Source organism: Myxine glutinosa, chromosome 10, assembly GCF_964187855.1.
Source record: "Myxine glutinosa chromosome 10, kmMyxGlut1.1, whole genome shotgun sequence".
Lineage (NCBI taxonomy): Eukaryota > Metazoa > Chordata > Myxini > Myxiniformes > Myxinidae > Myxine > Myxine glutinosa.
Window position 1 is genome coordinate 13,212,487 of NC_136270.1, and position 109,835 is coordinate 13,322,321.

Genomic DNA, 109,835 nt, shown 5'->3' on the forward strand with positions numbered 1-109,835 from the left:
TGTGGTAGTGTTTATGTAGTGGTGATGGTGTTTGTGTGGTAGTGTTTATGTTGTGGTTATGGTGTTTGTGCGGTGGTGTTTGTATAGTGGTGACGGTGTTTGTGTGGTAGTGTTTATGTAGTGGTGATGGTGTTTGTGCAGTGGTGTTTGTGTAGTGGTGATGGTGTTTGTGTGGTGGTGTTTGTGTGGTAGTGTTTATGTAGTGGTGATGGTGTTTGTGTGGTAGTGTTTATGTTGTGGTTATGGTGTTTGTGCGGTGGTGTTTGTATAGTGGTGACGGGGTTTGTGTGGTAGTGTTTATGTAGTGGTGATGGTGTTTGTGCAATGATGTTTGTGTAGTGGTGATGGTGTTTGTGTGGTGGTGTTTGTGTGGTAGTGTTTATGTAGTGGTGATGGTGTTTGTGTGGTGGTGGTGTTTGTGTGGTGATGGTGTTTGTGTGGTGGTGATGGTGTTTGTGTGTTGTGTTTATGTAGTGGTTATGGTGATTGTGCGGTGGTGTTTGTGTGGTAGTGTTTATGTAGTGGTGATGGTGTTTGTGTGGTGATGGTGTTTGTGTGGTGATGGTGTTTGTGTGGTGGTGATGGTGTTTGTGTGGTAGTGTTTATGTAGTGGTGATGGTGTTTGTGCGGTGGTGTTTGTGTAGTGGTGATGGTGTTTGTGCGGTGGTGTTTGTGTGGTAGTGTTTATGTAGTGGTGATGGTGTTTGTGTGGTGGTGGTGTTTGTGTGGTAGTGTTTATGTAGTGGTGATGGTGTTTGTGCGGTGGTGTTTGTGTAGTGGTGATGGTGTTTGTGCGGTGGTGTTTGTGTGGTAGTGTTTGTGTGGTGGTGGTGTTTGTGTGGTAGTGTTTATGTAGTGGTGATGGTGTTTGTGTGGTGATTGTGTTTGTGCGGTGGTGTTTGTGTGGTGATGATGTTTGTGTGGTGATGGTGTTTGTATGGTCGTGTTTATGTAGTGGTGATGGTGTTTGTGTGGTGATGGTGTTTGTGTGGTAGTGTTTATGTAGTGGTGATGATGTTTGTGTGGTGATGGTGTTTGTGTGGTGATGGTGTTTGTGTGGTGATGGTGTTTGTGTGGTGATTGTGTTTGTGTGGTGATGGTGTTTGTGTGGTGATGATGTTTGTGTGGTGATGGTGTTTGTGTGGTGATGGTGTTTGTGTGGTGATGGTGTTTGTGTGGTGATGGTGTTTGTGTGGTGATGGTGTTTGTGTGGTGATGGTGTTTGTGTGGTGATGGTGTTTGTGTGGTGATTGTGTTTGTGTGGTGATGGTGTTTGTGTGGTGATGGTGTTTGTGTGGTGATGGTGTTTGTGTGGTGATGATGTTTGTGTGGTGATGGTGTTTGTGTGGTGATTGTGTTTGTGTGGTGATGGTGTTTGTGTGGTGTGTAGTGAAGACAATGCAATGATGCCATAAGGTTTATGTTCCTACATCCGAAAAACAGAATTTCGTTTTATTGAATAGATTCATGTTACAATCGTATGTACTTTATAGACATACTGTACTCATATTTCATACTTTCTCGACGTATACGTATTGTAATACTAATAGTAAGTACTATATAGATGTACACATATATGTTCCTAATACACGTACTCACATTCTAATTGTACATTATGAAGATACTTTGTTGAAAAAAGATAACGTGTAATACTGACTACCACCCTGTAGCGTTTGTGGTCTGCGCGTGTACATTATGTGCAGACAGACAGACAAACTAACGGACCCGCATACAACTCCTGGTGAGGGTAATAAAAAAAATCTTCTGCATAATTCTGCACATGATTTTGCACTTCTGGATTGATATCTGCACAATGATATTCACTGCAGGCAGTTTGCACACTAGGGTGGTCCAAAAATGCAAAAAAATCACTTTTTTATCTGGATTTTGATGCTCTATTGGATTATTGTTAGAAATGGTCTAAATCATTCACCCAAAAAATATTTTGCATCTGAGTCATCTATAAACTCATACACACTCAACATATAAATTTGTCATTTTGGTCAATTTTAATGACTTACAAAGACTTTAGAAATATTTTTTTCCTAAATAATGTCATTGATGGTACATACCCCTGTGAAGTCCTCATGGTCGAAACATGAGTTAGACATGTATGAACATGTTTCAAACGTGTTTCAAGCATTGTCAAACATGTTTCGACCATGATGATTTCACACTCACAGGCGCAAGCGCATGCAAAAAGTCATGAACCACAAAATGGCTTTTAGTACAATAGTGCATGTACTTTTTCCACCTAGGTTGCTGTTGGATTGTTCTCATTTAGCCAAATTTGGTGAAAAACGCCATATTTCAATTGAAGTGTGTATGAGTTTCTAGATGGAATTGAGCGAAAATATTTGGTGGGTGAATGTTTTAGACCGTTTCTAACAATAATCCAGTAGAGCATCAAAATCGGAGAGATCGATGTTTTTTGGACCACCCTATTGCACACCCTTATCGGAGTTATTTCAGAAGGAATTCCTTAATATTCCATTGATATTGTTCTCTAATCCTAATGCACCTCTGGAATAAGTGCAGTCTCTTGTGCACCTGAGTCTTACTGTTGGAGGAGTTAAACAGGCATGTACATTCTTACATAGGCTTTTAAAGGTACGTTAGTGGGCAAGGCGAATCGAGAGTTCTTTCTTGGCACCTTACACCTCATCACAACATACATCGTACTCTGTGGTTTACATTGTGACGTTTACATTGTGACCTGGCCTTGGGCCAGGGCTTTGTTTTCCCAATATGCACCACTGGACAGGTGGAAGTGAAATTTCTGGTCACCATTGATGACTAATTTCTGGTCACAATTTGATCAAGAACGACAAGGAGCAATGAGTCAAGACCCAATTGTTTCACATGACTTGATTCATGACTTTACGGTCTCATACTACCACTCATTGCAGCACATACATGAAGCAAAAATCGGGGTAAAGCAATTGGTTCATGTCTGTCCATCCATCTGTCTGTCTGTCTACAAATATGAGCTTATGATCAACGAACAACTTATTTAAATGGGAATGTTATATTTTGTAAATGAATTGGAACATGAATCCGAAAGCAAGTCCTTCATTTTACCGTACCTTGACTCAGAATTCGTCCAGACCACACATGTGCATATAGGAGTGAGATCACCTGGCAGTCAAACAAAATTGATAAAATAGCCCCAGGTGGGCTGACAGTCATTTCCTGAAGTTGTATTTTTTTTATTGTATACAAGATCGAGGCTCGTGTAAGAGCTAACATTAATGACAAAAAAAAAACGGACACATAAGCCATAATAAAGGGAGCGGGAGACAAGATGGGGAGAGATGGGGAAGCACACAAGTACAACATTTGAGAGCAGGGACATCGGGAGATCTGTGGGAGGGAGAGGGCTTGGGGGGATGAGGCGTGGGAAGGGAGGTGGGGGGGGAGCAGGGGAGAGGTATAAAACACAAGGACACTGCAAGGACTTCCAGGAAATAAGTCGGTATTTCAAAAAAGTGGATCTGGGGTGAAATTAGCGGGGGTAGAAAAGATCAAGGTTTTGGATGGGAGAAGATAAGAGATGGTGAACAGCTGCTTTAAAGACCTGGAGGAATGAGTGGGATTGAAGAGAGTGAGGGAGTTTGTTCCAGAGGTGGGAGAAAAGAGGAATGAAAGAGTGAAGGTGAATAGAGAGTCTTAATTTTTGCAGTTAATTCAGACCATTCATAGTTCAGACCTCTGCTGATTTTGGGGGACTTTCCCTGGAAGCCCCCGCTTCCCCCTCAACCCCCCCCCTCCCCCGATCCAAAATCTAAACATCTAAGATGATCAGCCTTGCGGACCATCGAGTAGAAAGGCTGAATCAGGTTTCAGAGCAATTCGTTGGTAAACAAGCATTCTGAGTATTGCGCTGCAATACATGTCCCCTACCAAAGTTCAAAGTGCCATAACTTTGTCAAAAATGATCGAATATGCAAATTTATGCACGGTTGATGCTGGTTTTCAAACTTGATCTGAGGTATGCTGAGACACGTGTGTACAAAATTTTGTTGAAATCAGCCAATGTTTGGTGCAGTTATCGTACGGAAACCAAACTGTGACAGACGGATCTAATTAAATATGCAAATTTATGCACGGTTTATGCTGGTTTTCAAACTTGATCTGACATGCTGAGACACGTGTGTACAAAATTTTGTTGAAATCAGCCAATGTTTGGTGGAGTTATCGCACAAAACCAAAGTGACAGACAAACCTCATTAAATATGCAAATTTATGCACGGTTGAATGTGGGCGCGGATGATGTGAGACCGGGTTATCCTGACCGGGTTATCCTGACCGGGTTATCTGCGGACCATGGAAGCTAGGTTACTTCTGACGCGTACTGTATATACTGCTAAGAGGGCAGAGTATCAGGTACATATTTAAAGTATTCACGCAGATTATATACACAGAAGCATATGGTAAAGTGACACTCCAACCTCCCTCGATGTATTGTTGATTTATTGGTAAACTATGTGAATTCAATGTATTCTTGCCTGATATGAAGAATTGTGTCAATGGAAACAAAATTCAGTGAAAACGTTTTTGACTTGATGCTTATTCTAGGAAAGCATTTTAGAGAACAGTCCACGATTACAGCATATTGCACACAAGGAATATTAACAGCTTTGACTTACCGCACTCCAAATTATAGTCCGGAAAACTGGTGGGGAAATTACCAAGGGTTATTTACCTGCAGGTTCTGAATCGTTCCCAATCACTAATTACCTCAGGACGGGCTCACCTGTGATTCGCACTCGGGACTTCGATTTATACACCTCGCAGACAGGTCAGCAGACCATCGAGTTACGTTGTTTTTCAAGATCAATGATCGATGTGTATATATATTGTTACGTGGTCCTCCCGGTAACTACCTGGTCTTGGTGACCCCCGGACCGTGGGAGGGACCCCGCCAGAAAGATATATGGTTTATACGCTTTCGTAACGCAATCAATAGGAATTCCGGTCAAGAAGAAACCCCACACCAAGGATCCGGAATAATCAATAATATATTCCCTGAGCAATCCACAACCATCAACAATGCACAATCAATAGTACAAAGATGTAAACTCATCTACACTAACCCTAAGATGGCCATCTTATATATTCCTCACGTGAGCCCCACTCCTGACTCCCTCCGTGGTCAATGTCTCTCACAATGTCTCTCGTCTCCGCACACGGGCGGTGGAACGAACCCCGGGCGGACGTGCTCCAAACGTGCCGTCTCGTACCGGGGACAGCTGCTGCAGCGCACCTCCTTGCCAAGCAACGGGGCAAAACCCAGCGCGGCTTCCAACGCGCGCGAGGCCCCGAAGTGCGACCCGTACGCGTCCTTGTAGACGGGGCAAAACCAAGCGCGGTTTGTAACGCGTGCGAGGCTCCAAAGTGCGACCCGTACGCGTCCTTGTAGACGGGGCAAAACCAAGCGCGGTTTGTAACGCGCGCGCGGCCCAACGTGCGACCGCTTGGTTCCGTGCACGAACTCACGGGGACTTCACGTGTCAAAAGGTAGTTACGCGGCCAGGTAACTCCTCTCGCCAAACGGGTTTCGGAACGCCTCTGTTTTCCGTGCAGCGCAAGGTCGATTCCACCTTCTGTCGTCGCGGGGCGAGGAAAAAGAAGAACCGTCCTTTTTTCTCCTCGTGTCTTTTCTTCTTCCGTTTCCGGCCACTTCCGTTTCCGGCCACTCCCTCCGAAGGGCTCCTGACCCTCCAACCACAACAACTACACCACAACTTAATATACTACACACGGATAAGCAAAGACCTGAATGGTAATTCACATACATTCACATAAATATGTAACACTCCCCCCCTTCAAGAAAGAAAGTTTGAACCCAGCGAAAACTTTCTTTGCCGGCCAATTTGGAGAAACAAACCAGATAACTCAACCCCCCCCCCACATTATCAGTTCCCCCCGGGCCCAGTTATCACTTAAAAATAAAGCAACCAAAATTTCACCACAACCCCTCCCGATTACTCCCTCTGGACTAAGTACCAACAACGACATTGTCCCTGCCAAATCAAACTCCATCTCATGACCCTCTGACTTTGACCGTCCGTATCTTGGGAATGAAGGTTAAGGGTTGATCAAAGATCCAAAGTTAAGCAACTCGATAGCACTTTTTCCGGGAGGCCAAGCCGAGTATTCACTACATGGATGCCTTTAGGAACGCGGAGTTCACGGTTAGTCCGTGCAGGAAGGTTCTCTACATGGGCGCCTTGAGGAACGTGGAGTTCACGGTTAGTCCGTGCATGAAAGTTCACTACCTGGACGCCTTTAGGAACGGCGTTCACGGTTAATTCGTGTAGGAATCTTGGCTCGGCGGCTCCGCCGCCTTCAGTGCTTCAACTTCTCAGAACTTCCCTAATAATTAGGGTGGGACCACTGGTCCCTGTAGTCCCATGAATAGCGGTCTCCTTCTCGGCCACCACCAAAACTACCGCCCAGTTGTCCTCTCCTGTAGACCTCTCGACGCCTACGAAATGCCTTCCCTACTGTTATGGTCCGACCCTCCAAATCCTTGCCATTCCAATTCTTCTCTGCCTCTCTGGCGTCTTTTGTGCTGGCAAACGTGACAAAGCCGAACCCTCTTGACTGTTGCGTTTCCCAGTCTCTTACCAACCGCACTTCCACCAGCGGCCCATATCTGTTGAAGACAGAGGTCAGAACTTCTTCCTCTGTTTTGAAGTTCAGTCCCCCTACAAATAACTTGGCACTTTTGTCGCCATCCCGAGCTGGTGTGGCGTTATTTTCCCTGCTGGGCTCTTTACCAACCCTCAGGTTACCATAAACTTGACCCCCGGCCAAATCATTCCCGATAACCACAGATACACCCTCTACAGGAAGCGTGGCTTGTAAACCGACGGTGACCGGTCCTGACACCAAATCGGACTCCAAATGGATGACATGAAGGGGAGCACTAACACCGCCCCCGATCCCCTGTAAACGAACACTATCCCCCGTTGCCGTCTCCTCGGACCATGGCAAAATGCCTTCAAGCATTAAAGATTGATGTGCCCCGTGTCCCTCAATATCCTAACCGGTTTCCGGTTAGTCGAGGCTCCATCCCGTGACACAAACCCCTCTGAAATAAATGGTTGGTAACCCTTTTGATGGCGATTTCTCACAATGGCCATTGCATTTGGAGTCGTAGTAGTCGGACTCCGCTCTGGGTCTTCGCTTTTCATGCGGTAACAACTGGACATCAAGTGTCCAGGTTTCTTGCAAAAAGCGCAAGTAGGCCCGGAGGAAAAACTCGTGGTCTGCCTCGGGCCCCCCGAACTATAAGTTTGTCTTGGGCCCTCATCCCTCCGATTTCGAACCGGTGGGGTATCATAGTTGTCCCCATAATCATCTCGAGGCCGCCGCCATGTATGGTCGTTCTCCGCACCTGCTGTTCCCCACCTCCCCTGCGGAGATCTAGGCGAGGAGTTAGGTTCGTGGACCCCTATTCGGTGGGTTAAGGCATAATCATCTGCCATGGTGGCTGCGTCCCACAACTTTGGTACCTTCTTTTCCTGCAGGTACACTTTGATGTCCTCGTGGACACACTGCTGGAATTCCTCCACCAGGATCAAGTCCCGCAATTTCTCGAAGTCTTTCCCGACTCCTTTTGACTCACACCACCGATCAAACATGTTTTCTTTCACTCTGGCAAACTCCACATGGGTCTCACTCTCCCTCTTCCTGGCATTCCTGAATTTTTGCCTGTAAGCTTCCGGAACCAACTCATAGGCTTTGAGGATGTGCTTCTTCAGTACCTCATAATCTGCACATTGGTCCATTGGTAGCGCCGAATAAATTTCCTGAGCTTTCCCCACCAGCACACTTTGCACGAGTATGGTCCATGCCTCCTCCGGCCAGTTTAATTGTCGAGCCACTTTCTCAAAGTGTGGAAAAAATTTCGCGACTTCTTTTTCACTGAACGGTGGAACCAGCCTCACATGTCTGCCCACATCCCAGGTTTTCTGGTTAGGTGTCGACCCCGTCAGCAAGGGTGGTGCCTCTCCCCGTTCTCTCATTAACTCCAGCTCCTTGAATTTGATTTCTTGCTGAAGCTCCATGTCACGTTCCTTTAATTCCCTTTCCGCTTTTCTCTCCTCTGCTTCGAGGTCCCTTGCAGCTCTCCTCTCCTCTGCTTTTTTGTCTTCTAACCTTTCCTGGAGTTCTCGTTCCACTCTCCTTTCCTCCGCTTGTTTCTCTTCCCTCCTCTCTTCTGCTTTCCTTTCTTCTTCTGCTCTTTCCTTTTCTGCTTTCCTTTCTTCTTCTTTTAACCTTTCCTGGAGTTCTCGTTCCACTCTCCTTTCCTCTGCTTGTTTCTCTTCTCTCCTCTCTTCTGCTTTCCTTTCTTCTTCTGCTCTTTCCTTTTCTGCTTTCCTTTCTTCTTCTGCTCTTTCCTTTTCTGCTTTCCTTTCTTCTTCTTTTAACCTTTCCTGGAGTTCTCTTTCCACTCTCCTTTCCTCTGCTTGTTTCTCTTCTCTCCTCTCTTCTGCTTTCCTTTCTTCTTCTGCTCTTTCCTTTTCTGCTTTCCTTTCTTCTTCTGCTCTTTCCTTTTCTGCTTTCCTTTCTTCTTCTTTAATCCGTTCCTGGCTCCGTAATTGCAACTCCAGTTTCCGGAGCTCAACGTCTTCTGGTTCTTCGGGTAGCCACTCCCAGGCTAACTCGTCCCATGTTCCTAATCCCACCATAGATTGTATCACCGTGGCCTGCAACTCTGCCTTCCTCAAATTAGTTCGGACCTCCAAGTTAAAATGTTTGGCCAATTTCAAGAGGTCCGACTTTAGCAACGCTCGGAACTGTGCCTCACTCGGTGTTACCCCAAAGTTCTGTGCCACAAACGCCATGGTGCCTATCGTTAACACCTGTTAACCTTCACCCAAGATTTTACCCCAATTTCTCAAAAAAAAAAATTTACCAATTAATAATTCATTAATAAATTTTAATTAATAAAAATTATTATTTTATTATTTTATACAATTTTAAATCCCGGACGAGCCCCCAATTCTGTTACGTGGTCCTCCCGGTAACTACCTGGTCTTGGTGACCCCCGGACCGTGGGAGGGACCCCGCCAGAAAGATATATGGTTTATACGCTTTCGTAACGCAATCAATAGGAATTCCGGTCAAGAAGAAACCCCACACCAAGGATCCGGAATAATCAATAATATATTCCCTGAGCAATCCACAACCATCAACAATGCACAATCAATAGTACAAAGATGTAAACTCATCTACACTAACCCTAAGATGGCCATCTTATATATTCCTCACGTGAGCCCCACTCCTGACTCCCTCCGTGGTCAATGTCTCTCACAATGTCTCTCGTCTCCGCACACGGGCGGTGGAACGAACCCCGGGCGGACGTGCTCCAAACGTGCCGTCTCGTACCGGGGACAGCTGCTGCAGCGCACCTCCTTGCCAAGCAACGGGGCAAAACCCAGCGCGGCTTCCAACGCGCGCGAGGCCCCAAAGTGCGACCCGTACGCGTCCTTGTAGACGGGGCAAAACCAAGCGCGGTTTGTAACGCGTGCGAGGCTCCAAAGTGCGACCCGTACGCGTCCTTGTAGACGGGGCAAAACCAAGCGCGGTTTGTAACGCGCGCGCGGCCCAACGTGCGACCGCTTGGTTCCGTGCACGAACTCACGGGGACTTCACGTGTCAAAAGGTAGTTACGCGGCCAGGTAACTCCTCTCGCCAAACGGGTTTCGGAACGCCTCTGTTTTCCGCGCAGCGCAAGGTCGATTCCACCTTCTGTCGTCGCGGGGCGAGGAAAAAGAAGAACCGTCCTTTTTTCTCCTCGTGTCTTTTCTTCTTCCGTTTCCGGCCACTTCCGTTTCCGGCCACTTCCGTTTCCGGCCACTCCCTCCGAAGGGCTCCTGACCCTCCAACCACAACAACTACACCACAACTTAATATACTACACACGGATAAGCAAAGACCTGAATGGTAATTCACATACATTCACATAAATATGTAACACTCCCACCCTTCAAGAAAGAAAGTTTGAACCCAGCGAAAACTTTCTTTGCCGGCCAATTTGGAGAAACAAACCAGATAACTCAACCCCCCCCACATTATCAGTTCCCCCCGGGCCCAGTTATCACTTAAAAATAAAGCAACCAAAATTTCACCACAACCCCTCCCGATTACTCCCTCTGGACTAAGTACCAACAACGACATTGTCCCTGCCAAATCAAACTCCATCTCATGACCCTCTGACTTTGACCGTCCGTATCTTGGGAATGAAGGTTAAGGGTTGATCAAAGATCCAAAGTTAAGCAACTCGATAGCACTTTTTCCGGGAGGCCAAGCCGAGTATTCACTACATGGATGCCTTTAGGAACGCGGAGTTCACGGTTAGTCCGTGCAGGAAGGTTCTCTACATGGGCGCCTTGAGGAACGTGGAGTTCACGGTTAGTCCGTGCATGAAAGTTCACTACCTGGACGCCTTTAGGAACGGCGTTCACGGTTAATTCGTGTAGGAATCTTGGCTCGGCGGCTCCGCCGCCTTCAGTGCTTCAACTTCTCAGAACTTCCCTAATAATTAGGGTGGGACCACTGGTCCCTGTAGTCCCATGAATAGCGGTCTCCTTCTCGGCCACCACCAAAACTACCGCCCAGTTGTCCTCTCCTGTAGACCTCTCGACGCCTACGAAATGCCTTCCCTACTGTTATGGTCCGACCCTCCAAATCCTTGCCATTCCAATTCTTCTCTGCCTCTCTGGCGTCTTTTGTGCTGGCAAACGTGACAAAGCCGAACCCTCTTGACTGTTGCGTTTCCCAGTCTCTTACCAACCGCACTTCCACCAGCGGCCCATATCTGTTGAAGACAGAGGTCAGAACTTCTTCCTCTGTTTTGAAGTTCAGTCCCCCTACAAATAACTTGGCACTTTTGTCGCCATCCCGAGCTGGTGTGGCGTTATTTTCCCTGCTGGGCTCTTTACCAACCCTCAGGTTACCATAAACTTGACCCCCGGCCAAATCATTCCCGATAACCACAGATACACCCTCTACAGGAAGCGTGGCTTGTAAACCGACGGTGACCGGTCCTGACACCAAATCGGACTCCAAATGGATGACATGAAGGGGAGCACTAACACCGCCCCCGATCCCCTGTAAACGAACACTATCCCCCGTTGCCGTCTCCTCGGACCATGGCAAAATGCCTTCAAGCATTAAAGATTGATGTGCCCCTGTGACCCTCAATATCCTAACCGGTTTCCGGTTAGTCGAGGCTCCATCCCGTGACACAAACCCCTCTGAAATAAATGGTTGGTAACCCTTTTGATGGCGATTTCTCACAATGGCCATTGCGTTTGGAGTCGTAGTAGTCGGACTCCGCTCTGGGTCTTCGCTTTTCATGCGGTAACAACTGGACATCAAGTGTCCAGGTTTCTTGCAAAAAGCGCAAGTAGGCCCGGAGGAAAAACTCGTGGTCTGCCTCGGGCCCCCCGAACTATGTTTGTCTTGGGCCCTCATCCCTCCGATTTCGAACCGGTGGGGTATCATAGTTGTCCCCATAATCATCTCGAGGCCGCCGCCATGTATGGTCGTTCTCCGCACCTGCTGTTCCCCACCTCCCCTGCGGAGATCTAGGCGAGGAGTTAGGTTCGTGGACCCCTATTCGGTGGGTTAAGGCATAATCATCTGCCATGGTGGCTGCGTCCCACAACTTTGGTACCTTCTTTTCCTGCAGGTACACTTTGATGTCCTCGTGGACACACTGCTGGAATTCCTCCACCAGGATCAAGTCCCGCAATTTCTCGAAGTCTTTCCCGACTCCTTTTGACTCACACCACCGATCAAACATGTTTTCTTTCACTCTGGCAAACTCCACATGGGTCTCACTCTCCCTCTTCCTGGCATTCCTGAATTTTTGCCTGTAAGCTTCCGGAACCAACTCATAGGCTTTGAGGATGTGCTTCTTCAGTACCTCATAATCTGCACATTGGTCCATTGGTAGCGCCGAATAAATTTCCTGAGCTTTCCCCACCAGCACACTTTGCACGAGTATGGTCCATGCCTCCTCCGGCCAGTTTAATTGTCGAGCCACTTTCTCAAAGTGTGGAAAAAATTTCGCGACTTCTTTTTCACTGAACGGTGGAACCAGCCTCACATGTCTGCCCACATCCCAGGTTTTCTGGTTAGGTGTCGACCCCGTCAGCAAGGGTGGTGCCTCTCCCCGTTCTCTCATTAACTCCAGCTCCTTGAATTTGATTTCTTGCTGAAGCTCCATGTCACGTTCCTTTAATTCCCTTTCCGCTTTTCTCTCCTCTGCTTCGAGGTCCCTTGCAGCTCTCCTCTCCTCTGCTTTTTTGTCTTCTAACCTTTCCTGGAGTTCTCGTTCCACTCTCCTTTCCTCCGCTTGTTTCTCTTCCCTCCTCTCTTCTGCTTTCCTTTCTTCTTCTGCTCTTTCCTTTTCTGCTTTCCTTTCTTCTTCTTTTAACCTTTCCTGGAGTTCTCGTTCCACTCTCCTTTCCTCTGCTTGTTTCTCTTCTCTCCTCTCTTCTGCTTTCCTTTCTTCTTCTGCTCTTTCCTTTTCTGCTTTCCTTTCTTCTTCTGCTCTTTCCTTTTCTGCTTTCCTTTCTTCTTCTTTTAACCTTTCCTGGAGTTCTCTTTCCACTCTCCTTTCCTCTGCTTGTTTCTCTTCTCTCCTCTCTTCTGCTTTCCTTTCTTCTTCTGCTCTTTCCTTTTCTGCTTTCCTTTCTTCTTCTGCTCTTTCCTTTTCTGCTTTCCTTTCTTCTTCTTTAATCCGTTCCTGGCTCCGTAATTGCAACTCCAGTTTCCGGAGCTCAACGTCTTCTGGTTCTTCGGGTAGCCACTCCCAGGCTAACTCGTCCCATGTTCCTAATCCCACCATAGATTGTATCACCGTGGCCTGCAACTCTGCCTTCCTCAAATTAGTTCGGACCTCCAAGTTAAAATGTTTGGCCAATTTCAAGAGGTCCGACTTTAGCAACGCTCGGAACTGTGCCTCACTCGGTGTTACCCCAAAGTTCTGTGCCACAAACGCCATGGTGCCTATCGTTAACACCTGTTAACCTTCACCCAAGATTTTACCCCAATTTCTCAAAAAAAAAAATTTACCAATTAATAATTCATTAATAAATTTTAATTAATAAAAATTATTATTTTATTATTTTATACAATTTTAAATCCCGGACGAGCCCCCAATTCTGTTACGTGGTCCTCCCGGTAACTACCTGGTCTTGGTGACCCCCGGACCGTGGGAGGGACCCCGCCAGAAAGATATATGGTTTATACGCTTTCGTAACGCAATCAATAGGAATTCCGGTCAAGAAGAAACCCCACACCAAGGATCCGGAATAATCAATAATATATTCCCTGAGCAATCCACAACCATCAACAATGCACAATCAATAGTACAAAGATGTAAACTCATCTACACTAACCCTAAGATGGCCATCTTATATATTCCTCACGTGAGCCCCACTCCTGACTCCCTCCGTGGTCAATGTCTCTCACAATGTCTCTCGTCTCCGCACACGGGCGGTGGAACGAACCCCGGGCGGACGTGCTCCAAACGTGCCGTCTCGTACCGGGGACAGCTGCTGCAGCGCACCTCCTTGCCAAGCAACGGGGCAAAACCCAGCGCGGCTTCCAACGCGCGCGAGGCCCCGAAGTGCGACCCGTACGCGTCCTTGTAGACGGGGCAAAACCAAGCGCGGTTTGTAACGCGTGCGAGGCTCCAAAGTGCGACCCGTACGCGTCCTTGTAGACGGGGCAAAACCAAGCGCGGTTTGTAATGCGCGCGCGGCCCAACGTGCGACCGCTTGGTTCCGTGCACGAACTCACGGGGACTTCACGTGTCAAAAGGTAGTTACGCGGCCAGGTAACTCCTCTCGCCAAACGGGTTTCGGAACGCCTCTGTTTTCCGCGCAGCGCAAGGTCGATTCCACCTTCTGTCGTCGCGGGGCGAGGAAAAAGAAGAACCGTCCTTTTTTCTCCTCGTGTCTTTTCTTCTTCCGTTTCCGGCCACTTCCGTTTCCGGCCACTTCCGTTTCCGGCCACTCCCTCCGAAGGGCTCCTGACCCTCCAACCACAACAACTACACCACAACTTAATATACTACACACGGATAAGTAAAGACCTGAATGGTAATTCACATACATTCACATAAATATGTAACAATATATATATATATATATATATATATATATATATATATATATATATATATATATATATATATATATATATATATATATATATGTTGCTCGGCTTGGCTCCACCCCTCCTGAAAGAGCATGCTGTGTCGCGCTTTTGACGTTCGTGAGATGAGGCTGAGGGCGCGCACGTTGCGGCTTGAGGAGAACTCTAGAATAAACAAAGTGCCATAACTTTGTCAAAAATGATCGAATATGCAAATTTAGGCACGGTTGATGCTGGTTTTCAAACTTGATCTGAGGTATGCTGAGACACGTGTGTCACGCCTCGCCTCGTTGATAAACCCGCAAGGTCGCTCTGTGCAGCGGCCTGCACGTATTGCACTGTGTGAATTATATAAATTATTACCAACTCACGGTCTGAGGTACTGGCAATTCAAGAGATATCCTTTTTTCTAAAAAATATTTTCGTTTAATTAACGATATCTGCCAAACCACGTGCCCTATCGCAAATTCCAAAATGACATTTTAGTGAACTGACATGCTGAACAGATCTGTGAAGATTCCCCTCGATTGGATCAAAAATGAGGGAGGAGCTCGGTTTTTTTTTTGGTTTTTTTTTTGTTTTGTATACAAGATCGAGGCTCGCGAAAGAGCTAACATTAATCACACAAAAAGACAAACCGACACACAAAACACACAAAAAACACACACACACACACAAACACACAAAAAACAAGGGGAGCGGCAGACAAGATGGGGAGAGAGGGGGAAGGACACAAACACAACATTTGAGAGCAGGGACATCGGGAGGACTTGGGGGGAGGTGGGAGAGGAATAAAACATATGAACACTGCAAGGACTCTGGGGTGAATTACCGGGGGTAGAAAAGATCAAGGTTTTCGATGGGGGAAGATAAGAGATGGTGGTGAACAGCTGTTTTAAAGACCTGGAGGGAGGAGTGGGATTGAAGGGAGTGGGGGAGTTTGTTCCAGAGGCGGGAGAAAAGGGGCATGAAAGAGTGAAGGTGAGCAGAGAGCCTAGACTTTGGCAGTTTAACCATAAGAGGGTTGCAGGCAGATCTTGTGTGACCTGAAGGAATATTGGGGGGGACAGAGCACAGAGAGAGCTGGGGGAGCAAGGCCGGAGAGGAGTCGGTAGAAGACAGAAAGACCACCAACCTGCCTGCGGCAAGTGAGTGAAAGGCCCTCGGAGTTTTTTTTTTTTTTTTTGTATACAAGATCGAGGCTCGTGAAAGAGCAAACATTAATCACACAAAAAGACAAACCGACACACAAAACACAAAAAACAAGGGGAGCGGCAGACAAGATGGGGAGAGAGGGGGAAGGACACAAAAGAGAGGGGGAAGAGGGGGAAGGACACAAACACAACATTTGAGAGCAGGGACATCGGGAGGACTTGGGGGGAGGTGGGAGAGGAATAAAACATATGAACACTGCAAGGACTCTGGGGTGAATTACCGGGGGTAGAAAAGATCAAGGTTTTCGATGGGGGAAGATAAGAGATGGTGATGAACAGCTGTTTTAAAGACCTGGAGGGAGGAGTGGGATTGAAGGGAGTGGGGGAGTTTGTTCCAGAGGCGGGAGAAAAGGGGAATGAAAGAGTGAAGGTGAGCAGAGAGCCTAGACTTTGGCAGTTTAACCATAAGAGGGTTGCAGGCAGATCTTGTGCGACCTGAAGGAATATTTGGGGGACAGAGCACAGAGAGAGCTGGGGGAGCAAGGCCGGAGAGGAGTCGGTAGAAGACAGAAAGACCACCAACCTGCCTGCGGTGAGTGAGTGAAAGGCCCTCGGTGTTGACTACATCGCAGGAGATTCCAATGATTCTGAAAGCTTTGGCCTCAACAGCGTGAAGCCGAGCAAGGTGTGAGGCAGGAGCACCAGCCCAGAGGGGGGAACAGTATTCCATTGAGCTGCGGATGAAAGCCTTGTATGTGGTGAGGAGCTCAGGTGTGCCAAGGAAGGACTTCGCACGACGGAGGATGCCCAGTCGGCGACTGGCTTTGGAGGCCAGCTTGGAAATGTGGTTTTCCCAAGAAAGTTCATGGCAGATAGTGAGACCCAAAAGCTTGAGCGACAGAACTTCTTGGAGAGGATTGTTGAGAAAGTAGATGGGAGGGTTGTCCAGTCGGTCCTTTCGGACAGACATTGTAAGAGTGTGAGATTTGTCAGGATTGAAAGACGTGTTCCACTTGTTTGACCAGTCTGTGATTTTGTCCAGGTCTGCAGAGAGTGAGGAGACTGCAGACTGCCGATCTGAGGGATGAGGAATGGAGCGACAGAGAGTAGAGTCGTCGGCAAAGAGATAGAGAGGATTTTCAAGAGAGTCAGAGAGATCATTGATGAAGACCAGAAAAAGTACAGGGCCCAGAACACTACCTTGGGGAACTCCAGCCTGAACAGGAAGAGGAGATAAGAGAAACCCATTCAGGGCCACACATTGACTACGACCAGAGAGGAAGTCCGCCAGCCATGCGTGGAGATTTCCATGGATACCAAAGGAGGAGAGTTTGGTGAGCAGAGTAGGGTGCCAGACCGTATCGAAGGCACGTGAAATGTCAAGGGAGACAGCTCTAATTTCCTGTTTGGCGTTGAGGACCTCCATCCATTGTTGAGAAAGCAGAAGCAGCATGTCCAGAGTAGAGTGACCAGGTCTGAAACCAAATTGATGATCAGAGATCAAGCCATTGGAGAAGAGGAAAGATTTAATATCTGGAGCAATGATGGATTCCATGACTTTGCTGATAATTGGGAGAAGGCTGATTGGTCTGTAGTTGCTGGGATCTGTTTTTGCACCTTTTTTGTGCAAACCGGTGATGTTGGCTGATTTCCAAGCAGATGGCAGATGACCTTGAGCAAAATAGAGGGTGAAGAGAACAGAAAGAGGGAGTGAAAGAGCAGAAGAACATGATTTTAGGACCCGTGGGCTGATGCCGTCAGGACCAGTTGCAGAATCAGAGTCGAGGGTTGACAGAAACTTTTCCACCTTGTCAGGAGGAAAGGACACAGAGTCCAGGAGCAGCTGGGTACGACTGGGTACGGTGGGTACAGAGAGGGATGGGTTTGGGACACAAGATTTAGAGGCAAACACAGAGTTGAGGCATTCAGCTTTTTCACGTGCGGAGTCAGCCGTTAAGCCGTTTGAGGTGAGGGAGGGGATGGAGGGGGAAAAAACACCAGAAACAGATTTGACCAGACGCCACCAGGATTTGGAAGAGGGAGACAGATAAGAGAGTTCGGTCTTGAGAATGGTGAGATATTGTTTCCTGGCTCTCCTGAGGGTGGACACACACTTGTTTCGGGCTTTGTGAAAGGAAATGAGATTTCCTTCCGTTGGATTTGCTTTCCAGGAGACGAAAGCAAGTTGTTTCAGGGCAACAGCCTCACCACAAGATTCCGTGTACCATGGACGGGAGGAAGGGTATGACAACTGAAGACGAGATGGTATAAATCTGTGCATGAGAGAGAGCAATTTACTTTGAAAGAATTCCCAGGATGAGTTGATGTCAGAGGCGGTAGAGATGGGAGACCAGTCCAGATGATTGATGGCTGCTTGAAGACCGTGCCAGTTGGCCTGAGTGAAATGCCAGACTCGTCGACGCTGAGGAGGCTCTCTGAGAATGGTCAGAGAGATGTCCACTTTGACAAGCACATGATCAGATGAGCCGATTGGAGCAGACGAAGAGCAGCAGACATTTTCAGGGAAGTTTGTCATAACCAAATCCAGAAGAGAAGATGCTCCGTTGACTGAGATCCGGGTCGGGAAATTGACAGATTGTGTCAGTCCCAGTGAGTCGCAGAAGTCCTTTGCTGAAGAGCCATGGCTGGTGAGAGAGGTACCCACCCCCAGCCAACTGGCATGGTGACAATTGAAATCACCACATATGAGGAAGAGAGAGTTGGGTTGGGTAGATAGAAGTTGGTCCATATTATCAGACAGTGAGATGTAGATGGAGTCATCGCTGTTTGGTGGACGGTACAACACACATATGAACAAAAGGTGGGAGCGAAGGGGAAGCCGTAGCCAAAGGTATTCCTGGGGGTGAGGTGGAGAGAGGGCAGTGGAGGGCGAGTGAGGAAGAGTTTTTTTATAAAGATAGCAACCCCACCTCCAGGATGAGGCTCAGGTCTATCATACCGGAGGAGGGAGTAACCTGGGAGAGATACCAAGGCATCAGAGACATCATGAAGGAGGAAAGTTTCTGTTAAGCAGATCACATCTGGTTTGTCAGAAGCAACCTGTATGGAGAGGTCAGTCAAGTTTGAGCGAAGGCCCCGGATGTTTGAGGTCCATACCGTTAATGAAGAGGAAGGGGGAGCATCGGGTCCAGAACAGGGGGGGGGGAGGGGTAGGGTAAGATGTGGAAGAGGAGGAAGAGGTAGGGAGAGCTGTTGAAGGTGTGTCAGAGATTTCAGAGATTTCAGAATAGCTTGGAGAAAGGGAAGAATGGGGCGGACAAAAGGTTTGATGGAGATTGGGTGAGGCACAGTGAGGTGTTATTTGAGGAGGGGGAAGAGCGAGGCAGAAGGTTTGGGGAGATGAAGGTGAAAGTTGGAAGGGGGAAGAAGCAGGGAGGATGCTTTGAGGAGGAGGGGTGAGAGGGGAGTCTAGGAGGGGAGGAGCGAGGGAGAGTCTCGGAGGGGAGGGGTGTGGGGGGAGTTTAGGAGGGAGGGGAGGGAAGGGGAAGGGGGGAGATTTGAAAGGGATGGGTGATGGGGAGGATTTGGAGGGGAGGGGTGAGATTGGATTTTGAAAAGTGTACGATTCATGGGAAACGAACATTTTTTGCAAAATGAGTTTGAGACCTTCGAGTCAAAAATACGTTTGAGGACACTGGAGGAGTGGTGGAGTTCTGGATAGTTTAGGGAATGTAGAAAGGAGGAACTGTAAGAGATGGTATTATATATATTTTTTGGAATGAATAGATTTGGTGAGCAAGACGAAAGCATCCTTTTGTAGGAAAAGAAGAAAAGGGTGTTATAATATATGAGAGAAAATAGTTGTTCAGGGGAGAGATTATACATTTCTAGCCGCGTGATCGCGAACGAAGAACGAACGAACAAAAAGAACAACAAATAAACGAATAAGACCTGGGAAGGAAATATTTTTTTTGGGGTTTATTTTTTTTTGTTGTGAGTACAGATATTAAACAAGGAGGTACGGGGTGAACGACTAGTACGAAACAGAGAACGAAAAATAATTTCAGCGCATTCGACGAATCGCTGAGAAAAAACCACAAGGTCGGAGACGGTACGGTAGTCTAAGCCTACGAGTACTAGGCCGCAGAATACTCGATACCATTAACCGACGATTGTGTATACATGTACGAAAAATTAGCACCGAAAATTTTCCAAAAGATACGCTATAGGTACACACACCGAAAGATAGATACAGTCTCGACAAAAACACGATTGTGATAGATCACTTAGCTTCGAGAGCGTGAGCGCATGGAGCAGCTTCGAAAAGACGTGACCTCGCCATGATCTCGCGAGATCTCGCGGTTTTAAAGGTTCATGCTTAAAAATGTCATAACTCTGAAACCATCAGTAATTTATTATATTTTCCTTACATGGGTGGGTCATACTCAGGTGCCAAAATGAATCTGAAGGAAATCCTAACATGAGGGGTGTCTATATTATGTTTTTTATGGGGAATTCAAATATGAGTTTATTTTTTGGATAGGATAACTCTAACCTACATCAATTTGTATTTCTAAATTGCCAATTTTACCCTTTCGAACCCCTTTATAAGATATTAAAAGATATAAGGGAAATCATTCATACTGACACAGCCAAATCAAATGTACATATTTATTAACAGGTGAACTGCATGTATATCACTGGTTACAATTACAAAGATCAAACTCCTTACTTCTTGAACTTTACCAGGTTGCACAAGTCCTGCTTTGACTCATTCTTGGACATCAGCCTCCTGCTGGTCTCCTGAGCCCCGATGCCTCCATCCCTCTTTTCCTGTGAGAAGTACTTAGCAGAAGCCTCAGTCACCATTTTAACAACCCTCTCAATGCTTTGTGTGTGACAAGGCCAGTTGAGCACGTCCATGGGGGTGTTGATGAAGTTCTTCACCTCCGAGGTGCTTAGGGAGCAGGTGAGAGGTGGCTCTGACACACCTTCTGACCAGCTGATAAAGTTACCAATGCTGGAAGCATCACAGTTGATGTCAGGTGTCTTTCTGGTCCTGACAGAGAAGTCCCCCAGCTGAGTGTCTGGGTCCCCCTCTCCCCTGATGGCCAGGATTCTCTCCACCCCCTCAGTCCTCTCCTTCTGATCCTCAGAGCACAGCAGTGTTTGGAGGATGGCTTCACTGTGGGCATACCAAGCAGATCTTCTCACAGTCGGCATCACAAGGTCCAGCACCTCCTTCCTCTGGGACTTGAGGCAGTCCAGCTGAAACAAGATGTGCCTAGGCCCTTCGATCCAGGAGTGCTTGACTTTCACGTTGAACCAACATGGATAATACACTCCAATGATGAATTCCACAATGAATTGCAGATTCTTCCGGTTCTTTCCTTTCAGTCCATGCTTTGACACCCAGAGCCTGAGAAGTCTGTTCGCTGTGGTGAGCCAGCGGCTGTGGTTTACTGGTCCAATCTCCACTAGAGCCAGCCATACAGGAAGCACTCCATCCCTGATTGCACAGACAATTTTATAGCCATAGTGTTGATCAGTTGAGAGATCTTCAATGGCCTTGTCAGACAGCTTGATCAGTGGAGGGCCAACAAAGATCCGGGTGAAGTTTGGATTGATATCCAAGTCTGTAGCAGAAGCAAGGAGCTTTCCTATTGGCCCGGAAAATGTGTTGTCTGACAGAGTAGGGCCATAAAGGTGAACAATGAGATGGCGCAGGGGAAGTTCACCAGTGTGCAGGTTGCACACCAACCAGACCAGCTTTCTCCCCAGGTGCAGCTCCAGCTTTCGCATTACTCCAGCTTTCACACCAGTGTTGACATTTGTTGAGTCTCCTCCAATGGCCCACAAGGTCTTATCAAAACCCCTCTTTCAGCCAGGCAAACAGGACCTTAGCAATCTGCTCCGCATGTGACTCCTCTTTAGTTGCTTTCTCTGGGGTAAAGTGGAACAGATAGTAGCTACCAGGCTCACTAACACTATAGTGTTCTTCCTTGATCTTTGCAGGAAAAGATTGGTCACTGCCCTCAGCTTCCATCATCACACTGGTCAGGTCAATCCGCCCATCAAAGAGGATGCAGGAGATCCCCCCCCCCCCCTCCTCCCTGCACTTCTCATCAAACTCTTCCCCCAGCTCTGTCATCAACTTCTCCTGTGCTCTATTGACCTTGTTCTTATCAATCACTTTACTTGTATTGTCTTCTGTGATGATTCCTGCATCAATCAGAGCTGCAGTTGCTATCGCTGCAGTTGGCCTCAGCCCTATGCCATACCTTACACTAGCAAGGGCAATGTTTGGAATCTCATCATAGTTTTTCTGGACCTTTGCTGAAGCTGCAGGCTCAGTGTCAGTGTCAGTTTCAGGGAAGAGCTCAACTTCAGTGACAAACTCATCTTCAGCACCACTTCTCTCCAATTCCAGATCCTCATCACCATCTGACAAAAATCTCTCAACATCCTTCCTGGCTGCCTTCTCTGCTGCTGCAGCATTTTCCTCCTTGCTCCTTCTCCTTTTCTCTGCATTATTTTTCTTTTCCTGCCTTTCCAATGTCCTCACCTGTCTCTTGTGCTCTGGCAGATCAGGGCTCCCCATTTGGTGGGGTCCTTTACTTCCAACCTTCTCTTTCTGTCCCTTGATGTAGGCAAGATCTTTCACATGAATCATTTTCTCTCTGCTGCAGGAACAGTTAATGTGGGCTTGGATCACACAGCCCTCACCGGCCTCACAGCCCCCCCCCCCCTCACAACTGGTAATCTGACACTTGCAAGTCAAAATAGCAAATAACTTGTCTAACTGGACAATGAACCTCTCTTTGGCATCAAGTTTGCCCTTCCCAAGAGAAAACTTCACTGCCTGATTCCAGGCCTCCTTGAGCTTGGACATGATGGTCACCTTTTCATTGATAACAGGAGGCTTGAAAAGAGCATTAGCTTTGCTCCACTGACAAATCAGACCAGGGTAAATGTCAGACACGAGCTGGTCCACTGGGTAGTTCCTCCTGTCATCTTCACTTTGCTCCCTCAAGTAGATGCCATACCTCAGGATATCCCTCACAGTTGGCAGTTCAGACACCAACAGCTCCTGCCCAGTGCCAACAAGATTACTTAAATGAGAACTTGATTTCATCCTTGTTCTGACTTGAGCCATTTTTAGTAGTTCACACTGAAATAAAAACAATAATACACAGGTAAGTATCCACTGCAGACAGATATTAAGGTATTACACAGGTATTACAGAAAACCGTCAAAATATTCACTTCACAGGTCACTATTTTCCTTCACATGTAACTCAGGCTAGCAATAGGTAAGTACACAAATCAATTAACAAATATAATATAAAACAAGGTAATTTACATCTAAAATTATTATCTATTTGTTCCTCAGGTTCCGAATCAAAAACGTACTTACTGGCAATGCCATAAGAAGAGAAGAGAAGACGGATGGATAAGGATTGCCAACCTCCTCAACATCGAGCTTTCAGCAACAAGATGGCTACAACTGCCGTCCCAACAGGAAGTTACCAAAATAAAAGCCCTAACTTCAAAATAAAAAACCTTTTTTTCCAGAAGAATAGCAAAATAATCAAAAATTTAATAATTAATCAACTGCAAATTGATGTAGGTTAGGGTTATCAGAATTTTTAAAAACCTGATTTGTGTTCTACACACCAAAATACGTAATATGAACACCCCTCTCGATTGATGTACAAAAAAAAAAAAGTATGGCCCGCCCTACGGCACCCTCCTGTCTCTCTCTCTCTCCCACCCCTCTGTCGCTCTCTCTCTCCCACCCTCCTCTGTCTCTCTCTCCCACCCCTCTCTGTCTCTCTCTCCCACCCTCCTCTGTCTCTCTCTCTCCCACCCTCCTCTTGTCTTTCTCTGCTACATACACAGTGGCATCCAAAAATGTCTGGCGTCATGACTGCAAAGCAAACATAATGAGGAAGAAAAACGATTGCAATTTGTGTCACATTTACTGTGAGCACACAGCTTGTGGTCGGCATTCGATACACTTGTCTTTTTCTGGCCATATCTCTACTCGTGCTTCAAACCCGAGGCCACAACATTGCGACACGTGCTCAGATGGGAATGTCCAAGAGGCCAACAGACCCATCGCTCAATGAACTGCTACCTACCCATTCTTGGAAAACATGATTTATTTGCTCCAAGCAAATACATTAATTTATTAGAACGGCACTCAGTAGAGCAGTTTATGTTTTGTATCCCATGATAGGCCGGATCTGGATTGGGACCTGAACCAAAATCGAATTGGCTTGTTCTTATCACCTACCCAACTCATCCACCAAGTTTTGTCATAATTCTTCCATAAGTTTTTGAAATACAGTGTCATGTTAATATATATCGTTTTTAAACCCATCTCTCAATGGTGAAGAATCAATTCTCTTTATTCATTCGAATTCTTGCTTTTTCTTTTCTTTTACCCTTTATTTCTCTTTCTTTATCTGTCTTGGAGAAGTGAATTATTGCAGAAATTTTTCTGTAGGGGAGAGTGGGGTAAGATGAGCCATTTTTCAGGAATGCCCTTCTGGACATCAAATATAAAGTGCTATGCATCAGAGCCATAGTGATTATGATGGTGTAAATAAAATATTTACATAAATCATTCTTAGGAATAGGATTTAGATCTATACACAAGTATCAGTGTTACAAGAACTACAGTTTTCAACTCCAACTTGCATATAAAGCAGTGACTTTATCTTGCACACATGTTCATGGGGTAAGATGAGCCATGGCTCAACTTGACCCGACCCAATTGATCATCTTACCCCACGGGCACCACTTTGAATATAAACATGCTCATTTCACGTATTGATTCAATTTACAATTCATACTCTCAGGTAAATAATCTACACCATTCATGTTCACATTACTACATAAACAATTCATTATAGTGTGGTCAGTTATGGCAAAATACCCAACGAATATTTACCTGCTGGACAAGAGCACCAAACTTGGCATGTGTCTTCTATATGTACCCAAGAATAATTTTTTATGAGGAGACAATCGCGACCTTGACCGTGAAGGTCAAGGTCAAGGTCAAAAGGTCAAATTTGGTCGTTTTCAAACAAACGTATTATTCATTAGCCACAAACCGGGTCTTTCAAAAAACGAAGGTCCTGACAAAATCTAATTAGTTATTGCTGTTTTGTGAGCAGTTAAAGATGGCAATTTAATTGAAAAAACGTTACGTCACCAACGAAAAAGTCTACTTTTCTCGAAATGTTTCTCCAAAACCATATCTCCCTGAGAAATTTCGCATTCTCGCATTTTTTGGATGCAGTAATCTATCCACTTGCTGAGCTCCGGTGCGGTTTCGCCAACTGTTTCCGTTTCTGCGGGCGTCAAAGATGGCTGGGTAGCGGGAGGCATGCACTCACATTTTGTTACGTTTGTTGGCACTTCCAAGACATCATGATAGCTCTTGAGCATCAGCGGCTGGGTACCCTTTGGTGGAAATCCTATCGGTTCTCTAACTTCACTGGGATTGGTTTCTGAAATCTTCTGGAACAATGAAATACCAGTGCCGTGGAATGAAGATGTAGCGGATGTGGAGGATAAATTGTGGTCAATATTGTCCAGAGCCGCGACAGTAAAAATCAGTTTTCTGAGCTGAACTGGGCACACGACACCGTCCTCAATGAATCGCTCACTCAAAGACACAGCCATTGCCGACTCTATTTCCAGGACACGAGAATAAGAAATGCTGAGCCCTAACTTGAAGAGGGCCTGAATGAGTATTTTGTCTCGAAACTGTGCATGAATTCTCAGGCCAATATAGATCGGCAGCGGTGGAGGATACGTGTGCCTGTGGCCGTGATCTGTGTCAGTTCCCTTTTTCTTAGCATTAAGAAGTATTGTTTGACATGCGGTCGAACACGCTTGTGACTCCACTTTAGTTTGGTCCTTCAAGTCCGACCCATTCAAGATCATTGCGATCATTGACAGAAGAGACGTGGGTATGGCTTCCTTTTGGCATCCCGGATGAAAATTTCAAGAAAAGGTGAATTTCTTGTGTTCGAACAGGTCTCTGCGAATGATATTGGCAGCTTTCATGAGTGTACGTGCTTCTTCATCATAGTCCCGTGACGTCATATGGTCCTTCAGCAAGTACGATAGCGAATCTCTGTAAACAATCAACAAATTGCGTCCTTCAGAAACTGTCGTTGCTTCCGGAAAGTATTCCAGTATTTCATTCTTTAGTCTGCTCCGGTTTGTCAGCTTGTCTATACCGAGGTCACTAAGGCGAGCTTGATACAAGTCATACAATTCACTGAGTTTGAACACAACTTGACCGTTCATAACAGAGTTTTCAACATACGTGAAAAGTTCAACACGAGCTCGCGACTGGGACATCATTTCCGACTCATCTGCCGATGTCTTTTGTTCGTTTCTTTTCAGCGACCGATGGCGGTTCCGAAACTTCGTGAGGCAATCGAAATGATATTTTGCTTCGATTGAAATCAAATCAGAACCTCCAGTCAATCTAACTAATAAATCGCCGTCCTGCAATTCTGTGGCCATTTGGCGAATTTTTTTATCAGCACCAAAATATCATGCACTCGTGAAGATCAGTTCCAACTGTACCGTCCCTGCCACAGAACAAACATTGTCGCTTTGTGTCGTCCACAGACCCGTGACGTTTGCTACATTTTGCAGTTGCGGCGGCGTCGTCGAAGTCCAGGCTGGCCCGTTTCCGAATTCGTTAAAGCTTTTGATCGTTGAATTTTGAGTAGCACGATTTGTGCCACTTCGCGGTGTTTGAGATCTGCTTGCTAACGTCCTCCGGGATGAAGGGCACTTCAAGCTCTCGGAATATGCGAACGTTCTCCAGGAATTTAGTATACGCTTCCGACTTTTCATCCCTTCTGTTGAACGCATCCAGCAGGCATCTCAGATTTTCCTGAGTTATCTTCTGACAAATCAGGCACTTATTCCAGTCGGTAGGCCGGCTGGTCTCGGCCTCCGCAAGTAACTGAAAGAGACCAAAAGATACAATTTATATCTCAATACAGAATTGTATCCCCAAAAAATTTGTTTAATAAAATACTTGTTTTGTTATAGTGAAAATTCTGGAGCATGCCCCCGAACCCCAGCAGCTCGAGGCGCCCTGACCTACTCATCTAAAATATCTGCCACCCCTCATAATAAAAAGTTCCTATCCACCCATGAAAAGGTTTGAAGAATTGATAGAAATATGTAATTATGTAATTTAACTACTTCACTTGGAATAGCTAATTGCTATATAGAATATATCCATCAAAAAAGCAATTTCTGTCAGGTTTGCTGTCACAACAGGGGATGGTCTGTTTTACTAAATACACAGCAGGCTTGCCTAGGAGAAAGATGGGTGTTCTAAGCATTCAGTCTATTTTTCTCTGGGGATGGTATTTTTTTCAAAACCCCATTTGGAGAGTCGCGAGAGCAAAAAATAATGGTAGGATGACTTGCCGTACCCCTCCCTTTTTTACATTCGGGCCCAAAATTTATCGTGGTGGGAGGGAGGTTAACAGAGAATAACTCCACATAGAGCACATAAATGGCATGTTATTAAGCTGAAATGGCTCATGTGCAGACCCTTTTCGCCAAATTACTTCCCTGCTACCCACACCCGCTCGCTATGGGTGTAACAACATCGTTTCTTTTCGGAAATAACAGAAAAAAATCCAACCAAAAAAAAGTCTTGTACGTCACATATTGCCCACAACAGATGTGTATTTAGGATTAAGACTCACAAATACTACGTAATACATCAGCTACATCAGCTAAACAGCTAGTTTTACTAAATCTGAACCTTCAAAATGTCTCAACTGCATCAATAAATACTCAAAATTATTCAAAATTATTCAAAATCGCACTTACCGCCGCCATTTTGCGAAGAAATGCTCTGCCTCCATCGGAAAATGAAGCACGAAAAGGGCGTTCCCGTCGGTTCCGCACTGCGGCGACGCCCATTTTCCCCTACCGTACATAGTGCCCTCTTGTGGGCGTATAGTAACCGATCTCGATTCTCATTGAAATTGCTTGTAGGCATGATAGGGAACCCACACACAAAAAATGGTACTTTTGTCCAGCAGGTAAATATTGTTCCCTTATCTGACCACACTATTAAGCTTCCATTAATTCTATTGTTATCACCCTCAAAACACCATAACTCAAAGTTGGGGAAATTCCGAAAAAAATACAAATTTCATTAGATCTTACTTACCCCTGCTTCATATTCCTCTGCATGTGTACTCAGGAAGAAAGACTGTTGCTATGAAAGTATAGATGGCGCTCTCACACCTTCAAATATTTCACTTTGTAAGAAACATGGGGTGGCTCAACTTACCCTTAGGCTCAACTTACCCCACTCTCCCCTACGATTCACTTGGCTGTGCTTGGATTGGTTTGAGGGTAGAGGAGTAGCAGCTGAACCCGAATCCTATCCAGATTCCTCCTGATGACTCCATCTTTGCTCTTTACTTATTAAAATTCCTTCTGATGACTCCATTGCGGTATTTGGTCTCACGTTTGATTAAAAAATTAAAAACTTCTCGTATCCGGATGTGGCTCTTCACCAAAATCGAATCTTTTCGTCCTCGTCACACACCCAACCTGTCCACCAAGTTTCGTCCGAATATGTCCACAATTTTTTGACATATACTGCTCACATACAGACAGGAGGCAGAGGTAAAAATGGTTCCATCTTTACAACAAAATCAGCATCACTTTTTTTTTTGTTGTTGTTGTGTTTTGAATTCACATTTGGGCAATATGGCCTACGATGCTGGAATCCCAGGTTCGATTAAATCCCTAAAAACTGTAGATTTGTCAATTGTCTATTCATGTCCGTGTGATAAAACAAAAAAACAACATGCATTTTAAAGGCCATTTTCCCTACTAGAGCGGGGGTTAGCCTTGCAGTCCCCATGACAATCTTCTCCATTTTGCCTTATTTTCTGCATCTCTCCTTGTTAACCCCCTTGCCCGCATTTCTTCTTCCACCATCTTTAGCCAAGTCTTTCCCGGTCTTCCCCATCCTCTACTTCCTTCGACATTCATTTCCATCACTCTTCTCAACCAGTTACTTTCATCCTTCCTCAACACATGACCAAACCATCTCAACCTGTTCCTCTTCACAGCATCAATCACAGGCTCTATTCCCATCATCTTTCGCAATTCATCATTTGTCTTCCTCTCTCTCAACGATACTCCGCACATCCGTCGAACCATTCGCATTTACACCCTTTCCAACCTTCGTTGCTGCTCTACGTTCATTACCCATGTCTCGCTCCCATAAATCAAAACACTTCTCACACATGCAGCATACACCTTTCCCTTCAGCTTCAACGACACTCCCCTCATCATCAGCACACCACTCAGTTCCCGAAACCTCTTCCATGCACATCTCATTCTAGCAACCGTTGCCGAGTCTGATCCACCTTCTCCATTCAGCATGTCTCCGAGGTAGCAAAATGTTTTCACACCTTCCAGCTTCACGCCGTCTCCAAGATCCAACTCAACATTTCCTCCATCTGCAGTCCCTCTGTGCACACCTTACATTTGAATGTAGCTGCCACACTGGTTAATGACCCTCTCAGACCACGACATTTTTGATGAACCCACTCAGCGCACATTTGTACATTGAATGGAGTTCTCTCAGACACCCTTCCTACACACAGCACAGGGCCACTTCCCAGTTCTTTCCACCTCACCACATGCTTTACCACTTGCCATCACCTTCGTCTTTCCGATATTCACCTTCAGACCTTTTGTCTCCATACATTCCTTCCACTTGTTCATCTTTTCCTTCAGTCCATCCATACTTTCCGCAATCAACACCAGATCATCTGCATACAACAACTCCCACGGTAAACCCTCCTTTACGTTCTGAGCCAGCACCTCCATCACAACTACAAATCGTAGTGGACTTAGTACCGACCCCTGATGCACTCCTTCACCTCAAACTCACCACTCTTCCCGTCCTTCGTCCTTACAGCTGTGCGCGCTCTTTTGTACATTGCCATCACTACTCTGATCAACCATTCCTCCACTCCTAACTTCCTCAATGCCCATGTCAATACTTTGCGTGGAACCCTATTGAATGCTTTCTCCAGATCAACAAACCCAAGAAACAACTTCTTCCTCTTCTCCATGTACTTCTCCTGCAACTGCCTCACAATGAAAAGCACGTCTGTCGTTCCTCTTCCTGGCATAAATCCAAACTGCATTTCGTCGATCTTCACTTTCTTCCTTATCCTCCTCTCCAACACCCTTTCCAATACCTTCATTCCATGCTCCAATAACTTTATCGCTCGGTACGAGCCACACTCCAGAGGGTCACCTTTCCCCTTGTATAGAGGGACGAGGGTACTCAGTTCCCAATTCACTGGAATGCAGCCTTCTTTCACCACCAGATTACAGATCTCTGTCATTCTCTTCACACCCCAACTTCCTGCTGCCTTCAACATATCTCCCACAACTCCCGTCGGCCCTCCCGCTTTTCTACCCTTCATTGCTTTTATCGTTGTTGGTGAGTCCCTGGTGTTTTGCTACCGGCTAGGGTGCCGGCTTAGGATCCTAGGATCCTGGGTTCGAATCCCGGTCAATCGCTGAATTAACGCCAGGGGGGTTGACTCAGCCTGTCATCCTTCCGAGGTCGGCAAATTGAGTACCAGTTCACTGGTAATTCCCTGCTTGTCGTTAAAGGCGGCAAAAAGGGTTGGCGTCAGGAAGGGCATCCGGCCGTAAAACATTGCTTCAAAAAGGGGACCGAAAAACAACAACAACCACAGTTCCCGAAAAAGGCCAACCCCCGCTTGCGGGGAAAAATGGCCTCTAAAGGTTTTTTTTATTTATTTATTGCTTTTTTTTTTTTTTTTTTTTTTTTTTTTTTTTTTTTGTATACAAGATCGAGGCTCGTGAAAGAGCGAACATTAATCACACAGAAAGACAAACAGACACATAAAACAAATAACATCGGGAGCGGTAGACAAGATGGGGAGAGAGGGGGAAGGACACAAACACAACATTTGAGAGCAGGGACCGAGAAACATGGAGACATCGAGAGATCTGTGGGAGGGAGAGGGCTTTGGGGGGGAGGCATGTGAAGGTGGGGAGGCATGTGAAGGGGGGGAGGCATGTGAAGGGGGGGGGGGGGTGGGAGAGGTATAAACATATGGACACTGCCAGGATTTCCAGGAAATAAGTTGGAATTTCAAACAAGGTGGATCTGGGGTGAATTAGTGGGGGTAGAAAAGATCAAGGTTATGGATGGGGGAAGATAAGAGATGGTGGTGAACAGCTGTTTTAAAGACCTGGAGGGAGGAGAGGGATTGAAGGGAGTGTGGGAGTTTGTTCCACAGGCGGGAGAAAAGAGGAATGAAAGAGTGAAGGTGAGCAGAGAGCCGAGATTTCGGCAGTTTAACCATCAGAGGGTTGCTGGCAGATCTTGTGCGACCTGTAGGAATATTTGGGGGACAGAGCACAGAGAGAGCTGGGGGAGCAAGGCCGGAGAGGAGTCGGTAGAAGACAGCTTTTATCGCTTCCTCAACTTCCTTCTCAGTTATCTTCTCTGCCGGTCCTAAAACTGGGTTACTCTCTATGTTGCCATCCCATTCATTCTCTGCATTCAACAGCATTTCCATATATCTTTTCCATCTTCCTTTAATTCCATCTGGGTCGACAACGATTTGTCCCACTTCATCCTTCAAGCAACTCACCCCCATCACATCACACCTCTCTTTCGCTATCTGCTTTGCAATCCTGAATACTGCTTTCTGACCCTCTTCCGAATCCAAGCGTTCTCCGAACATTTTCCTACATGCCTCCTGCGCCTTTGCTACCTCTTTCTTTGCAGCCTTCCTAGCTGCCTTATAACTTTCATGCTCTGCTGTTTCTGCTCCCGTAGAAATTTTTAAAATAAAATAAAATTTCCCTCCCGTTTCTTTCGTCCGTGTGATACAAGCACGTAATTTAATTATTACCTCCGCCACCGAAGGTGGATGAGGTTATGTTTTCACCTCTGTCTATCTGTTTGTTTGTCTATCTGTGAACAAGATATCTCAAAAAGTTGTGGACGGATGCGGACAAAATTTGGCAGAGTGGTAGTGTATGTGACACGGACGAAATGATTAGATTTTGATGAAGATCCGGATTTGGATCCGGCTAGTAGAATTTTTAAAAGTGATTCTTCACCAATGGGAGATCGGGCCAGATATCTCAAGAAGTTATGGACGGATTTGGACGGAACTTGGTGGATCGATTGGGGGTGTGACACAGACCTGAATTCGATTTTTGGTGAAGATCTGAATATGGATTCGGATACGAGAATTAAAGTGATTCTTCACCATTGAGAGATCAGGCCAATAGCGAGGACGAGTTATGAATAAACTTGGTGGATGAGTTGGTTAGGTGACAAAAACAAGCCAATTAGATTTTTGTTCAAGTCCGAATCCAGATCAGTGGGATACAAAACAAACTGTTCAGCCTGGTGGAGGTATGCGCTCCACCAAGTGTCGTCCTAGTTTTTTTAAGCATTCACAATTATCGGAAGATGAATAAGGTAGGGCAACTATAGAAGTGGTACGAAGGGCACAATTGCACATTAAATGGAGTCATGCAGTTAGCAAAGTTATGCTCCAGGACAAAGAATAAAATTATAAAAATAAAAACTGCCACTGCATCAACAAGGTGGCTAAAAGGAAAAAAAAGAAAAAAAAAGAAGAAATGGCGCCACCTGTTGGTTTCACACTAGATAATTAAAAATATATAAAAATTCCTCCACACAATTCCTCAAAGATGTTCACATTTTAATTTCTCTTCTTAACCTCCCCACGTCAAATGGTGCATGGGCCTGCCGACACAGTTTCCTTGGTTGGAGGTTACAATCCTGGATTAGTCGCCACTCCATCACATGATACAAGACGGAGGGTGTAGGAATAGGTAATTTGTTCAGGATGCTGGCAATAACTTTCCTACTCTTCATAAAGGACACTGTAGGATATTTAACATACACCAACTAATGATCCACTAACTAATGAAGTTAGCCAGGACACCCAACCTAACGTCCATCTAAGGACTGGTTTCATTGAAGTAAAATTCAGAGGTAGCATTAAATTATTCTATACAATACTTGGCCATTCGAAAATCAAAATGTCTTGAGGTAAGTTATGAAGTGCAGGTCCCCCAAGTAACTCGTTACAAGTTGGTGGAGGGGTTGGACTGAGCAATTTGTTATATATGATTATACGTGGTATATAGGTTTCTGTTTGTAGAATTTGCTGTATAATATTATTGCATACAGTACTTGGCCTTTGTCTGGGCCTTACTGTTCAGTGACTGAAGCATAATATCCATGATGCAGCAATTTCGCGCTACATTAGCAAGGCTAGAAACAGTCGAATGGCAAACGGTTTAGATTCCAATGCTGAAGGAGACAGGCAATGTTGAAATATCAGCCTGAACTGAAAGCTATTACTGCCAGAGTGTCACCCAGTTTCAAAGCCAGTTGGAATGGTTCATTGATGCTGGAAGACACCCTGTCCAGTTGTGGCTACTGACTTACTGCGTCAGTGATTGTTTTTGATGTTATCAAGTGGAATATTGTTGGACATTTCTACAATGATAGAGACAATGAAAGTGTAGGCAAGAGGAATGACATACTGGTTTAGAACACTGACATTCACGAAAGGGGGAGCCATGTCCTTTTGACCGTGCTGGAATTACTGACAGTCCCTATGTGGGCAGTTAGGGATCAGGTCCACAGAGCAGGTTGGCACAAGGTATCAGGGTAGCGAGACCCCACAACACACGTTTAACTCCTCATAATCAAAATCTAACCTTGGCAGTACCAGGACGACCCGGTCAATCCTGTTACACACGAGTGGCATTCTGCTGCGTGAGGCCTAAGAGGACACAAGGGACAGGGCAGACTATGGCAAGGAGTGGGCGGTGTTTCCACCTCATCGGAGAAACTGTAAGCTACCTTACTCCGTTTCCCCTCCCCATATTAGTGCTGTTAATCAATGGAAATTGCAAGTCGAGTCAGCCAGCTCAGGCCAAGTGGAACAATTAATATTTAAATAGTTGACCTCGATTTCATGTGCATTCGTTTATTTGTTTCTGTTTTCACGATACATGTCACTTATCCATGCAGAGATCTAGATAAACGATTAATAGGTGTTTATGTGTGTGGAGGGGTGGGGGTAAGGAGCGAGGGCTTCTTTGGCCCTCACCATTGAAGGTCACACCCAAAATTCCTGAAGAGTTGAGGCAAATATTTTGAATGAGGGCTTTTCCAACATTTTATTAGGGTTAGGGTTAGACTCTGATCCAGACCCAGACTCTGATCAAAAAAAGGAGGGGGATAACAGGAAAATATGGGCTTGCAAGAGACAAACCTGTGGCATCCAAACTAACCGACGACATCGACCCGACACATAGTAATACGAGGCTTTCCCGTCAGAAAACCTGACAAACAAATTAAAAATATCCAATTCCGTTTTACACATATGTGCACAAACACCACCTGAAACACCTCCCACACCTCCTCCTCATGACAGTGGAACAACTATAAATCTTTCTTCATTCCAAAGAACAGTTGCCACCCTCCTTTCATTTTGTTGCTTATAGTCAGGTTCACTATGTCAATAAATTATATTTCGTTCAAAATCATGGTAGATTAGCAAACCTATACATTTTTGGAAAGGTTATAGCATAAAGAAACTAAAAATCAATGTTTACATTTGGAGAGATACCTGTATGGCGGCCATTTTGGATTTTCAAAATGGCCACTGTAAAATACATATTTTGTTCTATTTCTGCCTCTAATTACCCTAAAAACTTTTTAAAATATACTAAACCTATATTTTCAGGGACAAGGAATCCAATGAAAGTATCAAATTAGTGCTATGGGGAATGGTAAGACACGAATCAAAGGTTTTGAATTGCAAAATACTGTCTTTATATTCGCGATAAGTTGCATAATCAAATACATGTTATCATTTTGTACAGGCAGTTAATAACATCAAAATGTGTCACAATAATTCATATCACCAAACATACACAGGCAGTCAGCAAAATCATATATACACATGCAGTCAGTATAACTTCACATCTACACAGGCAGTCAATGACAAAATATACACAGGCAGTCAATGGCATCAAACAAACACGATTACAGAATATGCCATTTAGAGTTCGTCATCACTGTCCTGTGTGTCGTATCCGACAATATAGTCCGCATCGTTTTCACAGTCCGTTCCACACAAGCAAAGGTCGGTCAAATTGATTGGCAAATCGAATTGGTCGAATGGTCGATCGAATCGAATTCGATGAATCGAATCGAATCGAATCAATCGAATTGTCGATCGAAGCGATTGGTCGAATGGTCGAATCGAATTGGTTGGAATTGGCAAATGTAAACATTGATTTTCAGATTTTCCATGTAATAACGTTTCCAAAAATGTATAGGTTTGCTAATCTACCATGATTTTGAACGACAAACAGTGAACCTGACTATTAACTCCTAATCCCTTCCCATACATTTTCTTACAGTACTCAAAATTTTGTGCAGATCACTATGGGCTTATATTTGCTTTCTCAACAACGACTTATTATTATGCGAAGAGGGAAGGTAGCATTTCACTTACCAGAACCAGATACTACGTCCACCGTATACCTTATTGGCGTCACCACCTGTTTACAGCATTTGATCTGCCATCTTGGTTTCCAGATGTCATTTGCAATACCACCTGACCACAATCCATGAGCACCAATTTCAGAAAATGTCATGTAACAGCAGGCATCTCCAACATAACCGATGTTTGAAGGGTTAACAGGTAACTAATACAAGAGCATTTGCTCCAAACAGCCATTTAAAAAGAATTTTGATTCAATCTCACCAACCAAGAGCTAATCCGTTCGATTATCTCTACTCTGAATATATAGTGGCTCATTTTAAATGAAACTTTTGAAAGCCATTCCATCATATCGTGATACATGGCATCATAGTAGTTTCTAAAAAGTTGCTATTTAATGGAAACATTATTTTACATATTGTACTATACACAGCATTTTCAAACTCGTCCAAAGCCACCCTGAGGGCATTTAGGAGTCACTCGCAGTACCTACCCATCACATTGCTGATTAGTTTTTATCAAGAGAGAGCATGTTGGACTTCATAAACATATTACATGTCCACCAGTAAGTCTCAATGACGATGAAATGAAACACACGAAAAAAAAAGAAGAAGATCTTTTATCTTCTTCTTCTATATCTTCAATCTATCTATTTTATATACATATATAAAAGAAAGTTTTTGTTTGTTTGTCTGCACACACTAATCTACTGAACGGTGAAAGATAGGAGGAAACCTCTGAAACCAAAAATGTCGGGACGGGACCCGGGAAGGTTATAGGCTAGGTGCTGAGGCCGGTGGAGGCCGCCTCGGCCGAGCTGGGCCCATTTCGCAATTAAAAGCTGAGCTGAATTATAGTAGTCAATCTTCTACGGCCGCAAGTAAAAGCTGAATTATAGTAGTAAATTCATTCAAAAAGAACCGGGCAACGCAGGTTGCTTTCGCCTAGTCGGATATGACTTTTATCACTTTTATTGTTACAGTGGTTCTTAAACTTTTTTGTCCCTGCCCGCCCCCAAACGAGCCAATCTCTGACCCAACGTCCCACCCCACTGATGTTTAAGTGTACTGATTATTATTACAATTCATTACATGTGATAGCAATAAAAAAACGAAACGAGATCTTCCACTTATAATTTTATTTAATAATCCATATGCAATCAGCTGTTGTGCAAAACAATGCAGAAGATATTCACAGACGTAGCAACAACAGGTACTTATTGAGATGGATTATACTGGTTATTTTTACTTACATTTCATATCGCAATAAAAATTAGAACGGCCACAGACAAACAGTGGTGAAAACATCATCTTCCACCTTCGGTGGGCGGAGGTAACAAAACAGACATAACTGTATTACATTTACAGTTCAAATTCTTAACCAACATATAGACAGCTGTTGTCCAACATAACACTATGAACATCAAGATGTATCACAAGCAAGTACTTTCTAAATATAAAATAATCGTCCAAGCTCTTTTACGTTAAATAACCTAAGCTCACCTGAAACGATAAATAACCAGTTAAGATGCGTTCAATACATGGGTAAATCTGTCCTTCTTCAAGGTAGATTCACTGATTCAAATAGATTTCTCACGGTAGATTCACACACACCGAGCTTGCTCACACACATACACACCAGTGCACACACACAATCTCCCTCTCTTCCTATACTGTATATAGATATATTAATTTAATTATTCATATATAATACACATACATAGTTTTATGTGTGCACTATTTTCATAGTAAGCCCTTCATGTCAGCATTTTCCACAAACCCCTCGTGCCGCTCCCCCTCCCCGAAATGTTATCACTCCCCTCTTCGGGTAACGCCTCCGCCCCCCCCCCGACCCCCCTGTGCTTTCATCCAAAATGATCATTGCAAAAATAAAGTCAAACAAGTTTCACTGCAGTAAAAAAGTAATTAAACAAATATTTACAAAATAAAAGCCTAAGCCTTAAACACATGCCTGTGATGTACAGGAATATTGAACAGAGTGGACCGACCCATCCTTGGCCCCAAGCAGCAGCATTGACTCAATCCAAGCCAGTGCTGTCCAGGACACAGGCTGCAGTGCACTGCAGGCAGCCAAAGCTTGTCCAGAAGGCACATCCCACAGCACGACAGTGCCACAATGCAGCTCACCTGCCAGAAGGTTTGCTTGCGATGCCTCTCGCACACACCTACGACCACACACACAAAACAAAACCCTTTTAAGTTACATCATATGTCCTCTTCTTACGAGATGTCTTGGCGTTGGTAACTAATCCAACTGTACTAACAGGAATGAAGTATCAGAAAGAAAATTTTAAAAGTTTACCAAAACCTGGGTACTTCACATTGCTAACATGTTTTTTATAAATTAATCGTTTATGATTCATGCAATGGCTTAATAATATGAAATCTTTATCGTGATAAAACTAACAATGCCAAAGGTAAAAGGGTCAACATATTGTTATGTCGGTGGGTAGGACATATATAGATTTAGGTAGATCTGTATATGTATCATGCTCTGGTTGTCGTGGGTAGCTAGAACCATCTCGATGTAAATAAGTACAGGACCTGTCTAGACCGGATGTCGGATAAGTTGGGTATGTGTCCCCACCACGAGGGGGCGGGGCTTGTTAACTAGCGTAGGGATTATGCTAACTCCATTGTATGTGAAACCTCTGTGGTCATCTCTGTGTCTCTTATGGAAACACACATAAACACATAGATTAGGAATCCATTCCCATTAGCACACACATTAATTCATTCCCCCGCCGCCACAATGACTGACCGAAAAGACCAACAGCAAGCGGCCGCACAGTGGTACACCATGGCGATCAAACATTGACCAGGCAGGCTGAGAGCCACGCCCAGGAGAACTCGTGATTGACAGGAGCGGGAGGGGCGAGCAACACCAAGAGCACCGATTGGGGGGTAAAGAAAGACTTGTGATTGGCCACCGACCAATGGCATGGGAGCAGGGCGCCAAGCGCTCGGCCAATTAGAGGCGACCAACGAGATCGGAAGATTCCAGAAGAGAGCTGACGTCAGAGGACGATCAGTAAAAACGACTGGCTGACCGACATTTTCTCTTCTTCGCCTCTGCCTGTCTTTGCCTCCGCTTTTCTCTTCCGTTTGCCCTCTTGCCCTGGACTGTCCCTTTGCGCTGGACCCTCTCTTGTGTTGGACCTCGTCCCGTTTGGACCCTCGCTCGTTGGACATTGGAAGGACGTTGGTGCGCCGACGATTCTCTTACCCGGATTCATGCACGAACCTCGCGAACGATCACGCGGGGACACAAGGCTTGGCGTGCAGCGGCGTCCGTGAGCCTGGTGGAGCGCAAATGGGGGCGGAACAAGGCCTACTTCCCGCTGACTGGAGCCGCGGTCGGACGACTGCGCTCGGAGCCGTACCATCCTTGACGACTGCAGACTACTGATTGAGATAAGACGGACCACAGAACACAACGAAACGGTTATTTTATTATTCATTCTTCCATTGTTTTGTATCTGAAGTCTGTGTGGGGACATCCCGATTTAGGACATTTAATTACCGGCGCGTTCTTGTTATTGACATCCATGGCAATAAAGCCTTGTTCTTTTGTACATAAATTCCGTTTCGTGCGAGTTTAGTTTCCTGCAGGGTGAAGACTGTCCGGTGAGATCGTGGCAGGTAAATCTCGCAGTTTCTTCCTCTTTCCCTCTTTACCCCGCGCACGTGTATAGGAAATCCGCCATTGACCCGGACGCCTCGTTAAGCTCGTTTCCATCCGCGATTCCCCGGTCTTAACCGAGGGGCAATCGTACGGCAATGTTATTGAAGTCGAGTTTGCCCGTTTAGTGAGTTAGTCCATTTATTAGGATAATTAGGATAATAAAAGAAAGGCAGTTATAAGGCCCAGTTGACACTGCAACACGAATTGAGGATCAATGCAATTTTTGCAAACCTGATGTATCCCAAACCATTTATGGTATAGAGGAGAGTAGAAGTATCCATAAATAATAGAGGACCAATGGTCCTGTAGCTCACCTGGCTCATTGCCAAAAAGGTGGAGTGAGGGTTGGATCAGGGTAAAAATAAGAGCTGGACTTAGAAAACACGTTTTAGGTCCAGTAGTTTAGAATAAATAGCACCGCAAAGCGGGCATAACCCCTCAGCCCATGCATGGTAAAAGGAAGCATTGATGATAATTTGTTATTTGAAGCGAAGTTGTATACCAAGTAGGAACTGCAAGTAATGAAATTTTCGCCCATGAATCCATTAACCCATTTCGCGCCCATGAACCGTCCTCTACTCAACCCCAACACACACTGCAAAAATGGATTTAATCGGCCAAGCCATTCTGCTCAAAATTGACGGAAACCAATTTCAAGATGGCTGCCGTGGCGGCCACATTGAAAAATCGCAGCACGCCCATGAACCTTCCTCGACTCAACCTCAACACACACTGCAAAAATGGATTTAATCGGACAAGCCGTTCTGCTTGAAATTGACGGAAACCAATTTCAAGATGGCTGCCGTGGCGGCCATATTGAAAATCGCAGCGCGCCCATGAACCTTCCTCTACTCAACCCCAACACACACTGCAAAAATGGATTTAATCGGACAAGCCGTTCTGCTTGAAATTGACGGAAACCAATTTCAAGATGGCTGCCGTGGCGGCCATATTGAAAATCGCAGCATGCCCATTTTCGAAAGGCACCTTCCTCTACTCAACCCCAGCACACACTGCAAACATGGATTTAATCGGACAAGCTGTTCTGCTCAAAATTGACGGAAACCAATTTCAAGATGGCTGCCGTGGCGGCCATATTGAAAACTACAGCGCACCCGTTTTCGAAAGGCACATTCCTCTACTCAACCCCAAGACACGCTGCGAAAATGAATTTAATCGGACAAGCCGTTCTGTTCGAAAATGACGGAAACCAATTTCAAGATGGCTGCCGTGGCGGCCATATTGAAAATGGCAGCGCGCCCATTTTCGAAAGTAACCTTCCTCTACTCAACCCCAACACACACTGCAAAAATGGATTTAATCGGACAAGCCGTTCTGCTCGAAATTGACGGAAACCAAAAGTTGACGGAAGCCTGGATGGCTGCCGTGGCGGCCATATTGAAAATCGCAGCACGCCCATTTTCGAAAGGAACCTTCCTCTACTCAACCCCAACACACACTGCAAAAATGGATTTAATCGGACAAGCCGTTCTCCTTGAAATTGACGGACGCCCGGACGACAATACCGCTTAGCCCATTGGGCTGAGGGGTGATAAACTTGAGAGACGATGTTCACAGAGGTGCAACTCCCTGCTGTCTATGAGTGCTAGTTTGAGATATTACAAATTCTGGAATGATGATGTCACTCTCTGTTCTGTCAAACTTTGCCATATTTGATAAGGTGCAACTCCAAGGTGTCTATAATTCATATTTCGAGATATTGCGCACTTTCTGCATTATGATGTAACTGGTGACCATAATGTGTTTCGGACCAGCTTATTTAAATCAAATGTTCCCATACGTAGTCGATCATATGTTTTATGTTTCCCATTGATTGGTGGTTGTTTCAAGGAAGATGAATTGTAAAGGTTTTCCTTTGACCCAATATGGCTGCCAGACCATGTGAACAATGACGTCATTGTTAACAAACTATTTCCCTTGGGTAGTTGATCACAAACGTAAAGTTTCGCATTGATCAGTTCAGCGGTTTGAGAGAAGAAGATTGTTAACGGTTTTCCTGTAATCCAAAATGGCAGCCAAACTAGATCGAAATTCAAGTACTCTTTTCACCGACCACACCAAAGATAATTTTAGCCAGGTTTGCTCACAATCCCATAAGCAGTTTTGGAGAGGACGTTGCACATGTTTATGAACGGACAGTCGATGCGCCATCCCTCAAGCTCACCTGAACAATGTTCCAGGTGAACTAAAAAGCATGTTTGACAGCAAGGCAGAATCTTTGTGACAGCTATTGAGACGAGTGTGATTCAGAGCAGGTGGGAAATCCAAATATAAAAGAACAGTGGTTTCTGACCTTACACAACCTTTCCCTTATGTACGCCTGTAACTTTGTCTGCAATTATCCGATTTATTGGATTTTGCTTATACACCTGTTCTTCGTCATTGTGCTACATTTGTGCTGCATTGCTACATTGCATGCATTGCATTTGTGCTGCATTTGTGCATTGTGCTGCATTTGTCTATGGCCCTCTTTGTCATACTGCTTTGTCTGTCTGTACTTTAGTTGTTTGCTTGTTTGTGCCCCCCCCCCCCCCCCCCTCTGTCCAAGTGCTTAATTGTCAGTGTGTTAGCATCTTCGACTTAACTCATCATCTAGCCTTTCCATAAGCCTTAACCTCTGTAAATGAAGTCTTACGCACATTTCCTCACAGGATCAAAAACGTTATATACTCAAATATTTGCATAGTTGACCTCACAAGGAAAGGTTCATATGCACAACTCCTGCAGTAATTACAAACCTTGGGTTCTGGTAGTACAAAAATAAAGGATTACTCTCAATATTAACCAGAAGGGAAAGTTAAAATGGAGCATAACTGCCACTTTGTGTTTAGCATTTCCTTATCAGCTCGTGAGTTTTATCGGCACAAGTTAGCAATACAGGCAGAATCACCTTTGCCGTTTCACTTGATACATGAAATTGCCTGATGTAGGCATTTGATGTAGGCATTGAAACATTTATTCAAGAAAAGTGACTCGTAGACCTGCTTAAGAATTAACAGAACAGTAGGCAGCCTTATGTGGGATCTCTACGAAGCTGACCTTTCCTTGTGTAGAGATGAGACAACACATTCTTGAATTACAAAATGCCATGCGGTCATTGGGTTCACAGCAGCAAATGTCCAAAGACAAGTGGAGCGAGGATCACCCATCACTCCAGGTCGGTGTAGTAAAAGCACGAGCAGCATCCCCTGGGTAGAACAGTGACAAACACACGCACGGCTTGTTCACTCGTGCACCCAAGTTTAAATCAACATAATGCCTTCGTTAAAGGAGCTGATAAAGTAACAAACCCCAATTATTTTTCCTTTACATTTATCTTGACAGGTTGACTAAGGGTTACACAATGAAGGTTGTAGCGCATTAATTTGCCCCCTCCCCAAGCAGGTTTTCCCCGCCATTGCCGCCAATGGGGCTGCGTGTTGAGGTGTATATCAGTATTAAGCTAGCTTTATCGTGGCGTTTTCCAAGGCCGTTTCTAATAACAAAACGAACAAGAAAGAGCAATCAGAGATTGCAAACCCTAGCCAGGATGTGTTTTTAGTAGTTTTCAAGGCTTTTGTGTTAAAAAATATATGGTGGCCGAACCACGTGACCAATGACGTAATCATTATTTATTTTCTCCACCAATGTATCACGACATGATGCTCAATAAATTTCATCTTGATCGGATAAAGTTTTGTACTTGTCGAATTATGACGTCATAATGGAGGCACCTATGACATCATCATTAACATATGTTATTCCATATGGAGAGTTATTTACAATGAGCAATGTCTCAATTTTTTCTATGCAGCGCTTTGAGCTATCGAGGTGGAAAGTTTTTTGGTTTTTCCAAGGTGGCAGCCGAACCATGTGACCAATGACATCATTATTTTTTTTCTGCACCAATGTATCCCTAGATGACGCTCAAGGAATTTCATCTTGATCGGATGAAGTTTTGTACTTGTCGAATTACGACATCATAATGGATTCACCTATGACATCATAAACAACATTTTATTCTCCATGAAGAGTTCTTTACAATGAGTCATGTCTCAATTTTTCTATTCAGCGCTTTCGGAGATATAGAGGTGCAACGTTTTTCGGTTTTTCAAAGATGGCACCCATACCACGTGACCTATGATGTCATAATTATCATTAAAAAAATTATATAGGTGGAGGTGTACCTATGGCGAAAATTTCCTGTCAATCGGACCAACGGTTGCAGAGAAAATCATATTTATTCTGTGCGGACAAACAAACAAACAAACAAAACAGACAGACAAACAGACTCAAATGCAATACCCTCTCCTCTGGCAAGGGTAACGATAATAGCATAATATGAATGTTATTACAAAACAATATTAAAACTAATAATGTCCCACATCCCCAAGGGGGTTTTCTCCTTGAACAAACGCCGCCGTGTCAACGTTTATAAATAGCTTATCGTGGCGTTTTCGTGGGAGCAACGGCCTCTACCAGAGGTAAAAATATTATAAACCACAAACACATATGATTACCTTTTTAAACAGTCGCTAATGCTGTTTATAACATTAAACAAAGAAATTTGGAGGAATCACGAAATCCGTGAGGTAAGTTTTACTTACAGAACTGAGCGAAGATCTACTGTAATCTATATACCCCACAAGAGTTGGGGAAATAACATGACCCTTCTTTCCACTAAAGTGGTGGTTTTCGTAGTGGCCTTTTGAAACCCACCAATTAAGGTTTTGTTTTGAAAACCACCAATGAAACCCACTTTTCCTGCTGTTTAATACAAAACTGAAAGGTAGGAAGCCAGAGGTGTGCTCATTTACCAAGCAGCTAGCCAGCGCTTGCCAAGCCAGCCGTTCCTTAACGGTTTTGACTGGAGTGCTTGCTCGAATGCTTAAACCACTTGGCGATCTCTCCACAAGAAACTTGGTAAATGAACACACCCAATGTTCTTGAGACCCGACGATAGATTGACTGTAATCTATATACCCCAAAAGCGGCATGACCCTACCTGCCGCTACCGTAGTGAGCAGGTGTACTAGTAAATTAAAATGTCAGTCGGTGGAGTCAGCCGTCGTACGGCGTCGTATTGACATCATAGACGTAATGACGTAGCGTGACAGACAGACACAGAACTGCCACTACTTCAATATATAGAAGATTGTGGCGGACACAAAAGCCCACTGGCGTGGTGACATCATTCCTTGCACCAAGTGGGCGGTGGCCATGCCCGAGGGGTAGGCGTGGCCTCATGATATACACCGGGCGCGCAGCCCGGAGCGCGCCAGTGTTACAGTGAGCTCCTGAAATAAAGACGCTTATAAGTTACCGCTTGTCCGCTTCCTCCTTGCTCGCAAGCAGCGCGCGTAACGCCGCGCTTTACTGGTGACCCCCTCGACGTTGGATGGGCCGGAGCAATCCTTCCACACGCGACGCCATTGCCATGGCCAACTTCATCAAACTTCCCGAATTTTGGGAGGCTCAGGCCGAAGTCTGGTTCGTCCAGGCCGAAGCCCAATTTCAGCTTCGGCGCCTCACCGGCGATGACACGCGCTATTGCCATGTCGTCGCCTCCCTCGGGCCCGGCACGGCCGCTCGAGTTGTGTCCGTCCTTCGCCACCCACCGGACGGCCACAAGTACGAGGCACTCAAGCGGCTACTCCTAGCCACGTTCGGCCTCACGGAAGACGCACGGGCCGACCGCCTCCTGGATCTCCCCGAGCTCGGTGACACGCGCCCGTCGGTCCGAATGGACCATATGCTGTCACTGTTGGGCGACGAAGCCCCCGGTTCTCTATTCCGGGCGCTTTTCCGTCGCCAACTTCCAGCGCAGGTTCGCCTCGCGTTGGCCGGGACCGGGCTAACGGAACCCCGAGCATTGGCAGCCGAGGCGTACAAGTACTTCGCCGCTTCGGACACGCGGGCGAGAGTCGGCGTGGCCGTCACGGCCCTCGTGGCTGATGCTGCTGATGCTGATGCTGCTGATCGACAGCATCAGCTTATACAGCATACGCAGCATGCTGATACGCACCTCGTGACCGCCGCCACGCCCCGCCCACCGCCGCGGCGAAAACCGCCACCGCGGGGAAACCCGCCAACTCCACCGGCCTGGCGGAGCCAGCCGCGCTCCTCCAGCTCCACCACCTGGTGCTGGTTCCACACCAAGTTCGGCCACGAAGCTCGGCAGTGTCATCCGCCATGCTCCTTCAACAGGTCGGGAAACGCCCGGGCCGGCGCTCAATAGTGGCGATGAGCTCCGGCCGTTCGAGCAGCCTGCTGTTCATAACGGACACCTTCTCCGGGCGCCGTTACCTGTGCGACACGGGAGCGCAGGTGAGTGTCGTTCCCGCCGGCACGTCAGACAAGCACGCCGCGGGTGGGGGCCCCGCGCTGCTTGCCGCGAACGGGACGCCCATCCGTACGTACGGAAAACGCTGCCTCTCTCTGCGGTTCGGAGGGCAGGTTTTCCGATGGACGTTCGTCACCGCCGACGTGCCCATGGCACTGCTTGGCGCGGACTTCCTGTGCGCTAATGGGCTCCTGGTCGACGTCAAGCGCAGACGTCTTGTCCAGGCCGAGACGTTCAGCTCGAGCTGGGCAACGCACAAGCGAGCAACGAGCGGCTTGCCAAGCGGCTTGCCGAACGGTTCGGTTCCGGCCACGTTGGTCTGTACGCTTCCGGCAGCGGACGCATTCACCCGCCTCCTCGCTGGCTTCCCGGCCCTCACGCGGCCCACCTTCTCGGCGGGGGCCGTCAAGCACGGGGTGGCCCATCACATCCCCACCGTCGGGCCACCGGTCTACGCCCGGGCACGCCGCCTCGAGCCGACGAAGCTGGCGGTGGCAAAAGCGGCGTTCGCTACCCTGGAGCGACTCGGCATCGTTCGGCGCTCAGAGAGCGCTTGGGCGTCGCCGCTGCACATCGTGCCGAAGCCCGGCGGGGGATGGCGACCGTGCGGGGACTATCGCCGTCTCAATGACGCCACGACTCCCGACCGCTACCCCGTCCCCCACATTCAGGACTTTTCCGCCCATTTGGCGGGCATGTCCTTCTTCTCGAAGGTGGACCTCATACGCGGCTACCATCAGGTCCCCGTCAGGCCGGAGGACGTCCCGAAGACGGCGGTCATCACGCCATTCGGACTCTTCGAGTTCCTGCGCATGCCCTTCGGTCTGAAGAATGCGGCTCAGGCGTTCCAGCGACTGATGGACAGCGTCCTGCATGACTTGGATTTTGTCTACGTCTACCTGGACGATATCCTCGTCGCCAGCGCGTCCCGCGAAGAGCACCTACGCCACCTCCGCACGCTCTTCGAACGCCTGGGCCAGCATGGCCTGATTGTGAACCCCGCAAAGTGCCGGTTCGGCGCCACCATAATCGATTTTCTGGGGCACCGTGTCACCAGGCACGGAGCCGTCCCCCTGCCGGCCAAGGTGGAGGCGGTGAAGGGGTTTCCGCGCCCCCGCACGATCAGAGGGCTGCAGGAGTTCCTGGGCATGGTGAACTTTTACCATCGGTTCCTGCCCCGTATCGCCCAGCTCCTGCGCCCCCTGCACGAAGCTCTCCGAGATAAGCCGGGCAAAGGCGACGTTACCTGGACCGAGCAGATGGACACGGCGTTCACGGGCGCGAAGCTCGCCTTGGCTAACGCCACCATGCTCGCGCACCCGGCGCCCGATGCACCGATCGCCCTCACCACCGATGCCTCGGACTACGCGGTGGGCGCGGTGCACGAGCAATGGGTGCGTGGAGCTTGGCAACCGCTGGCGTTCTTTAGCCGGCAGCTTCGCCCGCCCGAACGCCGTTACAGTACCTTCGACCGCAAGTTGCTCGGGCTTCACTTGGCGGTCAGGCACTTCCGCCATCTGCTCGAGGGCCGTGCGTTCACTGCCTTCGTCGACCACAAGCCGCTGATCTTCGCGATGGGCAAGGTCACCGAGCCGTGGTCGGCCCGGCAGCAGCGTCACCTCTCGGCCGTGTCCGAGTACACGACGGACATCCAGCACGTCGCGGGGAAGGACAACCCGGTGGCGGATTGCCTTTCCCGGGCCGTCGCCCACGCAGTCCACCTCAGCATCGACTATGCCCGGATGGCAGCGGACCAGGCCGCTGACCCCGACGTCCAGGCCTTGCGAACCGCCGTCACGGGCCTCTGCGTCACCGAGGTGGCGTTCAACGGCGCGGGTGCGGCCCTCTTGTGCGACGTCTCCCTCGGGCGTCCTCGCCCCATCGTGCCCGCGGGCTGGCAGTGCCAGGTGTTTGACGCCATCCACGGCCTGTCCCACCCGGCGCGAGGGCCTCCCAAAGGCTGATCGCCGACAAGTTCGTCTGGCATGGCCTCCGGAAGGCCGTCCGCGGCTGGGCCAGGACGTGCCTCGCGTGCCAGCGCGCCAAGGTGCACCGGCACACCCAGGCCCCGTTGGCCCCGTTCACGGTACCGGAACGCCGGTTTGACCACGTCCACGTGGACCTGGTGGGACCTCTGCCCCCCTCGCGGGGTTTCACCTACGTCCTCACCATGGTGGACCGCACCACCCGGTGGCCGGAGGCCGTGCCCTTGGCGTCGACAACGGCGGCCGATGTCGCGCAGGCTTTCATCGCCGCCTGGGTCGCCCGGTTCAGCGCCCCCTCAGACATCTCGTCCGACCGCGGCCCCCAGTTCACCTCGGAGCTCTGGGGGGCGGTCGCGCAGGGGCTCGGGGTCCGGCTGCACCGAACCACGGCCTACCACCCCCAGGCTAACGGCCTGTGTGAGCGATTTCACCGCTCATTGAAGGCCGCGCTCCGGGCCAGCCTCCGCGACGGCGGCTGGGTCGACAGGCTCCCCTGGGTCCTGCTGGGCCTCCGGACGGCGCCCAAGGAGGACCTGCGCGCATCCGCGGCGGAGTTGGTCTTCGGGCAACCGCTGCGGGTGCCGGGCGAGTTCCTCCCTGACTCCACGGCACCATGGTCCGCGGCACAGCAGCGCTCCGCTCTGCAAGAGACCGCCCAGAGGTTCGCCCCGGTGCCAACGACATGCCACGGGCACCCACCGACGCACGTCACCCCGGAGCTTCGCACGGCGGAGTACGTCTTCGTCTGCCACGATGCCCACCGGACACCACTGCGGCCCCCGTACGACGGGCCTTTCCGCGTGCTGGAGACCGGGGCGAAGCACTTCACCCTGGACATCGGCGGTACTCCTGACCGCGTTTCGGTAGACCGCCTCAAGCCGGCCCACCTAGACGTGGACCATCCACCGCCAGTGGCCCGACCCCCGCGTCGGGGCCGCCCCCCTGCGGGCGGACCCCCGGCACTGCCCAGCCCCGCCGCCACGCCGCCCCCCGGTCCTGCACCCATCCCAGGGGCAGCCAGGGGCATCCCACCTGGCATTCCTGCACCCCGGACGCCGCCGATCGCCAGGGGGCGCTTTGGCCGGGTCATTCGTCTGCCCCGCAAACTGGCCCTCCAGGTGCACGGGAATTCTGGGGGGGCGCGTGTGGCGGACACAAAAGCCCACTGGCGTGGTGACATCATTCGTCGCACCAAGTGGGCGGTGGCCACGCCCGAGGGGTAGGCGTGGCCTCATGATATACACCGGGCGCGCAGCCCGGAGCGCGCCAGTGTTACAGTGAGCTCCTGAAATAAAGACGCTTATAAGTTACCGCTTGTCCGCTTCCTCCTTGCTCCCAAGCAGCGCGCGTAACGCCGCGCTTTAAGACGATATATTTTAACCTCCAGTAACTTTGCAGTCACTACGAAGGGATTAGTGTTATGATTAGATTTACTAAAATATTAACGTTACGTTATAATTATTACTAAAATGATATTACTAAAGGCTAATTCCTTACTTCCACGGTTATTAGTACCGTACACCGCTTATCATCGATTCATGAACCATACACCGTCAATCAATCCATTAACTTTGTATTCACGACATTGGGATTAAGGTGTTATGGTTATATTTACCATATTATTATTATTATCATTATGAAAATGATACTACTGAAATGATACTGCTGTATTAAGAAAGCTGGGCTTAATTTGTCCAAAGCGGCCTGAAGGTGAGGCTTGAAAGCATGAAGCCCAAGGCCTATATGTACTGTGTCGTTGGAAGATCTATAATGTCTATGCTTTTGATATTTGATGATCATTTTAACAATCGGTTTGTTTGTGTTTCACACTGAATGAAAAACGTAAAGGTAGATCATGGAGATTGTGATATACGACAGGTTCGACGATATGTTCGGCCGGAACGGCATAGGAATCAAAATGGCGGAGTGTGGAGTCAGCCGTTGCACAATAATGACATCAGACGTAATCACATCAACCTGTCATGTGACCAGATCCTCAGCTCTGATTGGTATGTGTTTGAGGGGACATACATACATACACACATACGGACGGACAAACACTGTTTTGATGGCTTTGCCCTATGGGCTACGCCATAAAAAGGAGACAACAACCTTAACAGCATTCAAATTTCAGCTACAAAGAACTGACAACAAAAGCAGTAAATATTTCTGTTTCAACATTTGAGCACCCAAATGAAGTACCGTTAGATGATTAAAATGTACCGATTCAGAGTATGCCTCCTTGCACAAAGCTGGGTCAGTGAGGAAGTCCAGTGGAACAGTTAAAATTACATGGCCAGACAAAATGCACCTGCAAAATAAATTAGAAGCAAAAGGGCCAGTCAAGAGAGGCACACAAAACTCCTAGACCACCTTGTACAAACAAAACTCCAAAATAAGAGAGGTCACACAATGCTTACCATACAAGCAAACGGAGATCTCGAGTTGTAGCAACCAGAGCCTCATTTTGGCCCAGAACGTAGGAAAGAGAAATTATTGGACTGTCAGGATCTTCCAAAATAACCTCACTCACATTCCTTTTGGGAAAAGGCAAATTAAAAATAAAACATGCACACAAATAAAATCAACCTTCATGGATATACAAAAGTTTTCAAAATAAGCCAAAGAAGAAAATCATACATTACAGGGGGAAATTAAATAAATGTCTTCTTTATTTATTTATTTATTTTGTAGAAAATAGAACCTGAGGGTTGGGGACGGCAGCAGGTTGAGGGGAGGAAAAGGGGACACGGAATCACAATAGATAAACAAGATGATGTCATGCAGAGCACAGTACTTGCAAAATCTGCCCCCATCCCCTCCCCAAGAATTTTTTTTTTCCATTGATACAGCAAATTGTCTATTTCATCAAGATTAAAATTGACAATCTTGATCAAAGCTCGGGTCAATAGGAAGAAAAGTGACGATTTTTCAGATGAAAAATGATGATTTTGGAAGGTTGTCCTCGAGTTGACCTTTGACCTTTTGACCTCAAAAATAATGTTTCCCAATTTAGTGACTCGATATGCAAATGCTGTTCAATTTTCAAGTCAATCGGTTGAGAATTGACGGCTTCTTAGATGAAAATTGATGATTTTTAAAATTTAACCTTGAGTTGACATTAAAAATAGTTCATTTCCCAATTTAGTGACTCAATATACAAATGCTATTCAATTTTCAAGTCAATCGGATTTAAAATGGCGATTTTAGAAATTTGACCTCCAGATGACCTTTGACCTCAAATTCAATAGGCTTCTCAATTGGGACGACCTATACAATTTGGTAAAGTTTCGTGACGATCGGTTTGGAATTGTGACCTGTAGGCCGGTGACAAACAGACAAACAAACAGACAAACTAACAGACAAACACGAAAACGTCATGCGTAGCACGATACTTGCAAAATCCACCCTCCCCCAAAAGTTTTCCAATGATACATGATGGCCTATGTTGACCTTTTGGCCTATGGTGACCTCAAAAATACTTGGTGGTTGAATTCAGTAACCAGATATGCAAGTCCTCTTCAAATTACAAGTCAATTGGATGAAAATTGAGGATTTTAGAAATTTGGCCTATGTTGACCTTTTGGCCTATGTTCACCTAGAATATAATTTGTGGTTGAATTCAATGACGAGATATGCAAGTCCTTTTCAAATTTCAAGTCAATTGGATGAAATTTGAGGATTTTAGAAATTTGGCCTATGTTGACCATTTGGCCTATGTTGACCTCAAGAATACTTGGTGGTTGAATTCAGTGACCAGATGTGCAAGTCCTCTCCAAATTTCAAGTCAATTGGATGAAAATTGAGGATTTTAGAAATTTGGCCTATGTTGACCATTTGGCCTATGTTGACCTCAAAAATTATTGGTGGTTGAATTCAATGATCAGATATGCAAGTGGTCTTCAAATTTCAAGTCAATCGGATGAAAATTGAGGATTTTAGAAATTTAGCAAAGTTGGTGACCTTTGGCCTATGTTGACCTTTTGACCTATTGACCCCAAAAACAATAGGCTTCTGGCATTTGACCAACTCTACCACTTGGTGAAGTTTGGTGAAGATCGGTTGAAAATTGTGACCTGTAGGCCGGTGACAAACTAACAAACAGAGTCACAAACACAACCGACCAATATACTTGAAAAATCTTCGATTTTGCAAGTAATAATTATTTACAAGAGAAATAAAGAAATCTATGGCGTCATATGCCAGTCTCAAGCACAGACGGGAAAGGGGAAGAAAAACTGGGTGAGGCGTTATCTCCTGTGGAAGAGTCCACGCAGATGGCGTCAAATCAGCCATGAACCAAGGCACACGCAGGCACACGGGCAGGAGAGACGAAACAGGCGAGTAGGTGATGAAACAGGCGGGCAGGACGATGAAACAGGACAAAGCAGGCACACAAGCAGGTGAACCATTCTCAGGATCACCAAAACTGTCTCTCCCCACTAAGGCCACACCAACTCTCCACTCCCTCTCATCTCTCGCAAGAGCGCCAGAACACGGAGAGCCCAAAAACTCCTCCCCTCACCAAACGACGCCCCTCTCAAGTTCTTTCTAGTGGGGCAGATATGTGAAAAAGATGTTCATTTCCGGCAGAAAGTGTGAAATTTCGCATACAGGGGTATTTTGGGGCGCTGATTTCAAAAATTGGCGGATCCAAGAGATCTAACCAATGGACCGGCCGCCATCTTGAATTCCAATATGGCCACCAAGACGAAATGTTGAAATTCCCTATCTTGGGTTCTAAATGACCTGTGGCGCTGAAATTTGGTACACAAGGGTATGTTGACATGCTGAGTTCAATAATGCAATAATTTGAAATGTCTGACAAACGGTATGGCCGCCATTTTAAATTCCAATATGGCCGCCAAGACAAACATCGATGTTTTCATTGCTTTAATAGCACAGTGTACGGTAATGTCATAATGTTAAATCATTTGAGCATTATTATGATAACTGGAAAATTGTTGCATCTCAAATCTACTGATGGGTTTGTAATTTTGTCGAAGGCAGTAGAAATTTGGGAAATTCAGCGCCCCAAAATACCCCTGTATGTGAAATTTAACACTTTCTGCCGGAACTGAACATTCACATGACATTCCAATAATTTATTTTTTTAAATGTTTTTTTCTCTTTCAGATCCAATGTCGAAATCAAAGAAAACATCGTCAACAATTCCAATGCCAACAGACTGGAACATTTGCGCTCTTTGCCAGAAACGTTCTGAAAATGAACCACTAAGAGATGCACGTAAGGGCAGCAATCAGTCGTGTCTAGACGTCTACGAGAATCTTGCTCAAAATCTCAAGGCATTGAATGATTTAGGTGCCTTGCCTTGCGGGATAAACATTTCCCGACTAGATAGATGATGGTTGCAGTATTGCAGAAACCCTAGCTGCGCATGCTGCCAAATGGCACAAAAACTGTTATGTGCAGTGCAGCAGCTTTCGTGTGGCCAGGGCTGAATCAAGGGAAAGAAAGCAAAGTTCAGACCTTAAACTTGGTGAAGAAACTTACTCGCCTGTTAAGAAAAGACTCAGAACAAGTTTCAAATCTCCATCCGTTGAACAGAGTACTGCTAGCACATGTTTCTTTTGTGATAGCATTATCAGTAATGAAGAAATAGTCCACAGAGCGGCAACAAAAAATGTAGATTCCAATGTTCGATTGATGGCAACAGAATTGAGGGATACAAAACTCCTGGATAGATTGTCTGTAGGCGATATGACGGCATCAGATGCTGTTTATCACAAGAAGTGCATGACTGTTCTCCACACTCGATACAGATCATTTGTAAGAAAGAATGAGGAAGCCAGTTCAAGTGAAAATATGCCACCAGAATCAGTAGCTTTGGCCGAATTGATAGCCTATTTGGAAGAAATGAAGTGTACAGATTACAGTTACACTTTCAAGTTAGCCGATCTCACAAAGCTTTATACAGAACGTCTGGCACAACTGGGAGGTGATATCTCAAAGAGGATTAATTCAACTCACCTTAAGGACAAGCTTCTCAGACACCTTCCGCAACTTGAGGCACATAAGAGCAACCATGAAGTGGCACTGTCATTCAAAGAGGACATTGGTGAAGCTTTATTGCATGCTTGTAGACAAAGCTCTGACAACGACGCGGTCATTCTCATGAGAGCTGCCCAGATTGTGCGCAAAGATATTTTGCAAAAGCAATACCAATTCAATGGATCCCTAGTTAACGAATCATATAACAACTCACCACCATCATTGGCAGCGTTGATGGAAATGATTCTTGCTGGTACAAACATACAAAAACAAAACGCAAACAACAAGGGAGGCGTCTCTGTGCAATCCTTAACTCAACTTGTAACATTCAACACTATGAAACGAGGAAGGTTGGAAACTACAGCAGTACGTCACAATTTGAAACGTGAAACAACACTGCCACTTTACCTGGGTCTTCTCATTCATAGCAAAACAAGGAAACGGGATCTCGTTGACGTTCTTTTTCAACATGGTTTGTGTGTTTCCTATGATCGCATACTGGAGGTATCCACAGATGAGGCCAACAGAGTCATAGAAATATACAAACATGACGGCGTTGTGTGTCCAACAAAATTGCGAAGTGGAATATTCACAACAGGCAACCTAGACAACATAGATCACAACCCATCATCAGCATCAGCACAAAGTTCATTTCATGGAACCGCGTTATCACTGACACAACATGTTTCACATGACAAAAGTGGCAGCATTCGAAATCATGAGAATGTCACTGAGAATGAGAACAAACAGCGCTCCAAAACCATAGCCGTCCTTCCTGCATCTTACAGTGATGTGCCTCCTGAAACATTTCCAACTAATAATCCCATTCCAAGAAAACCAAAAGGTCCATCCACTCCAAGTGTGTCCTCCGGAATACAGGACAAAGAAAGTCAGTGGCTTTCGTTTGTACAAAGTCTGCAGGAGAAGGAAGGTCTTGAGAGTGAAGATAATATCTCCTGGTCAGCATACATGGCAAATCTGCAGGTTGAAGTTCCTCGGCCTCCTGCAATTACAGGACTGCTACCTCTGTTCCGCGAGAGTGCTCACACATTGGCAATGGTGAAGCATGGAATGAATTTAATCAAGCAGGCAACAGAACTAGTAAACCCCGGACAAGTTCCAGTTCTGACCGTTGATCAACCACTCTATGCAATTGCAAAGAAGATTCAATGGACTTGGCCAGGTATATATGGTGAAGACAAGTTTGTTGTGATGATGGGAGGACTTCATGTAGAGATGGCCTTGTTGAAAGCGATCGGCAGCTTCCTGGAGGGGAGTGGCTGGGCAAGTGTAATGACCAGTGCTGGTGTAACAACAGAGGGAAGAGCAGATAGTCTTCACAAAGGTTCGCAAATATCGAGGTCACAATGGGCACACCAAGTCACAGTAGCGGCGTTGTACGCTCTGCAGCGAAAGGCATACGATGACTACCGGAAAACATGTGAAACTGAAGATTTACAATCATTTGATCTTTGGAGCAAGAAGATGGCTACAAAGTACCCCCAGTTTTGCTACTGGAATAAAGTCCTGCAGTTGGAGTGTCTTCTCTTGGCATTCATAAGATCACAACGGGAAGCCAACTACACGCTCTATGTGGAGACTCTCACGGCGATCATTCCATGGATGTTTGCCATGGACCATTACCATTACGCCAGATGGTTGACAGTGCATGTAACAGACCTTCAGGAACTTTCAAACGATTCCATGGATATCCATCGTGAATTTGTCAAGGGGAACTTTGTCACTCAGAAGTCATCACACAAGTTCTCTGCTATGGCACATGATCAGATACACGAACAGCAGAACGCTTATGTGAAAGGTGATGGTGGAGTCATTGGAATTACTGAGAATGAAGGGGCTCTTCGCCGGTGGATGGTAGCTGGTGCAGAAATAGCCAGAATCCTGAATGAGTTTGAGGACCAGTTTCAAAGACAGAGGCAAACTGATGTCCGCCACCACGAACAATTGCCTAGTGTCCAGAAATCCTTTGCATCAGATCTCAATAATGCAATCAGTTCCTTTGAAAAACTTGGAAACCCGTTTGCGGAAGACAGTAATGACTTGTATGTGCTTGACACAAAGGTCATCATGCCTGATGAAGTGATAGCCGCAGTGCGATCCATGAAGGACACTGGCAAAACACAATTTGATGGATTTGTGGGGCAGCGAATCAAGGATCCTTCTGACAATTTCTATGATAGCATTTCAAAGAACAATCTGCCACTGTTGAAATTGAAGCCCAAGAAAACACCTGGAAAGTCTGAGGCGAAGATTACACGTATGAAAAGTAATGTGGAGCTCTTCTCACGAATGTACATTTCTTGCCAAACTAGAGATGGTGATCTTAACACATTTTATGAATACGAGTGTCATGGGTGGCCACCTGCATTGGCTGAAGGTATCAATACAATGCGGCCACCAACCGGCAAGGCTGGTCTTTTGCCCTGTTTGGAAGCTTTAGCACAACGTCCTCGTGATGCGCCCAAAGGAGAAGTTCGTATTTTCGATGGGGCTGCCTTAGTCCATCATTTGGAGCCTAAGAAGTGCAACAGTGTGATCAGGACATTTGGTGACTATGCACAGAAACAGGTCCTTCCGTACATTGCCCGAAAGTTAAATGAGGGGACTGTGATGCGTGTTGATGTGGTGTGGGACACCTACAGAGCGGACAGTCTCAAAGAAGGCACCAGGCTTGGTCGTGGCACTGGCATACCACTCCATGTGACTGAACAGACATCCGTGCCACGAAACTGGAGCAGCTTCCTTCGTGTAGATTCCAACAAAAAGACATTATTCAGTTTCCTTGCTGATTCCCTGCAAACGATGCCTATTCCAGAGGGAAAAACACTTCTTACAACCTTAGAAGAAGAGGTTAAATCAAAGCCCCCTTCTGATGTTTCTCAAATTCAACCATGTACGCATGAAGAGGCTGATTCACGAATGATGCTACATGCTTGGCATGCATATCAGCAGGGGTACAGAAGTATCGTCATTCATGCAACAGACACGGATGTGGTTGTGTTGGCTATCGCAATGGCAAGCATTATGGACGGTTGTGCAATGTGGTTGGCATTTGGACATGGAAACTATTTCAGGCACATTGCTGCTCACACTATTGCGACTCACATTGGCCCTGAACGCTCATGGGGGCTTCTATTCCTGCATACTGTTTCCGGATGCGATACTGTTTCTGCCATATGTGGGATTGGCAAAAAGACTGTGTGGAGCATATGGAATTCCATGCCAAACTTGGGGGAGGTCTTCAATCATCTCTCACATGCACCAGCGGAAGTAACAGATGATGACATGGACAACATAGAGAGGTTCTTCGTTGTTCTGTACAGTAGAACTTCCCCTCTGAAGAAAGTGAACGAAGCACGCAAGCAGCTGTTTGCTCAGGGAAATTGGCAATCGGAAAATATTCCACCGACAAAAGAGGCACTGCGTCAACATGTGAAGAGGGCAGTCTTTCAGGCCGGTCACATCTGGGGACAGTCCCAAATTGCTAACCCAGAGCTGCCTTCACCTGCAGATTGGGGATGGGCTAAAAATGCAGATGTCTGGCATCCATTTTGGACAGTAATGCCAGAGGCGTCAAAAGGGTGCCGAGAGCTGATCAAGTGCAAGTGTAAAAAACGGTGTTCTGGAAATTGCAAATGTGCTGCTACTGCTAATCTACCATGCACAGAACTATGTTTCTGCTCTGGACAATGCTTCCGAGATGAGCAGTAGGAGAAGTAAAATGGATGGAAAAAAGCTTGCAGCATGTTACGGCTGCCAACTGGTATGAAATATACTTTGAAATGAGCTCTTTGACTTGTTATATGATTTGTCAACTAGGGATCCATTGAATTGGTATTGCTTTTGCAAAGAACCCGGGATTTTCAACATTTCGTCTTGGCGGCCATATTGGAATTCAAAATGGCGGCCATACCATTTGTCAGACATTTCAAATTATTGCATTATTGAACTCAGCATGTCAACATACCCTTGTGTACAAAATTTGAGCACCACAGGTCATTTAGAACCCAAGATAGGGATTATCAACATTTCGTCTTGGCAGCCATATTGGAATTCAAGATGGCGGCCTGTCCATTGGTCAGACCTCTTGGATCCGCCAATTTTTGAACTCAGCATGTCAAAATACCCCTGTATGCAAAATTTCAAACTTTCTGCCGGATGTGAACATCTCGTGCAATTTTTGTTACATATCTGCCCCACTATTCCCTCTCTTTCCTAAGGCCTCACACGGTGCCTCACTCAGGGGTTCGCAGAAGGCTTTACATAAGGTCCTTTACATTACACCCTGGCTATTTATTGAAAGCGTCACTCTTCATATGATGCACCTTTACACAGGACAATCATTATGCTAACATAACATTATGCATCTGTAAAACTTTCAAAGTACCGAAGACAAGATGAAAATATTAAACAATGTTTAAAAATATCCTTTAATATCAGAAGATTATTTGGGGCGAGATGAGAAGGAGGGAGGGTTGTACGCATAAGAAAACTCCATAAAAGAGACCTTAAGGGTGTAGTACTGGTGAACAGGTGATTTTTTATTTTTTTTTAGCTGAACAGTTTCCTTATAGTCTTATAAACAAGAATCATGCTATTAGAGGTCATAGAAGTACCCCTAATTATTGAAAAATTTCCAAATTTTCTAACATCATACATGCCCCTCAATAACCGGAAGTAGAATTTTTTGTTATAACTTTAATTTGCATCATTCTTTTGGGCTGAAATTTGGACAGGATATTCAGAATATCACTTCCTTTAAAATGAAGGCTTTTGTTTATAGGAGTAGCCATTGTGGATTTATTGAAGGACAACCAAGTTTTATCTGGTAATTGGCATAATTAGCTAATTAGTGAACATTTGACATAATTTCACAAAATCCTCTCATCAGGTAGTAGAGTAACACATGTATAATACATGTACCAAGTTTTGTGTGAAAAGAATGATAGGTGACATAGAAGATAGAAGTAGAAATGTGTTCTTTGTTTTTCCTTGTTTTTTATTGACGGTCTAATTTATGCAAATTATGTGCATGTAATATGACAAAGAAGCGTTGAAACTGGTCTGAGAGCCAAGATTATATCTTTCAAGAAAAACTGAAAATTAGATACCTCTCAAAGGTACCTATGTAGTTTTCTCAATTTTTCACCAGTACTACACCCTTAATACCCTCGAGAAAATTGTAAAAGTGGGATGAATCTCGTTAAACACACTACAACCCTCAGGCCCACTTCGGATGTAGCTATCAGATGTTGAACTTTGAACCCGAATAATATTAATCACATAAAGTCATGAAAAACGGCATGTCGTCCTCCTGCCTGACCTTCCATCGGGAGCCAAAGTGAGGACAGATACACAGGCACCTTCCTGGACATCAAGGAAGCAGGCAACCCTACAGCCTGGTATTGCAGCAACTGGTCCAACTGGCAGTCCGTCAAGAAGCACCCGGTGGTTAGCCGAGCTTCTTTGCACCCACAATACACTGCACAAAAGTACCAAATAATAACACACAAAAAATAAAACATCAGAGCTAACAACAACGTGCCAACTGGCCAGACATATTTCCTTACCTCAGAATTTCTGATACAGCCAAAATCATCACATGTCTCGAATCCTTTAGTGGAATTAGTTCTTTAATTTCCAGGTCCTTAAAAAAAACAAAAACACACTTGCTTCAATATAGAAAGTAAAAGCAAAACAGGAGATAACTAGAAACGCTCTCGGTAGAGTGCATACCTCCACCAGGCTAAACAGTTTACATTTTGGATTCTACTGAGAGGCCGGATCAGGATTCAGACCTGAAACAAAATCAAATTGGCCTGTTCTTGTCACCTAACCAACTCATCCACCTAATTTTGTCACAACTCGTCCACAACTTTTTGAAATATGTTATATATCGTTTTTCACCCTATCGCTCAATGGTGAAGAATCAATAAAAAAATTATTGTATCCGTATTTGGATCTTCACCTAAATTGAATCAATTAATCCTCATCACAGACCCAACCTGTCCACCAGATTTCGTCAGAATCTGTTCACAAGTTTTTGAGATACCTGCTCTCACACAAACAGACAGACAGGGCATGGCTGAAAGCATAACCCTCGTCCACCGACAGTGGCAGAGGTTCAAAGGCAAACGCAAAACGTGACTTTGGAACTTAAACTCACATTTGAGATTTCCCAGACGTTTCGTTCTTCCCATTTGGTACTTTCTGTGCAATAAACCCACAGGGTCACTCGGTGATCTTGTGCTATAGCCAGGCAGGACATCAGATGTCTGTCTACCTCCCAGAAACAGCTGCACATTGCACGCACCTTCCAATTTTGCACTGACTGAACAACACAGTGACAGTTATGCATTCAATCAGCAAGCAGAACATGATTCATGATAGAAAACAAAAACTTTTGCAAAGGAAATATAATACCTGGATCATAAGTACAGGAGACAAGTGAGGAAGATGTTGCCATCGTGTCAGCTCACAGCTGTGCTGATCACTGTCAACTTTGGCATCAACAGTCTCTTCCTGAAAGCAAGATCAGTGGGACAACTTTCTCATTCTGCATTGAATTTAAGAATGGCTCAGTTGCACAAAGTGGTATGACATCTTTTAGCTTGAGAGTTTTAAAGGAAGAATTAAATTATAAGTTGCTATAAGGTAACAATTTTTTTCAGCAGCATAACCTCACACCACCCCGAAGTACTTTGTGGAAAAAAAACCAAAAAGTGTCATCACCCCGCTTCGTTTCTCCTCTGTCAATAAATTATCTGGAAGAACAAAGTCCTGAACGTCATGTGCCCATGCACATGTCTGCAAGCACGAGACAGCCAGGCCAAAGGAATAGGACAGTTCTTCCAGGTTTTGTGGATCCTCAGGAACTCCTCGACAAATCTCATCTGACAGCATACTTGCTTCTACGTGAGAGATTACCAGTTATTAAAAAATATTTTTATTACCAAATTGGATTAAAATGGTTGAACAAGCTGCACAATTTACTCCATTGTTTGATCTACAAATGATGCACACTTACCCTCATTTTTGGCATTCCTTTGTTCATTTCTAGTCGACGTGTCCATTGCACTTTCTATACATTCTTTTGTAGTCAGCTGGTTCTAAAGACATCAAATAAGTCAGCCAATACACAAATATGAATGGTAAATGGCTCATTCAGAACATGACACAAACATACCTCAAGGGAAGTCCGAGGAAGTACATCTGGGTGTTCAACATCCATCCCATCAAGGCATTTAGTCAGAGTGTCACTTTGAGTCGACACAAGCTCTCTGCGGTGACCTTCAACCTCGACTGCTGCACACAACGGCGGTCTCGGTTCTTCATGTTCGCCTTGGGATTTTGAAGATTCTTGACATTCATCTACTTGAAGACCAGCCCATGTTGGAGTTGTGCCATGAGCCTTCTCTCTTTTCTGGCAACCTTTCTTGCGACGTCGACACAATTTGCTCTTTCTACAGAAACTTTCACAATACACCTCTGTGTCGGTCACACAGTCTCGATGAACATTTAATGGTTTTCCTGCAACAAGTGGAGAGGAAAAATTGCTGTCTGACTCACATGACTCAAAACCTGGTTTTAAATAGGTTTTTCCAACGTCTATGGATCCAGGCAATGTCCTCTCATCTTTCTTGTCCGTTTCCAAGTTTCCCAGTGGTCTAGTAACTAAAGCATCTTGATCTGGTTGGCAGGAGCTCATTTCTTTTGCAGTTTCCTCCAATTTGACTGCAGTGGTCAAATCCGTAATGTTCGACAGAACATAGTTTTTGTCTGACAAAATCTCACAAGAAGCTCCTCCAATTTGTCCACGCACAATGGAGTGGACAAATGGTGTGCAAGAAACTGACTTCGCCACATTAACTGCTTCAGAATCTACTTCTTTACGAGGGAAAGCTACAAGTGTTGGTTGTTGGGCTTCGGACGAATGTGCTTTTCCCTTACAAGTGCTCAAGACTTCCGAATACACACGTCGTTTCTTTGCACTTGCATCCTTCTGAGCCATTTCCTCTAATTCTGTAGAGGAATAAGTCTTTCCCACAATCACATCATCACTCTTGGAAAGGATTTCTGGCTCTTTCGCATCACCACTTCCATCAATGGGCTTTCCTGCAGTAAAAAAAACAAAAACAAAACAGATTGCAGTGCGGTACTGACTAAAGATACATCATTGAATTTTTTTTTTTTTTTTTTAATGATGCAATACTTTTCACCATCGTAACCGTACCTTTGTTTACTTGTATTTTGGATTGTGCCACGGCTTGTCCCATTAATTGTGGACTTTTTCGAATAATTGCAAGATTTTCGGCTTTCTGAAAAGGAAATAGGTCATGGGAGGCAATGCCGCAGCCTGACATTTCGTTCATCTCGTGACCAACAAAGGTGCCAGAAATGAAAATAGAAATGCAAAATAACTTCGTTGCTCACCAGCAATTTCCGTTGGGCCAAGTCGTACTCCTTTCTCAACAACAGCAGTCTCTCTCGAAGCTGCACAACAGTGAAGGAAATATTTATCCTGAAATTTTCAACAGATATTTATCCTGAAATTTTATAATGGATTTTTTTTCTTGGCCAAGTTCCTTAGGCTCATGCAGGACCTTCTACAAACACATGGAAAACTAGAATGGAACTCGGTAGAGCAGATACCTCCACCAGGCTAAACAATTTACATTGTGTATTCCACTGATAGGGCCAAATCTGGATCCAGACCTGAACCAAAATCTAATCGGCTTCTTCATGTCACATACCCAACTCATCCACCAAGCTTTGTCATAATCGGTCCACAACTTTGTGAAATATCATGCTATATGCCGTTTTTGGCCCAATCTCTTCATGGTGAAGAATCACTTAACGAATTTGAAAAAAAATTCTCGTTTCCGGATGAAACCTTCATCGAAATTGAAGCAATTCATCCTTGTCACACACCCAACCTGTCCATCAAGTTTCGTCCAAATCCATCAACTTTTTGAGATATCCTGCTCACAGTCAGACTCACAGTCACAGTCAGATATCCTGCTCACAGTCCTGCTCACATGTCACAGATAGATAGACATGAAAACATAACCTCCGTCCACCTTTGGAAAAAAAAAAAAATCATAATAATAATAATAACAAAAATAATAACATGGTAGGAAGGAATGATACCACAATCCTTGAATGACACCACACTCCTTGTACTGATTGCCATTATGACGTGTTTGGACGTTCTTGTCATAGGTGACGATAGGTGTGGCAATAGTAACGAGAGGGAGAATTGCTTTGCAATATATACCTCCTACCGGTCCCAATATTTTGCAAAGTAAAGCCATAACAACTTTTAAAAATTGATGAAACGCCCTGAAACTCGATGCAACTTATCATAATAAAGCCATGTACCAAGTTTCAGATGAATATGTTAAAGGGTATAGGAAAAAGTCTGGGAAACCACAGGTGGGATGGACAGACATAGGCCCTGGGCTGTCCGCCGCTATCGTTCCGTTTTGTTCCGTGACAAGGGTGCGACTTATTTTCACTCACAATATGGTCTAAATGATATTTTCTGTATTGTGTAAAAAGTTCTCCATGCCCAAGTCTGAGCATTAATTAGGAGTTACACACACTATTTTTCAAATTGTAATCGGCGATTAACTGCATACGTTGGCCGGTAAGTCGGCCAGCCGGCGCAGCAGTATCACCCGCAACCAATCAGGAGCCGTATTTTTGTAAACACGGGCACTACTTGTACTGTCATGGCAGCTTCCACGTCGGCCTGAACATGGTCATGTCCCGAGCAAAATCTACGGAGAAGTCGCCTTTATGGTGTGTTTTGCATCTGTCATCGGTACAAGAACAGAATGTGTGTCCATTTACTGAGGTTAGATGGGGTAAATATCGCGAGTGCTCAGGAAAATGGTTAGATTTAGACGGGGAAAGTGGTGACATCGCCCGGTCACGTTATCACATTCATGCTGGCATTGACTTCTCCGATATTCCACCGAGTGCTGGTTACCATCCAACGTGCTACAGACGGTTCACTGATAAAAAGAGACAGCTTGCGAGTAAGAAACGATGCTTGCACGCTTTTGAGGGAGCTACTGAAGTATCTGCAGTAGATGCTCGTGTTGAAAAGCCTGGTGTGCTGTTGTCACCAAAAAAGAGTCTGCGATCAGGATCGGCATTGCCAATCTCTTCACAAGGCCATATCCTCCCACGTATTTGCATCATTTGCAAGAAAGAGTCGCGTTACCTTAACCGAGTTCATGGGCCGAAGCGGGATAAACTCGTTCAAGCCGAAACAATAACAGAAGCCAGTTATGAGCTAAATCAAATTTGATCATTTTTATTTGCCATTCTGGCTTGTTTAAGAACAATTAATTTTCCTCCCACATCTTAAGTCCTCAAATTATATTTCAGGACGTCTGATTGAAGCTGCCAAGCTGAAAAAAGATGAAAGTATATTGGTCCACACAAGGAGATCTGATTGTGTCGCTGGAGAAGTCAGTTACCATAAATTATGTTTTGTGCAATACACAAGATTTCTCAGCGAGGACAGAGGGCCAGCAGTCAGTACACCTCAAAATGAAAGGTATGACTACATATCACATCACTTGTGTGAAATAATTCCTCATCATTTCTTCATGTGGGACCTTATTTATTTTTCTTTTCTCACAGCATCTTATCTTGTATGAAGAAGCTTATAGAATGTTGTGCCAAGATGTGATCCAGACAAGAATCATCAACAATGGAGGAGTATTCAGGCTAACAAAACTTGTGGATACATTCACAAAAATTGTGAAAAAACATCATGGTGTCATATTGTCAAATATGAGGTGAGTGTAGTTTGAGTGTGTATGCTTGCTCATGCTGCCACTTTACTGAAAATGATAAAGTTGTGTAATGATGTGGAAATGCCCAACATATTTTATCTTTTCCAGGAATAATAAAACACCGTTTAGAGGCCATTTTTCCCCGCAAAGCGGGGGTTGGCCTTTTTCGGGGACCGTGGTTGTTGTTGTTTTTTTGGTCCCCTTTTTGAAGCAATGTTTTACGGCCGGATGCCCTTCCTGACGCCAACCCTTTTTGTCGCCTTTTTACGACAAGCAGGGAATTACCAGTGAACTGGTACTCAATTAGCCGACCTCGGAAGGATGACAGGCTGAGTCAACCCCCCTGGCGTTAATTCAGCGATCGACCGGGATTCGAACCCAGGATCTTAGGATCCTAAGCCGGCACCCTCGCCGCTAGCCCAACACCAGGGATTTTTGTCACAGGAATCAGTCTGGGATTTTCCAGGAATGATCGCATGAAATCTCTACTGATGCAGACGTTTCCACAACTGATTTTTCATCAACCACCACGCCGGAATACGTCACTGCTGGTGTTTACAGACACGTTTACAGCAACAACAGTGGCCAGTCAGTGTGCATCAGAATCATCTGACAGTAGTGAGTCTGAGACAGGTGCTGCTGAAGTGAGTGACTGTGACAATGTGACATTGGCACTGGTGCAGTGGTGCAGGTCCTTCATCCAGCCGACCAACCCGTCAGAGCAATGCAGTGCCCATATCAGGTCGGGAGATTGATGCTGATATTGTCCGCATTATTTATAACGCAGGTTTGTTCCTCAAGGCAGAAGTAAATGTATCTCCTGGACTTCAGTGCCCTTGGCCACCTTTAGCATCTGACCTTGGTCTATCAGTCTATCTGCTGTCAAGGGTATGGTCCCAGTAGCTTTATACAACTTCTTAGCTTGGGTTGTTGGGGCTAGTGATGAACCAGCCCTTGAAGATTTTGTCCGCCTACCCGAGGATGTAGAGCTGAAAATATTTTCACTCTGCCAGGACATTATCCTGCTTGCATCCAAAAGTAAAAAACAAACACCCAAGTCTGTGTTTGGGTACATGACCATTCGTCATTTGACAGGGTCATCCCAGTTATTGAACGTGACGAACAAACTTGGTCATTGTGCATCACGGGAAACTGTTGTCCGTCATGACTAGCATAGCGGAACTACAGATCCAGCAGTCTGCTAATTCCATTCCCGCAGGTTTCTCCAGGTATTGTCTGGGATAATATCGATTTTGGCCAGGAAACACAAACTGGAAAAGGAACTACCCACCATACAAATGCCTTACTGGTGCAAAATGCTCAGTATGAGGTAAATCTTGTGCATGACCGTACTGCAAGGGTTAGTATGAAGAAAGGCAGTCGACCCCGATGTCTGAATTTCCATTCGTGTTTAAGTGAGATTGACAGATTGTGATACATGACTTAATCAGTCACAGGAAGATAATTAAGGCTTAATTAGTAATTTTGTGAAGATGATTCTGTGTAGTCTACCCTTAGTGGAATCTGGTGTAGGTTAGTTATCAGCTTCACTGTTCTAATTTCCAGTTAACAGCTTCACTGTACGTCCTGTTGTCTTCAGTCATTTCAGACATCTCGGTGGCTATTGGAGGTAGATACAGACTCGTAAAAATGAAGGAAATCCTTAAAAATCGCTATTTTTCTGAACGATGCACCTTGTTGAAGTTTTCATTATCTTGACAATAAAATGTTTACATGCTCGATACTTCTGATTTGTGATATATGTTCTAGTATCTGACGGCCCCGTAGAGTTGAGGCTTGGGAGATGTATATTCGCGGAGATATACGATTACCAAAATGGGAAAAATGCGAAAATGTCACTTTTCGCACCCTGGCGACCAACTTCGACAGCTCACTGTGCCTAATTGGACCAAGATCTCGGAGAACTTTTGGCCTAATGTCCGCCATATACGTGTCTACCAGCAGCCCAAAGTTCACCTCGCACCCCTTCCTCGGAACGAAAAGTGTTTTTAGGGCCTTTTCATAGGGACTGCCCACGGCCTAACAGAGAGTAAACCTATAGTCCCCTCCAGTGAAACTGGAAGGGTACTAATAAATTGCATGAAGATGTCTTTGTCAGAGGTCGTTGTGGATTTGTAGTGTGGGTTGCCAGGTTGGTGTAATTGTGTATTTTATTTTTTGTGGGAATGAGATGGAAAAATGTCATACTCATAGTGAGGGCCCTTAGGGATATTTTGGGGCCGTTTGGTTCAAATTCTTCCAAAAGCACCAAATTTGGCCCAGATGTTGCCCATGCCATACTCTTTCGATTTTTGACGGGCGCCAAGGGCGGTATGATCCGGAGACCATACCGGTCCATCCCGCCATGTCACCTGACCTGCGTGTGCAGGTGCGTGTGCAGAAGAAAAGTATCATGGTGGGACACCACAGCAATACACATCGTTTGTGTAACACTTGAGCACAATCATCAAAACAGATTTCATTGAACGAACTTCATCAGTAACCTAGCAAGACATCACACAATAAATACGTGGTTCTACCAGTCCTGTTAAATCCTTGTTAATTTGAATCCCTCGTCGTTAGAAGGATTCCCTGAAATTACCTCAGATTCACAATGTACGCGATCCAATTCACACTCACCTTTGTTTTTTCTGCTGCGGACCTGGGGGTGCTCCCTGAGGTGTTCATTCTTCAACAACGTCGTTCAACTTCAAGGCAACAGTGGTCTACTACCCTCACCTGCCTGAGACTCGAAGATTCGGTCTCTGCATGGGTACAACAACACCGCCACTCTTCTTGCTTTGTTCTCCAACTACAATCATAGATATCAATACATATCGAGATCGACCTGTGGCAAACTCACTGGAGTTTCAGATCGCCACAGACACAGAAACTTCCACATTCACCCGAAATCCCTGCGCGCCACCAAACCGCCTCGACCAATCAAATGTCTCCTCAGTTCGAAGCCTTAATTCCCTCTTTTTATTTCAGAAAAATATCACTTTTGATCGCATCAGTAATTCAATTAAAATCGTATCCGAAATGAACAAGGTTGATTAATTTAGTACAGCGATTTTTGGTGATTGCGTTCGAGCAGGGTAATATGGCGGAAAGGCAACTTCCTGCGGCTTCAAAAACACGACACGATGATCACCCAACGACGATCTCAAATCCTTTCACGAAAATGGATTGGTTGTACCGGATGGGGAGGACGGGATGGTTTTCTTTCTTCAATAATTGTGATGCAGTGTGTAAATAATATTCCCCAAAAATAAACTAGGGAAGGATGTAACGTTCATGAAAGTGATTTGTGGACGTTACAAAAGAGCGAAGGAAAGATAATAAATTGCAAATATATATGTGGAGAGGTAAGGTACGGTACGGTAATGGGTTTAATCAAGATATATCACAGGTGAGGATGGTATATATGACCTGAAGTGGGGGTGCATGACCTGAACTTCAATTTGAAGCCATGGATGGAAAAGGGATTGAAAAGAATGAGAAATAAGGCTCAACAAGCGGGAGAAAAAAAGGAACAAAGGATTGAAGGTCAGTTTGGGAGTTTCACAAGAATGGGGTTGCTGGAAGAAAACGCAAAGAGCACCAGCCTGTTGGGGAGAGAAGTACTCCATTGAGCTATGGATAAAGGTCTTGTAAGCTGTGAATTTCAGATTTATCAACGAAAGACTTGGCACAACAGAGGATGCCTGCCTAGTCTGCTGCTGGATGTAAAGACAGCTTTGATATAAGGTCTTCCCATCACCCAAGGAAAGGTTGTAGCTGATAGTGAGGCCCACAAGTTTGAAAGACTGAACTTATTCAAGTGGTTGATTGTAGAAGGATTGAGGTAAGTATGTTTGGTAATTCTTCTGGAGAGACAGTGAGAATATGAGATTTACCTGTATCGAAAGATGTGTTCTAAGTATTCGACCAGAATCTGATCTTTTCCAGCTCAGTAGAGAGGGAAGGGGTTGCTGCCGGCCTGTCGATGGGATGTGGAATTGCACGTCAAAATCTGGAGTCATATGTGAAAAGGAGAAGAATGTTTTGCAAAGTATCTGGGCCTGAACCGCTGCCTTGGGGCACCACAGGCTTGACTGGGAGAGGGGGGTGAGATGAATCTATTAGTAGCTACACGCTGACCCTGCTATTGGAGGAATTCAGCAAGCTGGAGTACGACTTGAGGTGGTAATGCACCGCTTTTGTAATCCACAGGCGGAAAACTCAGCAGGTCGAATGGCCGCTCTATGTCGAGGGAGACGTTACTGACTTCCTTCCTGACATTCAGGGCCTCCATCCCTTGTTGAGAAACAAGCAGCGGTATAAAAAATCCAAAGTGATGGTCAGGCTGTCAAAAATCCAAAGTGAATCCTCTGACACTGTCAAAAATTGTTTTAAAAAAATGAACTTTCAGAAGCTTCCATGTGGATTAGTTGCCATAAGTGAAGAAATGAGAGAAAAGGAACCTGTTCAGCCTCAAAGAGTATAGTGTTTTGCACCAAGAGCTTGTTACCTGCACCACGGAGGATGGAGGAGGTTGTTTTCACCCCTGTTTGTCTGTCTGTTTGTGAGCAGGATGTCTCAAAAGTTGTGGATGGATTTGCATGATTCGAAACTTGGTGTACAGGTTGGTTTTAAAAGATGGAGAAAAGAAAGAGAACTCAGGTGGGTTGTATCCTGGCAGATGAAGCACACGTTGTTGTTTGCCTTCCAGAATTATCTACTCAGTAGCTCAGTTTCAATTCAAAAGAGAAAATCAAAAGTATTGTTATACTTCAACACCTGACAACAGGGTTGGTATGCCTAGGAGACCTGGTATAAAATGCTTCAACGCAGGCCTTCACACGCATGCAATATCAGTAACCAAGATACTTAATATGTTTAATGCTTGCCTTCCCAAATACATTATTCTGATGAATTGTGGAAATGAGATGTATAAATTTAATTAAGACATGAGATTGGCAACAAAGGAAGTAGTCGATAATGAAATAAATAGATTCGTATTCGCATGCAATTTTATGATTTCATCAAAAGTTTAAATTCATCGCCCGTCTGTACGAATCAACCTGAAACAGCCCCAATTGTTACTTCCATGACATAAGCTTGTGATAAATAAACAAACTATTATTCAAATTTATAAATGACTAATCGAAAGGAAAAGCGAAATAATACAATTTGATGTGAATGTGTCGATAGATATGCCTCCGCCTGTGTTGGAGGTCAATGCACTGGTACATTTCATCTCTATTAAAGGTCACATTCAAATAATTAAAGGTCACATGCGAGAGAGAAAAAAGAGAGATAAGTAGGAGAGAAAAACACCAGATGCTTTCAACTCGAGTTATGATCTACAAAATGATTTTCAATGGGCACATGATCCTTGGCCTGTTGAACCCAACATTGCATCAGTTAATCTTTGCATTGCAGTCCGTACTTGTGCTAAGTGTGGTTGAAATCCCTTCTGTGGTTCACATGTTATTGTGGAAACAAAGATTTTCAATTTAAGATCACATGACCATAGAGCTTTGATATTTTGAACCCAAAATCCAATGACTTCGTCTTTATATTACAGTTAATAGTTAACAGTATTACAGTTAATATTAAATGACAATTCCCCCCCCCCCCCTCCCCTTCCCACGCCTCCTGCCCCCAAGCCCTCTCCCTCCCACACTTCTCCCTGCTCTCAAATGTTGTGGTTGTGTGCTTCCCCTTCTCTCCCCATCTTGGTTTCCGCTCCCTCTTTTGTATATTTTGTTTGTCTGGTTGATTTGTTTGTGAAATAAATGTTAGCTCTTTCACGAGCCTCGATTCAGTATACAAAAAAAAAAAAAAAAAAAAAAATAGTGTTGCGGTTTTGAGTTTTGTATAATAAAGGTTAAATTTCCCCCTCATAGTTAGTCACACAAACAACACGTAGCCTCGCGATAGTTTAGTTATCTCTTAGTATTTGTGAGAATAGTCCTTTTCCTGTGTTAGTTTTGCGTTGAGTAGAGTAAGGAGAATAGGTCCTTTCATCGCTTCCATTTGTCTTATGCCGCCTCCATCGCCTTACATCTCTTTGGGGTGTCTTTGGATTTTTGGCGCGAATTAACACGAGGCCGGCCAGGAGGGTCGGGGCGGGACCGAATGAGGGCGACAGAGAAGCTGACGGTAAGCGCGAGCCGCCAATCAGGGTTCACAGGGTGTGGTGGCAGCACTGCATCACAGGGCGTGGTTGGAAGGTTCGAGAGGGTTCGAGAAGGTTCGGGGCGTACCGATATAAGCCGTTGCGCAAAGCCACCAGCAGTTGAGTTCAAGGCGCGTGCGGTGAGCAGTAGAGTTCAAGGCGCGCGCGGTGAGCAGTGGAGTTCGAGCAGCAATTGAGGTACGAGGACTGAGTTGGCATTGAGTGGAGAAAGACGCGCATGAACCAGGATACATGCTCATATGAAAGTGACGCTCGGTTGAGCTTGAAGTCGAGCCGCGTATAGTGCATCGAGTTACGCGAGTGATAACGTGCTGTGTAACCGCCAGCCGCGCTGAGAGACACGTACTTTTCCTTCCTACCTCATCGGCTGCCTTTTGTTTGGGAGACGCGCTATGAGAATCCTTCCACCGCTTGCTGGCCTTCTTTGCGGGACGTGCTGGGACCGTGGAGAGCCGGATGGTCCGTTCCTGGATGACCAGGTCGACGCGTTTGGCCTGATCAGCATCCTGCCTGCAATTCCCTGGGTAAATGTGATGGGCCCGAGTCTGGGAGTTAAGAACAAGACTGTTTAAGTTCTGCTCTGTGTCTCTGCTTCTACCGATCATTGTACATACTTGTGGGAATAATAATTAAACCTGTGTTCTTCCTTCCATTCGATCGTTCTTGTGATTTCCTCATTGACTAAGCGTGGTACGAATAGAACCGCTCGAATCGGGGTCCAATAATTAACGGTGACTGCACGGACCACGTGGTACTCAATCTGCTCGGTGTACCCAAATCACACGTGGCTCGTGCGAGGCTTGCTTCCCCGCTTCCGTGGCGGTGCAGGGATTTAGGTACGAGCGAGACTTGGTCCCGAAACCCTACCTTGCGTTTGCCCGGAAGAGGCGTTTCAAGTCTCTCGGTTCCGCCAAGCCCAGAAAGAACAAGGGGCTTAATCCCCCCTTGGTAAGGGTAAGAAGGGTGGCGGAGAACCGTAACAATACTTTTGACGAGTTTGGTTGGAATCTTTTGATAGTCCACAAGTTATTGTGATAACAAAAAACTGTTAAGCACGCATGCAGGAATGGACGCACAGCTGGATGTAGAATCCCAAAACATAATGCATCCAGCGGCTTCAGCTGCGGAGGCATAGAAACCTGGAAATCTACAATTACCTTTTGGGTGAATTTAATGTATAGCGGAATACTTGTGTCTGTGAAGGTCAAAGTTGGTCTTGGTCGGCAGACAAGATAAAAAACACAGGGCTTCGACTTTGATTTATTTTTAAGTGGAGCCAAAACATTTTCCATACTGAAAAAAATATTACAAATTAATATTCCTCCTTAATTTATCAATTACCAGGCAAGTACTTGACCTAGCCAAAGCAAGTTTAGTTAAACTTGTTCATGATGTCTCCTGCTATATTTCCAGGCAGTAGATCAACACTATCAGATACCTGCAGAACTTCCGCGCAATGTCAAATGTGACTTCAACTCCTCAAGTGAAGCCAAGTAAAGTGTGACTTCAAGAACATGTTGATTACATGTCCATGCACATGTGAAACAGTTTAAATCGATGCAGATTGTTATGATTCATATGATAAAATCAGTAAAAGTTTATAAATGCAAAAGCTGGACATACAAGTCGTTTCGGCAAGAATCCACTCGCCTTATTCACGGCAGATGGTGTAGTGAAGAAGAAGCTTGAAAATCGTCACGTGCCATAAACTCTTCGTGAGATGAATTGGTCTGTTGTCCAATTCGGGCATCCCATGACGGTTGCAGATGACGTGGGAGAGATGTAATAGCCTTGTCCCACGTCCTTGACATTAAATCGCAAACCGTCCATTTTGTTGAGAGATGGTGATTCAACTTTTTCCCAAATGGATTCCTTTACATGACGAGCAAACCACCTTTTTCTCGAAGATAACCACTTCTCCATTATCAAAGTTGTGACCATGCAGGCTCAAGTCCCTGCTGTTTCTACGCACTTTAGTTGATGAAATCCATCAAGATGAAGGTAGCCCTACCTTAGCTACATTATATTCACTTGAAACACAACTTATAAAATAAATCCATGAAACAAGGTAAATAAAATCATTTTTATTACGTTTAAACAAGTAGGTGTTGGATGAAAAAGGGAAAGCAATCAATGAGGGACCTTATGAGAAAGTCCCGAGGAAGAAGAACACTGTCTATCCGGATGCAATCGAGCAGGTATTTCCTCTTGAGATCTTTCGCCATGTTGTAGAAAGTGCGACAGCATACCGTACAACAATGGCCTGCAGGAAAGCATGTCAATTAAAGAAAAAAACTTTTATACAAGGGGTTTAACAATTACAATTTATCATGCATTGAATCAGCAAAGATGTCCAAAACCTACATGCCTTCCATCTTCTCATCAGTTCTGATATTCAATTCCTGGGTCATGAACTCTCTGCCCAGAGGTGTCTCCGGTTGTCCGGCCTCTGTTTCATTTCGGGAAAAAGGAAAATGCATGCGAAACCATTAAGCCAGTACCGAAGTCATTACAAATATATATATGTATGTATGTATATATATGTATGTATGTATATATATATATATATATATATATATATATATATATATATATATATATATATATATACAGTATATGTATGTATGTATATATATATATATATATATATATATATATATATATATATATATATATATATGTATATATATATGTATATGTATATATATATGTATATGTATATGTATATATATATGTATATATATATATATATGTATATATATATATATATATATATATATATATATATATATATATATATATATGTATATATATATACTCAAAAAGACAAGCATCTATATAATAATAGCGTAAGGACTCGACTTTGTTATCCCTTTTACGCCGCACCCAGTGACCCGATGCCCACGGCACTAATGGATTTACGATCTACAAACCGCACTCTTTGTTTATCACGTACAGCCATACTCTAAAAATCTGAATTAGCCGACGTTGGGGCCCAAAAGCATTCGATTAACTGCCGATACGACGCCATCTTACGACGCCATCGTATTGGCGTCTGCTGGGCGAAGGCGAAGCAAGCCGTCCGCTGATTGGACAATCCAGAGCATGCATTTGTGCCGGTGTCAGCGATCGTTGTTCATATATGCACTCTTCATTCTCATCTTTCTTCCTAACTCTTACTCGGACAAGCAAATCCCCGATGCCATCCATAATGGTACACTCTATCCATACACCACATCCTCCCTTCCGTGGATGTTCCACGGGTTTCGGCTAGTCTATATAATAATAGCGTAAGGACTCGACTTTGTTGTCCCTTTTACGCCACACCCAGTGACCCAATGCCCACGGCACTAATGGATTTACGATCTACGAACCGCGCTCTTTGTTTATCACATACAGACATACTCGAAAAATCTGAATTAGCCGACGTTGGGGCCCAAAATCATCCGATTAACTGCCGATACGACGCCATCTTACGACGCCATCGTATTGGCGTCTGCTGGGCGAAGGCGAAGCAAGCCGTCCGCTGATTGGACAGGCGAAGGTGAAAGCAAGCCGTCCACTGAGTGGACAATCCAGAGCATGCATTTGTGCTGGTGTCGGCGATCGTTGTTCATATACGCACTCTTCATTCTCATCTTTCTTCCTAACTCTTACTCGGACAAGCAAATCCCCTATGCCATCCATAATGGTACACTCTATCCATACACCTCATCCTCCCTTCCGTGGATGTTCCACGGGTTTCGGCTAGTCTTACGATAATTCACCAAATGTCTGTCCGTCCGTCCGTTCCCAGGTACCGCAAAAACGGCTGAACTGATCGCAACGATATTTTGGGTAGGTAATCCTGGGACCCCTTGGAGTAAAATAGGCTATATTTTTTTCCAATTTCCAATTTTCCAGTTTTTCCAAACACGATGGAATAATATTTACCGATATGAACAGTGATGTGGCTTTTGTTGAAATTATACGTACCAGGAGCGAGTAGATCGTCTCCTGATGAACTCTTCCTATATAAACGTGCGGCTCCAAAGAAACATGGCAGCATGTGCAAAGCGACTGAGAAACAGGTGTAGCGGCCGCTTCCATGTTACAGATTCGGCGCGCACTATTCACACATGAACGTGTGACTGAGAAAGACGTGTAGCGGCCGCTTCCGGTTTTTTTTGTTTTTTTATTTTATTATTATTATTATTATTATTTTTTTTTTTTTTTGTATACAAGATCGAGGCTCATGAAAGAGCGAACATTAATCACACAGAAAGACAAACAGACACATAAAACAAATAACATCGGGAGCGGTAGACAAGATGGGGAGAGAGGGGGAAGGACACAAACACAACATTTGAGAGCAGGGACCGAGAGACATGGAGACATCGAGAGAACTGTGGGAGGGAGAGGGCTTTGGGAGGGGGGCATGGGAATGGGGGGGGGGGGTGGGAGAGGTATAAAACATATGGACACTGCCAGGACTTCCAGGAAAGAAGTTGGAATTTCAAACAAGGTGGATCTGGGGTGAATTAGTGGGGGTAGAAAAGATCAAGGTTTTGGATGGGGGAAGATAAGAGATGGTGGTGAACAGCTGTTTTAAAGACCTGGAGGGAGGAGTGTGATTGAAGTGAGTGTGGGAGTTTGTTCCAGAGGCGGGAGAAAAGAGGAATGAAAGAGTGAAGGTGAGCAGAGAGCCGAGATTTCGGCAGTTTAACCATCAGAGGGTGGCTGGCAGATCTTGTGCGACCTGTAGGAATATTTGGGGGACAGAGCACAGAGAGAGCTGGGGGAGCAAGGCCGGAGAGGAGTCGGTAGAAGACAGAAAGACCACCTACCTGCCTGCGGTGAGTGAGTGAAAAGCCCTCAGAGATAGCTTCATCGCGGGAGATTCCAATGATTCTGAAAGCTTTGGATTCAACAGCGTGAAGCCGAGCCAGGTGTGAGGCAGGAGCACCAGCCCATAGGGGAGAACAGTATTCCATTGAGCTGCGGATGAAAGCCTTGTATGTGGTGAGGAGCTCGGGTGTGCCTAGGAAGGACTTCGCACGACGGAGGATGCCCAGTCGGCGACTGGCTTTGGAGGCCAGCTTGGAAATGTGGTTTTCCCAAGAAAGATCATGGCAGATAGTGAGACCCAAAAGCTTGAGCCACAGAACTTCTTGGAGAGGATTGTTGAGAAAGTAGATGGGAGGGTTGTCCAGTCGATCTTTTCGGAGAGACATAGTAAGAGTGTGAGATTTGTCAGGATTGAAAGACATGTTCCACTTGTTTGACCAGTCTGTGATTTTGTCCAGGTCTTCAGAGAGTGAGGCGGTCGCGTGCTCTTGTCGCGCGCTCTTCCGCATCTCAACGGTTCTGTTGTCATTGTCGTTGTTCATCGCAGAATACAACTGAATGCAAGTTTAGAATGCAAGTACACGAAAAAAAACGAAATACAGTTTACCTGAAGAGATATGTTTTTAACACGCACGAAAGCAATATGATGTCATTGACCGCCATGAAAATCCGCGAAGTATTTTACGGTATTAAAACTGAGTCGCTCTTTACATACTTAGGGCCAAATAAAAAAACCCCAGTTGATCATCCAAATTTAAAAAAAAAAAAAAAAAAAAAAAAAGGGAGGCGGATGAGGCCCTTTTAATTCAATCTTTTTTCAAAATGGGCGCCATGTACTGTTTCGATTTTGATGATTTTCGTGTGATATGATTTAACGGATGTTTACATAAATCGTTTAAAATAAAAAAGCCTTCAATTCCCGATATTTTGCCTCTTCATTTGGGCCTCCCAATTGAAGCCCCACGTGTAGGGTGGGTACCTTTGCTAGTTATATTAAAATAATGATGGTGACTTATTAGTCAGCTTAGATGACCTTGTCAGTGAGTGTTGGATTTAACCAAGACAGCTCCATTTTTATTTCATTCACTCATCACATTTTAATATGACCCTACTGCAAAGCCGCAATGAGCCGGCGAAGCCAAAGCCTCTTGCCACTATTTTACCCATCACTATGGCATCACGGAGGTATATAATAAACTGGAGAGCCAATGACGGCTGTCGGCTGAAGCTAGCGGAAGTTGCTTGGCGGCCATATTGGGAAGCCGATTCACCTGGTTTTAGTGCAGTTGTATTCCAAGCACTAGAGAGCCGGTTTAAAGCAGAGAAGGAGACTGGCAAGAGAACACTGTGTAGCCTGATGTTAGACGAGATGGCCATCATGAAGGCAATTGACTTTTTAGGGGACAAGGTATTGGGGTACGTCGACATCGGAAACGGAGTCCAAGATGACAGTGCTCCCCAGGCCAGCAACGCACTGGTTTTCATGCTGGTTGCACTGAATGACAGTTGGAAAGTGCCTGTAGCATACTTTATGATAAATGGATTGTCGGGGAAGGAACAGGCGAATTTGGTGACACAATGTCTACTAAAATTGCATGATATCGGTGCAGAGGTGGTTTCCTTAACTTGCGATGGACCGTCCGCTCATTACCTTCGCAAAAGCGGAAGGTTATGTTTTGATCGCTGTGTATTTATTTGTATGTCTGTGTGTGTGTGTGTATGTTATTCGCATAACTCAAAAAGTATTCAACCGAATTGCATGAAATTTGGTGGGATGATTGGTTATTATACGGGACACATTTGATTAGATTTTGGGAGCAATCGGGTCAAAGGTCAAGGTCAAGGTCACGAAAAGGTCAAAATCGTATTTTTACCAAGTACAGAACAGTAGCTGCGGCGAAGGTATGCGCTCTACCGAGTGCCCGTTCTAGTTTGACAATGTTACGTGAGCTAGGTGCCGACATCATGCCGCAGAATGTGAAACCAACATTTCCCCACCCAGCAAATCCCGAAAAGAAAATTTGTGTTGTACTCGATGCATGTCACATGCTTAAACTTGCAAGAAACTGTCTTGGATCCATGAAAATGATGGAGGATGGCAACAAAAAAGTCATCGCGTGGAAATACATCCAGGCACTCTTTGATCTGCAGAAGAGGGAAGGCTTGCGTCTGGGAAATAAGCTCTCCCGGAAACACATCGAGTGGAAGAGCAATGTCATGAAGGTGGACACAGCTGCTCAGACATTGAGCACTAGTGTGGCAGATGCAATTCGGTTTTGCAGGGACACTTTGCAACTATCAGAATTTCAGGGCAGTGAGGCTACCTGCCAATACATTGAAACATTGGACAAACTGTTTGACATTCTAAATTCTCGCAATCCATTGGCACGAAACTACAAGGCACCACTCATGACATCACGAGAAGGACTTTTCCTGCCATTCCTGGATACTGCCTACAGTTACTTGTCCAACATCAAAAACATGAATGGTCAAGTTATGACCAATACGCGTTTGAAAACCCCCTTCATTGGTTTCATGATCTGCATAGAGAGTGTCAAAATTTTGTATTTCACATATGTCAAACCTGCCTCATCTCCCCTGCGATACCTGCTCACGTACAAAATGAGCCAAGACCACATTGAACTTTTCTTTGGAGCGGTCCGCATTGCATGTGGAAGTGGGAATAACCCAACGGCCCGGCAGTTTGTTGCCGCATATAAGCGCCTCTTGATGCGACATGACATCAAGTCTGCAAGTGGGAACTGTTCTGCACAGGACTCAACCAGAATCCTGAATGCGGCTTCCTTCAAGTGCGTTGCAAAGCAGGCTGTGCCTGACGAGAGTCACGACATGTTGGTGGCCAGACGATACGACCTGGAGTTGAGATCGCCGGCAAAAGAGGACCACGACTATGCGGATATTCCAAATTTTGAGCAACTTTCCATCTTTACAGAGTCATGTGTTGGCTATATTGCCGGCTATGTGGTGAGGATGGTGAGGAAGACTCTGAAGTGTAGCCAATGTCTTTCTGCATTGACCAGTAACAACGAAGAATGGCAAACCACACCAATGTACAGCCTGATTGTTACCAAGAACAGGGGTGGCCTCATAGTTCCGTCGCACAGTGTTGTTCGTGTCTGTGAGGCGACTGAACGCTGTGTCAAGAGGCTCCTGGCTGTAAGCAATGGCAAAATGCCTCGTGAAAGTGGGATAAGAGTGGCAATTTCCACTTCTGTCCTTTCTGAGGTCGGTCGGTCTACATTTGCTTCCTTGGATCGGCACATGTTTGACTGTGAGGCAGACAGCAACCATGTGTTTGCTTTAATACATTCTGTATCACAATCATACAGCAAGATACGTTTCCATCATGTTGTGAGAACACTCGATGATGACATGAAGGAAGAGCGCATCAGGAAAAAATATTGCAAACTGGTCCTGTTTGCTCACCAGTGAGGCAACACCAGAGCAAGCTGAAATATAAGAGCGACCTCATCTCTACATGGTGTGGGTGTGTTTTGTGGGTTAACTGTGAATTGTGTGGGTTAACTACATGACAGCGTTTCATGTCATTTATGTGACTGACTCACTGTTGATGTGTTGCTGACCCATGTCAGTGTAGAATAAACTCTGGTTATCATTATATCTGCGTGGTTTCTAACATCTCGGTAATAGAAACATACACATCTTAGTTACAATATAATGACTGAATTAAGTAACATCATATAACATGACAACAAATCAGATCTTTATATTGAGGAATATTATAGAACAAGCCAAAGAATGGCAAACGACGATGTACCTCAATTTTATAGATTTCTAGAAAGCTTTCGACTCCTTGCCCAGAGAAAGTCTGGGTCATAATGAAGAAATACAGCATACCTGGAAAATTAGTGAACCTTGTAAAAGCCCTTTACCAAGACTTTCAATGTGCGGTCGTCGACCAAGGTGAAACAACAGAATGGTTCAAGGTGAAGACAGGAGTTAAACAGGGGTGTAACATGTCAGGATTCTTATTCCTACTAGTGGGTGATTGGGTCATGAGAAGAACGATAAAGAACACCGAGCGGTAATTTTGGGCACTTTTTTTTCAAACAAGCTCTAAACCATTGGATTCCCCAGGAAAAATGCGTCTAGAACCAACTTCAAACTTAATGAACACCATTTCCTTAAAGAACGGGATTCTGAGCCCGAATATCAGTTCAAATATTAGTATTCTATATTAATTAAATAGTCGGCGGTCCTAAAATTCGCTCCAGCTGCATCATCAGTGCGCCACGCCTTTGCTTTGACAGGCTTACGATCGGCTTCCCAATATGGCCGCCAGACTATTTCCGGTGGCTTCACGGCGGCTAATGCTGCGAGGTGGCCAATTGGCTCTCCATATTATATACCTCCGTGTATGGCATCAGTAGGTTAGGTAGTTGGTAGTAGGTGGGTGTAGTAGGTACCGTACCTAGTTCAAAATGACACCATTTGCATTCTGGATGAGATTAAAATTTATAAAATTTCCTTCTTGATTAATTCGGTGAATTCTGTCTCAACTTCGGATGTTTCCGGTCGTTAATATCTATCCACTACGGCCGCGAGATTTCTAATAAATAATTCTTCGTCAATTTTAGAATATTTGACGCCGTTTTCAGTCTCCGAAACGCGGTAATAAGCTTTTTTGAAATACTTTTTCAAATGCTCGAATCTCATTGGTTCCGGTGTTTGGTGAAGATTTTCGTTGAAGATAACCAGGCCCGTGCGGGCCCGGGGGACGAGGTTGGTCTTAAAGTATTTTAATTACAAATTAGAGGTGCATAAGATTGTGAATCAAAAAAAGACGGGTGAAACAAACTCCTATTGAATTTTTCTCAATTTTTAATGCATACTTCCGCATCCGCAAGATGGCCGCCTCCATGGAGCGATTTGGTGCGTCAAAGATTCGAAATTCTCATAGGATCCAGCAAAATCTGGCTTTTCAACATAATACGTACGCGTTCATCCACAACACCGGCTTCGCCGGCTACTAATAAAATTCAGTGCACCTTAAACATTGGCTTTTACCATTTGTGTTTGCTTCTGAAGAAATATGGTGGTGGTGGGGAAGGGTGTGAGAGAGGGAAAGGTGGGAGAGCGAAGGTAAGATTTACTAGGAACCATCATTGATATTCCTTGTGCATTATATGAGGATGGTTGGCGGGGTGTGGGAATGGGCTGTTGTGATACATGTTTCCACCAACTTTTGCCTGGTTATTTCCCAAATTAATGGAAAAAAACTGCAGTCACATCATTTTTCATCAACTTAGCACAGCAATTCAAACAAACCACATATTGCATCCCTTCAGCTGTTCTCAAGTATCACATTTATACCTGACATGACCTCTGACCTTTGACGTCAAAATCTATACTTACACCAAATTTGGTCAAAATTGCATTACTGCTTCACAAGTTAGCACGGTAACAGAATTTTTACCTAATGGGACCTCTGACCTTTGACCACTTGACCCCATAATCTAATCAGTTAATCTTTGCATCATTACACATAGTTGTACCAAGTTTGACTTACATCCCTTTAGCTGTTCTTAAGTTATCACAGCAACAAAAATCTATCACGGATGGATGCAGGGACAGACGGACAGATGGACAGCCGGACGGCGACTTCGTCAACGGAGGCATAAAGACAAAGATTATGTATCAAACAGCTCCCACGGCCATCCATAACAAGATCCTAGAGTCAAAGTAACTAAGACACCCCTCAACTACATCCAGAAATTTTGCTATCTATGGAGCACCCTCTCCAACAACGCCATGATGCATGAAGAGATCTCCAAGGGCTCAGGTAAGTTTGGCGTTTGGTAGACTCAACCATAGGCTGTGGAGGTAGCATAGAGTCGGCCTTAAAAAAAAGATTATGGTTTACCATGCTGTTGTTCTCACTTCACTTCTCCATTGTTATGAGGTAAGGACACTCTCCTGACACCATATGAAGGCACTATATGCATTTTACCATCGCTGCTAAGATGAATCTGCAATATTATGTTAGTGACAGACAGAATCTTCAACACCAAATTCTTAAGAGGTGCTACATCCCAGGCATTGAGAGCATGCTTGTCAGGACCCAGCTTCATTGAGTTGGACATGTGGTTTGCATGGAGGATACTCGTATACCAAAAACGGTATTTTAGAGCATAGGACGACCCATCCTCAGATACAGAGACACCGTAAAGGCAAACCGTAAGGCATGCAAAATGGACCTCAAGACGTGGGAAAAACATCACCCCAGAAAGACCAAAATGTAGAAGTCTATGTCAAAAATAGTTTCCCCATTTGAGAACAGAGTGAGATCTTTGCAGTACAAGTGAGACCGCCGCAAAGCCAGTACCTCAGTCCCTCCTTCCAGCAGCGATGCATGCAGCATTTGTAAGTGCATCTGTACATCGAGACATGATCTTTCATCCCAGATGGGACAACACCAAGCTGATTTGCTGGACTTGTCTTGAATATTCGCAAAGCACTCATCCTCATCCGAAGTGAGGCGAGAATCCATATGAGACTATCATTTGAAACAGAAGGCTGACGAGATGCATACTTTTGACTTTATTCCATTTTAATCATTCAAGAAGTACTCAAGGTTGAAATAGTAACGTTGATAAACAGTGAAATAAAGAATGGAAAACTCGACTCTCTAAAAACTAGAGTTGGTCTGCTTCGGCAGAATAATAAGAGCAATTACTTTTCTTAATTAAATATTGTATTGATAGAGGTATGATAACAACCGTGGGAAAAGAAGTGAAACAAAGCTTCTGGAATGAATCCTTCACCAAAGCAAGAGAGTTCAGAAGAGGTCCGAAAGCTCTCTTGCTTTGAGGAAGGGCTCATTCCCGAAATGTCACTTCACCTTGTTCACCAGGACTAGCATACCTCTCTCAAACTTTGATTGAGAAGACAGAATGACATGCAAAGCGTATTTACTGAAGCCCACAGAATTTTCAAGGTATCCATAACACTGGAGCCCAAGGTAAATTTCCAGAGTCCTGTAAGAGGAGCCCAGCTTTTTTAAAGAGGGCTCATTTACAAAGAATATAACACGTTGGAAAGTTCTCGTGTGGCAACAAATTCTCAGTTTGGCGCAGATGATAATTTTTTTTCCATGTGGCTGAACCTGGGTAGTTAGTTCTAAAAGTGTAATAATCATGGAATCTCACCCGCCAGGAGCACCGAGGCTGTGTACTTGTACTGGTTGTGTTCAAGGTACTCGCGGATAAGCTCATTGATAAGAAGGTTGGAGTTGGGAAGAGAGGGTCGTGGTGCGTTCTGCTCATCCAGTGCACTAAATACCGCGGCTCGGACCTGTGCCCGCACCTGTCCCAGCAACCCTCGTTGCTCCAAGGTCTCCTTCAACACTGCCTCAAATGAACAAAGAACAATTCGTAAATGGCATTGTTTTAACATTCCTGATCACCGACAAAGGAATGAGCATCAAATACAGAGCGAGACATCACTGCTATCAAATGCTACAAGATCCACAGACACTCCTTGGACAATACGTCATGAAAAGCGAGTGATGTCATGTGGTGATGTTAGACAAACACTACCTACTTGAGAATGCAATGTGGGTCTTCAGGGTCTAAAGTGTCTTGAGGGTCTGGGGGCTTAGGTGTCTTGAGGGTCTAATGGGGTTTTAATGGTCTTGAGGGGATAAAGTGTTTCGAGGGTCTTTAGGGGTTAAAGTGTTAAGGATCTTGAGGGTCTGATGGGGGTATTGAGGGTCTAAGGTGTCTTAAGGGTCATGAGGGGATAAATGGTGTAAAGTGTCTAACGGTATTGAAGGTATTGAGGAATTAATCATTGATGGGTTTAAAGGGGTCTTTCAGTAAGGGTCTAAAGTTAAACCTTTGAGGATCTGACTCTAAGGGGTCTAAAACGTTTAGGGTCTGAGGGTCTAGACTCTAGAGTCAAAGATCTGCAAACAGGTCAAAGGGATATTAAAGGTCTCAAAGGTACGTTCCAATATCACGTAATTAACGCTACCCACATGTGACAACATGGCACCTATTGTTAAGTTCGCCAAACTCTGGTATTCTATGGCTCTGGCTGTACCACTGATGCAGTGCCCCCTGTAGGTCAAGGCAGGCATTTGAAAGTAAGGTGGACTCAGAAATAGAGCGCCCCTGGTGGAAATGTGTCGGAACTGCAGTTTATAGCTCGTAGGGTGAATGGAAACGGCTTTAGATGACAATGTCGATTGAGAGCACTTGATTGAACAAGTGGATGTACATGAACCCACGTGGCACAAGTGTTCGCAACATTCCAAACAGAGTGCTGAATTCGAATCTTCGGCACAACATTCATTCATTCATGAGAAACTTCGTACCGTTCTTCAGTTCATCCACCGTAGCCATCTCGAACAGCGCTCGACGATGATAAATGCTTTCTTCAACTCCCGTGCTCTCACACTCGAGGTTGTCTGATCAGGAGATGAGACAATTGACGCAACCTGGATTGAAGAAAGTGGGGGAGTTTGTTCCAGGGGCGGGAGAAAAGGGGAATGAAAGAGTGAATGTGAGCAGAGAGCCTAGAATTTGGCAGTTTAACCATAAGAGGGTTGCTGGCAGATCTTGTGCGACCTGTAGGAATATTTGGGGGACAGAGCACAGAGAGAGCCGGGGGAGCAAGGCCGGAGAGGAGTCGGTAGAAGACAGAAAGACCACCAACCTACCTGCGGTGAGTGAGTGAAAGGCCCTTGGAGTTAGCTTCATTGTGGGAGATTCCAATGATTCTGAAAGCTTTGGTTTCAACAGCGTGAAGCCGAGCTAGGTGTGAGGCAGGAGAACCAGCCCAGATGGGAGAACATTATTCCATTGAGCTGCGGATGAAAGCCTTGTATGTGGTGAGGAGCTCAGGTGTGCCAAGGAAGGACTTCACACGATGGAGGATGCCCAGTCGGCGACTGGCTTTGGAGGCCAGCTTGGAAATGTGGTTTTCCCAGGAAAGATCATGGTAGATAGTGAGACCCAAAAGCTTGAGTGACAGAACTTATTGGAGAGGATTGTTCAGAAAGTAGATGGGAGGGTTGTTAGTCAGTCTTTTCGGAGAGACATAGTGAGAGTGTGAGATTTATCAGGATTAAAAGAGATGTTCCACTTGTTTGACCAGTCTGTGATTTTGTCCAGGTCTGCAGAGAGTGAGGAGGCTGCAGACTGCCGATCAGAGGGATGAGGAATGGAGCGGCAGAGGGTGGAGTCATCAGCAAAGGGATAGAGAGGATTTTCAAGAGTCAGATAGATCATTGATGAAGACCAGAAAAAGCACAGGGCCCAGAACATTACCTTGGGGATCTCCAGCCTGAACAGGAAGGGGAGATGAGAGAAAACCATTCAGGGCCACACGTTGACTATGACCAGAGAGGAAGTCCGCAAGCCATACGTGGAGATTTCCATGGATAGCATAGGAGGAGAGTTTGGTGAGCAGAGCGGGGTGCCAGATCGTATCGAAGGCACGTGATATGTCGAGGGAGACAGCTCTGATTTCCTGTTTGGCATTAAGGATGTCCATCCATTGTTGAGACAGCAGAAGCAGCATGTCCAGAGTAGAATGACCTGTTCTGAATCCAAAATTCAAAATCCATGACCTTGCTGATTATTGGGAGCAGGCTGATTGGTCTGTAGTTGCAAGGATCTGTTTTTGCACATTTTTTGTGTAAAGCTGAAATGTTGGCTGATTTCCAAGCAGATGGCAGATGACCTTGAGCAAAAGAGTGGGTGAAGAGAACAGAGAGAGGGTGAGATAGAGCGGCAGAGCAGGATTTTAGGACCTGTGGGCTGATGCTGTCTCGTCCAGTTGCAGAATCAGTCGAGGTTTGACAAAAACTTCTCCACCTTGTCAGAAGAGAAGGACACAGAGTCCAAGAGCAGCTGGGTTCGACTGGGTGAGGTTGGTACAGAGAGCGTTGGGTTCGGGACACAAGATTTTGAGGCAAACACAAAGTTGAGGCATTCGGCGTTTTCAAGTGTGGTGTCAGCTGTGTAGCCGTTTGAGGTAAGGGAGGGTATGGAGGGGGAACAAACACCAGACAGAAACAGATTTGACCAGATGCCACCAGGATTTGGAGGAGGTAGACAAGTTTGAGAGTTCAGTCTTGAGAGCAGAGAGATATTGTTCCCTGGCTCTCCTGAGGGTAGACACACACTTGTTCAAAGCTTTGTGAAAGGAACTGATGTTACCTTCAGTTGGATTTGCCTTCCATGAGGTGAAGGCAAGTTGTTTCAGGGCAACTGGCTCACCACAAGCTTCAGTGTACCACGGACAGGAGGAACGGTACGACAACTGAAGACGAGATGAGATAAATCTGTGCAAGAGAGAGAGCAGTTTACTTTGGAAGAATTCCCAGGAAGAGTTGATGTCAGAGGCAGTAGAGATGCCTCTGACAGAGGCAGTAGAGATCACCAGTCCAGATGATTGATGGCTGCTTGAAGACCGTGCCAGTCAGCCTGAGTGAAATGCCAGACTCGTCGGCGCTGAGGAGGCTCTCTGAGAATGGCCAGAGAGATGTCCACTTTAACAAGCACAAGATAGTCAGGTTCACTATGTTAACAAATATAATTTCGTTCAAAATTTTGGGAGATTAGCAAACCTGTACATTTTTGGAATCATCAGAGCATGGAGAATCCGAAAATCAATGTTGGCATTTGCACAGACACAGATTTTGGATTTTCAAAATGGCCGCCATAAAATACATATTTTGCGCGATCTCGGCTTCTAGTCAACCTAGAAACTTCATTAAATATGCTAATCCTATGTTTTCTGGGTCAAGGAATCCAATAAAGGCCTCAAAATAGTGCTCAGGATTATAGAAAAGCAACAAACAAAGGTAATTGAAAACCATTGTCTTTATATTTGTGATATAACTGTATTACATAATACATGATATTGCAAGTCCTTTGAAGTTATAGGTATGGGTTTATAAAGCAAGAAAGCAGCCTTGTTAGTATCAGACTGAACTATAAGTCCTATACACAGGATCTACGAGGTCTATACCGTTCAGGAATATGCTTTTACAGATCTTCATCACTGTCCTGAGTGTCATTTTCGCAAAGGTGTCGACGCAAATGTAAACATTAATTTTTGGATTCCTCATGCTCTGAATATTCCAAAAATGTATAGTTTTGCTAATCTACCAAAATTTTGAACGAAAAAACATAGTGAACCTGACTATGATCAGAAGTCCACAACCACAGATTTGGTTCATTTTGTCGAAATTAGACGTGTATCGCAAAAAATTTGAATTAGCTGCAACAATCTTTATCCCCAACACGAATTTTCCCAAATCTGTGGACAGAGAGCTCATGGCGCAGCCATAAATCCGTAGCTGTGGACAGTGATGCGGGCTCCAAGCAACAACGCGAAAGTAAATGAAGGCTACGTAGGATTCGTATGTGGTAACTTATAAGACACGAAAGATTCCATGTTTTAAAATTGGAGTGTGTTTCGTAGAAAGATTCCCGAGAGAAGCGCACCAGTTACAGCATGCCGTTCTGGCGCCGCGCAGCCACAATGTTGAACACGGAATGAAAGCGTCGTTGGGGACTCGTTGCATTTGTTTCGGATGTGACGTCATACGACATTAGCTCGGTTCCGGTTTTTTTTTTTAAAGAAAGAGAAAACTAATTTCATTTCATTTTTTAATTTATTGTCTGTGTGAAAAACATGGAAATTTTACATCCACTGCCAATTCAAAACAAAGCTTGAGAATGATGATGACGGGAAGTGTTTGTATCGCATCAAGGATCAAACGCTTCAGCCATTAACAATGCAGATATTAGTTGGACTGTTCGAGCCAGAAAGCGGAAGGCGCTTGATGACGTCACATCAGCTATGTTTATGAACTAACGGTTGGAGATTGGACGTTATTATTGACTTTAATGAGGATTTATGTCGTCATTTACTATCATCGTGGAAACAACGTTGCTGACTGCAGCTTGATGAAGGCTTCTCTGTGGACTGGGTATGGCGGAGGCTTCTGTTGAGTTTCCTGGACTCCCCAGGCCGGGGCAGAGACCGGGGATCAGCAGCTCGGCTGGACCTGCGGAGCCATCGTCCCCTTTGCCCGAATCTCTCCGTCGTGGCCTCACGGCTCTTAGCGAGTCGGTTTTTTACCGGGACCGTGGTGGTTCAAGCCCCGAAACCTCAGGTCGCTGGGGGAGGGGAAGGGGGGCTTGCTTGAGTTATCGTTTTCATGGGCCAAATAGGGTTGAGAGATAAAACATTCGACACCAAATATAGATATAGGAAAAAAAGATTATTCAGTTAAAAGGTGTTTTTGTAAAGTAACATGATATTCCCCCATAATCCCATCATGATATTCCCCCAAAATGCCATGAAGACTTTCTCCATAATCATGTCATCATGACACTCCCCCATAACGACACCATGACACTCCCCCATATTGACACAATGACACTCCCCAATAATTTCATAATGACACTCCTCCATATTGACACCATGACACTCCCCCATAATGACACCATGACACTCCCCCATGTCATCATGACACTCCCATAATGACATGACACTCCCCCATAATGACACCATGACACTCCCTCATAATGTCATCATGACACTCCCGATAATGTCATCATGACACCCCCATAATGTCATCATGACACTCCCCCATAACGACACCATGACACTCCCCCATAATGTCATCATGACACTCCCCCATAATGTCATCATGACAACCCCCCATAATGTCATAATGACACCCCCATAATGTCATCATGACACTCCCCCATAATGATACCATGACACTTCCCCATGTCATCATGACACTCCCCCATAATGATACCATGGCACTCCCCCATAATGACACCATGACACTCCACCATAATGAAACCATGACACCCCCATAACGACACCATGATACTCCCCCATAATGTCATCACGGCACTCCCCCATAACGACACCATGACACTCCCCCATAATCTCATCATGACACTCCCCCATAATGACACCATGACACTCCCCCATAATGTCATCATGACACTCCCCCATATTGACACGACACTCCCGCATAATGACATCATGACACTCCCCCATAATGACACCCTGACACTCCCTCATAATGTCATCGTGACACTCCCCCATAATGTCATCATGACACTCCCCCATAATGTCATCATGACACTCCCCCATAATGCCATCATGACGCTCCCCCATAATGTCATCATGACACTTCCCCATAATGTCATCATGACACTCCCCCATAATGTCATCATGACACTCCCCCATAATGGCATCATGACACTCCCCCATAATGGCATCATGACACTCCCCCATAATGTCATCATGGCACTCCCCCATAATGTCATCATGGCACTCCCCCATAATGTCATCATGGCACTCCCCCATAATGTCATCATGGCACTCCCCCATAATGTCATCATGGCACTCCCCCAAAATGTCATCATGACACTCCCCCATAATGTCATCATGGCACTCCCCCATAATGTCATCATGGCACTCCCCCATAATGTCATCATGGCACTCCCCCATAATGTCATCATGGCACTCCCCCATAATGTCATCATGGCACTCCCCCTTAATGTCATCATGACACCCCCATAATGTCATCATGGCACTCCCCCATAATGTCATCATGACACCCCCATAATGTCATCATGGCACTCCCCCATAATGTCATCATGGCACTCCCCCATAATGTCATCATGGCACCCCCATAATGTCATCATGACACTCCCCCATAATGTCATCATGGCACTCCCCCATAATGTCATCATGGCACTCCCCCATAATGTCATCATGGCACTCCCCCATAATGTCATCATGGCACTCCCCCATAATGTCATCATGGCACTCCCCCATAATGTCATCATGACATTACCCCATAATGTCATCATGGCACTCCCCCATAATGTCATCATGGCACTCCCCCATAATGTCATCATGACACTCCCCCATAATGGCACCATGACACTCCCCCATACTGTCATCATGACACTCCCCCATACTGTCATCATGACACTCCCCCATACTGTCATCATGACACTCCCCCATACTGTCATCATGACACTCCCCCATAATGTCATCATGCCACTCCACTGATCTGGATTCTATAAATTTTTTTCTTGATTCTTCTCCATTGAGAGTTGGGGCCAAATACAAAATATAGCACGATATCTCTAAATGTTATGGACGAGTCGTGACAAAACTTGGTGGATATGTTTGGTCAGTGACAAGAACAAGCCGAATAGAGTTTTGGTTAATTCTCAGAAATAAATGCAAAGCTGCAGATTGTCCTACAGGGAGCATCAACAAGTGGCATCTGCTTTGACAGGCTGTTTTAGGCCAGAGGAGTTGTTTCAAGTGTTATATATTTAAATATCAACTTTTGTTTGATGTGTCCTTACAACAGCACTGCTGAGCAGCCTGCCCTTGCAAATGAGTTTGTACTTCAACACCGCTTTCTTCCCCTGCTGGCTGTCCTGCCACATCGCCATGCTCATCCTGAAGGTGAGTCTCAAACATCCCTCTGATGCAAAGTTGATCAAGTGAGGTGATCTGATCTTAGAGGAAGCAGAGAGGAAGTGCGAGCTTCCTATAAGCAAATAATAACGACTCGAGCTTTGTTCTGAGATGAATGGACCCCATGCACATGAAGCCTAGCATGATTACATTGTAATGCGACATGTTTATGCCTTGTATGCCATTGGGATACACATTAACAGTGTCCAACCTTTATGGGGATGGCCTGCTTTTTGCCCAAACTTTTACCCCCTGTTGGAACTGCGCTTTTGCAGTTCCCCATGCTGGTACCACACAATCGCTTTGTGGCCATCACCGTGATGCTTCTCATCACTCTCATTGAAGCCACCAGGCTGTTTTTGGGCTGGGCCGGTAACTTGCAGGAGAAGGTAATGCCTGACTGTTGTACACATTCACAGTGTTTAAAAATATATATATATATATATTGTTACGGACGCGGCTTAGATGTTATTTACCGAGCGGTGGTATTGCCGCGACCTAACAGTTGCCCCGATTCTTCCCCAACTCACCCGATTCCACCCGACGTTGACCAAATCGCGCTATGCTAAATCAATGAAGGAAAAGGACACAACTGCTGGATTAAAATGACACGACACCAGGGATACGGTTCTCAAGACCTCCGGAGGAGATTATATTAGGGCGGAAGGTCAGATTACAGGGATGAGAGGTACAGCATAGTAAGATAGGCACTTAATTACGGTCTTATAATAGCCCCGACAGACGACAGATAAACAGGACAAAAACGGACTCACACGGGGATTGATGGCAAGGAAAGCGGGTATTCGATGGCCAGCACAAGGTGCACCTTGTGCTCAGGGACAGGATAGCGCGGCCCAAAAGATGCAGGAGGTCTCTCAGCGCTCGGAGGTGGCTCTCTTGTCTTCTCAAGCTCGGGGCGCATCTCACGTCACGTCCGGTACGTGGCCGCGTATATCCGGCGGAGAGTGACACGCCCTCGGCTCGTTAGCTCCGCCCCAGATGGAATCGGCACGTTGCTTCTCATTGGGTGCGTGCTGGGGGGGGGGGGTTACCGGCTCCGCCCTTGACGAGGGGCTGACAAGGAGCCCCTTCGTGGTAACCCCGTCGGAGCGCATCGTCAATGGCGGCTAACCGAGCCGGTGTGAGGACGCACACTCCTCCGCGCAGCGCCGTTGTTGTAGTTGTTGTTGTAATTGTTGTTGTAGTTGTAGTTGTAGTTGTTGTTGTTGTTGTTTGGGGAAGAAGACGGGAGGAGGCATGGGAAGGTCCTAAACTCACTACTGGTGCCATATAATCACATTCTGGTGCAACGAAGAGTCGGAATTAATGGAAACGAGTCCTTAACTGACATAGACCAAGAATAACTAGCAAGATGTCCGAAAGTTGTCTACGTGAGATGCGGTGGACCTGGGCACGACATTTAATGGGGGAAAAAGGGGAAGGTCGGTTCTACAGAGTGTTGTTTACAGACAATGGGACTAGGGAATGGGGGATTGGGGATAGTTGGGGAGTATTGGGGAAATAGGGGAATATTTACAAGCGGATATGGAGGCCAAATTCCATATTCGCAACATTGCACCCTTCTCTACCCTCGGGGCGTCCCGACCCGATAAATTTTTACCTAGTTTAGTGTGGCACTCAGATGTAGTTCCCACTACTATTAACTCTACCCTGAGTGCGACAGTTTTACAGATATTCACAAATGAGTAAATATGTCCCCCTGCGACGTTGCACCCTTCTCCTCTCAGAAACACACCCACAGGATAACCGAATCCGGAAAGAATTCTCAAACTAAACATACAGCCGGTAGGGAGCATTTTTTACAAGACTACGCTGATATTTACACTACGATCCAGGACCTGTTTTTTTGGAGGAACACATGCAGATGTTACGCATAGAGAGAGCACGCATGCCAGCATCGATACACCAACCCACGAGTGCTCTGTGGCCTACGGCCTTTAATAATGTGCAGAGCACCCCTTCCAAGCATCAAAAGCACCACCCCTTCACACAGTCAGCACCATCCGGTGCACCAATAAAGTGTTTATGAATCACCGGTGGTGTCACAGCCGGCCGATGTTCTGCCGCTGGTCTTGCCTTCGTGTGGTGCACTTGGTGTTCTTGCCGCTTTCAAAAAATAAAGAAAGGCGCCAACCGCGTCCATTTCTATATTGTGGCCTTCAGTGGTGTCAACTAAAAGTGGTTCACCTGTATGGCATAGGTGCCACGTTGACCCATAGGTCCATCCACGGGTGGTGCTTGGCCGCAAAAGAGCTGCGGTCCATGGTGGGTGGCCACAAACATTGCGGTCCATATGGTGTATCGATCCAGGCAGCAAACAGCGAAAGTGCAGGCCCACAACTGCGAAGCCAGCACCTCTCTCTCCTCTCTCTCTACCCCAAAGCCAGATCCTCGGAGGTGGGAGACAAAAGAAGCAGACAAGTGAGTAAGGTGGTAAGGGCGCAAAAGTGCACGCAATGCAAGGTAATGCACACTGGGGGCACATGGGAACCAGGTGAGACAGGTACGTTCCTACCGTACGCCCCCCCCCCCAACCAGGTAACCTACATGGCCCCTCCCTTACCCCTTACTGTATCCACAAAACACAACACTACCCATAAACATCTACTTTACAAATCAACAAACATCCCTACTGTCTTCCCCGTTCCTCCCATAAACCAAATTCGTCTTCTCTCCCTCCTAACCAATCAAATTTGCCATTTTCAACTCTCATCAAAATTTGCCATCTCCAACTGAACATCAAAATTTGCCATTACCAATTCATCATCAGTCCCTCCTAGGGAGGGAGAGATGGAATCACCCCAATGTCTCATCCACGTCGTGATGCGTCTCACAAATCCACAGCAATCTCATTTCCTGCAACAAAACAAAGAAAACACAGGTGTGGAGTCATCATCATCACCACAGGTAAGTGGCTGCGTATGGTGCGACAGGTTCATCAATCCTAACTATTTCCTAAATGCCTTTAACAACTTTACACTACCCGGGGTCTTTCTCCGGCCAAACCATTGGCCCTCTTACACTATGGGTTCTAAAAACCAATTCCCATTGGCCAAACTGTGGTGCTTTTCAATTTGGGGTCTCACTCCCCCGATTCATCTCCCGGTGCCCTCGCACAATTTCTGGGCCGCGGCGTGTACCTCTCCCAGCGGGTCTACCCACCTGCACACCTCCACCACTGCAGTTGCCTCCGAGCTTACCTGCTCCTTACCCTAACCTAACTACCTGGGGAAGGCCCTCTGGCGCTCTCCCCACTCGGTGCCCTCTCTGGCACTGGGCTACCCGGGTCCGTCCTCCGGATCCTCGGGCCCCATCCACAACTCTACCGGCTCCCAGAGCCCACCTGCGGCCTCACCTGGCCGACATCCTCACAGTGGTGGGGAGTGCCCAACCAACTACACACACTAACAGGCTACACGCCCAGCCATTTCCACGACACTAATGCACCCATCCACAATACCATTCTACAACCGCACCACAAATGCCAATATCCAACCACAATTTACCTATACCCTCTACCTAACACTTACACTACCCGCCCCGGGTACTCGTGAAAGGGGTCCACTCTTCCCCCATCCACTCCTTCGCACCATGCACACCACTCCGTACCACTTACTCCAACTCTCTCCACACACCTGTACTTGCACACCTGTGCTCTCACACCTGGTGCCACCTGCACCCTTCTCTCCCCAAGCGCATTCGCGCTGATCCACAACACTCACTACTCATACACTGCTCCACCCACCTGTCCAGTTGCACACCTGTGCAATCACACCTGTTCAACCCTCACACACACGGCATCATCTCAGCTAACTACTCCCCTCTGAAACTTGCGCTTCCCAGTCGTCCCTTTAAACTATTGCGCTCCCTCGTCATTATCATCCACACTAAACTACCTGCGTCCCCACTACAGGTATCAGTCACTAACTAACCTTAACGTCACCTAATGTCATCTTCTAGGGCCCTATCAATATAACCTAACCCACCCGGGCTAGTTTTCACTGCCATACACCCCATAAGCTATTGCTCCTTTGCCCCCACATATGGGAAGGGCGGCAGGGATGCCAGCCTTACCCACCGGGCCCATCGCTCACTACCAATTTTGCACATCAAATTTCAACAAATTAAAAATTTGCCAATCATCTGCCAATCACTGTACCATTACCAATCATCACTCTGCCAATCCTTTGCCAATCATCAAATTTCGCTTTTTTTCTAATTTTGGGTCCAAAACACTAACCTCATCACCCAGTCTACTCACTAATGCCTCTCGGTGCGCCAATTCCTGTCCAAAGCCCGGCTTCGTAAAGCCAAGCCATGAATGCGGGTTGTTCTGTGCCAGCGGCTGGATGCGTCCGGCATTCGGTGCAGGGACGGGGGCTTACCCGTGCCGAGATCCCACGCACCATCTCGGCACGGAGCCATCCAATGTCCCGCTCTCGACCTGCCGGCACGTCTCACCAAAAAGTGGTCGCCATGACGACCCTTTCTATCGGGCTGCCAGCTCCGCCTAGTGGAGCACGGACGCGGCCGTTCAAAGCGAGGCCCGGCACGCACCGAGGGCCCGCTTCGGCTAAAAGTCGACCTCACCTCTAACCTGGTTACCGTCGATGCTTCACCTGGACGCTTACACCCCGCAGCCCGTTCCTTGCTCACACATCCAGCCGTGCCCATGCTCCTCGTACCTTTCCTTACACACCCAGGTACCCTCATTCCACTCACAGCCTTGGTCACACACCTGACCACCGAACACTTTGGCACACATTTGCCGCTCGCACACCTCACCAACACACCTCTTCGCGCCCCCTCCTCTGTCACCTCCTCTGTGACAATCACAGGTGTGCTCTCATTCGCACACCCAACCACGTGCCTCACCACCAACTCCAGCGTGCATTCCCACTCACGCTCTACCATTCCAGGTGTGCATCCTTCCATCCCAGGTGTACATTCCCGCTCACCTGTCACAACCAACTCACTCTCCTTGTCACTCGTACTACTCTCACCACCACTCTTGACAACGGACTCACCCTTACTCCCGACAGCGCACTCTTTCCTCATGCACCCGTCCGTTACACACCTCTCTCGCGCACACTCTTGCGTCACACCCTCTGTAACACTCACCACCTGCGTGCATTCTTCCTTGCCTTTGACAGCGCACTCTTTCCCCATGCACCTGTCCGTCACACACCTTTCTCGCGCACACTCTTGCGCACACTCTCCCGTCACACCCTCTGTAACACTTACCACACCGCGCTTCCATGTGCTCCCTCGCACACGCGCTACGACCGACTCACTCTCGCCAGCACCCCCACTCCTTGGCACGCACTTTTTCCTCACACACCCCAGAGTCGGACTTTCTCGCACACCTCCTTTTTCGCACACCAGACCTGTCGCACACTTCACCCACGGCCTCTCACGAACACCCGGGTCTATCTCGACCCCCAAGCTTCTTAAATCCCCTGGCGCATCATACGCACGACCATATTGGTCACCACTTACACCGGGTCCTCTTCCTCTTCGCTTCTCCTCCATCACCTGCGAATCCCTCATCCGGTTAATGAGCACATCATCACGATCCAAACACAGACTTTGGACCAATTCTTTTATCTCCTCTTTTATTTCTTTCTTATCCCCTCTCCGTCGCTTCTTAATTTCGCTCATCCCTTCTTCCACTTCTTCTAGTTTCTGCTTCACCTCTTTTATTCCCCGGTACGTCTCCTCCAGCTCGTCCTCCAAGGCTACCTTGACCGTTTCCATGTGCGTCCTCACCTGCCGGTCCTTCGTCTCCATTACCTCTACCACCTCGTCCAACCTCGTTGTCAGTCCCTCACGTACCATCTGACATTCCCTCTTTGTCGCTATTAAGTCGTTTTTTATGTCGTTTTGTGTCGCTTTTAACCCTCCTAATACCGCAGTGTTCCTTTGAACCTGCTCCGTTAGTCCTTTTTGTCCCTCCGTCAGCTGTTCCACCTCCTGCGTCAGGTCCTCTATGCCCCCTTGTAACTTTACAGTCCCCTTTCTCACCTCCTTCTCCATGTGCTCCTTACAGTGCCTCACCTCCTCGCGCACTCCTCCGACCTCCTCACTCACTCCTCTTCTGATCTCCTCTCCCATCACTTGCATCTCCTGCCCAGATGCCACCCTCATCTGCTCCATTTCCTCCCTGTGAGCATCCAGTTTGGTTTCTACCCCCATTCTGACCCCCTCTATCTGCTGCCCCATTTGGTTAACTTCCCTTTCCGCTTGGTCCCTCATGTCCCTCAATTTGCCTTCCATACTGTTTTCTAACCCTATTAACCCATTTCTCACCTCTTTTATCCCGTTGTCTAACCCCTCAAAATTATTGTCTAACTTCCCAAATTTCTTGTCTAACTCCTTAAAATTATTGTCTAACCCCTCAAAATTATTGTCTAACTTCCCAAATTTCTTGTCTAACTCCTTAAAATTATTATCTAACCCCTCACCGGTACCCCTCGCTTCGTCCCTCATTACCCCCATTTGGTTTCCCATTACCCCCAATTGCTCACTCCGAGCCCTCGCTTCGTCCCTCATTACCCCCATTTGGCCCTCCAATCGCTCACTATTAGCCCTCATTTGCTCACTATTCTGGGCCATAAGGGCCTTCATTTGTAGAAAAAAAAGGTTCAAATCCACCAGGGGCGCTGCCACGGTCGTGGGCGTGGACGCCGTGGCCATCTGCGAGGCGCCATTTTGCGCGCCCGCTACTTCGTGCGTGACGGCGCTATTTTGCGAACCTGCTACCCTCACTGCTTCACTCTCCTCGCGTCCCTCAATTTGGTCCTGGACCGACCCTGCCTCACTCTCCTCTACCGGACCCCAGCTGTCTTGGTCTGCCATAGCGCGACTTTCAAAATTCGGGTTTTTATTTTCGTATAACAAATTCAAATTTCGCCGTTATAATTTCGCGCGGGAAACGCGCTCCGAATCGATTCTACTACAAATTTGGGCCTAATAAATTTAGTCCCGGGTCCGAATCCCACTCCTGACACCAATTGTTACGGACGCGGCTTAGATGTTATTTACCGAGCGGTGGTATTGCCGCGACCTAACAGTTGCCCCGATTCTTCCCCAACTCACCCGATTCCACCCGACGTTGACCAAATCGCGCTATGCTAAATCAATGAAGGAAAAGGACACAACTGCTGGATTAAAATGACACGACACCAGGGATACGGTTCTCAAGACCTCCGGAGGAGATTATATTAGGGCGGAAGGTCAGATTACAGGGATGAGAGGTACAGCATAGTAAGATAGGCACTTAATTACGGTCTTATAATAGCCCCGACAGACGACAGATAAACAGGACAAAAACTGACTCACACGGGGATTGATGGCAAGGAAAGCGGGTATTCGATGGCCAGCACAAGGTGCACCTTGTGCTCAGGGACAGGATAGCGCGGCCCAAAAGATGCAGGAGGTCTCTCAGCGCTCGGAGGTGGCTCTCTTGTCTTCTCAAGCTCGGGGCGCATCTCACGTCACGTCCGGTACGTGGCCGCGTATATCCGGCGGGGAGTGACACGCCCTCGGCTCGTTAGCTCCGCCCCAGATGGAATCGGCACGTTGCTTCTCATTGGGTGCGTGCTGGGGGGGGGGTTACCGGCTCCGCCCTTGTCGAGGGGCTGACAAGGAGCCCCTTCGTGGTAACCCCGTCGGAGCGCATCGTCAATGGCGGCTAACCGAGCCGGTGTGAGGACGCACACTCCTCCGCGCAGCGCCGTTGTTGTAGTTGTTGTTGTAATTGTTGTTGTAGTTGTAGTTGTAGTTGTTGTTGTTGTTGTTGTTTGGGGAAGAAGACGGGAGGAGGCATGGGAAGGTCCTAAACTCACTACTGGTGCCATATAATCACATTCTGGTGCAACGAAGAGTCGGAATTAATGGAAACGAGTCCTTAACTGACATAGACCAAGAATAACTAGCAAGATGTCCGAAAGTTGTCTACGTGAGATGCGGTGGACCTGGGCACGACATTTAATGGGGGAAAAAGGGGAAGGTCGGTTCTACAGAGTGTTGTTTACAGACAATGGGACTAGGGAATGGGGGATTGGGGATAGTTGGGGAGTATTGGGGAAATAGGGGAATATTTACAAGCGGATATGGAGGCCAAATTCCATATTCGCAACAATATATATATATAAATTTGTGTACACACAATGTAAATGTTATTGTGATGCAAACAAAGAATAATGCCGTATTGTCTGTTATTGTTACCCCGCACACGCAAAGTGAAAAGAGTGGTTAAGCAATTGGGTCACTTCTGTGTTTCTGCTTGTATGTCTGTCTGTCCACAAATGTCAGTTTATGATCGAGCAATAACTTTATTTCAATTAAATGTTGCATTTTGAACACGAATCGGAACATGGATCAGAAAACAAATCTATAGTTTCGCAATACTTTGGCTCAGAATTCATCCCGATCGCACATGCACGGACAGGAACGTGATTTTTATTTTACTCTGTCTGTCTTCCTGGCAGGCTGGCAGTTAAACAAAATTGAAAATCATTCTAAACAGGAAACTTACTTTTCAGGACATCATAAAGGACACAAAAAACAGGCATGAAGAACTAATGTAACGTGTTAAATAAGCTGGTGTAAAAGACGCTGCATCAGCGGTGGTAAACTTCCGGAATTTAGTTTTTTCTACAACCGTTAAAATCTTTATTTTATTTCAATTGAATTACATGGTTGAACGCTGCAGAGCACAAATCGCCTTTTTGACACGTTCTAGAACCTTTCGTTGAGCAGTACTTGCCCTCATCGCAACCTTCGTACCCTTCTATTGCGCTTGTCATGCGAAACATGCACATGAACTAAACAACGACACACAAATTGCCTTAGATGACACTTGCACCCATGACTGTGTGTCCTTGTGTGGATACGTTTGCAGCTTGGAGAACTCACTGGCTTCTGGATGCTGACGTTGCTTCTGCAACTACCTCTTTTGCTGTTTTTGCTGCTCACACCCCAGCCTCGTGCTTTGCCCCTGGAACTGGCCGTTCATCTGGTGTTTGCGGCCTTCCTCACTTTTCAGGTCTGTTTATTACAACATGATAAAAGCAATGAAGAGTAGAAAAGCGGGAGGGCCGACGGAAGTTGTGGGAGATATGTTGAAGGCAGCAGGAAGTTGGGGTGTGAAGAGAATGACAGAGATCTGTAATCTGGCGGTGAACGAAGGCCGCATTCCAGTGGATTGGGAACTGAGTGCCCTCGTCCCTCTATACAAGGGGAAAGGTGACCCTCTGGAGTGTGGCTCGTACCGAGCGATAAAGTTATTGGAGCATGGAATGAAGGTATTGGAAAGGGTGTTGGAGAGGAGGATAAGGAAGAAGGTGAAGATCGACGAAATGCAGTTTGGATTTATGCCAGGAAGAGGAACGACAGACGCGCTTTTTATTGTGAGGCAGTTGCAGGAGAAGTACATGGAGAAGAGGAAGAAGTTGTTTCTTGGGTTTGTTGATCTGGAGAAAGCATTAGATAGGGTTCCACGCGAAGTATTGACATGAGCATTGAGGAAGTTAGGAGTGGAGGAATGGTTGACCAGAGTAGTGATGGCAATGTACAAAAGAGCACGCACAGCTGTAAGGACGAAGGACGGGAACAGTGGTGAGTTTGAGGTGAAGGGGGGAGTGCATCAGGGGTCGGTATGAAGTCCACTACTATTTGTAGCTGTGATGGAGGTGCTGGCTCGGAACGTAAAGGAGGGTTTACCGTGGGAGTTGTTGTATGCAGATGATCTGGTGTTGATTGCGGAAAGTGGACTGAAGGAAAAGATGAACAAGTGGAAGGAATGTATGGAGACAAAAGGTCTGAAGGTGAATATCCGAAAGACGAAGGTGATGGCAAGTGGTAAAGCATGTGGTGAGGTGGAAAGAACTGGGAAGTGGCCCTGTGCTGTGTGCAAGAAGGGTGTCGGAGTGAACTCCATTCAATGTACAATGTGCGCTGAGTGGGTTCATCAAAAATGTAGTGGTCTGAGAGGGTCATTAACCAGTGTGGCAGCTACATTCAAATGTAAGGTGTGCACAGAGGGAGCTGCAGATGGAGGAAATGTTGAGTTGGATCTTGGAGACGGCGTGAAGCTGGAAGGTGTGAAAACATTTTGCTACCTCGGAGACATGCTGAATGGAGAAGGCTGATCAGACTCGGCAACGGTTGCTCGAGTGAGATGTGCATGGAAGAAGTTTCGGGAACTGAGTAGCGTGCTGATGAGGAGGGGAGTGTCGTTGAAGCTGAAGGGAAAGGTGTGTGCTGCATGTGTGAGAAGTGTTATGATTTATGGGAGCGAGACATGGGTAATGAACGTAGAGCAGCAACGAAGGCTGGAACCGGTGGAAATGCGAATGGTTCGATGGATGTGCGGAGTATCGTTGAGAGAGAGGAAGACTGAAATGCGAATGGTTCGATGGATGTGCGGAGTATCGTTGAGAGAGAGGAAAACTGAATATATATGTCTGATGAATTGCGAAAGATGACGGGAATAGAGCCTGTGATTGATGCTGTGAAGAGGAAACAGGTTGAGATGGTTTGGTCATGTGTTGAGGAAGGATGAAAGTGACTGGTTGAGAAGAGTGATGGAAATGAATGTAGAAGGAAGTAGAGGACGGGGAAGACCGAGAAAGACTTGGCTAAAGATGGTGGAAGAAGAAATGCGGGCAAGGGGGTTAACAAGGAGAGATGCAGAAAATAAGGCAAAATGGAGAAGATAGTCATGGGGACCGCAAGGCTAACCCCCGCTCTAGCAGGGAAAATGGCCTTTAAAATGCATGTTGTGTTGTTGTTGTATTTACGACATGACCCACTCACTGTGGCTGTCGACGGCTCTTGGATAATTCCTTCTGAATCGCATTATCAGTTGAACAAACAAATATCAACTTAATACAGATGAGACCACATTGTCTTGTGTGTAGAACGTATATAAAGCTGGCTAAAGAGCTACAGTATATAATTAAAGTCAAATTTAAAATATATATTTAGTACCCCCATTAAGCTTTCTGAACCCAACTGTCTAACTTACAAGTTTCAGTGTTGCCTCTCCTCCTCCCTCTCCTCTTTGCCTGTTCGTTCATTTCATTGATGCTTGTCCCACTAACAGATCTACCTTGCTCTCTCCTGAGCCTCACTTCTGTGAAAAGAGGACTTTTCTCTGATGTCTATTTCACTCTCTCCCTCTATCTCACTATGGTATCTCCATGCTCGAAGGCAGGTTCCGTGCTTCCAAAGCAGCCCGACAGCAAGGCCACTTGCCTTTACCTGCCCAGTGGTCGTCAGGCTGCAATTTGCCATTTGTTCAGGGTGCCGCTGCCGGTGATAACTCACCTGCCCTTTGCGATAGACACTGGGATATGTCACCTCCCCCAACTAATACTAGTGGACTGGCACCCATTTTGAGGTCTATACGATGGACGACACACTGTAAGGCAACGTCCTGACTGGGAAGCGTCAATACAACAGTTTATAGTCTGGCCCAGAATTGAATTTAGACTTGACGGCTCAAATGTAAGTGCGCTATATCGGCACTGTCCTGTACGGCCAATGCTAAGCGATATTGTTGGTTATTGCTTGTGATGGGATTGTTGTGACGTGTGTGTATATATTGTTACGGATCGCGGTTTAGATGTTATGATGGGCCGAGCGGATGGTCCACCGCGACCGTTACAGGATCCCCGATTGGCCCGACTCCCCCAACGTTGACCAGATCGCACCACAGATATTCAATTTGGAAACCTCTAAAGCGACCGAAAGAGAAGGAAAAGAGAAGAAGACAGAGTACGGAGGAATAACAGGATTTATTAAGTATTTTTACAAACCAGAGCAACGAGAGCAATCGGTTATATTCAGCGAATGGAAGGAGCAGATACACAGTGAATCGTTAGCTTATACTATTCAATTTACTTAACCCCAGGACAACGATTAGGACAGACGACGTTCACACTTACCCGGGGGAAATTGCAGGCAGGAATGGCGGAGGTGGGTTGCTGGAGAGGGAGGCAGGGTCAGGTCCCTGCAACCGGCAGGGCTGGAGGTAGCAGCTCCCAATTCTTCGCGTTTTTGGCGGGAAAACCCTCGGTTGCGTCGACGCTGCTGATGCTGTGGACGTCACGCGCTGGCTCGGTCACACCTGCTCCTCTCCTTCTGGTGGAGCCGTCTCCCTCCTCTCAGCGCGTCTCTCCAAAGCTTGTTTCCTCTCCAAGTACCTCTCCTTTTTGGTTTGGAGCGTCTCTCATCTCACAGCTCACAGCTCAGCTCACAGCTCATCTCTCCTCTCATCTCTCATGTCATCTCCCAAAGCAGTCCCTGCCAGTCGCTTTTATTACTCGGGGCGGAATCAAGCCGCCGGCTGCGAGGGCACGCCTACCGGGTCGCTAACCGCGGTGCTGGTTGGCTGTTAGGGCTGTCCGATTCCTCCTTTGATCATGCCGACGTGCCACGCCTGTGAGTTGGCGGCTCCTACCCCCCTCTTCTCCGAGATGAGCACATGGGCAATGGCGGCTTGCGGGATTGAACACCACTCGCACCGCTTTTGAAAGGAACTTTGGAGAGCGGAGATGATTGGGGAAATTGAAAGGGGCCTACGCTTATTTCGTTTGATACAATGCAGTCAATCTAGTGGGAAACACATATTTAGCCTACATAGAATAAGGAAATAAACTATTAAAAAAGATATATCGTGGCCTGTGTGTAAGTTTCATGGAATTAACTAGGAGGACGGCTGCGACCATTATTTACATTACGAGGGTGTTACACACAACAAAACCATACTTTTCACATTCGTTACACTTCCTCCAAAATTGTTACACTTTTCAAAACCGTTACACTTCTCAAATTCGTTACAATATATATATATATATATATATATATATATATATATATATATACATACACACACACACATATACAATTATAAATCCTAACTGAACTACTCTTCCTGTTTGGATTATGTTGTGCAGGCAGTCATGGGATTCCGGACCATTCGAAGCTTCTCGCAAAACCTCTCCTCCCACTTTCTCCTGCACCAGTTCGATAGCATTCCTGGATGACAGTGGAGGTGGACGTTACAAACTTACACCTCAGCAAGCGGCGATTCATGAACTTGCCACATGTAACAATGATTACATCAACAGTTGTATTGTGACCATGAGCAGCATGAACCACAATGCATTTCAGGCCAAAGAGGTGGCACATTCCTGGTGCTGTATCTTTCTAACGCTAACTGATGTGCACTTTTTGCTATTGACAAAAATATGGTGTTGTCACACTTACATTAAAGTGGATAAACCTCCAAGACAGTGGACTATGGTGATAAAATGGATTATTGGTATTCCAGAGGGTATGTGTCCTTCTGACGACTGCATTATTAAGAATGCTATTGGATTGCCTTTAAAAATCTGTCAAGCTCACTCGTCTTAATGGAGTCTTGAATTTGACCGCCATGCCTTGCCTGGCCGATGTGCAGTACCAGATTCATACTTTGTGGTTGACTGTTAAAACCTTTCCTTGTAATTAAAAGCAGTGCTGGTACATCTGCCTAACCAGACACTATTAAAAAGTAGGTTTCAATTTTGTGACAAAAACAACAGTAAGTCACTGGGTATTTATATTAATTTTGGAGGGGAAAAAAGACACTGGTCGTGAATTAGTAAGTTTTTTTTCCTGGTAGTTTTCCGAAGAATGACCATACATAAACTAAACCCTCTTTATGCTTTCTTTGTTACTCCATCTTGAGGTTTTATGTTTGCCTTCTTGTGCATGCAGCCATAACTTTCAAAGTCGACATTCACTCTGACTTACAGCACCTATAGAAAGTCTACACCGCTTTCAAAATTTTCACCTTTTGTTGCCTTAAAGCCAGCCTGGAATTAAATTGCATTAAATCAGACTTTTTCCACCTTTATTTACACATCATGACCCACAACTACCAAGTGAAAAACAAATTCTATAAATTTCAGAAAATTAATTAAAATTACAAAATTAGAATATCTTGGTTGGATAAGTGTCCAACCCCCTAAGATAATACTTGGTGGAAGCACCTTTGACAGGAATTACAGCTGTGAGTCTGTTGGGATGGGTCTCTAACAACTTTTCACACCTTGATTGGGCAATATTTACCCATTCTTCTGTACAAAACTGTTCAAGATCAGCCAAGTTGCGTGGGGAGTGTTGATGGACAGCAATCTTGAAGTCGTGCCACAGATTTTCGATTGCATTTAGGTCGGGGCTCTGGCTGGGCCACTCAAGGTCATTTATATTTTTGTTCCTAAGCCACTTCAGTGTAGCTTTGGTTGTGTGCTTCGGGTCGTTATCGTGCTGAAAGGTGAACTTCCGTCCCAATTTCAGCTTTCTTGCAGAGAGCAGCAGGTTTTCCTCTCGGAGTTTTCTGTATTTTGCCCCATACATTTTCCCTTCTATTACTCAGCCTGTCATCCTTCTGAGGTCGGCAAATTGAATACCAGTTCACTGGTAATTCCCTGTGTCGCAAGAGGCGACTAACAGGGTTGGCGGCAGGAAGGGCATCCGGCCATAAAACATTGCCTCAAAAAGGGGACCACGCTGCCCAAAAAAAGGCCAACCCCTGCTCTGCGGGGAAAAATGGCCTCTAAACGCGGTTCCATTTTCCCTTCTATCCTGACTAGTTCCCCAGTCCCTGCTGATGAGAAGCATCCCCATAATGTGATGCTGCCACCACCATGCTTCATAGTTGGGATGGTGAACTTTGGATGATGTGCTGTGTTGGGTTTGCGCAAAACGAAGCGTTTTGCATTTAGGCCAAAACGTTCCATCTTGGTTTCATCAGATCACAAAACGTTTTGCCATGTGGCTTCAGAATCTCCGGAGTAGTTTTTTGCATACCTCAGGTGGGCGTTTTTTGAGTAATGGCTTCCTTCTTGCCACCCTAACCATTCAGGCCAGACTTGTGGTGTGCTTGGGATATTGTTGTCACAGGTTTGGATTATACAAAAAGTATAATTTCCCCATAGATTTGGATTAATTAATTTGAAGCAACGTTTACATAAGTTAAATTTTAAAAATCCCCAGGTTTCAGGGTGGGCCAGACAGACATACAGACATTGAAATGTGTCAGAGGACTGCACCTGTGTTTTGGCGACCTGGAATCATCATGGAAATAGCACACATAACACGGAGCTCACGAAAATAATAGGCTCAGTTAAAAACGAAATCTTTTATTAACCTGATGCTCGAGGAGAATGCAAATAATTAGCTATGGATATGTTACATTACAAAAGTTGGTAATCATATAAGTACACCAATCCACTTTATGAAATAACAATACTTTCTTTTGTTTTGTTTCTCTCTAAAGAATGACCTCACATTATGCAAACATTAATAAGGAATGTATTTTTTCTCAAACGTTGTACTGCCCTTTTTATGTTTTTTGGGAGGTATTATTTACAAAGGAAATATGTAACCAACATTTGACGGGACTTGAGCAGATGTTAATCTTTACGTTTATGGCACTCGACTGGTTTCCAGGCCACAACGCTCGAGCTCCAGGTTTTCTCCTGAAAAAACCGGGACCAACTCAGTTTAATGACAATTACATTTGTCATCACTTGATATATTTTAATAAACTGAACTATCACCAAAAATCTGACGTTTATTGTGTTTTTATAATGACACACACAACACGGCAATGGCAAGTTTTGGAATCCAATAACAACAAGAAAGAGCAATCAGAGATTGCAGACCCTTGCCAGGATGTGTCTTTAGTGTTTTTTAAGGCTTTTGTGTTAAAACAAATATGGCGGCCGAACCACATGACCGATGACGTCATCTTTTTTTTTTCTCCACCAATTTATCCCTAGATGATGCTCAATAAATTTCATCTTGATCGGATGAAGTTTTGTTCTTGTCGAATTATGACGTCATAATGGAGGCACCTATGACATCATTAACATGTTTTCTGTGCAGCGCTGTCGGAAATATAGAGGTGCAATGTTTTTTGGTTTTCCAAGATGGTGGCCAAACCATGTGACCGATGTTGTTGACTTTTTGGCCAAAGTTGATCTACAAAATAGTTGGTTGAATTCAGTTAGCTGGTATGCCAATCCTATTCAAATTTCAAGTCAATCGGATGAAAATTGAGGATTTTAGAAATTTGAAAAAAGTGGTTGACCTTTGGCCTATGTAGACCGTTTGACCTCAAAAATAAATAAGATGTTGTCGGACCATGAACTTTTACATTTTGTGTAGTTTTGTAAATATCAGTTTAAAATTGTGGCTGATACCTCTACCAGGGTGAACAGTTTATGTTTTGTATCCAATGATAGGTTGTATCTGCATCTGGACGTTAATCAAAATCTAATCAGCTTGTTCTCATCACCGACCCAACTGATCCAGCAAGTTTTGTCATAAGTCATCCATAACTTTTTGAGATATCGTTCTATATACCGTTTTTGGCCCTTAAACCTACAGCAGGTCGAGTACATTCCGCTCCCTTTTCCCCTCTCCCTTCTCCCCCCTCCCTTATGCCCATCCCCTCCCTGTGAAGATCCGGATACAATAATTTTAAAATGATACTTCACCATTGAGACAACACAACAACATGAATTTTAAGGCCATTTTCCCTGCTAGAGCGGTGGTTAGCCTTGCGGTCCCCATGACAATCTTCTCCATTTTGCCCTATTTTCTGCATCTCCCCTTGTTAACCCCCTTGCCCGCATTTCTTCTTCCACCATCTTTAGCCAAGTCTTTCTCGGTCTTCCCCGTCCTCTACTTCCTTCTACATTCATTTCCATCACTCTTCTCAACCAGTCACTTTCATCCTTCCTCAACACATGACCAAACCATCTCAAGCTGTTCCTCTTCACAGCATCAATCACAAGCAATCACATCAATCACAGGCAATCACAGGAAAAATCACAATCTTCCCATCATCTTTCGCAATTCATCATTTGTCTTCCTCTCTCTCAACGATACTCCACACATCCACCTCATCCATTCGCATTTCCACCCTTTCCAGCCTTCGTTGCTGCTCTACGTTCATTACCCATGTCTCGCTCCCATAAATACTTCACCATTGAGAGATGGGGCCAAAAACGATACATAGCACAACAGCTTCTTGAAGTCATCACAGATGCCGCGCGCATTCGTGCCGCGTGACGTGGTGACGTCATCGCGCTTTCACCTTCAAAGACTTATTTGACATAAGTTAATATTTTGATATAAGCCTTAGAAAACCAACCCTATAGAAGTCAATACCTCCAACGACAGACTGGTCAAATGGCATAGGCAAAGCCATCGAGGAGGAAGTCTGTTAATTATGAAATGTGCCTTGCAGTAAACAAGTGGGCAGGCAGGTTGGCGGTGGTGATTGTTAGAGATCTCACGGTGTCCTTCACAAAGACGAGGCGAATTATCGCCGGCACTATGAACAAATTACAAGTTCCTTCCTTAACCTACAGAATGCATTGCTTCTGCTGCACGGCTCTACCCCCTCAGCAATGATGCTACTCGCAGCCATGTGCTGCATACAAAAGCAAAAGAAGCACAATACTTGCAAAATCCCGAAAATAAGTTGTTGATCTTTGACCCATGTTGACCTTTTGACCTATGTCGACCTCAAAAATAATTGGTGGTTGAATTCAGTGATCTGATATGCAAATCCTCTTCAAATTCCAAGTCAATAGGATGAAAATTAAGGATTTTAGAAATTTGACAAAATTGTTGACCTTTGGCCTATGTTGACCTCAAAATCAATCGGTTCTTCCTTATGGCCAACTCTACCATTTGGTGAAGTTTCATAACGATTGGTTTAAAATTGTGACCTGTAGGCGATTGACATACAAACAGACACACAGACAAACACACACAGACAGAAAAACGCACAAGACAAACCAAGTACCAACTGTACTTGAAAAATCTTCGATTTTCGCAAGTAACAAACTGGTTGTGACAGGTACGTGCACCTGTAAAGTCGGTGGCTTGTAAGGTCAGAGGTAAACACGTGTCTGTGCTTGTACATGCACTGGAAGAGTACGAGTACAAACAACGAAAAACTTATCAGAATACTATTTCTTGCTCCAAGAAATAGTATTCTGATAAGATTCCACAGTTGAGGTCTTATTAGTCCGTTAGTCATCACTCTGGATGCCCCATTTCGTAACTTATATCTTTCCTGAAGCCTTTATTAACGCACAGGTTGTAAACCTGGTGCGTTATAGCGTTTGCCTGGGAATTTCGGGCGCTCAAAAGTGAAGCTAGTTTCTGTCACCCATTTCTGTCGCTCATTTCTGTCGCTCATTTCTGTCGCTCAGATGTGTAAACATGACGTCATCAAATATATATTTATAGGATAGGTTATAGGAGATATATATGTTATAGGATAGGAATATAGGACCCAAATGACCCAGAGGACCCAAATGACCCAGAGGACCCAAATGACCCAGAGGACCCAAATGACCCAGAGGACCCAAATGACCCAGAGGACCCAAATGACCCAGAGGACCCAAATGACCCAGAGGACCCAAATGACCCAGAGGACCCAAATGACCCAGAGGACCCAGAGGACCCAAATGACCCAGAGGACCCAAATGACCCAGAGGACCCAAATGACCCAGAGGACCCAAATGACCCAAATGACCCAGAGGACCCAGAGGACCCAGAGGACCCAAATGACCCAGAGGACCCAGAGGACCCAGAGGACCCAAATGACCCAGAGGACCCAAATGACCCAGAGGACCCAGAGGACCCAGAGGACCCAAATGACCCAGAGGACCCAAATGACCCAGAGGACCCAAATGACCCAGAGGACCCAAATGACCCAGAGGACCCAAATGACCCAGAGGACCCAAATGACCCAGAGGACCCAAATGACCCAGAGGACCCAAATGACCCAGAGGACCCAAATGACCCAGAGGACCCAAATGACCCAAATGACCCAGAGGACCCAAATGACCCAGAGGACCCAAATGACCCAGAGGACCCAAATGACCCAGAGGACCCAAATGACCCAGAGGACCCAAATGACCCAGAGGACCCAAATGACCCAGAGGACCCAAATGACCCAGAGGACCCAAATGACCCAGAGGACCCAAATGACCCAGAGGACCCAAATGACCCAGAGGACCCAAATGACCCAAAGGACCCAAATGACCCAGAGGACCCAGAGGACCCAAATGACCCAGAGGACCCAGAGGACCCAAATGACCCAGAGGACCCAGAGGACCCAAATGACCCAGAGGACCCAAATGACCCAGAGGACCCAGAGGACCCAAATGACCCAGAGGACCCAGAGGACCCAGAGGACCCAAATGACCCAGAGGACCCAAATGACCCAGAGGACCCAGAGGACCCAAATGACCCAGAGGACCCAAATGACCCAGAGGACCCAAATGACCCAAATGACCCAAATGACCCAGAGGACCCAAATGACCCAGAGGACCCAAATGACCCAGAGGACCCAAATGACCCAGAGGACCCAAATGACCCAGAGGACCCAAATGACCCAGAGGACCCAAATGACCCAGAGGACCCAAATTCTATGTATGTTTCTATGATGATGTATGTTTTGGTGAAAGTACATAATGTGAATACTAGTAGCAATTTTACAAAAACCATGGCATAATTTCAAATCTTGACCCGAGATGATAATTATGCTACATCATAATTTCCATGTGCCAACCTGGGCGGAATCCAAGTGGATTCACTTGTTTGTTAAAGTTTTTATGCCCCTGCCCCTGAAGGTGGCCGGGAGGCATTATGCTTTTTGGTTATCCGTCCGTAAGTCCATCCGTCCGTACGTCCATCCGTCTGTATGGACTAAACCTCGTTTTTCTCAGCAACCATATGTCCGATTGAGACGAAACTTTCAGGGTAGGAGTGACACCCATGCAGAATGTTTTTATGATAATTGTGACGTCATAGGTCAGGTGGTATGGCAGCCATCTTGGATAAATAATTTTAAAAATATTTATCGGAAACCGCTGAATGGAAAAATTTGAAACTTGGCACATTGTCATGTTCTCCCAATGGGGAACAAAAGCATGATGATGATGACATCATAGGTGAAGTGGTATACCAGCCAAAAAAATTTCATCACATTCCTTATCTGAAAAATCTGAAATTGCATACACATGATCTATGACCCTTTTATATTGAGATATTCAATTTATGACATCATAGGTCACATGGTTTGGCAGCCATATTGGATTGAAAGAAAATATTAAAGAATTATATCTCTGAAACCGCTTACCCTATCGATGCAAAATTTTGCAAATGTCCTCTAACATCATTGTTACATATAGTTTGAAAATGATGACATCATAGGTCACGTGGTTTGGCAGCCATCTTGGATAGAAAAACGAACCTTTTCCGATCAACACAAAACTTCACAAACGTGATCCCCTACTCATACATATGCGGAGTGTACATTTTTGATGTCATATGTCACGTGGATTGGCAGCCATATTAGC

At 45.6% G+C, this 109,835-nt stretch overlaps 3 protein-coding genes across 6 annotated transcripts; 1 reads left to right on the forward strand and 2 right to left on the reverse strand.

The window, feature by feature from the left end:
- Positions 1 to 36,071: 36,071 nt before the first annotated feature.
- On the reverse strand, positions 36,072 to 66,784 carry PALB2 (partner and localizer of BRCA2). The gene is made up of 15 exons (XM_068103591.2): positions 66,691 to 66,784; positions 66,468 to 66,592; positions 61,450 to 61,509; positions 61,250 to 61,334; positions 60,203 to 61,131; positions 60,044 to 60,125; positions 59,749 to 59,927; positions 59,440 to 59,538; positions 59,183 to 59,347; positions 58,587 to 58,663; positions 58,340 to 58,498; positions 49,404 to 49,520; positions 49,207 to 49,294; positions 41,716 to 41,864; positions 36,072 to 37,135 (listed from the first exon to the last, which is right to left on the reverse strand). Exons 2-15 carry the CDS (start codon positions 66,513 to 66,515, stop codon positions 36,910 to 36,912), a joined length of 2,463 nt encoding a protein of 820 aa, XP_067959692.2. The 5' UTR covers positions 66,516 to 66,592; positions 66,691 to 66,784; the 3' UTR covers positions 36,072 to 36,909.
- Positions 66,785 to 71,262: 4,478 nt separating this feature from the next.
- Positions 71,263 to 86,443, reverse strand: CEP20 (centrosomal protein 20). Of its 2 annotated transcripts, none has more exons than XM_068127030.2 (5): positions 86,343 to 86,443; positions 83,201 to 83,323; positions 82,032 to 82,229; positions 72,379 to 72,463; positions 71,263 to 72,277 (listed from the first exon to the last, which is right to left on the reverse strand). In XM_068127030.2, the coding sequence occupies exons 2-5, from the start codon at positions 83,226 to 83,228 to the stop codon at positions 72,145 to 72,147; spliced, it is 444 nt and encodes a 147-aa protein (XP_067983131.1). In that variant the 5' UTR covers positions 83,229 to 83,323; positions 86,343 to 86,443; the 3' UTR covers positions 71,263 to 72,144. The 2 variants fall into 2 exon arrangements, with proteins under 2 accessions (XP_067983131.1, XP_078641473.1); XM_078785347.1 differs by having other exon boundaries at positions 86,350 to 86,418.
- Positions 86,444 to 86,574: 131 nt separating this feature from the next.
- TMEM17 (transmembrane protein 17) lies at positions 86,575 to 105,011 on the forward strand. 3 transcript variants are annotated; one of them, XM_068099700.2, is made up of 5 exons: positions 86,575 to 87,016; positions 89,258 to 89,355; positions 89,643 to 89,756; positions 98,294 to 98,437; positions 102,354 to 105,011. In XM_068099700.2, the coding sequence occupies exons 1-5, from the start codon at positions 86,833 to 86,835 to the stop codon at positions 102,441 to 102,443; spliced, it is 630 nt and encodes a 209-aa protein (XP_067955801.2). In that variant the 5' UTR covers positions 86,575 to 86,832; the 3' UTR covers positions 102,444 to 105,011. The 3 variants fall into 3 exon arrangements, with proteins under 3 accessions (XP_067955801.2, XP_078641475.1, XP_078641474.1); XM_078785348.1 differs by having other exon boundaries at positions 86,601 to 87,016; positions 98,375 to 98,437; XM_078785349.1 differs by lacking the exon at positions 89,643 to 89,756 and having other exon boundaries at positions 86,592 to 87,016.
- Positions 105,012 to 109,835: the final 4,824 nt, after the last annotated feature.

What these genes read in the sequence shown, in the direction of transcription:
- PALB2 (XM_068103591.2), bottom strand. Translation starts at nt 66,515, where the DNA reads ATGAACACCTCAGGGAGCACCCCCAGGTCCGCAGCAGAAAAAACAAAG. An exon ending in AAGGAATGCCAAAAATGAGG is followed by an intron (nt 59,928 to 60,043) that starts GTAAGTGTGCAT and finishes TCTCTCACGTAG; the next exon opens with AAGCAAGTATGCTGTCAGAT. An exon ending in GCTGTATCAGAAATTCTGAG is followed by an intron (nt 58,499 to 58,586) that starts GTAAGGAAATAT and finishes ACTTTTGTGCAG; the next exon opens with TGTATTGTGGGTGCAAAGAA.
- CEP20 (XM_068127030.2), bottom strand. Translation starts at nt 83,228, where the DNA reads ATGGCTACGGTGGATGAACTGAAGAACG. An exon ending in GGTGGATGAACTGAAGAACG is followed by an intron (nt 82,230 to 83,200) that starts GTACGAAGTTTC and finishes CATTTGAGGCAG; the next exon opens with TGTTGAAGGAGACCTTGGAG. An exon ending in AGCCTCGGTGCTCCTGGCGG is followed by an intron (nt 72,464 to 82,031) that starts GTGAGATTCCAT and finishes GAAATGAAACAG; the next exon opens with AGGCCGGACAACCGGAGACA.
- TMEM17 (XM_068099700.2), top strand. Translation starts at nt 86,833, where the DNA reads ATGGCGGAGGCTTCTGTTGAGTTTCCTGGACTCCCCAGGCCGGGGCAG. An exon ending in TTCAAGCCCCGAAACCTCAG is followed by an intron (nt 87,017 to 89,257) that starts GTCGCTGGGGGA and finishes TCCTTACAACAG; the next exon opens with CACTGCTGAGCAGCCTGCCC. An exon ending in CCGGTAACTTGCAGGAGAAG is followed by an intron (nt 89,757 to 98,293) that starts GTAATGCCTGAC and finishes ATACGTTTGCAG; the next exon opens with CTTGGAGAACTCACTGGCTT.